The following is a 144,179-nucleotide window of genomic DNA, read 5'->3' on the forward strand; positions in this document are numbered from 1 at the left end:
AAAAACGTCTTGAAATTCGTTGTACACGTGTGGCAATACCACATTTTTTTCAGCAGCAGTAGCTACACTATTCCCATTAGCGAGGGCCAAAGAGGGACTCTGATTGCAACTAAAACAGTGCTCCCTACAGTATTGTGAATTCATGGTTACACTGTTAGTACCCCAGTGAACCTCAGGGTTATGCCTCTGCAACCATGGTAATCCTATTATTATACCATACTGAGGGGCTTGTATGACACTGAAAGTGACCTTTTCGCTGTGATTCCCGTACCTCATCTCAGTTTCAGCAGTCTGATAACAAACAGGACCTAGATCTAGTTTTCTCCCATCCACAGCATATACCTCATCACTATGCTCCTTAGGTATCAGAGACATTCCCATCCTTTCCGCCTCAGCCTTATCTATGAACATCCCCGTGGCCCCTGAGTCCACCATAGCTCGTGTAGGGACTGGCACCATACTGATCACCAATACTATATTGATAAACAAATGTTGCGCACTTAACACCGGATTTACCATTGAAGGAATACAAATACGACTCCACGGACCCACTTCCTGCTCCCTAGAGTCTATTCGTTTTCCGCCGGTTTCTCACTGGCAGCGGATACCCCTCTATTAGGACGAAACTTGGAGAATTTGGGCTTTATAGGACATTCCCTAACAAAGTGACCTTTCTTCCCGCAATACAAGCAGAGGCCATTCTTCCGTCTTTGTTCCTTTTCTGTAGGTGTAAGAGAGGCGCGTACTGCACCTATCTCCATGGGTTCAGAAGTGGAAGCGAGTGGACTATCAGGGGATTTAGTAGGGCCAGGTACAGGGATGGTTCTGGACTTGGCCTTGGGGTCACCCTTTCTGTTCTTGAGACGGTGATCCAGGCGTAACACCAGACTGATTAAGTCTTCCCAAGTCGTGGGCTGGGGATCAATCTGAGCTATGATGTCCTTCATGTCCTCTGTTAAACCCTGATGGAAAAGAGACGCCAATTTCGCCTCCGGCCACTTGGTCTCGGTAACTAATCTCCTAAAGGAATTCAGATACGTTAAGATATCTTGATTTCCTTGCCGAAGCTCCAACAATTCCTTGTCGGCAGTATAAGAGTCGGCTCTTCTATCGAAGACCTTAACAAACTCATCCCTGAATGCCTCCCAATCATGCATCAGAGGGTCATCCCTTTGGATCAGGGGAACCGCCCATTGTGCCGCATCCCCGGCTAAATAGGATATCACGAACGCTACTTTGTTTTGATTTGTGGGAAATGAGCGTGGTTTGCATGTAAAATGCATCAGTACTTGAGACAAAAACACTTGCACAGAACCAGCGTCTCCTTTAAAACGTTCAGGGTTTGCAAGTGGGACGCTTGTGGGGATTTCGAGTACCACTGGACTGGGCTGATTAGAACCAGAAGCCCCGGCATTAAAGGGGTTTTACTGTATGGTGTCTAATCGATTACGCAACTCCGTGGTCTCTTGTCTGGAGGAAAGGAGTTCGGTCTGAACTACGACTAGAGCAGCCAACACGTCATCTAGGGTAGCCATGCCTACACACTGACCGGGAGGAGGTGTAACCGTGGGTCGGATATTCTGTTGACCTCAGTTTCCTCAGGATCAGTATGTAGTTAAAAAGGCCCCCCTCAGATCTATCCAAACCCAGATTGCTATTAAAGCCGTGGGCTAAAGACGGATCAGATGAGGGCTGCAGGAACAAACGGGAAGGAAAGGAAGGGGACAGCGGGGAGGGAGAGCTGCAAGACAAAGAACAAAGATATTGGAATCTGTTCTTATTCATGGATACATAATCAAGTGCGTACATCTACTCGTTCCCTACCTGGATAAAAAAATAAAGGCTGCGATACTCAAAAGATACTTCTCGTCTTATGAGAACAGCCCTGTCTGAATAACTGGGACCTCCCTTCTGTAATACACAATTGAATCAAGGTATGAAATTTCATGCAACAAAACTATCGTAGAACAAATGGAATGTAGAACTGAAACTCCACCTACCCTAAACTCCCTTTGTTCAGGTATTAAGTGGGGGGTCTATGGACATGCCTTCACAACAGCCATGTGGTAAAATAATAATTGAAATGGGTTACGTCACCCTAATAATGTAAGGATCAGCAAGTACCTTAGTTGTTTGGAGACACACGAACCAGCCTCCAAAATGATGAAGAAATGCAGCCTTGGTTAACTCCACCAAGACCTCTCCTCCAGAAGCAATTAATAACAAATTAATCCTCTGCAATAGCCGATGAAAAAAGGCTCGCCAACAGAGGATTAAATAGAATTGGCAAAAACCCTTTCCGCATTAGCCGATGCAATAAGGCTATCCAACGGAATAGGGTTATGATGATAGGAAAAAACGCAACAGCTCCGTTTCCGCAAGAGCCGATGCAAGGAGGCTCGCCAACGGAAACGGGGAGAACTAATGGCGCGCTGACCCTTAGATTCCTGTCCTCCGCATGAGCCGGTGATAAGGCTCGCCAACGGAGGTACAGGGAAATCAGCGTACAAGAGGAACTCAGGACCGCCTTCCGCATGAGCCGAAGAGAAGGCTCGCCAACGGAAAGCCGGTTGAACACGCACACGGAAAACAAGGACTCTGGCACCATCAACAAGCGGAAGAAACACTTCAACAAGAAGAACAGCCAAACGGACGGATCCACACAATGAGCACAAGATCGAAGCAGGTCACAACCCAGCCGGGTCACGAGTCAGAATATCCGACACCGGAAACAGGAGTTCAGGCCCTTTTATTCCCTACTCCATGCCGCTAAGCATTCTGGACCCTGTAGTTATTTGATCCTCGTGTCTTTATGGTGAGGCGCGAGTCAGATCATAACAGCGGCACCCAATCGCCTCTCTGGCTCTTCCTCTGGGACGGCACGTGACCCTGCAGTGGGCATGGTGCTGTGGCATAGCACACCAACATGTGAGGCAGACAGGCTGCTGACACTGGAGGTGCCCTCATTGGTGTCGTCCCCACCAACATTGGCTGGCCCAGTAGGATGTAGTGCCAGTACGGCACTGGTGACCTGCTCCAAGACTCGTGCCACATCCTCGCAGCATTGCACCATCTGCTGCTGCATAGCCAGGGACCGACGTGAGAGCTGGGAGGTGGCATTCCCAATGACATAGTTTGAGTGCATGTAGGCTGATAGCCGCGTAAGTAGCTGGCGGTGGCGGCGGAGGGCGGTGTTGCGCTTTGAGATGAGGGCCGCAGTGTTAGCCTCCATGGCAGTTGTCATGCGCTCTATCCTGTCGGACACATTTGCGACATTGCGGCCAATGTTGTGGAGCTGGAGTTGGATTGCCCCTTGCCGTTGTGCCTGCAATTGATGGATGCGCAGCATCTGGCGCTCTATGATGAGCCCTGGCACGCGCACAGCCATCCCCCTCCTGCCGCTGCGTGCTGTGCTCTGCTGGCGATCCCTGCCATGCCTGCTGTGCTGGCTGGTCACCGCACTAGCAGCACCAGATGTAGAGGGTCCCGCTGGTGGTGGTGTTGCGTTTGTCAATGGTGCAGCGCCTGATGGGGCTGGTGCAGATGGTGGTGCCCTGGCAGCAGGGATAGGTGCAGCGCCTGATGGTGCTGGTACAGATGGTGGTGCCCTGGCAGCAGGGATAGGTGCAGCGCCTGATGGTGCTGGCGCAGATGGTGGTGCCCTGGCTGCGGGGATAGGTGCAGCGCCTGATGGTGCAGGATGTGTGGCTGTTGGCACCTCTGCATCCTCTGGTGCCTCGTCTATGAGCAGCCTGTCGCTGTCGCTGCTGTTGTTGTCAGCGCCACCTGTGAGGGGAAGTGGACGTAGATTAATTGCATGTATCTGTCGCACGTGCAGTTGCTACATGCATGCTGGCTGACATTCCCTGACTGGCTGTGGCATTGCGTACTTTGGGACATATCTGGCTGCATTGGGGTTTTTGTACATTGTTGGCTGTCTTGGGTGGGTCGGGATGAGTCCAGATTAATGACCCCTATGCACGCCTCTCGCTCAAGTGTGTCCTCTACGCGGTCCTCCAAGGGGGTGTTGGGAGGGACTGTAGGTTCTCCATCCTCCAGTAGCCAGGGTCTCGCCCAGCCTCTCTGCCACCCTCTCCTTGGCACGACCTCGGAGGTCGTACCACCTTTTTTTCAGCTCCTCGAGCGACCTGTGTGTCATGCCCACAGTGTTGACTTTTGCAGCAATCCCCAGCCAGAGTCGGCGTTTCTCCGCCTCAGGCACCCTCCTGGAGTCCTTTCCAAATAGTTTTGCGTGATTTTCAACCACTCCGTCTATCAGGTGCTCCAACTCCTGCTCATAAAATTTGAGCTTCCGCTTGCGCCCGGTGTCACTGGGCCCTGGTGCTGCATCCTCTGCCATTGCTGCAGTCACAAAAGTGAAGCATTAGGAAGTTTGGAGGTGTCCTGGAAGGAGCTCTGTGAGATGCAGCCTCGAGATCAGCCTCACTGTTCTGAATGGGGGTGGGAACTGCCTGCTTCCTGGTTGTGATGTCATCACTGTGCTCGAAATGCGACTTCCCGTTTTTGCGATCTCGCTAATTGCGAGATCGCATTTAGCGATCTCGCAATTTGCGATATCGCAAATCCTACACGGATTTTGACGGAAATAGCGATTTTTCTGCGATTTTTAAAAATTGCTAACGCTTTTTGCGGCCGCGTGCGAATCGCTTTATTTTCTCGCAGATTTTGATGAATGCCGGTCTGCAAATTCTAAATTGCGATTCGCTGTCAATCGCAATTTAAAATTCGCAGAATTCGGTTTTCATGAATCAGGCTGTTAGTAGCTACACCTCCCTTCAACAATAAGGCAAAACACCCTTGCATTGAGTACTGGGAGGGGGGGAGGCGGGGTTGTTCTTAGTTTTCCTTTTCTAGTTGTCTCTTGTTAACTGATAAAACTCGCATTCAAATAAGACAAAAATAAGACAAAAAGGGAGGGGCTTGGGTCGGGGGTAGGGGAGGGGGGGTGAAGGGAAGAAGGGGAGGGAATGGTGACGACCTCCATACATTTTTTTAAAATCTGAATACGATGGTTTGAACACTGTAACTCCATTGTCTTTGATTCATGTGAATATTAATACTAATAAAAAGATTTAAACCATAAAAACACTGGACTAGGCATATCCTCAAACTGGTTGCAAGGAATGGTTGCATTGTGTGGCCAGTACATTTGAGACCAGTATTGAACTTTGCAAATTTACCAATCTACTAATAGCTCGGTTTGCATCTTGCAAATATTTGTGCTGGGATTTCTACCTATTTTTCGTACTAGAAACAGCGTGCATCACTGTGGGTTTGTTCTGTGTTGATAGGTGGCAGCTGGCTGGCTGGGGGTGTTAGCTGAGTTTGGCGGGCCAGCTACCAAAGCCCTTTTTATGATTCGAATGGTACTGGTGCAGTGCAGGTTTGCAACGTAAGTATCGTAGCGTGAGGTAATACCTTCCCAGTATTGCGTCATTATGTGTTAAAACCCATGAAATAGAAAATGTATGTGCAGACCTAGTTTGACTGAGTGGAAAACCACACAGAGCAGGCGGTGAATGGTAGCGGGGAGTTGAGGGAGGGTGGTTGAGCGGGTAGAGGTAAAAGGGGAAAAGGTCCCTTGGCAGGGAGAGCATTAGATGTTCCCCTGCCGAAAAACACATATCTGCAATAACCATAAACAAGAGGGGGTTTGTCCATCTCACCTCATGTAACCTGGGCACTATAAAACAACTAAAGAACTATGATATACCATAGGGATAAATTAATGTGCAATACATCAAATCAACACCAAAACCATCAATTTTCTTTCAACACAATTCAAATTGTTGAGTCTGCCAATGCATACAACTAAATTTATAATCTCGATACAAAACAACAAGACACACGATTAGCTACATTTAAAAAAACACACATAAATATATATCTATATATATTTGAAATGAAATGAAATATCAGTGTTTGTAAAGCGCACAGCTACCTCAAGAGAGGTGTCCTGGCGCTGGGGGCCCTCGGGAAGATTAAGTGAGCTATTGCCAAAAGTCACATGGTGCTGGGCTAACCTGCCACTGGCACCAGGGATCCAACAGTGAACCCCGTGGTCCTGAGTCAGGCACCCTGGCCGCTGTGCCACTCCTCTTCCACTATTTTATGTGTATATATACACATCCTTTTTTGTGTCTTTCGAGATGTCATCAGTGATATCATAAATGATGTCATAGAACATGTCATGAGTGATGTAATAGGTGAGGTCATAAGCAATGCTTGGCTGCGGTGCACGTTATGGATAGATCTGCTATGAATTTTTTTTAAAGTTCAAAATGTTAATGTTGTCACTGACATCCACCTAACCTTTATCATGGGGCCTGCTCTAGAGCTAAGGCTCTTTATGTAACTAAGACCATCGACATGGCTGCTAACAAAGCTCGGACCCTCTTCAACACAGTGAAAAACTTAGCCGGAGCAAATTCCTCGGCGGTTGCACGCCCCCTCACCTCGAAAAAATGCCAAGACCTTGTCACATATTTTGTGGAAAAGATCGACACCATCATAGCAAATATAAATCCCTCGGTGGGGGTGGATAGGGAAGTTCTTCCCTTAGATAGCCCTCCAGGAAATCGGCTGGATGCCTGGCCATGTATTTCTGGGGACACCTTAAAATCTCTGGCCACCTCTATTAAATCAGGTTCTCCGTGTGATCCCCTTCCTATTAATATCATGTGCCAATTGGATGATGGTGCTCTAGGAACTATTGCCGAGACACTTAATGCCTCCATCCGTTTGGCAACTGTTCCGGCGTCCTGGAAGCACGCTATGGTCAGCCCTCTGCTGAAAAAGCCATCTGCTGATCCAGAGGTTCTTGCAAACTATCGGCCGATATCTTTGCTACCTGCCTTCTCGAAAATTTTGGAGAAGCATATCCATGGGGCACTATCATCGCACGCGGAGAGTAACAACCTGCTCCATTTCTCCCAATCGGGCTTTAGGGCAGGTCATTCAACTGAATCCGCCCTCCTGGGAGTTACGGAGAAAATCAGGGCACTATTAGACGACGGGCAAACGGTGGCTCTCGTCCTGCTTGATTTGAGCGCGGCCTTTGACACCATCTCGCATAACAGACTGCTTGCCAGGCTGAGCGTGGATGGTGTCGGAGGGACCGCATTGGGCTGGATCAGATCCTATCTGAGCGACCGGACTTTCCAGATCTCGTCCTCACACGCACAGTCGGACATTTTTCGGTCACCTCATGGCGTGCCCCAGGGCTCAATTTTAAGCCCACTATTCTTTAACCTTTATCTCCGCCCCCTCGCTGATCTAGCAGAGCGAGTAGGTCTGGAACTCATGACCTACGCGGATGACTCACAGATTATTTTTTCCCTTACTAATTCAGAGCCTTCATCCCCTTCAGTCCTGAAACTTGGTCTCCAGGAGGTCTTCAGCTGGATGTCAACTAACCAGCTGAAGCTTAATGGGGAGAAGACAGAGATTCTTCTCCTGGGGAAAAATTGTGAGCTGTGGCAAGATAGACATTGGCCGCCATCTATGGGTGTTTTCCCTAGTCCGGCTACCCAGGTTAGAAATCTTGGGGTGTGTATCGATGATTCTCTGTCCATGAAGCAGCAGGCCAACAAAGTGGCTGGCACTTGTTTTACCATCATTAAATGGCTGCGGAAGATTATCTGGATGCTTCCTGTGGATACCCAGAAGACCGTAGTCAACGCGCTAATAACATCTAGGCTTGACTACGGTAACATTCTCTATCTGGGCTCCAATTTAGCCGTAGTCAGACGACTACAATTGGTCCAGAACTCCGCAGCCAGGCTGTTATGTAAGATCCCTAGGACAGCAAGGATTTCGAAGCACCTTAGAGATCTACACTGGTTGAAAGTTGAAAACCGGGTCCGGTTTAAGGCCTTGACCACTATGTTCAAGATCAGGGCAGGAACCGCACCACGGTACCTGCAGAATTTGGTCAGGCCCCATGTTCCTGTACGGAATCTTCGTTCCTTAAATGGAGCAACTTTCGTGGTTCCCAGATTCAAACTGGCCCGAATGGGAGGTAAATCTTTCTCCCACCTGGGACCAGCTCTTTGGAACTCTCTCCCTTTAGCTTTGCGCAAAGAGGAAAATTTTGCCAGTTTCAAGAAAAAAGTCAAAACCTGGCTGTTTAATAAATAATTGTGTTTACCAATGGTTGTTGATCTGTGACAGTATTTTGCCTTTCAGTATCTTTTTCTCGTAGCCATGGCGCCGGGAAACCCTTTGTGGGTATCTGCGCGCATTATAAGTGTAAGAAATAAAAAATAATAATAATAATAAATATAACGTTACTTTAGCTTTATTTTTTTTTAGGGTTTAAAAAAAATTGTAAAGTAATATATTATTTCCATACGTAAAGCCAACCCACCACCGCGCACATGTGTAGTGGGGGTTGGCCACCGAGCCCTATGTTTCCAAACTTCCAAAAAGGCACCCTCCCTGAGTCTATTTAGGGCCTGTGAACCCCATTCCACAGGGCCTTTTTATATTTAATGGTAGCAGGGCTGTGTGGTCCCCTCCATGAGCCTTATTAGGATTTAGGAAACCTATTCCCAAGATCCTTTTATCTCATTAGAGGAAAGGGGGACTGCATGCTCCCCATTCCCAAACCTTATTAGGCCCTAGGGACCCCATAACCTAGGGCCGTTTTGTTTTCAGTTAGAGGGGTGGGAAGCATGGCCCCCTTCCATTCATCGAGACTTATTACAGGCCCTGGGAACCCCATCGTCCAGGGCCTTTTTTTATGAACGGGGAGAGGGACCGCATGACCCCATCTACAAAGCCTTATAAGGAATTGGGAAATCCATCTCCAGGCCAGTTTCTTTAATTAATGGGAAGAGGTGGGCCCCATGGCCGTCCTCACTGAATCTTATCAGGCCCTGGGAACCCCATCCCCCAGGGGATTTACTTAAAGTAAAGGGGAGGGAGGCTGCGCAGCCCACACTTCTCAAGCCTTTTTAGGTCTTGGGGACCCTATCCCCCAGTGCTGTTTTTTAATTAAAGGGCAGGAGGCTGTGTGTCCCACGTCCCTAGCCTTGCTAGGTCCTGGGAACCCCAGCCCTCATGGCTATTTTTATTACTTAAGGGGAGGGTGTGCTTTGTGGTGCCCCTCCCCGAGGCTCGTTGGGCACTTGGGACCCCATCCCCAGGGCCACTGATAAAATTAAAGGGGGGGATGGTTGCATGGTACCCTCCCCAGACCATTTTCTGTCCCCGTAAACCCCACATCATTAAAGTTGGGTGCCCCCCAGGGTACCTACAATACATTCGTTGGGGACCACAGGAGGAGTCCCAAGGCACCCAGGGCCCCAGCCAGCTCCCCACATGCAGCGGGAGCCGGCATTGCTCACGCCCGGAGGGAGCAATTATCTATGCTTCTACGGGGCAGGAGCAATATTTTTATTTGTTTCCCTGGCCACACAGAAACAGATCAATAGTCTGCTCCCAGCCAGCAGGAGCATTTTCAAAGCTCCCTCCCGCTGGTAGCAGACTTTGTGCTTGCTCACACATGGAGGGAGATCAAAAATGCTCCTGCCAAGTTGCAGCAAACACAGGTGTCGCCTCCCATGCTGGTGCAGGCAGGGAAAGTGCTTTGTCACAGGGTGGTCTCCCTTGGACATAGCTAGTGAGTCAGCCCCAGGGATGGGTTCCCCAGGACCATTATTGGTTTAGGAAGGGGGACTACCCAGTTACCCTCCCTTTTAATTAGTCTAGCGAACCCAGGGAATAGGGTCCCCTGGCCTTTAGAGCCTTGGCGAGGGGAGCAGCGTGGCAATCCTCACCATGTTTAGTATTTATGGCCCCAGATGTGGGCTCCCTGGGGCCTTTAGAGGCTTGTGGAGTGGGTTAGCACGTCCCTTCCTGCCTCTGTGGTTGGCACCCATGGGCCTGTGATGGCTCAGGGAGGAGGACCGCATTCCCTCTCCCCATATTGATTGATTTCGTTCCTGGCATTATGCTCCAAGGCCTGTAATGGCTTGGGTAGGGAGCTGCGTGCCTCCCCTTCCCCATATTGATCAATTTTGACTCTGTGGGTGGGATCTCTGGGACTTGACATGGCCCGGGGAGGCGGGCAATGTGTCCCCTCTCCCCACATACAATAATTTCTGCCACAGGGGTGGGCTACCTGGGGACTGTAAAGGCTAGGGGAGTTGGGCAGTGCACCCTCTCCCATTAATAAAAACATAGCAGACCCGGACGCCAGTTATTTTTTTATACTGCGGGAGCCACCCTGGATTGCAGTATTTTTTGCCAATTTTTTCTGTTTTTGGCCCGAAAAATAACCCTCTGGGTCCCCCAATGGGACCTGGGAGGTCAGAGTATCCCAAACTTATATATTTTTTTTACATGTTCAGGAAAGTGGACTAAGTCCCTGAGTCCTGTAAAGACTGACAGCAACATTTTTCTCATGTTGCTGGCAGCCAATCAGAACACTCAATCCTGCGGGAGTCTGACTCCCGCCGTAGCGAATTGGTCGGAGAGAAAAAAAAGCTCCCTGGGCCAATCAGAACCAGTAGAGGCTGGCATCTATGGGGAGGAGGGTGGGCATGCGCAAAATAAAATAACAAAATAAAAACTTACCTGAACATAACATGATGTGAAGTCCTCCACTCCGGTTCTCTTCTCACCACCTGAACTGGATGCAGCTACTGCCTTGACCAATCAGGGCGATGATCTCAGCTTTTCTAAAAAAAAACTACGATTTACACCAAATCACAATCTGCGGACCAAGATCCAGCCCCTGCCAAATTTGGTGTAATTCTGTTCAGCAGTAGCCACACCCTCTCCACATACCTGAATGGAGAGTGTAGTACTTCATATTTTAGCTCTGGTATCTACCCAAAACATGAGCAATTTTGGAAAATCTGTCTTGGAAATTGTGGAAACATATTTTCACATGTTTGATAGTGCATTTCTTAAGTGTGACAGGTTGAACCAGGAATTTTCAGAATAGAATGTTTTAGCTGCCATTTCCGAATGTTTGCAATTAAACAAAAAGATGAACGCTGATGTGGATTTAAAATTCATAATATTTTCTTTGAGTCAGACATAAGATTTCAATAAGTAAAAACAACAGAAGTGTTGCTACTAACAGTTGCTGCGTCTATACCTATGTCTGTCAACTGAAATGACAGTTTAACACTTCATTCAAAAAAGGGAAAACAAATATCATCTGGTAAAGTTGAATGAGTGAATTCCTTATCATGAAGAGATTAAAGCTAAAGTAGAAACTTAAAGCAAGAGCCTCTACACCTGTTATCACCCTGAAAGAGGCCAGCAACCATGATGACGATGAAATCACAACTCTAAAAAGTGACTTTAATGTACTTGCTACCTATATTTCAGACAAAGTGCCTGATTACGATATTGGTGGAAGGGTACTCCATCGCAAACGAGACGATTATCTTGTCCGCAGTATTAAACTTGCTCTTCGGGCAAAGTAAAGTAGCAAACACTGCCCACTATCCAACTATTAGCTGACAGACTTTGAAAGTCATTCCGAATAAACTCACTCTCTTCTGTGAACGTGATTGCAAGCAGGCTTGTATATATCCAGGAAGGGATGGGGCAGTAGTAGACGTTACTGCACTAGCCTCTGCAGGCTATTTCACCCAGCCAGCATCACTTCTCCTGGGGTGACATGTGAAAGAATTGTAGGGGATGTAGGATGTACCTAGGAAAGCCACAGATGCTGCTTGAAGGGTGAGATGGGTGGTATGAGCAAGAAGTTGTCATGTCTTAAGACATATGACTTTAAATATAACAGCCTGGCAATTGTGGCTTTAGCCGATTAGTTTATTGGAGAGAGATTATCATTATTAATGATCATTATTAAAGAGTCAAACGGCTTTCTCTTTTTCAGGCAATATTTAAGAGTTGTAGTGGTATCTACATTTTGACAGTCTATAGGATAAAACAAAAAATCTTGATTAGTAATTTCTATATGTAAATGAAATTCAGTGAGAGCCTTCAATATGAAGAAGGAACTACAGAAAGAAAACCTTAACCCACGTCGAAGAGAAAGCAGGACTCTTAGGACAAAAAAAACATATAGCATTGGACTAACCTATATGACAATCCGGCAGTGCCAGAAGAGCCAGTCTGACAGGTCAGTGTGTGGGTCGGTTTTGTTTCTCTATGTGGTGCCAGGTTTGCAGTGTAGTGGGTAGTGTTGTGGCTCAGTGTGAGATGGTGACGTGAACATCTTTTAAATATTCACTACGATGCAGCAACGGGCAGAAGTGTGCAGGTGACAGTAAGCAGTACTGTGCGCACAGAAGAGCACTGGTTGAGCCTCTCACATAGCATGGAAGGAGTTGCATCACCATATCAAATGTGCAGCAGGAGGGAGTATAGTTATAATCTGAAAATAAATAAATCCACTGCCACATAATTACCCATGTCTGCTGCACATCACCTTCCCTAAATTCAGCGCTCTACAATTCTGTCCTGCCCTTAGACACCGTGGCAGCTGAATGCGCCTATGAATGCCCATTGTCTAATCCCATCTGAAGTGCCATCAGCAGCTAACTGGCTGGATCTTGATGTGGGCTAGTGGACAAATGGGTAATGGTCAATTGCTTTTGCAGTGTGATCTCTACAGAAGTAGGAGGGGAGAGGTATGACTGCCTCGAAGGTTCTCGCATGCATTGCCGTCTGGAGACGGCCGACAGTGAAGGAGTTCTTGAGACAGGCAGACAGACAAGATTTTTTGTAATATATATTTTCTTCTTTGTTCATATGTTCTTCCTTTGACAGCCAAAGTGTTTAAATGTGTTGAAAAAATATACTCTACAATGTAGTAGAAAAGAAAGGTTCCCCTGTTCTTTATCAACCATGTTGTCACCTTTATTATTGTGAAAGCCTCTCCACTACTTAACACTACAGCATCCAAACTCCAAATATACCAGAACCACCCCGCGTGTCTCCTGTTCGGCTTGAAACATGACCACGTCAAGTCTTGCCCCAAGGCCTCCAACTGACTTCCTGTAGAATCAACAATTTTTTTAAATTCATCTGCCTCCCTTACAAGTCATCGACGGCTGAGCTCTCAATTACCTGTCGATATGTTCTTTATGTTCCCACCAGATGTCTAGAATTTCTTCCAGTCTTAACTGTCCATCCCTCTGACGTGTTACTTGAAATTCAGAGGAATGATCTTTCATATACAAGACTCGTCCCTGTGGACCTCTTGACCTCTTTATCTGCAAATAGACTGTATTTGTCTCAGATTCAGGAAAATGCTAAAACCCATTTCGACAAGCAGACCTTTGACTAGCCCTCACCATACATAGCTCTATTATTCTTTCCTGAAATCTGACGATCAGATGCCTAAATCTAGTTTTCACTCATTCAAATTGCAGACTCTTCACCAAGAGTTTATTACTTTTCTATCAACCTACATGGTCGATGGGTTTCCTTCAGTGGATAAAATAGACGCGAGAGACTTTCAGTTATTATCCAGACTTTAATCCCTTTAAAATATTCACTATATCTGATCATAAGATCTATAAGGATACTGCAAGGTTTTTAGCAGTGCGCTACAAAAAAACAAAGTGTTAAGGAAGGGGGTAAATTAAAATAGCATTATAACACTAACCAAATGTTGCAGGCCTTTTAAAAAAGCACCACAATAGGCGATTCAAATAATGAAGGTTGATGTGGCAACCGCAAACAGGCCTAAATGGCCAAAGATACCCCTTACCTGTGCCCAGAGCAAAGTCTTAGCTGGCAAGGGACAAACCAAACAAAACATCAGATAACTTTTTCTCTAGGTGTCTATCTGGACTGTGCCACATCTAGCATGAAACTTGTCCCAAAGACACACATATACAGTTTTTGTCAAGGAAAGCCTGGATGCCAAGATGGCATCATCCACCCCCAGGGGAAGATCAAGGGTGTTCAGTTGCTGCCGTGAAATCTCAAGCATAAAAATGGAGATTGCAAACCCTGCCCTGATGCCGCAACAGCAGATCCACCCGGAGGGGTAGCCTGATTGGAGGATAGATGCTCAAGCCCAGAAACTCTGGATACTATACTCTCCATGCCAAATCAAGGGCCACTAGGATGACTTATTATTATTATTATTATTATGTTTCTTATATAGCGCCTGAATCGACCCCCGAAGGGGTATCTCCGCGCTTGCCTTGGGAACCCGTCCTGGCTTTTCCCTGTGAGATCGCCCCTACAGGGCATCCCCAAGGTGAAAGCCAGGCATCCCGCCGCGGGGGGGCCATTGTGGAGATTAAGCAAGCTTAATGCCCAGAGTTGCAGAGTGTGAACTCATGATTAGGTCAGGCACCGAAGCGAGAATTATCGAGTCCATGGACATTTTGAGCTCAAGACCCTGCCGCGTCGGAAATTGAACCCTGGTCCCGGGTCTGACCTCTGCTTCAGGGTCTGCCTGCTCTAACCAGTGAGCCACACTTCTCCACTTCTGACTTAGGCCTTAGATCTTATTCAGAACTCGGGCCGAAGAGGTATTGGCGGAAAGGCATACCGGAGCCACAAGCCTATTCCTAGGTGGATCGCCTCTCCAAATGAAAAATGCCTTGGAAACTCCAGCACGTAGGACTGCCGACATTGCTTGTTCTTGGCGGTGTCGAATAGCTTGAGCCAAGAATCGCATTATTTACGAAAGAGCACTTGTACCACGTCTGGGTGCAAATGCCATTTGTTATCTGCTTAGTGTCAGAGGCTGAGCTCATCCATCCTGGCATTCAAAGTTCAATTCCTTGATGGTCAGCCACTTCTAGAAGCACAATGTCTCCTGGCACAGGGTTGTGACCTCACCCACTATGTTTGCTACAGTACCACATGGCAGTGGTGTTGTCCATAAGCACCTGCACCCAATTCCCCTTGATGGATGAAACAAAAACTATCAACTCCAAGTGAATGATCCTCAGCATCAGAAGGTTGATTTAGAGCTACGCCTCTGCCAGAGACCATAGGCTGCGGATCCTCACTGATGAGCCACATGTATAGGAGTGACATCTGCTATCACTGTCAGCTCTGGTTGGGGTATGGAGAGGAGCATGTCACTGACCCAGTCGCAGTCCAGTAACCACCGCTGCAGATTGTTTGCAGTCTTCTCTGAAATCTGGTCATGGTTGGAGAAGTCCCCATGATGTTGGGTCCAGTGAAACATTAGATCCCTCTGCAGAGCCGGCATATGCCACCTGGCATGCTTGACCAGCAGGATGCCAGGGCCATCAGTCCCAACAGCATCAGCGCCGACTTCATTAAAATCCAAGACTGAGGTTGAAAAGTGGGATCATGGCCCAAATGTCCTGCACTCTACTTTCCAGTGAAAAGGCATGAAACCGGACCATGTCAAAAATGGCCTTGAAGAAGGGGATCTTCTATGATGGAGTCAGGTGTGGGATGTTGATAGTCAACCCCAAAGATGACAGGAGGTTTGCCACTGTCTGATGGTGATTGACGACTAGAGCGATTCCGCCTTCAACAAGCAGTCACGAGGTAAGGGAAGACTGGAACCCCGTAACCTCTGAAGGTGAGCAGCTACCACTGCCATCAATTTCATGAACACCTGAGGGGCGCATATGAGATCAAAGAGGAGCACAGCAAACTGAAAATGTTCCTGTCCCATCACAAACTGTAAGTAGTGCCGATGGGCCCGCAGGTTGGAAATATGGATATAGGTGTGCTGCCATAGGTCCAGTGCTATCAGCCAGCCACCAGGGTCGAAGGCAGATAAGACCTGGGCTTAGTGTAAGCATTTTGGGCTTGATATTATGGAGGACGGCATTGCAAAGGCGCAGATGTAGAAAAGGACAAAGACCACCATCCTCGCCAGAAAGTAGCGGGAATAACAACCGCAACTCACTTCTGGTCATGGCACCCTCTCGCTAGCCCCCTTGGTCAAAAAGGTTTGCATTTTCTGTCGCAAGACAGATAGATGGTCCCCCATCAGTCAATCCAGTGATAACAGAAGGTGGGGCAGAGTGGCTGTGAAGGTTAAGGCATATCCCTCCCGGAAAATCTGCAGGGCCCACCTATCTGAGGTTATGACCTACCAACCCGGCGAGAATCATTGGATCTGCCTCCCAAGGGGGGCTGAATGACTCACTAACCCTGATTGTGGGGCGAGTGGTGGCCACAAAATGGCTTGGCACCTTGCTGAGGCAGAAGAGGATGGTGGTATGGGGTACCTATGCCAAAATCATGAAATGAACAATATAAGGCTGCTGCGGCTGGTGAGGTGGGACAGATAAGCCCAAGGAGCGTGCTGTGGACCGCTCTCTTAGAACTGTTCTAGAACGGAATTTGCATTATCCTCATTTCAATGGGCATGCCCATAAGAAACAACTGAACATCACCTGATAACTCTGTCGATTGCAGCTAAGAGTGGTAACAAAAATTGAGACAGTGGTTAAATGGTTCTTTTGATGGAATCAGTGGTATCCAAGCCGCAACTAATTTGCTGTGTCACAACTGTCTTGTATGGCTAGGCTCAGAAAAGTTTGGAGAACTACCGGAACACCCTGGAGGACTTGAGTCACCTAATCCCAAACAGCATGGCAATAGAGGACCAGCAGGTGACTGGTTGTCAGAACCCCTTTCAGAGGGCCACAGGGTACGCAGGGGCTAGTGGGCCAAACAGTGGTGCTTGTGGCCTTTTACTGCTCATGTCCCCGGGCCCAACCTACTATGTGTTAGAAGTTGGTTTGTTGGTTGACTGGGGTATGAGCCCTAAGCAAACCCTAAATTAACCCGTGATCAGCCTCTGGTAGCTTGGCACAGAGCAGTCAGGCTTAACTTTAGAGGCAGTGTGTAAAGTATTTAAGCAACACTTCAAACAGTAAATTAGTGATAAAACCGCACAAAAGAATTCCACGCCAGATTAAAAAAATAGATCTTAAATTAATAAATTTAACAAGAAAAAACAACAAAAAGCCAATAAGTCGAACTTGAGATGTTGAATTTCAAAGTTGTTGGATAAAATAGCTCCAAAAAGCTCTATTTGGGATATCTGATTGGGCAGGACCGGGACAAAGTCAAAAGTTCAGGCCGATCCCGATGCAGCATGGGTCCGCCCACAATCTTAATCCTAGTTGTGGAGTGTTCAATGGATTTGTATCAAAGATGTGCCGTGCAACCGAGGCGATTAACTGGTTTCGAGGTGCAGCAAGGCTCTGGTGCGAGGTCTTGAAGTGTCGACATCGAGGATCCTGCAAACGGGGCTTCCGATGCTAAGTCCAGTGTATAGGATGTGAGGCACAGAACAGATGTGTCAGTTCTGATGAACAGTGAAGCTGTAATGAGGAGATCCGTTGTCGAGGCGGTAATCGAAGAGGGATGCAAGGATCTTGTGCCGGGTGAAGCTGTGGTTTTGAAGGTGATGAGCTGGTCTCAGATACGGGAGTCTATTGCAAGGCAAGTGTTTTGAGACGGCTCCAATCCACACAACAGCGGCAATGTATCAGTTCTGCTGAAGATGCACTGCTTAGTCAAGGAGCTGCATCAGCTCTGCTCGGGGATGTGTCACTCAGTAGAAGATACGTCAGTTCCTTTTGGGCCTTTTTCCATTTGGATTATCCCAGTAATGGCCCTTCCATAGTGTGCAAATCAGCAGGACCCGTCAGTGTTGATAGTGTGTTTGTAATCACACTCCACAGTGCTGTGGCCGCAGTGCAGTTCCAGAATGTGTGTGCCAGATCCGCATTATGCAAGCAAAATCTAGGGCATGGGGAGAGAGTATTAAACATTTTGTGTGGCTTGCAGAGGTAGGATAAGCCAGCTAGTCCTTGGAATTACTCTGGGTTCAAGCGATTCAGGTCAGGTTAGAAATGGGGCTCTTAAACCCTTTGATCAGCTGCAAGAGGATTGTGGATTACCAGGTGGGCATTTTCTGTCCCACTGTAAATTAGTGAACAAGCTGGGCCCCTTATGGAACATTATGGACACTGATCTGAAGCAACACCCAACACCCCCTAACACATACCCTTTGTCAAACCAGGTGATAGGTCGACAGCCACTTCCCATGATACAGGTCAGTCTCCACACCCAGGAACACTCAGCCTCTCAACAGTTGTACGGTGTAATCAAAAAGTGCAGCTACACACTCCGGCCCCTGTACTGCCACTCCCTTGGCAATACGGGCCGCGATACAAGCTGAAGCAGAGGTTCGCACTGCCGGAATGAGAGAGAGGCCAAGAGTGTCTCCCTCCGAGCCCACACCCCGACCCAGGAGTCGACACCTGGGGGGGCTCAAAATCACTCTCTTCTCTTCGCCCAGCGGCTGGGCCTCCAATGCAATCCTTGTGAATTAGCAAAGTCCTTTCAAGCAGATGGACACAGCACACACCAAAGTCCCTTTAGCCTTTTCTTGGTTAAAACAGCTAAATGCAGGCCAGCCCCAGAACACACAGCACGGGTCAGTCCTTTCCTTCAGTCTCTTCAGTTGTTTCTTCCTTGGCAAAGGTTGCTCTTGACCACAAAATAGATCCAGTCTTGTTCAATTTTGATCAAGATATTCTCGAAAGTTAAGGGGCTTCAGCTCTCATAGTTATATCCCTCAATGGCTTTGAAGTCTTTGTGTTTCAGGGGGCACTGACCCCTGTTCAAACCGGTTCTGGGTGCCTCCCTGCCAGTGACACCTTCTTCCTTTGATTAGTGGGGGTCTGGATTCTCAATCACTCAGCAGGAGATGTGACAATTGGTTTATAGCAGCAACCCAGGCCTCTTCACCTCTAGGGGCTACTCCTCCCCTACACACCAGATGCAGGTCAGCCTTTTGCTGTCTCACCTCTTCCCCTGGGTCAAGACATTCTCCAGATCCTATCGCTTTCAAATCCAGACAGTCAGTCCACAGCCAGGCAGAGACACAGAAATATTTAGAGCACAAAACCCCAGCCACTTCTAAAAGAGTGGCTTATAAACACACACTGCAAAAACCACCTTCACAGAAAGATGTGTTATTACAAGGTATGTTCAGGCATATTAAACTTCACCTCTCCATCTTAAGCTTTTGGGAGGATAGGCTGGAAAACATATTACACAGCCTTCCCATTCTATCCTATGGGCAAGATGGCCTTTCAAGAGTGAAAAACGAAATGGAGATTATTTCACTGTCAGGACATGGTACACACCTTTGTACACGTCCTACCTTTCACATGCACTGCACCCTGCCCAGGGGATACCCTTGACCTACCATAGGGGTGTCTGATGTGCATAAAAAAGGAAGGATAACGTCTGGCAAATGGGTACACTTGCCAGAACAACATGGCAATTTAACAAACTGAACGCAGGCCCTGCAATGGCAGGCCTGGTTCCCTTTTTAAGGCTACTTGTGTGGGTGGCACAATTAGTGCTGCAGACCCACTAGAAGCATTTGCATTATCAGCCCTGGCACACACAGTGCACTTTAGTAGGGATTTTACCAGTAAGGCAAACATACCAATCATGCACAACCAATTACCTTTATATTTTATACAGGGAGCACATGCCATTTGACACTGATCAGCAGTGGTAAAGTGCCCAAAGCATCTTTTTCAGCATCATAAATAGAGGAGGAAGCTCACGGGGAGATCAGAACCAGGCGCCAACACTACCAGTGGTAAACACTGAGCTGGTTCCTAGACGGGAAAGCCCAGTGATCAATCTGTCAACCTATATCCTAAAGCCAAAAGAAATGGGGATACTCGAGAAGGGCCTTTCATTTGTTCAAACTAGTTTACCCAATACATTTAATCTAAAAACTGAGTTACATCAGTTTTCCCGAAAGGTTAGACTTAAGCACCATTTCAATAAGGTTCCCTTTAAACCAATGTTTAGTAATACTGGTCTGAGACCTCCATCAATGTTTACACCACCAGCCCAAATGATGTCACACAAGGTCCTATCATTCGAACATGTGGTAATGAGAGATGTGAACCAGGTACTATCTAAAAAACACTATACTAAATATAACATCAATAAACAGGAACGTCAAGCCCTGGAATCCCTAAAACAGAACACTGATATAGTCATAAAACCGTCTGACAAGGGGGGGCAATCGTCATTCAGAGAAGGGACGATTACAAATTTGAGATATTCTCGCAACTGGGGGTTGCTGGTAATTATAAGAAACTCCAGGCAGACCCTACTAAAGAAATAGCCGCAGACATTAGGTCAATCACCTTCAAAGCACTAGAGGAGGGTTACCTGTCTAAGCATGAGTATGATTACCTTAATAATAACCACCCCAGACTACCAACTATTTACACGTTGCCAAAGGTGCACAAGAGGTTGAGCAATCCCCCCGGGTAGGCCGATCGTATCAGGGTGTGGGTCAATCTTAGAACCCTTATGCAAGTATATTGATTTTATCATAAAACCTGTCGCGGAGGGAACTATGTCCTATGTCAGGGACACTATGCAGGCAATCCAATTGGTGGATGGATATCCATTTGATCACACCAATAGCCTTTTGGTTACTATGGATGTGACATCGCTCTACACCAATATCCCCCAGACAGCTGCACTTGAGGTGATTAGACAAGTTTTGGAGGAACGTCCGAGACCCTGGGAGGTCCTGAATCCTTTATTTTGGACCTATTAGAAATAGCTATGAGGAAGAATTTTTTTTATTTTGAAGGGGACTACTATGTACAAACAAGGGGTGCAGCTATGGGGGTGAGTTTTGCCCCGGACCTGGCTATAATCTTTATGAATGTGTATGAGCAAGAATTTGTTTACAATGAGACTAACCCATGAAATGAAAATAAAATTTATAAAGCGCTACAGTTGCCCTGAGGCGTCCAGGCGCTGTGACTAAACAGAATTGTCCTCAGACAAATAAACAAGGATTCTGGTTATTGAAACAAAAAAGTTTTAAGTTGCTTCCGAAAACTGGTTAAGTTGGAATTGCTTCTCATGTACAAGGGAAGGGTGTTCCATAATCCTGATACATTATGCGAGAAGGAGCGTCCTCCTGCTCTGGCTTTAAAGATTCTAGAAGTCTTAGCCAGAAATGCAGATGAGGAACGACCGTGGGAACATCGGGATATGGCGTTGTTATATCGATGATGTCCTGATGGTATGGGAGGGGAGTGAAAAATGTCTAATAGACTTTCATGAGTGGCTCAATAAGAGATCAAGTGATATACACTTCTCCTTGGATTATAGTAACAGTAAAATCAACTTCTTTGATATTAGTATAGTGGAGGAAGAGGGCTCTCTACACACTACACTGTACAGAACACCCAGCGAGAGGAACACTCTGCTCCGTTACACTAGCCACCATCCACGCAACCTTAGGGACAATTTACCATACGGGCAGTTCCTGAGGTTGCGTCGGAATTGCACCCGCAAGGTGGATTTCTTTAATGGGTCTGCAGTTTTGATGGAACGCCTTATCGATAGGGGTTATCCACGTAGGCTACTGAAGAAAGCATGCAAGAAGGCTTGGTTCTGCCATAGGGAGTTTCTATTAGAACCAAAACAAAAGAATATTGATAACAATGAAAGACTGACATGTGTCACTACATTTAACACCAGGAGTAGTGACATTAAAAAAGTCATTAATAGCCATTGGCATCTAGTGGCGGATGAGATAGGAATCCTAGATCCACCGATCCATGCATTTAAAAAAGGAAGGAGTGTGAGGGACTATGTAGTCCAATCACTACTACCGAGCAGAACTAAGGACACTCAAACCACTCTCTGGAGCATTACACCTATACTAGGCCACTATAAATGTGGCTCGTGTGTAGCGTGCCCTCTGACCCTAGAGCTGAAGCAGTGCACATACAACAACTACACACACACAATGAGGCAACACACAAACTGTAACTCGGTTGGTGTGATATATGCAATTGTTTGCCCATGTGGATTCATGTATGTAGGCCAAACCATACAGAAGGTGAACGCAAGGATCCAGCAACACTGTAGCAGAATCCACTCCAGGATCCAGGGAGCCCCACTAGTTGAACACTTTTTGAAATTTGGCCATCCACCTGAGAGTCTGGGATGGTGGGTGCTTGAAAAAGTCACCATGAACATCAGGGGTGGTGACTTTGCCAATATCTTGAGTGTGCGGGAATGCAAATGGATGCATACCTTCGATACTGTTAACAGGGGTCTCAATGAGTATAAGGAAACAACAAGACAAATGGTAACCCTATATAATGGCTGACCCAGACAGTTATTTTACTGTATATGCAGAATACATCTATATAACAGAGTATAATGTATAATAGCGGAATGCCAATGTACAGATGCATGTATGTATAATTACATCGCTACTATGCAATATGATCCATGCAATATGATAGATGTATTTTCATCCGTTACCCATGTGCATAATGCAATGTAGACAACTAATATAATGTAAATATTTTAATCCATTACTCATGTGTATGATGCAGTGTATATAACGGACACAGTGTATATATGTAATCAGTCATCTGACTATGAATGTATGTCATCCATGATTGTTATTATTGTAAATTGCAAATAATGGTGCACTAGTTAACTAATTCACTTTCCTTACCACTGCACCTTTTCTTTTAAACTTTTTGATGATTTAACTACCTGATGTATAATTAATATGGGGTCTCCTCCTCTACGCAAATTGAAGCCTTGTCCAGTTGTTTGATGAAGGTGCTCAACACCTTTGAAACGTGAGGAGTGCTCAGGACCAGCTGCAATGTCCGTTTTTCTAATCAGCAGTTGTTACACATGTTTTCCCCCCATTTATTGCATTTCTCCGTAAATATAAGGCTGATACTTACAACACACGTGGACGTTGTTCCTACTTAACTTTGGAGTCTTAATTCGGACTAGTAATGCAATGCATTTGGGGTTTCGTGTTTCTATTTCACGCGTTTGGTGTCATGGGGTTGCTAGGTACCTACTGAAACACTCTGGGCACCTACTGAGACGCACAGGGACGTCGGCGTCCAAGCAGTGATGTGGATGCTCATGTTGCTAAGTTACTTTAGAGCAACAGCGTGCACGCCACCTTCGCTTTCCTTTCTGGAGTCACGTCTTTAGTTGCGGCGTGAGCGGACTTGGCGAGGCTGGCCACTTGCGGTCTCTATTGATGTTAATCAAGGTATGTTGGTATATCTCTGTCCCAAATAGCTTTTAATGTTTTAGTTTGGACGTAGAGTCCATACTCTAATGGAAGTGTACTCTTTTTTATAGTTACATCTTAAATCGATTCCTAACAGTGTGCACGCCACTTCCGCGTACCTTTTTGGAGTCACGGCTTCAGTTGCGGCGTGAGCGGACATAGCTAGGCTGACGGCTTGCGGTCTCTCTTGATGTTAATCAAGGTATGTTGGTATATTTCTGTCTCAAATAGCTTGTAACGTTTCAGTTTGGACGAAGAGTCCATATTCTAATGGGAGTGTACTCATTTTTTATAGTTACTTCTTAAATCGATTCCTCACGTGAATATACATCGTGGGTGAGTGACACTAGCGCATCTAATTGACCATCACAATGTGGTGTGGGCATTCTTTAAATAACTATTGACAATACTAATGACCACCATTGCGAGGATTAATGTGTGCCCTAATCATTATCACCGTCGACTACTAACATCCAGTGCGGAGAAGCACTTTGGAACAGCCTAACACACACTATAGCTTTTAGTATGGATAAACCCAATGTGGGTGATTAAATATCGTATATTTAGTATATAATTGGTTTGTGTTGTAAGTTGTATGTCTAATCAACCGCTGATAGCACGAATGACACTGACGGCCATTATTTTCTTATTATTATTTAGTGCTGACAAGCACGTTGGAATACCTTGAGTTATACCATAGCTATTGGGTGCTGACTGAGCTTGCACTAGTGGCACACCAGTGAAGGGTGGGTGCCCCCTTTTTATGTTATTTCCGACACTGTTTATGTGTCATCTGTGGAGATACTTAGCCCGTTTATTTGTTGTTACAGGTGCCCACTCAAGTTGGGGTTACTTTGTTTTCGTGCATATTTAGTCACCATCCTTTCCCCGTCCTGATGAAGACCCGTCCCTGAGGAAATCAGTCACCCTGTTTGTTTTTGGGTCAAAACGTCGACAACCTTTCCCCGAGCCTGTACCTTTATTGCTCTTCCAACCCCCGCCCACCTTTTTTCCTTGTGACATTAGAATACGGAGGATCAATCAATCATGTGCCATCAAGAAAGAGTTACATTTTTTGCGTTTACGACACCAAGGGCAGGCTCACTCGTACTTTACACTAAGGATTGAACCGTATACTTTGTTTCAATAACCTTATTGTATTTTCAATTTATATTCTTATATAGACCTTCTTTTGTCACTCTACCTACATGAGCACTTACTATCACTCTTTTCTGTGCACATCATTTGACAGTGAAACCACTTGTGTAAATAACTGTATATTTTCTATGTTGTGAAAGGACTTTGGTGAGACACAGCTTTTTATTTTAAGTGTGGATTTTCTGCATTAACGAATATTACGGGCTAGTATGTTTCTTGTATTTTGACTTGAATCTACCATAATGGATTTAATCGGATGATGATCAGAAGTAAAATGAATATTTAATTTATGGTGAAGGGGTGGTCACTAAAGATTGATAAAAAATGCAATGGCGATCAACCAAGACTACACGTGAACAAGGGCTCCTGTGGCCCAAAACGCGTTGTGTGTGAGGTTGTTTTTCACTAAATAAAACAAGCTGCCTGAAGTCCTGTGGGGTCCAAGTCTCCTTCTTCGCCACCGCCGCCGCTGAGTGGGGTTGGAAGTTGCGGGAGCTGAAGGTGTGGATATATATATATATATAGAGAGAGGAAGAGGAAGGGGGACGCAAAATCAGACAACCCCTGCACCAGCACCAGAAAAATCTGCAGGTCCAAGCGGAGAAAGACGTCAGTACCCCCTTCGCAATCGCAATCCGAGACAAACCTAATAGTAAATCTTTCAGATCACAGTTTAACAGAAACGGAAAGAAGCGTTTTAAACAAAGGATTGTCATTCTGTCCTGAGGTCCATTTCGATTACACAGAAACACGAATAGACTTTTACAAGTATATCCGAAAGCTTAAACTAGCAAAAGTACATGCTGGAAAACAAACTGAAACTAGTGATTTAGCGGAAGAAAATATGGATGATGTTCAATTCAATACAATTGCAGAAATACCAGATCTCAGAAACAGTTTTGAATCGTTGTTCGACCTAAATGGCACATCAATATCGGATTCAGAAATGCTGGATGAACTAAATATCCAAACTGACGAGAGACCAAACACCGGATTGAAAAGAAAATCAAGGTACTATCCGATTCTATCACCAGGCAACAAGATAGATCTGTTTTCTGAGGCAATAACAAAGGAATTGGACAATCTTTCAAAACTAAGAAATAACACACGTGAAAATCTGTCAAAAACAGAACGAGGAGCCATCAAAGCATTAATTGAAAATGACAAAATTACCATAAAGCCGGCAGACAAGGGGGGCAATATTGTCCTAATGAAAACATCGGACTATGTGCAAGAAGCCATGAGACAATTGAATCAAGAAAATAACTATCAAAAATTGGAAATGAACCCATATATGAACATGAAGAGGGAGTTACAAGAACATCTAGAAACATGGTACACGAAAGGGCTGATTGATGATGATGAAAAGAAATACTTAACCATTGATCATCCGATAACACCTTGTATATATTTTCTCCCCAAGATTCACAAAACTTTGACTCACCCCCCAGGAAGACCCATTGTCTCCTCTTGTGGTTCCCTATACGAAAATGTCTCCAATTATGTTGACAAATTTCTAGCTCCAATTGCCCAAATTCTACCTTCCTACATAAAAGATACTGGGGATTTTTTAAGAATTTTGATGAATGTGACCTGGAATTCAGAGTATCTTTTAGTTAGTATCGACGTGGTTCCACTCTACACGTAAATACGGCATGAGATCGGAATGCAAGCTTGTGAATATTATCTAAAGCAACGTAGCATCGCATACCTAGAACACTCAAAGATGTTGATAAAAATGATTGACTTGTGTTTAAAGAACAACATATTTCTCTTCAACAAGCAGCTGTTTAAACTAACATGTGGTACTGCCATGGGCATTTCTCTATCTCCCAACTACGCAAACATCACTATGGGGTGGTGGGAGAAGACCATAGCATGGAATCAGGACAAACAACAGGACTTGGATCGAATAATATTATGGGTACGTTATATCGATGACCTGTTTATTTTTTGGCATGGCACAGATACTGAGTTTCAAAGTTACTTTAACAAACTGAATGAAAACGATCTTGGTTTACAATTCACATGTAACACAAGCACACAAGAAATAGACTTTTTGGACACCAAAATATATGTGTGTGATGATAAACTTGAATCTACTCTGTTTCGCAAAAAAACAGCAACAAACAGTGTGCTCCATGGGACCAGTTTCCATCCCAAATCCCTCCTACGCAGTATACCATATGGAGAATTTACACGATTAAAGAGAAATTGTTCTGTACCAGAGGATGCGGAAAGAGTGATACAAGAAAGCAAGTGCAGATTCAGAGCAAGAGGATATGAGGAACGTACACTGACAGCATGCAAAAGAAAAGTTGATTTGAAAACAAGAACTCAAACATTAATCGAACAGACCAAAACCATTGAAACCAATGCACCACCTAGATTTGTTACTACCTTCAGTAAAGAAAGTGGAAATATTGCCCGCATAACGAGGAAATACTGGCATATCCTGTCAGGGGACCCTGACATTGGGGCAACACTTGGCGAGGCTCCATCAATAACATACAAGACAAATACATCTCTCAAAGACTTACTGGTTAAAAGTTACTTTCAAACAGAACCAAAATCTAACTGGTTGCAAAATCAACGAAAAGGGTTCCAACCATGTAACTCATGCAAAGCGTGTAAGATCGGCAAGAGTATGAAAGTAATTGAAGAACCAGATGGAAAAATAATGAGAATCGACCAACAGATCACTTGTTCCTCAAAAAATGTAGTGTACATTGTGGAATGCAAGTGTGGAATGAAATACGTAGGATGTACCACATGTATGCTAAAAAAATGGATCTTGGAGCACATAAGAGCGGTGAAAAATTTGAACATGCAATATGCCACAGCAAAACATATGAGTTCCTGCCACAATGGAGACTGGAGACAAATGCAATTCTATGGAATAAAAATGTTGGACAAAATGGAAAGAGGTGGAGACTTGGTTCGGAAACAACGTCAAATTGAGTCCCGGATGATAATCAGACTAAGAACAAAGCATACGAAAGGGATGAACTTTGGAGAGGATCTGCACGTTCATCTGGAAAAACATGTTCCTGAAATGATTAGGGTACTATACCCAATAAATCAAAAATTCAAAAAACAATGAATGATGAACTATAACCAAAGACCTGGGTACTATACCCAATAATTGACAAATCACAATGAATATGCCACAGTGAACTTTCAGTCACAAAGGTGCAATAATTGAAATGCACACAATGTTCCTTTTTTCTGTTAAATTTTTTTTCACTAAAATTGTAACTACAATTCCCATAATGCTTCATAATCAGCTAACATGGGATAGTACAAAAAGTAACACTGTGGAGGGACTAACCGACCGTGAGCAAGGCCAGTTGTGGCTGAAACGCGTTGGTGGGGTGAAGTGAAATAAACAAGGCTGGTAAAGTATCCTGGTTGTGCCGCCTCCTTTGTATACTAAAATTTCCCTGGGTCAGGATCCGACCCCTGGGCAGAGCACACACTGCGGAGTGCTCTCGACTGGCTTGAGGATCACTTTGTGTAGCGATATATATATATATATCAAAGTCCACAAACACCCACAATGCAGGGCGCATTCACAGTCGGCGCTAATCAGGTCAGGTGAGAGCCTGGCACCTCCAGCATCAGCAGGGGCCTGACACATTTCGGGCATACGCCGTTCTTCAAAGGCTAACTGCTTACAAATGACTGCCAGCATACAAACAATCCAGTGTTTGTCCATTTATTTATACAATCACACTCCAATTCAGGTTAATCATCTCCCAAATGCATGATGGGACTGGAAGTCCTTAAAATAACACCCCAGTGGGCTGCAGGCAGTCAAAATGTAAAAATCTAATTAAATAATCAGGGGTGTGCCTTCCACTCCTTCCCTCGTTCTGCCATTGACCAGTTTGTACCGCACCGCTGAAACACTGTCCAGCAGCGGGCCGCTTGCACCTCCAACATCCGCAGGGGCCTGACGCGTTTCAGGCATCCGCCCTTCTTCAAAGGCTAACTGCTTACAAATGACTGCCAGCATACGATAAATCCAGTGTTTGCCTGAAACGCTTCATATACAATATATAATATCTATCTATCTATCTATCTATCTATCTATCTATCTATCTATCTATCTATCTATCTATCTATAGGGTCCTCACCCACAGGTACCACCCATGGCTTGCTTCATTATTGGACCCTCACCTACTCACTGAACATGAGTTGGTGGGCTCAACGCGTTTGTAAACAGAGTTATTTGGATAGCAGAAATGAGTAAAGGCAGGGTTGAATTAATGTGTGAATTAAAATAGCCTCTGAATCCTAAATGGCAGATGTATTACTCTAGGATTTAGGTTAAAAAAGAGCTGTGTGATGCTATTAGGAATTAATGTTCCCAGGCATCTGTTAGGTCGACATGTTTCAGCCATTGTGCAGCACGTTAAGGGTCAGTCAGCTTTCCTCAGGACCTCATTATCACCTTGCTTTTGGCCATTTTTTAGCTATTTGCTGTGCCATTAAATTATACCCGGGTGCAATTCGCTCACCTATCTCAGATATATATAACAATCATGCTTTCAATCGAGACTGGATCTCTGCTCTCTTTATGTTTAATGAATACACAGAAATTGGGAAGCTCAGGGCAAAAACCTATTCAAAAATGTCTCACTTCTCCTAAGTTTTTCAAGAAACATATTGTAGGAATTCAGGTGTCAAGCGGTCAATCTTAATGATAAAAGATTGGGGTGTAGAATCTGCCCTCCAAACTTGTAAAGAAAGTCCTGTCTGTAAAGCAACCTCTTTTGTGAGCAGTCAAAGAGGTGAAGAAGATCCCTGAACCACCATTGACGAGACCTTTCCGGAGTTATCAATATAATTCTAGTCCTGGGTATCTATAGTTTGATCAGGACTGCCAGAATAACTGGGGTCAGAGGAAAAGTGTAAGAAATGTTCTTGACCAATCGATCAAAAGAGCATTCTCTTTTGACCCTGGTTGGTAAAATCTGGAGGCGTAATCTTGGCATTTTTTTTCTACGTCTGCAAATAAGTCTTTTGGAGGTAACTCCATTCTTGAAAAATCCTTTCTAATACTTTACCATTATGGACCCAGTCATGATTGTCTTCAATAGTTTGGCTGGGTGAGTCTGCTTCCACGTTTTAAACACCTAGAAGGTGTACTGCTGTGATTGTTAAGTTCCTCACTATGAGCTATTTCCATATGGTCTGAGATTGCAGTAACAGATGTCTGGAGTATGTTTCTCCCTGTTTGCTCAGGCAATACGTTGTTGTATTGTCTGTCGGAATCAACAGGGAGTTTGTCTTTATGACAGAAAGAGACAACTTCAGAGCTAGGTGAACCGCTCTCAATTCTAATATGTTGATATGATAAGATCTTTCTTTGTCTGACTATAAACCTTGAGTTTGCAAATGGCTCATGTGAGCACCCTATCCTTAGAGAGAGGCATTTGGGACTACAGTCTGAACTGGGAGATCTTGAATGAAAGGAATCCTCACCATTTTATTTTTTTACTTGGCCCACCATGGGAGAAACTGAATTGCAGACTGTGTCAGTTTATTTTGATTACCAGGTGTTTGAAAACTGACTCCACCGATCCTCCCGTCATTGCTGCAATGGTCTCATGTGAAGTCTGGCATGAGTAACTAGGAATATACAAGATGCTATTGACTATAGAAGAGACCATTTATCTTGTGCTGTAGGATGATGAGTTTCCATGGATTGAGACACTTCGCTTCAGATAGATAGATGATTGTCTCTTCTCCGAATGATACACTTTTGTGGACTGGATATCCAAAATAGCTCCCAGATAGTGTATTTTTTTTACCAAGTAAGTCATTGATTTCTTCATACTGACTTGAAGACCTAACCTTGAAAAGTGTCAAGACACATTTGAACATTTCTAGGATGGTTTCTGAGAATGGACTCTTTATTAGCCAGTCAACCAGGTAATGGTGGACAAAAATCTTTTGTTTCCTTGGATTTGCTGAGATAACAGCCATGCATTTCGAAAGAGTCCTCTGAGACGACTTTAGATTAAACAGTAGGACTTTTTTTTTTTTTTTAAGGGTGAAGAAAAAAAAAACTTTATTGTTTCGACAGAATAAACAATACGTTCCCTCCCCAAAATTGGCATCAAAGTACAGAAAATACATGTGTACGCAGTTCACCCCCCCAGCCCGGCTCCAACAGTTGCAGATAGAACAGGAAACGCAAGAATCAGATCCACGGGATACAGTGCAAGTACAGAAACTGACATAAGGAACATGTGCGTAGTCATCAGGGTAGTACCCCAGCCCCTACTCTCCCTCCCCTTCCCCCGCCACCCCTTCCTCGGGTCCCGATTCCTCGGACGAGAACAATGCAGCACTAGTAGCATCGGAGTCGCTGTCAGTCGACCCCATCGCACACATCATACGCCATGCAAGTAAGTCCTCCTGTAGCCGCTCATCCCTACGCGTATGCTGCATGTGCGTTTCTTCAGCCAATGTCCATTCCCCCACATCCCGAAGCCATAATGTCATATCTGGCGCCCTTTGTCCCATCCAGGTTATAGCCACCCGCCGTCTAGCCAGCACTAAGAGCAGCTGCAGCATTTTATATGTCAGATTCCTCTTCTTAGGTTTGGGGACCAGGGCTAACAAGCAATGGATCGGGGACAGGTCAAGACGCAGTCCCGTGACCCTCCGGATGTAGGCCACCACTACCCTCCAGAAGTCCCCGACTAGTGGGCACTCCCAAGCTAGATGGAGAAATCCGGCTCCTGCTGAACCACACCGAGGACAGGCATCCGATTTATCCGCCGCAATACGGCGCAGAGCAACTGGGGTTACGTAAGTGCGGTGCATGAAATTAAAATGGATTAATTTGAAACGTGCGTTACACGATACCTTCTTGGTGAGCGTCCCTATCCGCCTCCGCTGTCCCGGGTCCAAGGCAACCCCTAAATCTGCCTCCCACGCCGCCCAGGACGGAGACACCGGAGGCGCCGAGTCGCTTCTCATCGCTGTATAGAAAAGCGTTATCAATCGCCGTCCCGCGCCGCACGATAGCAAGATATTCAAAGTATGGGACACCTGGGGCGCCTCAGGGAACTGTGGCCACGTCGCTCTCGCCATGTCCCGCAGGCCTCCATAGTGAAGGTATTGGCCCCCCGTAAGACTGAAGGCCTCAACAGCTCTCTCCAGGGTCACAAAGGACTCGTCCGGATATAAGTCTGCCAATGTGTCGCAGCCGCCCTCACGCCATTCCCGAAACGACATGTGCTCTTCCATTAGAGCGACCGGTGCCAATATCCATATCGGCAGCTCCCTATGAAAAGGGGCCCGTCTCAGCACTCTTTCCACCACTCGCTGCCAGATCCCCGCAGTATGCCGAACAATATACGGCAGGTTGCCATCCGCACCTCTGCCACGCATCAGAGCCAATTGCAACGCCCTCTCATCCGCGCTACCCGCCAGGAGTTGCAATTCCCAATTTTCCGCGCCCGCGAACCAGCGCGCAGCCGGTATAAGTTGGGCCGCGTAATAGTAGAGATCAAAGCGTGGGGCCTCCAAGCCCCCCTCCTCCCAGCGCCTGACCATCGTGCGCAGCGCAACTCTGCTGCGTCTGCCTGCCCAAAGCAGGGAGGTAAGCATCGTGTTAAGCTTGTTGAAAATTCGAGGGGGAAGAGGACAGAGGGTATTCTGTAGGATATACAATATTCTAGGCAGCATCACCATCTTTGAGACGGCCAATCGTCCCATGAGGGAGAGAGGAAGCGTATTCCAAAAGGACACAGATTGTTGTAGGGAACTGAGCACACGGTCGGCGTTGCGGGCCAGCAATTGTTCATCAGAGACAGCCACCTGAATACCCAAATAGCGGAAGGCCTCCAACTCCCACCGCAGCCCCAGGGGCGGGAAACCCACACGAGGGTCTTCACCGCATCCCGCAAGGGGAAAGATCAGGGATTTCTCAGGATTAAGACGCAACCCAGAAGCTGCACCAAAGCGTTCCAAGTGGCGTAACAGGATCGGCAGCGACTCCCGCGGGGAGGTCAGGTAGAACAACGCGTCGTCCGCATACAGCGAAACCAGGTGTACCACATCCCCCACTCGTATTCCCCAGGGTGCCATCTCCGCGCGTAGTGTCACTGCGAGGGGCTCAATCGCCAGAGCGAACAGGAGCGGTGACAGGGGGCACCCCTGACGGGTGCCCCTGCCCAACCTCCACTCCTCCGAGCGGGCCGCTCCGAGCCTGACCCTGGCCGTAGGCGCACTGTAAAGGATCCGAATCCAGGTGCAGAAAAGGGGCCCCATCCCCGCTAACCGAAGCACCTCCAATAGGTACCCCCAGCTAACTGTATCAAAAGCTTTAGCCAGGTCTATTGAGACCAGGACCTGAGGATCCTCCCTATCGCGCACCTCATGTAGAACGTGGTTCAGACGCCGGAGATTCATGGCGGTGTTGCGGCCCGGAATGAACCCGCACTGATCAGAATGAACCAAGTGGGTCATATGCGGAGCCAGCCGGGTGGCCAAGATCTTAGTAAGAATTTTGGCGTCGGTATTGATTAAAGTGATCGGCCGGTAGGCCGTAGGATCACAGTCATCCCCACCCGGTTTCAGGAGCATGCAGACCTCACCCTGCTGCATGGTGGGCGGGAGCGCAGCTCGCACCATCGCTTCATGGTAAACCTGCAAGAGATGGGGCGCGAGAGTATCAACAAACGCCTGGTAAAACTCTGGTGGAAAACCGTCTCCACCCGGCGACTTAGCCTTCGGCAGGGCGGCCACCGCCACCTTGACCTCATGAAGCGTCACTGGAGTATCCATGTCCTCAGCATCCTCTTTAGAGAGGGTCTGGAGGGGCAAATCCCGGAGGTATGGCTGATAGGACGCCTCTGTCACCAGGGGGTCAGCAGTATAGACCTTCTGCAGATGTGTGCGGAGCACCGCAAGAAGGTCCCGTTCCGAGTGTACTAGGACCCCAGCGGGGTTTCTCAACGCAACAATCCGCGCAGGGGCCGATTCTCTTCGGAGAATCCAGGCCAGCAATCGGCCCGACTTGTCCCCCTCACGGTGAAGGCGTTGGCGATATCGACCAAGAGTGAATCTATCCAGCCGGTTTAGGATATCATGGACGCCTTCTCGGGCTGTCCGCTCAGAGTCCACGTTCGACCCGTCCGGGTCCGATAAGGACTGGCAGTGGCTGAGGCGCTCCTCAGCACTCGCGAGGTCACGGAGCAGCTGTTTGCGAACTCCATATGTCAGACCCATACAAGCGCCCCGCACGACTGCCTTAAGGGCATCCCATTTGATCGCAAAAGGGATATCACCCACTTCCCAGTTCAGGTCCAGATAATTACGCAGGGACGTCTCCACATGTTCCCGTCCCACCGGATCCTGCAGAAGATCCCCTGGCATCCGCCAGGTCCTTGGGCGGGAGGAGCGGTCTACCCACTGTACCGTGCACGTCACGGGCGAGTGGTCAGATAAGAACCGGGCCTGATGTGTGACCGATAAAACAAGGGATGCGCCAACGTTGGCCGCAAGGACCCTGTCGAGCCTGCTATGTGTGTTATGTGTGGGGGTATAGCAAGTGTAAAGCTTCAGTCCCGGATTGCCGAGTCGCCAGACATCCACAGCACCCAGATTCTCCATTACCTCCCGGAGTCGTGCCGTCATCCGAGGTTTTGTACCCGCCCGGGGGGGATGCCTGTCCAGCAGTGGATCCAGTACACAATTAAAATCTCCAAGCCAGAGGAGGGGGGCATCCAGGTCCGTCGCTATAAGCTCCTGCAGGCCGGTAAAGAAACTCGGGTCATCTATGTTAGGTGCATATGAGTTCACCAGCAGGAAGTCCCTCCCATCCAGTTTCACACGTATAAGAACATATCTGCCCTCAACATCAGCCTCTACATACTGGACTGCTAGGGGTACCCCCGGTGCCACCCAGATCAGGACCCCCCTAGCATAGGTAGAGAAGGAGGAATGGAACACCTGACCCCTCCATTTCCTTGCCAATTTAAGAGCACCCTCCTCATTCAAATGCGTTTCCTGCAGGCACGCCACTGATACTCCATGCCGACGAAGGAAGGATAGCACCCTATGCCGCTTGGAGCAAGTACCCAGGCCACGCACGTTCCAAGTTAAAAATTTGAATCCCATAAGCGTTGGTCATGCCCATCCGGGCACCCAGGTCTCACTTCTGCAAACAGCCTCCTAGGGGCACGAACAGTAGTACACACTATGCCAAAAACAAATACCCCCCACAACTCCCCCCATCCCCACAACACCCGCAACCACCCAACCCCAGAATCAGTCCCCCCCCCTCCCCCACCCATAAGGAGGAATGACTCAACAGGAAAACACACCAACCCGGTCATCCCACGCCAGTGCCTTCCAAAAACCAAAGGACCCAACACCCCATCAAAACCAATCCCCCCCCCCCCACCCGCGAGCAAGAGGACAGCAACAACCAAGAACGCTACCCTGCCCTTCCCCTGCCAGTGCCAGGACGTGCACAGCCACCCCATACACCCCACGCACCCCACACTCACACACAACCAACCAAAACCCACCCACCCTTTCCCCCAACTCCCCGAGGACCCAATGTTCCAGGACAGTCTCTGGGAATGTTCATGAAAGTCAATACCAATGCTGGGCGACGGTACGCCATAAACTCTTGGACCTCTCACCACATCGCCTCGGCCAACATGATGTCCATCCACTGTTCAGCCCACCAACCAGGGTTCCCAGTGCCAGGCAGGGACAGCACTGGGCAAGCAAAAACCAGGAGGGGCGACCCACCCAACCTCCCAGGGCAACAACATTTTAACAAGACAGTACCTCATATCAGAGTTCACTCGGGCCGTGGTTCGGAGAGGGCGGTTTCCGGTATCACCGGGGGAGCAGAGTGTACCTCCAGCAAGGTTTCCTGCAAGGTATCCGGGACCAGGATCTCACCAGGTGCAGTGGCCTCAGGTGACTCCGAAGCGGCCCCCGCCGTCGATGGTCTCACGTGGAGCGCCCCATCCTCGCCCACGGTAATCCGGGACTCGGGTGAACCCCGGGATCCAGACCTGCGTCTCCCTCGGCCTCGCCGGCGCCTCGGGGGCCGGGTCCCCCAGGTCTCGCGGGGGCCACCCCGCTCACCAGGAGGTAGGTCGTCTCCTCGTATCTCGAGCCACTCCCACACTTCCGCCGGGGACTCAAAGAAGTGAGCGCGCCCTTGGGAGAGCACCTTGAGTTTGGCCGGGTAAAGGAGCATGTATTGCAGCTTCATGTCCCGAAGTTTCTGCTTGACTCCCAGGTAGGACTTCCGTTGCTCCTGCACCTGCGGAGTATAGTCGGGGTAGATGGAAACACGACTATTTTCAATGGTGATGGACTCCATTTCTCTCGCGGCCCGTAGAATACAATCCCGATCCTTATAATTTAGAATCTTTGCAATGATGGCTCTAGGTGATTCGCCTGGGCGTGGAGGGGGAACCAGGGCCCTGTGTGCCCTCTCAATAACAAAGACACTGGACAGTCCGGTCGGGCATAGCTGGGTACGGATCCACGTCTCCAAGAAGCGTTCAGCGTTTCCCGCCTCAAGGCGCTCCGGCACGCCTAGGACCCTGATGTTGCTCCGGCGGGCCCTGCCTTCCGCATCTTCCGCTCTCCGCTCCAGAGCACGGGTAGTGGACGTCAGGTGCGCGACCGATTTCTGCAGGGAGGCCACTTCAGTTTGCAATTGTGTGATGTTGCCTTCCGCATCTGAGACCTTGTCCGCCACCTTACGGAGGTCCGTCCGGAGGAGATTTACATCGATCGACACAGTCTCGATCTGCCTCTCCAAGGCAGAATGGGAGCCCTGGATTGCCTTCAGGATCTCTGCCCGGGAGGGTTCATGCGGTCCATCGCCCCCTTCGTCCGGTCCCGTCTGCCGCGTGATCCTCTGCGATGGCAGTCTTGGGGTGGTATACTGCACGATGGTGTTGGGTTGGGAGGATTTCGCAGTCTTATCCTTGCGGTTTGTCATCCTGGCGGGTAGACCGGGAGCCCCCTCGAGGCGCCTCAGCTAGGACTCGCCCGGTCCCACCGGGTAGGCACAGATCCCAGCAGCAGAGCTAGGGCGGAAGGACCGGTGTAGAGGACAATTTAGCAGGGCGTACCAGGCAAATCCGGGCCAAGCGACGACCCCCACCACTAGCCAAGGGAGAGCGCAGCAACCAGTAGGCAAGATGCACTCACCGAGCTGGGCGGGAGGACCTCCAATAGTCAGGGTAAAAGCAGCTTACCGCCAGCCAGCGCACCTCGGGCGAGCCCCCTCCAGTTCCAGGGGTAACACTGCGATTTTCAAGCCCCTCGGGGCAGCACAGTCCGAGTTCCGCTGCCACACAGGGGGGGTGCGCTCCGGCAGACGGGGAAAATAGCACGCGTCCCCCAGGAGTCGACACAGCAGGACGCCACTAGTTACAGCGCCAGTTCCACGTGGGATGGTCTCCGCAGCACCCCGCAGCAGGGACGGAGGCCGCAATCTCCACAGGTACAGGGAAACCACAGGGGACAGGCCGCCCGGCTCCCAGTGCAGAGGCGGGCCGCGGTGTAAGCAGGTCCGGCGATTACACCGCCTCAGTCCCCAAGAGGTCGCGCAGAGCCACAGGCACCAGCGGAAACACCCACCTCGAGCCGCACTCCGTAGCCGGGAGCTCCGGTGTAGGATCGGGTCGGTGGGGGGAGGGGCCAGCACCGCAACCCCCTGCACAGGTCAGCGGGAGTCACCGGACCCCAGCTCAGCCCTCCACTGGCCTCTCAGGACGTCCACCACAGGTCACCGACCATCAGGAGGTCCGCCGTGCACTCGAGCGCCTCCCCAGCCGGGAGACTTCCTCAGCAAGCGGGCCGCACGCACCGCTACTCCCTCGCGCAGGCCCAGTCCGCGGTCTCGCGTGCAGACAGGCGGATCTCACCGAGCGCCGCGGTGTTCTCCGGCGGCTTCAACGGGGCATCAGAGGCTCTCCTGGCGACGTGGTGGTCCCAGACGGGACGAGAAAGGATCCGGACCGTCAGCACCCCTATGGGGGGTCCAGCAAGGATCTATTTGGCAGGATATAAAGGGTCCTCGGACGGAGCTGGTGAAGCTCACGTCCTGTCGGCCATGCTGCTTGGCCACGCCCCCAAACAGTAGGACTTTGAATTGAAGATGCTTGGAGCCTACAATGAATCATAACATTTTTTGATGTTTCTTTACAATCAGTATATGGAAGTAGGTATGTTGAAGATCTATGTCACACATCCAGTTCAATAGATGTAACTGGTGATAGATTTGATCTAGTGCAAGCATCCTGAACTTTTCATTTCGTAATAATTTTTTCAGTAGTCTTAAATCTAATATGGGTCTGAACTCTTTTTTTGTTCCTTTTTTACAAACCAAAAAATGCCAGGAATACATTCCAATCCTTTTTGGTAGCTTGTAACTTCATCTACAGCATTCTTTTGTACCAATATGTTGAACTCCTTTTATAAAAGAACTAGCTGTTAAGCCAATGCTCTGGCAAGTGATATTCAAGGAGGGGGCCTGAAACGCAGAGAACAGCCATTGGACCAATTTGTCGATGGTAATTTTCAGCCATGCTTGAGTTATAGTTAGTGTTGTCTGGTTAGAAAGCTGAAAATAATGTGCAACAAGGTCCTCTACTTATAATAATTTGAAGGAGGTAGATACATTGTAAATTAAAGTTATAGCTATAACTTTGGAACTTTTCAAGTTTGTGTAGTTTAAATTTGGTTTCTATAGGGAAAATACGTTTTCCTAATTACAACTTTGCTTTAACCTTTGGTTTTTTCATAAAATTTCAATGGTGTAAGTTGATAATTCTAATAAAAGTGTTTCAAATCTTAGAGCCTAGCGTCGCAACTGGAGAGTTGTTATATGGAGTGTCATACAGTACTGTTGAAGAGAGCGTTATAACACCTTCGGGTAACAGTGCGCTTTAAAAATGTCAAAAATAAATAAATAAATAAAGTCTATTATCATAGAGTACAGCATTCTAGATTGGAATAGAGTAGAGTGTGGTAGCTTATCATACAATGTAGTAAAGTGTTATATAGTGTAGTGGTATGGTGCATCATGTAGTAGAGAGAAGTTCAGTGATATGTGATCGAAAGTGCATAATCATAGAGAGGAGTAGAGTATCAGAGTGGCATAGAGTATGGTGGAGTTGCTTACAGTGGAGTAAAGTGTAGGAAAGTGGAGCAGCGAATAGCAGAGTAGTGAACAACGATGTACAGTGGGATAAAGTAGTAGAGTTGAGTATAGTGGTGTGGAGTGCAATGCAGTGGTGGACTGTAGAGTGGCCTATAGTGGCATGGAGTGCAGTAGAGTGGAAGGGAGTGGTATAGCATACAGTCATAAATTGGAATATTGTGTTGTTCAGTAGAGTGTAGTCTGGCGACTTTCAGTATTGGAAAGTGATGTAGACTACATAAGAGTGTCTTAAACTCTAGATTTTCGCAGACTAAAATGGTATACAGTACAGTGTTGTAGAGTGTATTAGAGAGGATTGGCATACAATGTTATACAGTACAATGGGATAAAGGGGCTTGGACTGGAACGGCGTACAGTGGAGTAATGTGTCCCAATAGAGTAGAGTAAACCCTGGTGCTTGGGCATGTAAAGAGTTGTGCACAGTGTTGTATAGTGAACTAGAGTATCGTAGTATACAGAGGAGCAGAGTGTTGATCAGTGGCATGCATTATAGTACAGTGTTGTACAGTGGCGTGAAGGCGTATAGACAAGAGTACAGTGTCCGAGAGTAGCATACAGTTGAGAATAGTGTTGTGGAGCGGAGTTGCATAGAGTGTGTGAAACAGTGGAGCTGCGTAGAGTGGATTGTTGTATAATTGCGAGGAGTGAGGTAAAGTCTCATACAGTGGAGTAGGGTTGAGTGGAGTGATGTAATATAGTGTGAAGTAAAGTACAACAGAGTGTATTAATGTGTCATACACTAAAGTGATATGGAGCTGAATGGAGTGGTATAGAGTAGGTAGTAAACTGTTATAAATTGGAGTAATGTATCATACACTAGAGTGGAGTACTGTATCATATAGAAAAGTGTCATATAGTGGAATAGAGTGTTGTACATTGGAGTGGTATAAAGTGGAGTAGAATTTTGTAGAGTACCATGAAGTGTTCAGTGGATTAGCATAAAGTGGGGTGGTATACACTGAAGTGGTATACCGCAGAGTCAAGGTAGCTGCTATAAATGAGAGTGGGGTTTCATACAGTTAGTGTGTCATACAGTATTGGAAAATGCCGTAAAGTGGACCACATTGTTTTACAATAGAGTGCACAGGCACAGAATCAAGTGCGAATTTGGAAAGTGAAGTAGAGTCTAGTAGAGTGGCATAGAGTGTAGCAGAGTTTTGTAGAGTTGAGTTATATGGATTAGTTTAGAGTGCACTGGAGTGGCATAGAGTGGATTAGCGTATATTGGAGTGGCATGAAGTGGAATAGCTCAGAGTGGAGTAGCATAGACTGAAGTGGCACACAAAGGAGTGGTGTAACGTGTAATAGTGTATAGTTGAGTAGTGTACAGTAGAGTGCCATAAAGTGTAGTAGTATACAGGGGAGTGCCATACAGTGAAGTGGTGTAGATTGGAATGGTGTATTGTGGGGCAAGGTAGAGTGGAATACCATACAGTAGAGGGGCAAAGACTGAAGTTGTGTACAGTGTAATAGCGTAGAGTGGAATAGCGTAGAATGGAATAGTGTGGAGAAGAATAGCGCAGAGTAGACTAGCGTACAGTGGACTGGTGTAGACTGGAGTGGTGTACAATGGAGTGGGGTAGATTGAAATAGCATACAGTGGAGTACAGTGACATCAATAGACTGAAGTACAATGGAGTGGTGCAGAGTGGAGTGGTGTAAACTGGAGTGGCTTAGAGTGGAGTTTAGTGGAGTGCCATAGAGTGGAGTGATGTATAGAAAGAGTATCATAGACTGGAATAGTGCTGTTAATATAGAAAAAGTTGATGCTGATAGGAAAACTGATACATTTATTTATGTGAACTAAATTGGGTCTTTATTAACGAATTCACATTTTGTGAACTCCACAACAACCCTAACTCACAAATACATAGTTAGGCAAGCACTGAGACCCAGGCCCAAGGTTACTGATTGATAGGTCACAGATAGAGGGGTACATAGCTGTAGACAAACCACAGACGGGAAAGCTTAGATCAATCCCATAGATAGGCACAGCAACACTACAATGGTCGAGGGAGATTGGCCCCAATAAAGCACACATGGCCGAAAGGGGTATGTGCGCTCCTAAAACACAATAAAGTCAGATTCCACTTGAGTTAGGAACATATAGCCAATCAGTACTCAGCACACACAGTAATCACATGCTCCCTATGCTATACATCTGGACACGTTACATACTGGCCACATTGTATCCATGCAAGTTCGAGGCCCACCTGTATTATCCATCAGACAATTAATTTATGACTCCAAAGGCAGCAGCATGCATTCCTCACCATACAAGGATCGAGGAAATGTTTATTACCCATGATGTACTGTATAGAAGAAAGTCGCATGTCCACAGTCCATGCACTTGTAACTGTTCTCTCAGCCGCTACATTTAATTAAACAAACTGTTCCTGTTTTGGGAAATGCCTCTTGTATCTTGATTTTCTAGGTATTTCATGTTCAAATAACAGCTTATAGTGGAGTAGCGAACAGTGCAGTGGTGTACAGTGAAGTAGTGTAGACCGGAGTGGCATACACATGACTCGCAATCAGGTTTTCTGCATGTTTACAGTACTGAGACTGATCTTCTTGAGGTTTCTGAGTATATTAAAAGCAATCTTGACCAACATTCCCCAGTTATGTTAATGCTGCTGGCTCTCTTTGCAGCATCTGATATGGTCTCTCATGCTATGTTGCTTGAAAGACTGGAAGGCAAGGGCATTACTGACCGTGCCTTGTCTTGGTTTAAGCACTCAATCTGCAACCGTACAGAGGCAGTCTTTCTCCCTCCCTGTACGTCTGCAGCAAAGCCTTTGAATTTTGCCATTCAATAGGGTTCATCTCTAAGCCCTACCCTTTTTAATATATATATATATATGTCACCCTTGTCTAATATTGTGGAGTCTATTGGAGTTTGAGTAGTTTCATACGCTGATGATACTCAGCTGTTTTTGGCATTTTACGAAAATGCTCCGTCATCATTGAGAGTTTAAATCTTGTCTCAGATCTGTCCTACAATGGATGAATTCCAGTTTCTTTAAGTTAAACTCAAATCAGACTGAGATTCTAATATTTGGTTGTAAATCCATACCTGACTCTAACCTTTGGTGGCCATTTGAGATGGGTAATTACACTTGTCTGTCCCTGTGGTTAGAAACCTGGGGGTTAAATTTGATGCAGCGGTCACCTTTGAATCTCAGATAAAATCACTGTCTAGTTCATGTTTCTTGACTCTCAGATCTCTGGGATGTATAATGCATTTTATTCCTGAGGAACAGCAGAAAACCATTGTACATGCCTTGATTACTTTAAACTGGACTATAACAATAGCCTGTATCTCCGGCTCCCTTCCTTTCCTATTCAGTGTCTTCAGATTATTCAAAACACTGCTGCTCGATGAATCCTGAAACTCCCTCCATGGTGATCTATCTCAAATTATTTGCTGATTGATAGAAAGATCCAGTTTAAGGCCCTCACTTTTTCCTTCAAGCTCTTTAAATATCTATGTAAATAGGTACTTATAAAGCGCGCGGCTACTCCACAGTGTCCCGGCGCTGTAAAGACCACAAGACAGACAGTTGGCACTATAGCAAGGGTGGGAAGGTGGAGAGCTATTACTGGAATAGGCAGGTTTTTAGTTGCCTCCTGTAGGTGAGGAGATCCTGAGCCCATCTGAGATATAATGGCAGGTCGTTTCATAGCCGGGAGGCATCACTTGGAAGGATCGATGACCCATATGGGTGAGGGAAAACTTAGGGATGGTCATCAGAAGCTGCGCTGAGTACCTCAATGCCCATCATTGTACATAGTGCTGAATTCTTTTCCTAATGTAGAAGGTGCCCATATTATGTAGAACCTTAAAGGACAGGATCAGAGCTTTAAATTGGATCCTCTTCCGGACCGGCAGCCAGTGCAGAAACTTCAAATGGGGTGACAAATGCGTTCTAGCTCTCACCACGGAATAGCTCTTACCGCCACTTTCTGAACAATCTGCAGGTGGCCTAGTAGATAGTCAAGGAGGCCCAGGTACAAAACGTTGACTTAGTCTAGCCTCCATACAATCAGGGCCTGGACTACAGTCTTCCTGTGTGAGACCAGGAGCAGGGGGAGAGAATGTAACTCCAGCAGTCTTCTCTATCTTAGGCATCAGTTCAAACTATCCTCCCAGGTGTGATCCCTTCTTTCAAATACCTTTAAGTTGTTTCAAACCCTTCATATTGATAAATCCAGAAGAGGTAGTCGTTCATTTGCCTACTTGACAGCTAGACTATGGAATGCCATCTCCCTTGTCCATCTGAAACAATTTTCAGGAAAAAATCTTAATTAGCTTCTTTTTGACTCTAATACCTTCTCCTAAGCTGGTTTCTGCCTTTGAAGTGGATAATTTTATCGCTAGCCCGGGACACCTCTTTAGGTAGCTGTGCGCTTTACAAATGTACTGTATTATATTGCATTGTATACACTGGAATGGGGTGGAGTGTAATAGCATTCAGTGGAGTGGTGTTCAGTAGAGTGGTGTCCAATGGAATAACGTTGAATGGAGTGGGGAAGAGTGGAGTAACATACAGTGGAGTGGCATCTAGTGGAATGGCATAGAGTGGAATAGTATTTACTGCAGTAGCATATAGTGGAGCGGCATGCAGCTGAGTGGTGTGCACTGAAGTGGAATGGAGTCGCATGCAGTGTAATATCATGGAGTGGACTGGCGTAGAGGAGAGTAGTGTACAGAGCAATAGCATGGAGTGGCATAGAATGGAGTCTTATGCAGTAGAGTGGTATAGAGTGTAATAGTGTATAGTTGAGTAGCACATAGTGGATTGGTGTAAAATGAAGTGGTGCAGACTGGAGTGGTTTACTGTGACATGGGGTTGAGTGTAATAGCATACAGTGGAGTGGGGTACATTTGAGTGGCGTCCAATCCAATAGCGTAGAATGAGGTGCCGTAAAGTGGAGCGCCATACACTGGAGTGGTGTAGAGTGGATTAGCATACAGAGGAGTGGCATAGAGTTGAATAGCATACAGTGGAGTGTTGTAGAGAGGAGGGGCATACAGAGGTAAAGCATACAGTGGAGTGGCATAGAGTAGAGTCTTGTGAAGTGGAGGGACGTAGAGTGGAGGGACGTAGAGTGGAGTGGCATAGATTGTAATAGCATATAGTGGAGTATGAGAAATTTAGCAGCAATGTAGAATATGGTGAGCAGAGTAACGCAAAACAGCGAATTGCACAGTCTTATGTGCCTCTAGATTTACCAATCAATGCAGGGATATGAATGGTGGCCTTGTGTTGCTTTGTAAATCTGACTTAAGTTTTGCGTGACGCAAAGGTACCACGATTCAAAATTACAGCTAGGACTTAGTTACATTTTGGGCCATGGTCAACCGTGATAACTTTGCAGTATATTGTGGTACATGGCGATATTTAACCTGTATACAATTTGGCAATGTCTGTTTTTAAAGAATGAAAAGGCAGCCATATTGTTTTTACTTCACTTAGGTTGTGTTCAGTGTTAGGACCTTAGACATAAGTAAGCAGTAGGTCCCTATGTATTATTTATTTAAGCAGTAATAGGCAGGGAAGTTTATTTATATATTTTTATATATTGCGTAATAAGCTTACAGCCATGTACTGAGGTACTTGTACAAAATGTTGTGAAACTCCACAAAAGTACAGCAGTGACAGATATCACTAAGTTTAAATGCCTTATAAATAAGCACCCTATTTAACTGTTGTACCAAAAAAGCATCATCCAAATTTCATGTAAAACCATTCACAGGTTTTCACGCTACGTCAAATACAATAGTCTAAGGAAAATGCATTGGTGGCAAAACGTGTTTTTGGGAGCCCTGGTTATCTTTGCACCCCCTCAATAATTCACCACAAGTAATTACATTATCTCAAAATGTAGAAAATGCTATAGATCTGGAAAGTGTTGTGGTGATTCGTTAAATGGGTGGAAAGTTATTAGGGAGCTAATATGCAAAGAATTCCTATTTTTGGGAATACTAACTTAAACTACAGAGTGGAAATCAGATATAATGTGTTTATTGGCTTACATATTCATGTGACCATAAATGTGTCTTTTAGTTGTTCATGTAGTAATTCTGAAGCTTTACATTTGCAGTCTAGTTTATTGTTTGAGCGTCACTGCTACTTTTAGTAGGATTGTGCTACATATGAAGCCCACAGTGAATGAAATCCAATCATTGTTGTTATCAAAATTAAGATTATTTTTTACCTAATGGCCAAATAACATGTTCTCAATAAAGTAGTATGTGCAGCTCACTGAAATGTGCCATTTTCATTTTCTCCACAGGAGTACATAAGGAAGATGATTTTTGTTTGGCTTGTTTGGCACAGTTTTATTTTGTGAGCCAGAGAGCATGCAAACAACATTTATGTAGATTAAGGTGTATTCTTGTAGTTATTAATTTGTTTATAGGTTCCTATTAGCAAGTGACCATAAATAGGTCTTTCAGTTGTTCATGTAGCAAATATGAAACTTTACATATGCAGTTTAGTATATTCCTTGGGCGTCCTTGCTACTTTTAGTAGGATTGTTCTACATATGACGGCTAAAGTGTAAAGTGAAATAAAGTCAATCATTGTTATTACTATACAAATTGAGATTATTTGGTATTTCCTAGTGGTCAATTATCATGTTCTTCAAACAGTAGTTTGTGTGGCTTACTCCTAGGTAAATTTTTCATTTTGGTACACAGGGGGTTCATAAGAAAGAGGGTTTTTGTTTGGTCAGTTTTAGTTTGCGAGCTAGAAAGCATGCAAAGAAAACCTCTGTAGATTTAGATGTATTCTATTCATTATGTAGATGTGTTTTAGGTTTCCATTAGCATGCAACCATAAATGGGTCTTTCAGTTGTTCAAGTAATAAATCTGAAACTTTACATATACAGTCTAGTTTATTTTTTTGGCGTCATTACTACTTTTAGTAGGTGTGAGAAAGTGGCCAGACTAGAGGAAAACCGTACCTTGCGGTGGCCTAAAATCGGACTGCAACACCCACGATCCTTTACTGTGTCTCCTCAGGAAGACGGAAGTGATGAATACCGTAACCCGGAAGAGGAGGAGGAAAAACCCGGATACAGTACGGCAGGACGAATGACAGAACGCTACAAAGAGGCAAGGGCGGAGACAACCAGCGTCCACGCCGGAGACGGAGAAAAGAGTGCAGAGAAGGAGACCGAAGACGCGGGACCCGAGGAGACCCAGTCCATCCCCGAACAGGACGTCGACGAAGACAGCTGGTGCGAGGACTGGTGGTGTGCGGTGGATGCTGGAGAGCGGCCGTGACTCTAGGAAGAGTTACAGCAGGGTTGGTGAGTAATACCGACTCGAGGGAATTGTATCGGGTAGCGGGTGGAAGAAGATACCGGGAGGGATTTGGGACATTGATGACCGGCGTTTTTTAAGGGCATTGTGCATCGGGTGATAAGCCAAACCACGAGTATCCAAACAGGTTATTTAAATGCATGGCGTTTTATTGACTGTTGACTGCATTTACTTCTATCGGCACTGTGCACTCTTGTCGAACTTGCCCAGACACGATGAATGTTCTTACCTATGAGCACTTACAACCTTCCTAGGCACAATAAACTTCTGCCAGTATCCTGAGTTTCCACTATCCTGACTTATCCAAACCCCCACCCCAACACTACCCCGTTCATTATTACTGACCCTAGACACGAAAGGTGTGGTGAAGGGATTACTCCTATCTAAGGAACTTTATTTAGCGTTCTCACGATACCCTCTTTTATTTCCCTTCTCTTATGAGCCACCGGGGAGAGCCACCACGTCCTGAATATCTGACGAAAACCACACGAGCCCTTTCATCGCCTGATACCTCCCCGGAATCCTCAGAAGAAGAAGAAGAAGACAAGTTTGAAGACTCTTTGCCAACTCCCGTCACCTCCGCATTTGTATTCAATAAACCTATTTCCTTTAAACCTCCACTACCGCCTCCACGCCTGTTTATCAGACCCGCCCTCTTACAGTAGGATTGTGCTAAATATAAAAGCCACAGTGTATGAAATGCAATCCTAAAATGTGTTCTACTTGTCATGTATTTGTTTTCTGGTATCATGTGACCATAAATCAATAAAGATTTATAAAGCGCTCCTAATCACCCGATGGCTCTTGCTGGTCCCGGACGGCTCATTTGAATAGCCACCTCTTGATAGCTCTTCGGAATTCCGGAAGTGAGGCGATAGTCCAGAGCTGTCCAGAGCTGCATGGGGAGGCAGTTCCAGGTCTTTGCTGCGATGTAGGAGAAGGAGCGTCCTCCACTTCTGCGGAAGAGGAGGAGCAAGGTCAAACTGCTGTGGGTGCAGCAGGTGGAGACACCGAAAGCAGCAGCAGAGCGGAGACGCCGAAAATCGGAAATCAGAAAGCCGTACCACAGCCGCACCTGCACCTGCACCGGCGGCTAGGGAGAGCGGCGGCTGTCGGCAACAGCATTGCCATCGGCAAAAAAATCGGCAAATACCGGTCTCGGCATCAGGGGCACTTCTCGCATCTCAGGGCTGAGCGGCAGCTGCCTCGACTCATCGCGGCAGCCTATGTTTGTTTGTGGCTACAGCTGGTGTTTGTGCCTGCGCCTGAGCTCAAGCCCCACCTCAACCACCCACCTACAGGACAGGGAGCAGCTGGCAGAGCGCTGGACACAGAGGATATACAGAGGATACAGCGGACCGAGACCGGGACCGAGAGCTGAGTTTTCCTTGACTTTCTGAGCCGTGGGGGGGCGGAGGTGAAGAGTTGTGCGAGGAGCCGAGCGCTGAGCCAAGCGCCGAGCCAGGCGGAGAAGTGAAAACGGAGCAAGCGGGCCAAGCGGACCAAGTTATGTTATGTTATGTTAAGTGTATTGTTGAGCGCACAGCTGCCCCAGCTAAGGGGCGTCCCGGCGCTATATCTGAAAAGGAACATAACAAACAACAAGATAGGAAGCTAGTAGGGCAGTGGGAAAAGATGAGTTTTCATAGCTTTCCTAAAAGCAAAAAGATTTTCTAATGAGCGAATCTGGACTGGAAGTGCATTCCACAATTTGGCAGCCAGCACCATAAACGATCGACCACCCAATCTGCATTTGCGAAATCGGGGAATAGATGCCAGACTTTGGCCAGCAGAGCGCAGACTGCGGGAGGGAGTGTAGGGGGTCAGGAGGTGCTGAAGGATGGCAGGAGTATCAGACTTCAAAATTTTAAAAGCAAAGCATAGTGCTTTAAATTCAATGCGTCTGATAACTGGCAGCCAATGTAATTTGGCAATTGTACTGCGGGCTGAACAAAACCGTGGAAGGCCCACCAAGGCCCTGGCTGCCGCATTCTGGACCCGTTGGAACCGCAAGATTTCCGCCTGGTTAGCGCCCAAAAGCAATGCGCTTGCGTAGTCAAGTCTAGATAGTACACTCGCTTGAACTACCATCTGGCGAGTAGGGGCATCAAAAAATTTGAGGATAGGCCTCAACCCACGTAAGATGCCGAAGCACACAGATGCCACCTTCTTAGTGTGATATGAGAAGGTAAGTTTGGAATCCAGCCAGACGCCCAAGTTCTTTACTTCAGACACCGGTTTTGGGGAGGGTCCTAACTCCTTAGGCCACCAATTTGCACCCCACAGATCTAACTGTTTACCCAGTACCATCACCTCGGTTTCAAGTGGGCTGGCCAAGCGGACCAAGCGCTCAGGAGGCGGAGGTTTTGCGAGAGGAGTGGCCGGCGTCCAGAGCAGCAAGCAAGCGGCGAGATACACAGAGGATACAAGGGGGCGGCATCTTGGTGGAGCACTATAAGCCCCTCTTTCCCGCCGTAGCCGCTAGTCTGCCGCTGCTCCCCCTCCTTTCTCCCCAGCTGCTTCACCCACCCTGCCGTGGACACAGTTAAACCCGCTCCTCCCTCCTCCTCCCGGCACCCGTCTCCTCTGGTAGTGTTTGGCAGCACCTCAATAGCCTTGGCAGCAACCTTGTAGAGTGGAAGCTCAGTGTCCCAGTTTGCGTGTTCCCTGAACAGCTCGAGCTCGTGCTGCCATCCTGCCGTTTCACCATATCGCCAGGAGCAGCTAAGGGCAGCCAAGTACCTACCAATCCTCTGGGGGAGTGCACGGGAAGAAAAAGCACGCAGCAGGTGGCCGGCCCACCCCAAAATCCCATTCAACCCGAAGAGCGGCCAAGAGGAGACGTGACCACAAGTGCAAGTGTAGAGAGTAGCGGCGTACTGTCAGCCTTCCCAGCCTCTCCCCACAGCAGAGCCGTCGAACGGTTAGCGCGGGATGATACCGGCCTGCCAACGGTGAAGGGAGCAGAGGGAGCAGGACGGAGGCAGACCACCATGAGGTCTGGAAGGGTAATAAGACCTCTAGCGACCCAGCCTAATAAACGGAAACGGAACAACACAAGCACGTCAACAAGCCCAGAGCCACCCGGCACGTCCAAGCTGATCAAGCTGACTATGTGTTACAAAAACACAGGTTAACCCAAAGAGTCAAAGGGACCTGGGCAAAGTATTGGTACAAACAAAATGGTCCCAGACAAACAGGCGATAAACAGAGTCGTAACAGAAGTAAATACATACACAGGTAATTATAACAACATTGTTTTTAATCACAACGTGTTTTATATAAGAGTCTTTCATAAAAATTGGTACAAGTTAATTCACATATAGTGGCCCCTAAGAATGAAATAGGGAAGGGTAGTGTTGGGATAGTGAAAGATGAGAACTAAACAAAAGGTCATAAAGACCACAATATAACAAAAATTGATGTGAAAAAAACACAATGGAATGATAAATTAATCAATAATTTTTGACAATCATGCCTCAGAGGAAGTCAGTAATGATGAATGATGACAGAGGCTGACCACAGGAAAACGTGTCGACGTTTCGACCCAGATGAAATGCAGGCGTGGTGTAAGCCTTGCTAGAGGGTCTTCATCAGGACAGAAGTGGTGGGGGATGGGGCAATGGGTCTTTCACAAGGCTCGCTCACAGGAAGGGCTGTTAAATTGTGGATCACAAAGTACTATGTGGGTTCTGCCAAAGGCAGAGTAGATCTCAGCTGCAAAATTAGTAGTATCAGTACGTGGGGGACAGCACTGGATCAAAACTTGGAGACAATGGTCCTTGCTTCAAGGTGGCAGCATTCTGCCCGTGGCAAGGGCTGTTGCCAAAAAGGAACGGTGGATTTTGACGTAATCGTGTGATTCACGAACCAGGGAGAATGCAGAACGCACGGGCGCGTCGTAAGCAAAAAAGGAAGGGGCACAACAGAAAGGTCAACGAGGACTGCCAAGGAGAAAACTGGAACTCCACAGGACAGGAAGGCATGGGGCAACTAGTAACTGTCGATCCTCAAAGGAAAGACAACCCCCTCCACAGAAACCAGAAACCCCACTGCCCTCAACCGGTACGCCAACAGAAGGATTAGAAACCCTTACCATCAGCACGGGTCCAATAAACCAACCAGAGAGAAAACAGGCAGTAAGCAGAACCGAGATAATAGTCCAACATCAAATTGAGCCGGCACTTGGGCAATCGGTTGGCCAATCTAGGGAAAACAATATAAATCCGGAGGAAGAAACAGAAGATCAGGGAGAACTAAACTCCACCAAAGACGACATGATTCTGAACAACTCTATAACACGGTGTGCCTGTAAGAAGATGAAGATGACACTGATTAAAGCAAATCTTCAGATTTTATGTATTGCAAACACCGGTGACAAGCTTCCCAGTGACCAATCTCAACAGGACATTTCAAAGTGCAAACTAAACGAACAGAACACCAAGCACTCGGAGCGAACAAACACAACTCAGGAACAGCCCCATCAGAAAACATTGCCCACAAGGGAAATAGACCCAGAAACAATCTTCTTCATCCCCAAAAGAAGTCTAAGGGAAGAGTAGATATCCTAAACCGGGGCAACATACTAAAATTAATCAACTCAATAGAAGAACTGAAGTCTGTAAACACCTCAGACTTGTTATCAATTCAATTCCATCCAGCAACTACTATACAAGGGAACGAGAAAACAAGGGCCACGTGGAAAACCAGGGAGTTAGCAAAATCAATTCTGAAGTACCCACCTAGTTTCTCCCAGTGGGGAATTCAGCTTGAACTAGAATTAAAACCAGCTTACCCCACCCCACTACTCAAAGATTGGAAGGAAAAACGATCCCCACCGGTTAAATCAATACTCAAAGGAGCACGAAGCTACTCCCCAGAACGGGAAAAGCACCTGATGAAACCACAAAGTCCAATGTTTCAACGAACAGCCCCCTTTAAAGAAACAATAACTCGTACAATAACAGGAAGTGACACCAACTGACAAACAAAGTCAGACCTAGTAACCAAAACAGTGGGTTTCTATAAAAACAAAGATAAACTCAATATTTGCAGTTGGAACATAAACGGACTAGCCGACAAACTGGAGGACCCCGAAACATTGAACTACTTGCAATCGTTTGACCTGATCCTCCTGCAGGAAACATGGGAGCCCAACGACATAACTCTGCAAGGATATACAGCCTGGACACACCCGGCCGGCAAAGAATCACAGTATGGCCGTTGCTCCGGCGGTTTGGTAATCTTCACGTTAATATCAGTTATAGGAGAAATTAAATCATTAAGCATAAACATTACCCCGCCGAACGCAATACAGGCAATATCACTCACAATTGGAAAAAACCAAGGAAGCCATCAGTTACCTGTAGTTAACACATACATTCACCCCAAGAATAAGCAGTCAGGGTCAAACGAATTAGTCCAAGAACTAACAAGACTCATGGGGGAGGAAGAAATAGATAACATACTACTGGTAGGCGATTTTAACCTCCAGCTTTTCGGCGAACAGACAACTGACGACATGACGCAGGAAATGGATACAGTATGGAAAATTCCAACTCAAACAATCCCCTCCAGACACAAACATAGCAACACGGCCTCTCAGCTATTAAAAGCCCTAGAGAAATTGAACCTGCTTGTTCTCAATGGACGATTTAAAGAGGATATCCCTCCAGCACCAACATACCACTCGTCAATTGCCTCATCCCATCTAGACTTCATTCTAGCAACACTCTCGTTGTACGACAAAGTACATTTATTTAAGATAGGAGACAGAGCTCAGAGCGACCATCTACCGCTAGAAGCAAATTTGGCATTGACCTGTAAGAACGAAGCAGTAGAAATCAGCAGTATGTGCACAGAATATACCGCTAACTACAAGCGATTACGATGCAAGACCCCGGACATAGAAACTCTTGCAATTAATGCAAAAACAATAATACAGGAAATATCTCATACAACCGACAACCCCATTATCCTGTGGGAAGATTTTACAGTGGAACTAAGAGAAAAGCATGCCACAAGGAAGAAAGTTCAAAAAGGGAATACCACTAGATTTATGTTTGGCAAAAAATATTAAGCTCGAAACAACAAAGACCCTCAAACAACTCCGGCAAGATCCAACCAATTCGGAAATTCAACTGCAGTTACGCAGGTAAAAAGCACTGCTGCAAAAGAAAACTTGGCAAAGGAAACGGGATCTGAACGAAGAACTTTGGGCAAAAATTCTATATAATTCAAAACAGAAGAATAGTTCTAGCTTTTGGAAAACCATCCACAGGCTTCAACAGCCAGATCACAGTGGCATTACTTCTGAAACACCGGAATTAGACTGGGCAAACTATTTAAAAACCCACTTTAATACAAATGACCACGCAATGAACAAAGCCGGAGGGGCAGAATCGGAAGAGGGAGCTTTCCACCGATTGGACAAAAATGACATACTCACCAAAAAACCAAACCAAGTGCTCAAAAAGAAAACAACTGGGCCCCACACTCCAGCAGAGGACGAAGTAAGTCCCAAGATAGTTGAGCCTAGAAAAATAGAATCTGGATTATCGGCTCAGGAAACAACCAATACTATTCTTAAACAAATTTCGAAGGGAAAACTCGAGGGGGCCCCTGGACCAAACGGGATCCCTCCGATATTATACAAAAGGATCCAGCTTTTTGGTGCACTATATTGATCCCAGTATTCAACGAAGCAAGGGAAACAGGAAAAATACCAGCATCTTGGAGTTGTTCGATAATAAGCCCAATATACAAAAAAGGTGCAAGGATCGACCCAAGTAGCTACCGTCTGATTGCCCTGATAGATGTAGAGGCAAAGTACTACGCAAGCCTCATCTTGAAGGATCTAACAACATGGGCAACAAAAAAGAACATCATCCCAGCCACACAGACGGGCTTCCGGACGGGCCAGGGAACCCTAACCAACATCATGGCGCTAACTCTACTATCTGATGCAGCAAAAACAGCAAAAAGCTCCTTGTTCGTGTGCTTCATTGATTACAGCGCCGCATTCGACCATGTAGATCGACACAAACTATGGCGGAAGCTGAGCTCATGGGGAATCCCTGGCCTCCTTCTACAGCAACTGGAAATGTTGCACACCGACACATGGGTCCAAATAAAACTGGGAGCTGGCACACACCTATCGAGAAAAATAAAGACCAGTGAAGGACTAAAACAGGGCTGCGTCTTAGCGCCAACACTGTTCAACCTCTTCCTCGCGGACTTTCCAGAAGAGCTAAAAACAGTAACATCACATGCACCTCAGTTAGGAAACATCACGCTCTCAAATCTGCTTTACGCAGACGACTTGGTCCTCATCAGCCGGTCTCCTATTGGCCTCCAAAAACCTTTTGGACAGAACCAATACATTTTCAAAAGCAAATTCTTTAACAATCAATCTAAACAAAACTAAAGTTATGCCAATGAACTACAACAAAAAACGGAAACCTGCATGGTATCTGGACAAACAAAGACTAGAACTGGTGGCCTCATATAAATACTTAGGAGTCATAATTGAGGGCAACGGCTCCTCCAAGCAGCAACTAGAGGCCATCCGCCGGAAGGGCATGACCTTTCAACTATCAATAAGGCCCTTACAGAAAGCTCTCCCCGACAGGACATTAGCGCCACTCTTACAGGTAATAAAAGCTCGCCTACAGCCTATGCTCTCCTACGGCAGCGAATCAATGTGAGGCAAAGATGCAAGTACTCTGGAAAATACTATCAGTCGTACATATAGGGCAATCTTCCATCTCCCTAAAAATTCTTCGCCCGCACAAATTTGCCTCGAATTTGGACTATCGAAACAATCTGTGGAGAGGAAAGGCCAATATATAAAAAGCTGGCGCAAAATTAAAGACTCGGAGCAAGGATCCCTAAACGCCAACTTATGGACTGAGCTTCATGCCAAAGAAATCTCACCAGCAAGGGCCTACCTAATAAGATGGAGAGCCTAGGACTAAATACGCTCTGGGAAACAAGAACGGACTTTGGAACCTTTAAGAAAGCGGTGATGAAGGTCATCAAACTGGTCTCCTCACTTGAGGACCGAGCCACCCTAACCAGGAGAGCGCATGGATGGGTTGTGCTTGAAGGGTACGGAGCCACAAAGCCACAAGAATATCTATCAAGGGGCCTTACACAAAAAACAAAAAACAAGTTCCTAAACATGCGCTTAGGCAACATACCCATAGCACGCCACCTGGCACCTTGGAAAAGGTCTGATCCATCAATCGCATGTCGCCTTTGTCAATCTGCGAAGGAGGATCTCATACATATTATTTGCATTTGCAAAGCTTTAGTGGACGTAAGGCGTTCCATGCTCCAACCCCTATGGAATCAGAAGGGCGTAAGAACATGCAGGCAAGCAGTGATGCTCTGTTTCAACCCTGAAGAGACTCAGTTAAACTGTAGAACAGTTAAATACTTTGAAATAGTGGCCAAAAAATTAAATGAAATAACACAAGGAAGCGAAAAACCAACCGCACCTGGAGAAAAGTAGCCTTCCTTAAAGACCCATAAAAAATTATAAGACTGTTGGGCGAAACAATTAATCACATCAGGAGAACAGAGAACTCTGCAATAACCTTACAACCATAAGAACTATAAGTATTAATAGCTGTGACCGACAGGAAGACTTATTAATTTATTATAGATTCCTTGACATTTTACTAATGTGCAATATCTTCTTGTTTGGAAAAGTTTTTTACATAGTCTAAAGACTTTTTATCTTTTGTGTAATATTTGTGTAATATTGTGAGTTTTTATTAATTGTGCAATAAACAAATTCTAAATTCCAGTTCTGATTCAGTGGGTGCGGGAAATGTAGGCCAGGGATAGGAAAGCAAAGCATAGTCTTTTCGAGAGTAGGAAGAAGGTAAGGAAGTGGTTGATGTAGGCATGTCCTTTGTTCTGCAGAGCCTTGTGTGCATGGGTCAACATCTTAAATTGGCATCTCTTCTGTGCAGGTGTCCAGTGGATTTGTTTGAGGTATGTGTGATGTGTGTTTGTTTGGGGAGGTGGAGGAAGACTCTGGCTGCAGCGTTCTGTATGGTTTTAAGCCTCTGTAGGAGGTGTTCGGCAATTCCCACGTTGAGAGCGTTTCCATAGTCCAGTTGGCTGATGATGAGGACTTGTGTTTTGATGCATTTCGTGCGCAAGGGAAGCCACTTGAAGATCTTCTGCAGCATGCATAGAGTGAGGAAGCAGGCAGAGGAGATGGATGTTAATCTGTGATTTCATGGTGAGCTTGCTATCAATGAAGAATCCAAGGTTTCTGGCGTGGTCTGCAACTTAGGGTGGGGTTCCCAAGTCTGTGTGCCACCAGGTTGTTGTTGTTGCAGAAGATAAGTACTTCCAACTTGTCCATGCTTAACTTCAAGCAGTTACTCTTTATCCAGTCGGCGATGCTTGTCATGCATCTGTGGAAGTTGGTCCGGGGGTGGTAGGATCATCGTTGAGCGAGAGGATGCGTTGGGTGTTGTCTGTGTAGAATATCATGTTGAGACAGTGGGATCTGATAATGATGGTCAGTAGGGTCATGTATATGTTGAAGAGTGTAGGGCTGAGGGATTAGCCCTGAGGGACACCGCAGACAATCTCCTTGGGTTCAGAGGTGAAAGGTGGTAGATGGACCGTCTATGTTCTTTAAGTGAGGAAGGAGGTGACCCATCTGAGTGCGTTCCCTTGGATGCTGATGTAGTGGAGGTCGATGAGGATCAGTGCTACTGATTCTCCTCGGTCAAGGAGTGTTTGAATGTCATTGGTTGCTGTGATCAGGGTAGTCTTGGTGCCATGATTGCTGTGGAGGCCAGCTTGGGAATGGTTAAGTAGTGGATGAAGTTCCAGGTCTGTAGTGAGTTGCCTGTTGATAGTCTTTTCTAGCATCTTGGCAGGGAATGGGAGCTGGGAGACAGGCCTGTAGTTCTTGAGTTCGCTCGGGTCGGCGGAGGGTTTTTTGAGTAGTGGCCCGACTTTGGCTTGTTTCCAGGCATTGGGACAGGTTGCAGTGGTGTTGCGCTTGAGTTGTCTGGGCTTGTTGGGCTCTTGGTTTCTCAAACATAGACCTCACTAGTGGTCTATCGGTGGGGAGCCCACCGGCTCCTACTGTTGGTGGATTGGAATTCCCTAATGCAGGGGGAGCTAGCGTGAGCACCTCCATTCCAGCATGCAGTAGGGGAGGCGCTGACACCTTGCTTGCTATCAGTAGTGTAGGTTTATCAATCTGGTCCTCTTCAAAGATGGCCCATAACTCTAGTAATGCCTCTCTCCTGTCTCTCTTTTGACTTGTGCATTTAGTTTGTATGCAGCGTCGGATTGGTAACGGGGGCATTCGGGCAATGCTCGAGGGGCCGGTGTACGAGTGTGTAAAGAAAATATCCTCAATCCAGGGTTGGTAGATGAAGTAATCTTTATTGGTCAGAAGTAAAGAGACCTCCAGCTCCTTCCACAGCTTTCTCAGTACCGTCTGCTATTCACATCATAACATTCTAACCTCCTAGCAACATCCCCACAATTCCAACAAGCCATAGATCCCACACATAAGCATAGATCCCAACACATCTCCCCCCATTACAATATCAGAGGAAAAAAGTACAAATGAAATATCTAAAGAGAAGAAACAAAGCATACAGGAATAAATAAGAAATTTAAGGAGCATTACACTTTGCAACATTCCCACAGCTCCAAGCGGAACCATCATCTAAAATTAGAACATTTTTCTTCACAACCTTTACTCGTTTGGGTTGAGAATATTTACTCTCTCCTTTAGCTACAAAGCCACATTTCTTTGTGACAACCCAATCACCAACACATATACAAGGATCTTTCACCCTCATCCTGAGATTGTATGAATGTGTAGAATCACGCTGCCTGTTGACAACACAATCTTTCACGCTTGATCGATCAACCCACACACATTCCTTGTTTTTGAGCCAACCCGGAACCTCCTTCAAACCAGGCTCACGTCCCTTTAGAGAGACAAATGGGGAAATACCGGTGACTGAATGAGGAGTAATCCTGTAGGACCAGATCATTTTCTTAAGCTCCTCAGACCACATCAAACCATTCGCCAATGACAACTGTATGTTCTCCATCAACAGTCTATTGATCCTTTCTACAAGGCCATTGGCCTGTGGCCTAAACAACGCAACCTTCTCGTGACACACTCCCATGCCATCTAAAAATTCCTTCATTTGTCTTGATACAAGTTGTACACCATTATCTGAAACCAATGTTTTTGGAATACCCTCATTTAAAAACGTTCTCTCCAAAAAATGTATCACTCTCTTTGTGTCAATGCTTTCAGTGGATTCTATTACGAACCACTTAGAATGATAGTCCACAAGAACCATTATAAACCTATTCCGAGTGCCCAACTTGGAAATGGGTCCTAAGAAATCAATCGCTAATTTCTCCCAGGGCCGTACCGGAAAATCAACACAAGAAAGGGAAGGCTGCCTAACAACTTTTGTTTTATCACTAGCAGCACACGCATGACAATGCCTCACCAGCTCATCAATCTCTCCATCCATTCCTGGCCACCAGTAAGATTCCCGAATTCTCCTTTTGGTCATGTTCCTTCCCAAATGACCTTCATGTGCTATATTCATAATCTTTAATCTAAGATTGCACGGTGGCACCAATCGGTTTCTCCTCCACAACTTACCCTCAGATATACTCAATTCAGCTTCTACATTGGAAAAGCTCTTCAAGCGAGTGTCATTGAGAGATTCCCTAGACCATCCTTCAGAAACATGTTTCATAACCAAAGGAATTATTTGATCATCAGCCATGCCAGATTCCCAATCACTTTTATCAAAAGCAAGAATCTCATCACAACTAATTATAGAATCGTCCACATCAATCAGGTCTACTAAATCTATAGGCATTCTAGATAAGCAGTCCGCAATGACATTTTTCTCTCCTTTCACATATTCCATCTGAAAATTGTACTCAAGCACTGACAAGATCCATTTCGATATTCTAGGGGTGACATTACCCTCCAAACCTCTACCTCCTTTAAATAAATGCACGAGAGGCTTATGGTCAGTGCGCATCCTGAAGGGCAAACCCCAAAGAAAATATCTAAAGTGTTTAATCCCCCACGTGCAAGCGAGGGCTTCCCTCTCAATAACTGAGTAAGATACTTCTGCACCCTGTAATCTTCTAGATGCGAAACCTATAATCCTTTCCACACCCCCAGATATCTGAGAGAGCACGGCCCCAAGACCCACAGCACTAGCATCAGTGGTAACGAAAGTCTTGGCTTTAACATCAAAATGCCCTAAGGTAGGTGCATGAATAATTCCTGCCTTCACACGCTTAAAAGCATCCTCACACACTTGATCCCATTCAAAAACCACACCATTTTTCATCAAGCGTCTTAAAGGCTCCACAACATCTGAAAAATTTCTAATGAATTTTGAACAATACTCAGCTAGCCCCAAAAAGGACCTTAGCTGATCTTTAGTCGTTGGTGTGGGAGCATCATTAATTGCAGAAATTATACTTTTTTTTGGTTTAATACCTAAACCTGAAATTTCATGACCCAGATACGTTACACAATCCCTCTTAAGTTGACACTTTTCCTTTTTTATGGTCAGACCATTAATTTCCATACGCTCCAAAACTTTTGTTAAAATCTTATCATGGTGTTGACAATCTTTTCCAACTACCAACACGTCATCTTGGAAACATAACACATTCTCAACTCCCTTTAAAACTCTCTCCATTATTCTTTGAAACACTGCTGATGCTGAAGCCAACCCAAATGGCATCCTGCAATATCGAAATGCCCCCAGTGGTGTTACAAAGGAGGTAAGGTGCCTTGATTCTTCGTCTAAGTCAATCTGGTGATAGGCTGCAGACATGTCAATCACACTGAATATCACACCACCACCCATGGCACTTAACATTTCAGAAATATTAGGCAGTGGTTGCCTATCAACCCATATATTCTTATTTAAGTCGCGTAAGTCTACACAGAGACGAATCTTGGTTCCACCATCTTTGGGCGCGACTACAATGGGGGCGAGCCATTCTGATGCCTCAATAGGCTCTATGATTTTTAGGTCTAACAATTTGTCCAATTCTATTTTGAGGGGTTCTCTCATTAAGTGTGGCAAGTTTCTTACCTTATGAACTACAGCCACTGCATTTTTCTTAAGAATAATTTTGTGAGAAAATCCCTTCAACTTTCCCAATCTCTCAGTGAAAACATTGGGAAACTTCTTCATCACATCTATTTCAAAGGTATCTATACTAAGAACAGAGAATGAAGAAACTGGTTCAGGAGCATTGGGATTCAGTACAATTCCTAGATCTTTCTGGTGACGCCAACCAAGCAGGTTAGACCCTTGCTTAGTGAGGTACACTCTCCCGAATACTTTTTTGTCTTGGAATGTGATTACCATCCATTTAAGACCTAAGATATCAATGGTCTTCCCACTATATCCCACAGCTCTTATATCCGGAGAGGTCCAAGAGTTTAAGTTCACATCATCATCCCAAACTTCAACATACATATCTTTGGACAACAGCGTATAAAGGCTTCCAGAATCTACCAGCATATTAACATTTCTGGTTTGAGCACACATGGGATCTCTAGAATCAAAATTAATCAAACAGTGTGGCTTTTCAAGTTTGTCAGTACTCTCAGTAGGTACATCAACGACACAAATAGGCTCTTGCATGTGAGGACAATTTTCTAAAACCAGTCCGTCTACACACAGCATTAAATTATCAACAATTTCACAAGAGTCATCAATTTCATTAACATGCTGAGTTTTAGCATTGCAAGCTTTAACCACATGACCCCTCTTTCCACATCCTCTGCAAATAGCGTTCCTAGCTGAGCAACGAGGACTAGATGCAATATGTCCTGGAGATCCGCATCTATAACATTTCACAGGACGCGAATTTCCTAGTTGTGCATAACTAGGGGGACGATAGTTTGGAGGATGATAGTTAGATGACTTATTGTTTCTAAAATCTAACTTCCCTACATTCTTAACAACTTTAGTTTCATCAACAAACGCTTGTGTTTGAGGTTTCACAGAAGATTCTGATTCCTTCGCCACACTATCTTTAGATACAGAGCTAGAACAATTATCCATTTCTTTTATCCATAAATTAGTGTTTTCTATGGCTTTAACAATTTCGATTGCTTCTTCTAAATTACAATCTCTACTAAGCAACTTTTCTCGCACTCTCTTATTATTGGTGCATCTGACGATTTGGTCACGGATCAAAGAATCTGTTAAATCCTTAAATTGGCAATTAAGTGATAACCCCCGCAAGGCTGCTACATAACTTGCAACATCTTCATCTGCTTTTTGAACTCTACAAAAGAATTTATGCCTTTCTAAAAGAGTATTAATTTTTGTGACAAACCTTTTTTCTAACATCAACATACTCATATCATATACATTAGCAGCATGACCATCCCCCACACCTAAAGATATTTCGGGCAAGTCTTCATACAACCTTCTGCCTTCCACTCCCAAATTATGAAGAAGAATAGCTTGTTTGCGGACAGGACCATACTTGTCCGCACCAGATGCTAAAATGTAAGTGAGGAAGAGTTTCTTCCAATCTTTCCAAGGTATTATGGGTTCACCAGGAGTAGGGAGGAAAGAAGGGGGGGTAGAGAAGGCTTGATCACTCATTATGAAGAGGTAATTAACAGTGCAGTAAAGATAAAATAAAAATAAAAATACTTAATGTAAAAGTAGTACTTATTCGGCAATATGAGAACAAAAGTAGCAGTTCTGAAGTCTGAAGTCTGAAGTTAAATTGCCAGTTTGGGGTTCCAAATATCACAATTTCGAAGTGGTAGTTTTGAAAACGATGTCACAGTAGAATATAGGAGTTTCCGATGCTAGACGGTGGCTGTGAACATATGACAGCCCAGGCGAAGCTTCGGAGACAATTAAAAATGGTCGCCGCGTTGAATCGACGACGTCCCAAACAAAGATGGCCGCGACGATTTTGAATCAAAACGCTGACGTTCCCAAAGGAAAATGGCCGCCACGTTCTCTGCGCTGAATCAACCTCGGTCCCAAACGAAAATGGCCGCTACGCTGGATCACGCCACTGACGTCATCAAGGTCACGTAAGCAACACAACGACGGATGAAGATTCCAGCGCCGGAGCGGCAGTTTCAAGGTCTCGAGGGTGAGTAGTAAACACGTTGAAAAATGCAGTCTTTGCAAAGCGCAGATGTAAAAGGCAATCCTTAGGATATTTAAGGCAATACAGTAAATCCTTCGAAACTTGGCAGGGAGCAGTGAAAGCGCAGATGTAAAAGGCAATACACGAAGATGTAAAAGGCAATACACGAAATCCTTAGGATATATAAGGCAACACAGCAAATCCTTTCGAAGAAGTCAGCGTTTAGGAAAGGAGGAATGAAAAACGCTCCATGTATAACCGCTCCATGTATAATCAAAGTACATGCCCCTGCATTCACACGAAGGAGGAGTGCTTTAACGAAGATTTTGTTAAGCAATTTGCCAATTTAGATAAGGCTCAATCTATCTATTAGGGAAGGATAGAGAGCAGTGGAGAAGTAAAATGTACATACCACGAAATCGTTGCTTTCTGAAGAAGAAGAGTAGGAAACAAAAATTGGAGGAGTAAGTTGTATGCCACAGTCAAGTTCATTAATGGCACCATCCAGGGGTGGAGGTCAATTGTAGTCTCTGCCCCTGCCAGAGTAAAAGGGTCCACTCGTCGCCAATGTAAAGAAAATATCCTCAATCCAGGGTTGGTAGATGAAGTAATCTTTATTGGTCAGAAGTAAAGAGACCTCCAGCTCCTTCCACAGCTTTCTCAGTACCGTCTGCTATTCACATCATAACATTCTAACCTCCTAGCAACATCCCCACAATTCCAACAAGCCATAGATCCCACACATAAGCATAGATCCCAACAGAGTGCTGCTGTGGGCCTCTTTTTTTAGCAGTCTGGGGTGGCCATTTGGGCGCTGTCTCCATTGTTCGAATACAGCCAGCGGCCCAGTAGGTGTCTGAGTAGCCTTTCAAGAGGCGCTGGTATGCTCATTACCTCCGTTTAGCAACAGGCAAGAGGTGTCACTCCCTTTGTCTCGCTGGCCGGCCCATTAATGTGTGTACATACTGAGAGGGGGCAGGGGGCCTGAGTAGAAGTGGCTTAACTTGTTTCACCACTGTAAACTAACGCGTGCATTTCCCCCCCCTCTTAATGTTTTTTTTATATGATTACGCCATAGCAGTGATTTGAGGAGTGATTATGCAAATGTGGGCCGATTAATTTTTTTGCGTGCCCGGGGCGATTTTCATTCCCAATCCAACCCTGTTTGTATGTGTGTTCTATTACGTTCAATTGCATTAGTGTCAAAAGTTCCATCCTTAGGCCAAGGAAACATGTGTGCCTTTGAGTGTGCGTGCCATACGTGGCAAAACTTATTACATTTCTTTGCCTGTGTTGGGAACCTGATTTCCATGTGTTTTAATGAGGAATCTTTGTAGTTTTGTGGAAAATAAATCTGACATAACTTTTTGAGGAGTCTTTGTTTTGATCTACGTGCTGCACTTTTACAGTTTTACGTACTAAGAGCTTCAGCGATATCTACAGATGCGTCAAACAATTCAATATGCACTTTTCAATAAACACAGATGACAAGGCCTATGAAGGGTAGCGATCTAGGTGGAAACGATGCAACAAAAACATTATCTGCACAATGTCAACATTTAGCAAAATACAGTTTCAAATGAATAACAGCAGCTTAAAAGAAACATAAAAACACAGGCGACAAAACATGAAATAGTAGAACAGTATCTGCATGATATCAATTCTTGTACTGTATACAGTTTGCAATAAATAATACCACCATTACATCATATGTACATTACAGTATCTTAACAAAATAGCTGACAGAAATAGAATTATTGCTTTGACAAAAATCCCTTAGCCCGCTCATAGAGCATGCTATCCGGTGACCAGGGAAAGCTCTGCACGGTACTCAGTACTAAATGAGCCTAATAGTCTGCCAATATCGGCTCCTGGACAAAGGTAATTGTAATAGAAATGGAAAAACGAATAACTCGAGAACCACAGGCTCCTCTTGGCCAGACCCAAGTTATACTTAATTTCCCAGGTCCAAGTCGTTTTCCCTAAATGTCTAATTTGCAACCTGCATCACACCCAGGCACCAAACATCCTATCTGTGTCACGCCCAGCGGTCCAAGCAACCAGCATCTCTCACTCCTTTCAGGTACCAACGCTGTTAATAAACCAGTGGCACTGAGAAGTCTTTCTAGATTAAAGAATATGAGCTTGAGGTGCCAACTCCACCCAATCAGGATAGCTCTTTTCACAAAAATAGCATCCTGGGAGCCATAAAGGGCTATAAATAAATATGAACAATAGTTACCTGTGGTTCTCCAGTATTGGTGTCTATCATAGATTCACATGCACATACGTTACCGTAGACATAGACGTAGCGTCGACGGAGATCTTCGTCGACGAAGGAGTCGACAACGGCGTCGATGACGACAGGGTCTGTTTCTGAGGTAAAGTCTTCTCAGAAGATGTTTGAGGTAACTTCTTTGTGGATTTTCTCTGGAGCGTAGATGAACCACTTTTCTCCTTAACAGGGGGAGTAGCCTTAGATGTGGAAGGCCTCTCAGACCCCTTAACAGGAAGGTGCTTCCTAGTAACCTTAGCCCCAGGAGAAGTTAGAACCTCATCAGCAGCTCTAGTTTCTAGAGGCTGAAGTAGACCCAGAAGCAATACTGCATACCTCAGATGCAGGATAATCCGAATCCTTGAGCTTTTGTAGCCACAAAAGCAAGCGGCCTTCTCTGTCCCTAAGGATCTTCTGAGGGAAGGTCCTACAGATCTTGCAGTCCTTCACTTGATGTTCAGGATACAGGCAGTAGATGCACTTCTTGTGGGGGTCTTCTTTAAAAAGCCGGAGCTTTCCACAAGAGTCACAAGGCCTGAATAAAGATTTTTTGGTAGACATCTTCAAAATACTAGATTCCAAAAGGAAAATAGAGAAGTACAGAGCGGAGCTCAGGGAGACTCCCTTCACACGACGTGCGGTAGAAAATCTAAGAGCCCGAGCCTCTGGGGAGAACCTTCTGGTGGGTGCTGTCGCCTGATTGGCTGCAGTCTGGTCTACACAAAATGACTAGGATAGTCATGAGTGTGGAAGGTTTTTATCCTGTAGCTTGGGCTACTTTACTTCTTGGTTGGGAATTACTGTTTTTTACTATGATATTATGGCATATTATTGCTATTTTATGTATCGTGGGACTCCCACTGCTACGACGTGGAATGATTCAGGCATGTGAATCTATGAAAGACACCCCTAATACTGGAGAAGAATAATAGTTACTTACCTGTAACCTGTGGTTCTCCAGTATTGGTGTTTTTAAAAAATTTAACTGAATATTTTGTGATTTTAATACAAAACTTGCACTCTCCCCTGGGCATTCACTGCGTTGCAGTTTAAACGCTGCCGCGGGATATTTGTTTGTGTTGCCGCCATCCCCGGGACACTGAGGCCACGCCCACCAACACCAGGCCACGCCCCCTTCCCACCTAGTCACATAAAGCGGGCTGATTTGCTAGCGCGATCCTTGAACAACAGACCTCCAGAGGCGGAAGCAGGGAGTGACGCTGCGCTGTTTTTAAAAAATTTAACTGTATATTTTGTGATTTTAATACAAAACTTGCACTCTCCCCTGGGCATTCACCGCGTTGCAGTTTAAACGGAGAATGGAGAGTTCAAAGGATCGCGGGCTGTGAAAGTGCCCTGTTTAAGGTTTCTGTTACACCTGGCAGTGATGTGGCATTTAGGGAGGCTCTCCCTGATGCTGTAAGCTCGCTTGCAGTGGGGTGTGCCAACTTTTCTATCTTAGGGGACTTGAATCTCCATTTTGACACCTTGGCTTTGCCCTCAGTGGGAGGTATTGTGGCTGATCTTGAGGCCCTTCAACTGCTCCAACTGGTATCGGACCCCACCCATGTTGGTGGTCATATTCTGGACCCCTTCTTCTCGAATTTAGCTGAGGTAAAAGTGGCCTCCCCTCTTCCTATGTCTTGGACAGATCACTCGTTGGTGACTATCCAATGCCCACTGCCAGAGCCTCCCTTTAAACCCTCGACACGAGTCTTGCCCAGACGGCATTGGAGTAAATTAAAACTGGAAGACTTCCATCGTCTTCTCTCCGAGGACCCACTGGGCCCTGCGGAGAATGTGGAATCTGGTTACGACCATTTCTGCGAATGAGTAACCAGAGCCCTTGATTCCCTTATTCCAATGACTGCGAGTAGGTGTGGACCGCGAGACCCAAGTCCCTGGTATAATGGTACACTGCGTGCGTTGAAAAGCTCTTGCAGACGTGCGGAGAGAGACTGGCGGAAAGCGTATGACAACAGCAAAAAAGCCTTTTATATGGCTACCGTTAAGTCTTATCACCGAGCGGTCTGAAGAGCCCGCGCTGCATTCTATGCCCTGGAATTCCGCAACAGTCCGAATCCATCCAAAACCATTTTTAAAGCTCTCAAGGATCTTGTTGCTAAAAAGCCCTCCGCCGACGTCATTGGTTCCAACACGCAATGTGAAACGCTGGCGGCCTTCTTTTTGTAGAAGGTCCATTCCATCTATAGAGCTTTTCCCACGACTGCACCTACCAGTTTCGGGCTGCATAATCCCCCCAGACAGGTGGTGTTAGATTCTTTCCCCTGTCTCACACCGGAGATTTTTAAGACTTTAGCTCTTCAGGTTAAGTCGGGGTCTCCGGCTGACCCGCTCAAGCCAGTAATTTTTAGAGACTTGACACCCTCTAAGGCAGGCGTGACCGGCACTGCATTGCAGTGGTTCCGATCGTTTCTGGCAGATCGTTCTTTCTGTGTGGCTGCCCCGCCCCACCAGTCCGAATTCCATCCTCTGACGCTTGGGGTCCCGCAGGGGTCCTCGCTGAGTCCCACGTTGTTCAATCTATACGTGAGGCCGCTGGCTGAGGTTGTAAAGCACTGCGGTATGACCATGGTGTCATACGCGGATGATACTCAGCTAGCGGTCACGATCAGCGGGGATTCCGGGGTGGAAGCCCCAAGATTCCAAGATGGACTGCGGGCGGTGGCCAGTTGGATGACGTCCAACTGTCTCCAACTGAATGCCAAAAAGACAGAGATTATGGTCTTTGGCAAACAGACGGAACTTTGGGGCAACACCTGGTGGCCCCCTGAGTTGGGCCCCACCTCTACTCCGGTCTCGGAGATTAAAAATCTGGGGGTATGGTTGGACCCTATTCTTAGTTTTGTTGGCCATACTAAAACAACTGCGGCCTGCTGCTTCGGCATTCTGCGCAACTTGAGACCTGCACTCAAATTCTTTGACGCTGCGACCCGTCAACTTGTGGTTCAGGCGACGGTGTTGTCTCGGCTGGATTATGCCAGCTCCCTTTTCATACGGTTAAATCAGGCCAAGCTCACCCGCCTCCAGCGAATGCAAAATGCAGCCGCCAGAGCAGTAGTAGGCCTTCCTAGGGCTTGTTCTGTCTCTCACACCCTGCCTGCTCTCCATTGGCTACCCATCAGGCAGCGGATTCACTTTAAAGTGTTGTGTATATCTTTTAAGATCTTAAAGGGTCCCTCTGCTCAGATACTTCACAATCTTCTGTGTTTCTACATTCCTGGGCGCTCTCTCCGCTCTTCGGACCGCGAATTAGCTGCAGTTCCACGTTTCAAACGCAGCCGAGCTGGAGGACGCTCCTTTCGGGTGCGGGCGGCTGTGTTATGGAATGCCCTTCCATTTGAAATCCGGACCCTTGCCGACCTGCTTTCTTTCCGTAGAGCGGTCAAGACTCTTTTGTTCCCGTAGTCTTTTCCTTCTTAAACGCTTTTTTCTTTCAGTTATGTTGTGTGGCCTTCTTGTCAGGCGCCGGGACGCTCCTTCGCTGGAGCATAATAAATGCCATTAACATAACATAACATAACATAACATAACATAACATAACATAACATAACGCCTCCGCTGGATATTTGTTTGTGTTGCCTCCATCCCTGGGACACTGAGGCCACACCCACCAACACCAGGCCACGCCCCCTTCCCACCTGGTCACATAATTCACGCTGATTCGCTAGCGCGATTCTTGAACAACAGACCTCCTGAGGCGGAAGCCGGGAGTGACGCTGCGCTGTTTTTAAAGAATTGAACTGAATATTTTGTGATTTTAATACAAAACTTGCACTCTCCCCTGGGCATTCACCGCGTTGCAGTTTAAACGCTGCCGCGGGATATTTGTTTGTGTTGCCGCCATCCCCGGGACACTGAGGCCACGCCCACCAACACCAGGCCACGCCCCCTTCCCACCTAGTCACATAAAGCGCGCTGATTCGCTAGCGCGATCCTTCAACAACAGACCTCCTGAGGCGGAAGCCGGGAGTGACGCTGCGCTGTTTTTAAAAAATTGAACTGTATCTTTTGCGATTTTAATACAAAACTTGCACTCTCCCCTGGGCATTCACCGCGTTGCAGTTTAAATGCTGCCGAGGGATATTTGTTTGTGTTGCCGCCATCCCTGGGACACTGAGGCCACGCCCACCAACACCAGGCCACGCCCCCTTCTTATCACTCACCTCCTTCTTAATATGTGCATCTTCCGGAAGCGCAGCGGACGAGCGCAGCGGGCGCGCCTAAGGCAAGCCCGTCTGCACCCGTCCGCAACCAGATCGCGGCCGGGGCCGGGCATGCTGGCGGAAAGGCTGCATATAAAAGCAGAATTGTGTGGTCGCGGGAACACCTACGGTCTTTAAATACCATGGCTGATACCTGCACTCACTGGACTGACCTTGTGACCTCTACTCTCCCCCAGGCTTGTAAGAATTGTGGGACACTATTAGGAATACCGACTGACGGGAGGCTTGAAAGACTTATTAAACCCAAGCCACCGGTCAGCAGAGACCTCAAAGCGGGACTACTGAACTGTAGATCCCTGGCTAAGCACGCAGACGACATTTGGCTGCTACTGGAAGGACATCAGTGGGATGCGCTGTTTCTTACAGAAACTTGGCTCAATGAGGACAATATGACCGCCATTGCATTGTCAATTCCCCCTGGGTATAAAATATGTTTCTCCAATCGGGTAGGTGACAAAAGAGGTGGTGGTGTGGCAGTTACATTTAATGAGCAGCTTACACTCACCGCCTCTGCCCCCACACTCATTCAGGGACTTGAGGGACTACATTTTTGTTTTCAAGTAGGCCCCCAGCTATCACTAGCGAGACTAGTCATCTATCGCCCCCGTGGGGGAGAGGAGCCCCATCTGACTACTCTGTTGGATATCATTATCCAGAGCTCCCTCCTTCACCCTCAGTTTCTTGTCGTTGGGGATTTCAATGTTCATATGGATAGGGAGGATTGTATCCCTGCAGAGATATTGAGGTCCACATTGAATTCAGCCAACTTGAGGCTCATTAATGAGGGCCATACGCTCGATCTAATTTTTTCCAACAATAATAATGTGGTGGCAGAGACACCGCTTCCACTGATATGGTCAGATCATTCTCTGATTCCATTTCAACTAAAATTAGCAGTTGACAAATCTGTGTCAAATAAGTGCTCTTTTATGAAGAGACAATGGAATAAATGAGTCCCCTCTACTATGGGTCCAATCCTTGCTCAGAACTTACCTACCCTTACCTCAAACGCCAACACTGACGCAAAGCTACTTAATGATTGGATCGGGAAAATGGTTTCTTCCATTGCCCCGGCAACACCCGCAATTTCTAAACGTGATTCCCCATCCGCTCCCTGGTTCTCCCAGGATCTAAGATCACAAAAATCGGACTGTAAAAGGCTTGAGCGACTTTGGAGACTAAACTACGAACCCTTAGAGAAAGTCCGCTATAAAGAAGCATCCAAACAACTGCATAAAGCCATTAGAAAGGCAAAAAAACAGTTCTATGCGAACTCTATTCAACAAGCCGAACACTCGGATAAAGAAACCTTTAAAATAGTACAGTCCTTCTTCAAACCAATATGTGTCAAGAGGGAAGTCCCCCCGTCGATCTCGCTGTGCAACAGTATCTCTGACTTCTTTGACTTAAAAATTAAAAAAGTCTATGAGTCCTTCGGGCCAACGAAGTCAACGGTAAAAAAGGATCTAGCCGACAAAATATCGAGCGGCTCTACTTTTGGAAAGGGGCGACCACTCGGTCCCCCCGAACGTATGGTTGGGTGCCCCGATCCTCCCGGGAAACCATTTTGGGCGGGGGGCGTGTCTCGGCTGGTATGCCCGAAGCGGCGTAGCCGGGGCGCGCCTTTTCCCGCCCAAGAGGGGTTGTCCTAGACACCTACACCGATGACCACGCCCAGTAGGCGTACCGAAGGAGGGTACACGCCCTCCCGAAGAAGAATAAATAGAGCGGGAATCCGAAGAAGCGTCCTCTTGTTCCCGTGCTCTGAAGGCTGCACCCACTCGTTGCTCGTGAGCCCTCGACGGAACAAGGAGCAATTTTGAGAACTTGTCATTCTTGTGTTTCTCTTTCAGTGACTTTAAAGCGAAGGATCCAGGACCGTGTTGATCGACTCGGAGCGGATAATCGAGACCATGTCTGGCAAGAAGGCAGGAAAGGGGTCCGAGACAGATAAGGTGCTACGCATGTTGGTGAACAGAATTGCGGGCATGGAACGGAAAGTCGGACAAGTCCCAGCGCTTGGTCGAGATATGGCGGTCGTCAAGAAGCAACTGGCCGCAATGAACAAGCCTGGTAACCCTAAGAAGGTAATAGGCCCGGCCTTGCCGGCAATCGTCCCCGAGGGTAGAGGGAAACGGGTCAAGAGGAGGGCGGTTGCAGGGGAGGTTCCGGTCCCTGAGGTACCCCCGGTCACCCCTGTCACACCAGCTAATGACCCGGTACCAATCCCACACGCGGGTCAACCGATCCCGGTTGTGATTACGCCCGCTAACGACGAGGATATGCCTCCTGAATTGGCCACCCAGTTGGCCGCATGGCTCAATAAGAAGGCAGGGGGTGCTACGGCGCCCGGAGACACGGCCGAAGAGGCCAAGTTACTAATCCAGCAGTTGCAGCAGTCGCGAGATGCCGCGAAGGCGAATCTTCCTCTTGTTTCCCCACAGGTGATACCGGAAGGACCGGCAGCTGGTCGCGAGAAAACGGCGGGAACAACGACCGAACCGGGTAAGCTCGCTTTGCCGCTGGCGGGGGAGGGCTCATTACCCTGAAGACGGGGGAGGGTGGTACAACATATCCCGATTGCCACGAAAGAATTGATATGGGCAGACAAGTATGTCAATATGTTTTCGTTATTAACTGACAATCGCGAGATGGAATATGCTAAAACTCTGAAAGATTTGTGGCAACCGAGCGTCTGGCGCGCCAAGATGGCTGAGTTTAGGGTGGAGGAGACGATAACGAATTGGGCGAAGGCCTTTGCAATGTTTACTGCGATTATTGGTGAACGTAAGCCCGAGGTATTGACTGAACTGTCTTGTTATCAAACTCGTATAATGGATTTTTATGTAATGTATGAGGGGGACGAATGGAAAGGTTACGATATGAAATTCCATAAAGCGAAAGAGTATGATTCCTCTCTGACATGGGACTGCCTCGACTCAATTTCTTGGCCTAAGCAACTCCTGCCTGGGACCGCAGGGACATCCTCCCCAGGCGGGAGTGGGTCGGGGGTTTCCCTCCAAAGGCCCGCGGTGCCCTTTCGAGCAGGCGCCGGTGGTGATCACCAGCCGAAAACCGGCGGGAATGGTGGAAAGCGGGGGGTCTGTTGGGGCTTCAATCGAGGCAACTGTAACAGACCACAGGGAACATGTAGGTTCAAGCATGTGTGTGCGGGCTGTGGGAATTCCTCACACCCGGAGAGTTCATGTAGATCGAAAAATAACGGGGCGGGAGGTAAAGGAGGGTCCAAGCAGGACTGAGGTGGATCATTGGGAACAATTGCCTACTCCCGTTGATCTCATGGCTATGACACCTTGGTTAAACAAATACCCTGATCATGTCTCCGCTGGGGTGTTGAGGAAGGGATTCTTATACGGCTTCCAAATCCCGGCGGGGGATTTTCATGGGGAACCCTTTTGTAAAAACCAGCTATCAGCGCAGCATAATCCAAGTGTGGTAGAGAGAAAAATCGCAAAAGAAGTGAGTCTAGGGCGAGGATCGGGGCCTTTTCAGCGCACGCCAGTGGCGGATTTCATCTGTTCCCCATTAGGGGTGGTCCCGAAGAAGGACCCGGGGGAGTTTAGGCTGATCCATAATCTGTCTGCTCCAAGGGGTTTCTCGGTAAACGATGCTATTGACCCAGAAGTTTGTTCGGTGCGGTACGCATCATTCGATGATGCCGTCACCATGTTAAATCGCCTGGGCCCCGGGGCGCTGATGGCGAAATCAGATATCGAATCAGCATTCCGGTTGCTCCCGGTACACCCACAGGATCAGCGTTTGCTCGGTTTTGCATTCCAAGGGAATTATTACATGGATAAATGCATGCCAATGGGTTGCTCCATTTCCTGTGCCTATTTTGAAAAATTCAGCTGTTTTTTAGAGTGGGCATTCACCGAGGCCACAGGGCATAGGCATGTTATGCATTATCTAGATGACTTTCTGTTCTTGGGGGCAGCCGGCGACACGGAATGTGCGCAGGCGCTACAGGACTTTTGCATCCTCATGAGGGAGTTTGGAGTCCCATTGGCACCAGGTAAGACGGTTGGACCATCTACTTCACTGGAGTTTCTGGGAATCGAGCTCGATTCTGTGGAGGGATGTTTCCGTTTGCCGGTGGGAAAAGTAGCCAAATTTAGGGCTTCCCTGGAACTTTGCCTTAGTAAGGAGAAAGTGACCCTGCACCAGTTACAGCAAACAGTGGGTCAGCTTAACTTTGCCTTGAGAGTTATACCAATGGCCCGTCCCTTTTCACGCTCTATTGCACAAGCTATGGTTGGTCTCAAAGAAGGACACCACCGCACGAGACTGTCTGCAGAGGTTCGCCAGGATATGCGCATTTGGTTGGCATTTCTGGCGGACTTCAACGGTCGAGTAGTGTGGAACAAGCCGCCAGCGTCTTCGGACGAGCTGGGTTTGTGGACTGACTCGGCGGGGAGCGTGGGATTTGGCGCCATCTTTGGTAACCGATGGTCGGCGCAAACATGGCCGGCGTGGTGGCACTCCTGTGGTCTCACAAGTAACATTGGGTTCCTGGAGCTGTTCCCTATTTTTGTTGCTCTGATGGCATGGCCGGACGATTTCAGAGACCGCTCTGTGGTATTTTGGTCTGATAATATGACTGTTGTCGAATGCATTAACAATCAGGCAGCACGCTGCAAATGGATCTTGAGATTGTTGAAGGAAGTTGTGCTGCTTTGCATGAGACTGAATGTACAGTTCAGGGCGAAACATGTGCCGGGCGTACTGAATCATGCAGCTGATGCACTCTCTCGTTCACATATGCAGGCGTTCAGGGGTTATCTACCTACAGCGGACCTAGTGGCGGCACCATTCCCCGAGGCGCTTTGGCTAATCGGTGCCCCGGATTACAAGACCTCGTGGCAGCAAGTTTAGCCCCCAGGACAAGGAAAGCATACGAAGGAGCGTTTCGTTCCTATTGCGCATTTTTGGGTCCGACAGGGAGTCAGAACTGGGGTCAGGAGGAGTCCTTCCTGGGGTTCTTGGTAGCTCTACACCGAGAAGGCCGATCAGCGGCGACAGCCAGTAGGCACAGGGCGGCCATTTCATTTATGGCGCAGGTGCATGGCGTAAAAGACCCAACAAGTTCCTTTTTGGCGAGGAAAGCCCTTCGCGGCTGGCAGCGCCTTGAAGGTCGCAAGCAGGATGAGAGGCGCCCGATTGGCTTAGAAAGGTTGTCCCTACTTATGGCGAAACTAGTCAAGACATGCTCCTCCCAATTCGAGGCGGTTTTGTTCCGGGCAGCTTTCGCATTAGCGTTCCATGGGGCGATGCGGGTGAGCGAACTGGTCGCAAGGAATAAAAAAGACGTTGAGGGAGGCCTGTGCAGGAGTCACCTCCTAATTAGGGGTGATTCGATGGTAGTGACGATAGCCAGGTCCAAAACCGACCAGGAGGCTACGGGAAACAGTGTCATTGTGCAGCGCATGCGAGGGTCCCCCACGTGCCCAATACTGTGTATAGAGGAATACTTGGCACTGAGGACTGCTACGTGGGGGGGAAGTTTGCTGAGGCACAGGGACGGCACCCCACTGACGAGGTTTCAGTTTCAGAGGGTGCTAGCACTGACAATCGCTGCTGCGGGCATGGACCCGTGCGATTTTGGGACCCACTCCTTTAGGATAGGGGCTGCTACTAAGGCTACAGCCAGGGGTCAGAGTGCGGAGGAAGTGAAACAGTTGGGACAATGGTCCTCGAATTGCTTCAAAAGGTATGTGCGATTGCACATGTTGTAAGTCCATTGACATGCACTCACGCTTCTTGTCTTTCGTTTGAATTACAGTTTCGCGAGCATATCATGCGGGCGGAATTTGCAGTCGACCCAGTACCAGGAGACCAGCGGTCATGGATCACCGTCTGAGGAGAGAGTGGTGTGGGTCGTGGGCCACTCATACGTGAGGCAGGCCGGGGACGTATTCAAAGCAGGTGACGCGACTCGCGCAGCTGGGGAATACGGGTACAGAGTGGCCTTCCACGGAAGGGGCGGGCTCTGTATTGACCAATTCGAATCTTTTATTGAGGGTCTCTTAGGGCGGCAGAGGTCACCGCCATCTGTAGTCATAGTACACCTGGGGGGCAATGACTTGGTGACTCTGGGTAGACGAGTATTGCTCGAGCAAGTTTTGTCTGCCGTTAGCTGGTTGGCAAAAAGAATCCCGGGGTGCACGATTGCCTGGTCCCACATGATTCCCAGGAAAGTATGGCGGGGGGGCCTTTCGGTGTCAGCACTGAACCATTCGGTGAAGAAGGTTAACAATAAAATTGGTAGATTGTTTCGCTCTGCGCAGTTGCACAGTATTCCTCATGGGTGTATTCAGGGTGATCACATGTATCTGAATGATGGGGTTCACCTGTCCCGGGAGGGGAACGTTTTACTCATAGGAGACTTCATAGCATGGCTAAGGGGTTTGAGGAAGCATGACCTTTGGGAGGAGTCTGGGGGGGGCCGGATAGCCGGTCAACTATCCGGCCTGTGGCGGTAAGGTCATGATCGGTGAGCAGTAATTTCAAGGTCCCTAGAGAGGGGCGCCACCCACTATGGATGGGAGCGCCCGGGGGGAGGCGGCCATTGGCCCCTTCCAGGGGAGGAGGCGGCTATATGCCCCTCCTATGAATTTCCCGGGGCCCGGATATCCGCGACGGCGGATAGAGAGTGTGGGGATGGGGGGGGGAGTCCACGCTGTCCTTCCTACAGATACCTCACACGGGAGCTCGGACAACCTTTAAGATGGCGTCGAGCGGAAAGGGGGGCCCCCAACAAGACAAGGGAAATTGCAGTTGGCAATGAGGGTACAGTCCTCTGCGCATGCGTCATTCACACCGTGAGGGCGACAGTTTTGGTAGTAGGGATCTGACACCGGTTAAGACCTTGCCGTTGGCCCTTAATGCTAGGATGTACAATTTTAATTTAGAATGTATGCATTTGCAGGATGTTAGACTCGGCTAGGAAACCTTTGTATTAGAGATTTGTTAAGGTTAGCCAAAGAACATGTTTTCATCGAAATGTAATAAATGTAAAATTGTACATGATTATGAAACTTTCATTTAATGTTTTAAATTTTGTTTCATATTTTAATAAATACGGCCGGGAGGGTGACTCCCTCCCGCCTTCCAAAAGTTCAGAACTGCGTCCGACTTCCCATCCTTGGGGATTGTGTTGAGAGGGAGTGACGGGCATCCCGGCCATAGACACAATTTGATCTGATAGCCTTAAAGACAGTTATGCAAGAATTACATCGCTGTAAGTCAGGATCACCTGACCATCCCTGCACCCCCAAACTTTGGAATCTCATGGCTGACTTCGTGGCCCCTGCCATTCAGCTAATATGGAAGACGTCCATGTCATCCGGGGTGTTCCCGAACATTTGGAAACATGCTACTCTCCTCCCATTAAAGAAAAAACCTAACGGGGACCCCAAGGATCTGAGTAATCTCCGCCCGATTTCTTTGCTGGCAGCACCGGGCAAAATGCTGGAGAAAGCAATCCAGCGTCAATGAAATCAGTTTATTGAAGATGACAAAATACTACACGAGACGCAATCAGGCTTTAGACCCGGCTTTAGCACTGAAACAGCACTAATTGAGGTGTCAGAGTCAGTGAGGTGGTCGATGGATTCAGGAGACTCTGCAATGCTGGTGCTCCTGGATCTATCGGCCGCTTTTGATACGGTTGACTACGCGATACTGCTGTCGCGACTGGCAGAGATAGGCATCCAGGACCAGGCCCTGGAGTGGTTACAATCATATCTAACCCAGAGATCACAGAAGGTGGCGCTGGGAGCTGTTTCTTCAACACCTAAAGCCCTTACCTGCGGCGTTCCACAGGGTTCGGCTCTTAGCCCACTTTTATTCAACATTTACCAGGCCCCGCTCTTCACGCTGATCGCCAACTGGGGGATTAAGGCAATATCATATGCCGATGACACCCAATTGGTGTTCCCATATTCAGAAGTGTCGGAGGCATCTTTTTTGAGCTTCAAGGGCTGTCTCCAAGACGTGGCCAGCTGGATGAACACAAATAAACTAAAACTTAACGCCAATAAGATGGAAGTGATCATCTTTGGCAAAGGCCCCCCCCTCCATCTGAATTCTGGTGGCCGACAGAGATGGGTCAAGCCCCCTCGCCTAGCCACTCGGCTAAAAAGTTAGGGGTACGATGGGATGATAATCTATCCTTTGCATCTCACATCCAGCAAGTATCGGGCTGCTGTTTGAGTAAGCTGAGGAATCTTCGTAAGATCCTACGACTTTTACCAGCAAGCTGCCGAAAAACCGTAATCCATGCCACAGTGACATCTAGGCTGGACTACGCCAATGGCTTATATCTGGGCTTACCAAAGTACCTTATACAGCAATTGCAACTGGTCCAAAACGCGGCTGCGAGACTATTAATGCGGATCCCCTTTAAGCATTCAGTCTCTCCGCATCTTCTCTCCCTTCATTGGCTGCCAGTAGCAAGCAGAATAAAATTTAAGGCACTTACACTGGCCTTTAGATCTCTGTACGGCAACTGTCCTAACTATTTGAAAGCACGACTGCCAAGGTACACTCAAGCTCGCTCCCTCAGATCCAACAATCGTGTTCAGATTGTAGTTCCTAGAGCAAAAAGAGTTCGGCTAGGAGGACAAACCTTTTCGGCCAATGTGGCAACATTTTGGAACTCCCTGCCCCCAGCTCTCCAACAGGCTCCCTCCGAATTATGTTTTAGGCGTTTGCTGAAAACCTGGCTATTTGCCCAACCGCGCTAGACGTTGCCACTTCTAGTCCGCATGGTCAAAATCTACCTTGTTCATCTAGCGCCGGGACACCTCCTCGAGAGGTAGCTGTTCGCGCTTTACAAAATTCTGTATTATATATATATATACTTAGAAGGTACATGCGTGTCACCCCCCCAAGCGGAGACAAAGCCACTGTGCGTCGTCGTCGATTTTGGGGAGAGAGCGATGTAATTTGCTTACTGGGGAAAACAACTGGCTTCAAGCTACAAACTGTTCTCCTGGGACCCGAAGCCGAAGGTGAAAGGAGCTGTGATAATGCCACTGGGTGTTTGGTAATACCCTTCACAGTATGGGTTACCAGATTGCACTACATTCACCAGAATGCAACGGGACCCAGGCCAGCGCGAGAACCCGCAGCGCACCTTATAACAATCTCGCTGTGGGAGTGGCTAAGGAACCATTCTGTTAAGATGCAAAGCCCGTGGTGTGAGATCTGCAAAAGAAACGAGGCACTGAAGAAAGCCAATGCTGAAACGCGTCTGCCACAGCGTTTCTGAATACCTGCAACCACGCGCTGCTGAGACTCTCTGAAATAAATCCAGTTTTGAATTTTCCTGGTGTGTCGGGCTCATTTTGATGGAAGTGAGCGTTTGGTGTTCATATATATATATATATATATATATATATATATATATATATATATATATATATATATATATATATATATATATATATATATATATATATATATATATATATATATATAATCACATCACTAAAAGCATGCTAAAATGCAAATACTTGAGCAAGTGCACAATAAAATAAGCATAACAAGCGTCTGACAGTAGTAAGAGGAGGTGGGAAACAGAGGCTCACCTTATTTGAAAAGATTACGTAGAACTGCTTGACCCACTGAAGCATCGGTCTCGCTGACTGCAATCCAAATAGTAGTGTTTGGTGAAAGTATGCCGACTGGCCCAAGTCGCCGCTCTGCAGATGTGCTGGAAAGGGACTCCAGCGAATAGAGCAGTTGAGAAGACATTGCTCTTGTAGAGTGCACCCTAGGAGCTGCTTGCAAAGGTCGTCCTCCTTGCGTATGGCAAAAGTCAATAGCTGCAGAGATCCATCTCGCAATAGTTTGCTTATATACTGCTTGGCCTTTACGAATCGCACCATAGGTGATAAATAGTTGATCAGATTTGCGTAACATAGAAGACCTTTGCAAATAGAACTTTAAGCATCTCTTAATGTCCAGTGTATGCAATGCCCTTTCAGCAGGGGTTTGCGGATTCGGAAAGAATGTCTTTTAGATGACAGGCTCGTTAAGGTGGAAGTCCGAAGGCACCTTAGGTATATACCTTGGATTTGTGCGGAGCACCACTGAGTCATTAGTGAACTGTATGAAAGGCTGATGAACTGTGAAAGCCTGTCACTGAATATCACTGAATCTCCTAGAGGAAAGGATGGTGCATGAGCTACGTTAACACCACATTAAGATGCCACGATGATGGTGGACGACGTACCGGAGGGAACATTCTGAAAAGACATTTGAAGAATTGTTGTATAATTCTTGAAGAATAAAGAGAAGTGGTCCCATCCTGTCGGTATCTTGAAATCGCTGCCAGTAAAACCTTTAGGGTTGCATGAGACAATCCCGATCTTGCCAGATGTAAGAAAAAAGGTAAATATTGCTCTGTCTTACCCAAAAGAGGATGAATTCCAGCTGAACGACACCAGATGCAAAAACGTTTCCATTTGAGACTGTACGTCTTTATTGTAGCAGGTGCTCTTGCATTGGCTAGTACTTCCTTGCAATCTGCAGGAATGCTTAGGTGGGCGAACTCAAGGTACTCAGGCGCCAGGCCGCTAACTTCAGAGATGTCGAGTCCGGATGGTAAATCTGACCGTCCTGGATGGAGAGCAGGTCTGGAGTTGGACGCAAATGAATTGGTTCGCACTCCAATAGGAGAATTAGCTTGGTGAACCAATATTGGCAAGGCCATCTGGGGGCAATAAGATTCAGCGACACGGTTCCTTCTTTATTTTTCGCAGGACTCTGGGAACTAGCGGTATCGGTGGAAAAGTGTAGGCATATATTTGAGACCAGTTGATCAAAAACGCATTCCCCTGAGAGTCTTTCTGGGGATGCCAACTTGAAAAGAACCTGCATTTGCAGTTCTTTTTGGTTGCAAAGAGGTCTAGATCTGGATGACCCCACAGGCGAAAGATCCGATCCACCGTCTGCTGATGAAGTTCCCAAACGTGAGTGGACACTGTTGTCCTGCTGGGCGTGTCCGCAAGAACGTTCTCTGTTCCCGGTACATGAACCGCTAGAAGATTTATTCTGTGCCGTATTGCCCATGACCAGAGCTCCTGGGCTTCCTGAGACAAGAGAGCCGATCTTGTCCCTCCCTGCTTGTTGGCATAGTGCATACTTATCGTATTGTCCGTGCGAACCAATACAGTGGCTCCTTGGATGATTGCTCGGAATGATTTGAGGGCAAGGAAGAGGGCTCAGCTCCAACAGATTAATGTGCCATTGTTGCCGCTGATTGTCAGGCCCTGAAGATGAGCTCCCCAGCCTTCGAGGGATGCGTCCGTGGTAATCGTAAGGTTTGGTGCGTCCTGAAGGAACGCGCAGCCCAGTTGCAGATTCCTTCTTTGCATCCACCAGAGAAGGGAACCCTGCATACGAGGGGTGATCTGTATGAGGTCCTCGAATGAACCTGAGACCTGCAGCCATTGTAAGCTGAGTTCTTCCTGTATCAACGGAATGCAAGACGATACCATCCCCAGAAAGGATTTGAACCGTCGGACTGAAACTGACTTTTTTGAAAGTAGATGTCGAGCCATGTCCCGTATTCTGACTTGTCTTTCGTCTGACACAAATGCTTGGAGCAGCTGGGTGTCTAGGGTCGCCCCCAAAAATGCTCGTCTTCGGGATGGTATCAACTGGGACTTGCTGACGTTGATGGAAAGGCCAAGCGAATGAAATAGAGCTAGGCCCTGTTGTAAATGGTTCTCTGTGTCTGCGTATGAACTGGCCTTGATAAGGCAGTCGTCCAAATATGGAAATATTTGTATTCCCTCCAGCCAGAGGCGTGTTGCCAATGGAGCCAGGACCTTTGTAATAACCCTGGGTGCCGAGCGCAGTCCAAAGGGAAGGACTTTGAATTGATAATCCCTGCCAGCCACTCTGAATCGCAGGAACTTTCTGTGTCGAGGTAAGATGGGGATGTGAAAATACGCATCTTGGAGATCCAAGGTGGTCATGTAGTCTCCAGCCAACAGGAGATGCAGTATTTCCTGTAGTGATAACATTCTGAACGTTAGTTTTTTTCAGATATTTGTTTAGGGCACGGAGATCCAGAATTGGACGCCATTCTCCGGACTTCTTCTTTATTAGAAACAATCTGGAGTAGAATCCTGTTCCCCTCATCGTTTGAGGAACCTTCTCAATTGCTCCTGTCTTTAGCATCAAATTGATTTGGGTAAACAGCTCCTTTACATGAGCTGGAGGTGAACCTCGTGGTGGAACATTCAGTGGAAACTGTTCGAATTCGAGGGCATGGCCATTGGTCACAATGTCCAGGACCCACCTGTCCGATGTTATCGATGACCATTTTGAGTAGAATTTTGATATTTGTCCTCCAATTTGTGTATGAGATTGCGACAGAAGCGGTGGCAGGTGATAAGGCTCATTGTCGTGTATCCTTTCCGCTGTAGGCAGGTCTCCTTTTGTTCTGGGAATAATTATTGCCTCGTTGACCAAAGGATTGATAACGCTGTGTTTGATAGCGTTGGTTTTCCTGCCTGTAAGAGGACTGTTGTGAATATCCTCCTCGATTGGAGAACGACCTGCGTCCTCTCGCTCCTCGAAAGGGCGGCTTACGAAATAGCAGGGTGCCCAAGGATTTAGCGGTTTCTGTATCCTTTTTTATTGTCTGCAGGGCTTCTTCCACTTGCGGATCAAACAGAAACTCTCCATCATAAGGCATATCCAATACCTTTGTCTGCACTTCCTGAGGGAACGAAGTGGAGCGCAGCCAACCTTGCCTATGCAGGACAGCAGCACCTGCCAATTGCCTGAAGCCCGTTGACGCCACATCAACAGCACAATCAATCATCTCAGCCGAGATTCTTTCACCTTCCTGCAGGATCTTTTGTGCTTCAGACTTAGCAGGTTCTGGAAGTTGGCCTATGTATGGCGAGATATCTGACCACATCTGACGGTCATATCTGACCAGGATGGCCAATGAGTTAGCAGCTCGGACCGTGGTAGCTGCCATTGTTGAAACACGCTTGCCAATGGCATCCAGGCGCCTACCGTCTCTATCAGGTGGAACTGCGATTGGAGATGAAGGGTTCCTAGATTTCTTTTGTGCAGCTTGCAGGATTACTGAATCTAGTTTTGGTTGTCCTAAGGAAAGCAGGGGACTTCTCCGGAGCCTTATACTTTTTATCAATCTTTGGTAGGACCGGAGGAATGGTAGCCGGGTGAGACATGACTTTAATCCCCTCCTTCCAGATGAAATCTATAATAGGTATAGACCACGTTTGCTTCCTTGGCTGGTCTTTAAAATCATATAAGAAGCATTCCTGTTCTGTTTGCTCCATATGAATGTGGAAGCGTTTCGTGGCCCGCTCCATTAAAAGGTGGAATCCACCTACGTCAACTGGAAGTGAATCTGAAGTAGCCGGTGGCGAAGGAGAAGGAGTTTGAACCTGGCAATCATCCCACTCCGACAACACTGACTCGTTATCGACTTCTACTTCTTCTCTTTCTTCTTCGTCTGAAGAACGTTGATCGTCCGGTACATTGGATGATGCAGGTGGAGGAGACCTTGAAGGTTTGAGGTCAGGCAAAGGTGTCATAACCAAAGGTGTAGGAGGTATAGAGCCTGTTGATTCTGATGGCAGAAAACGCCTGTAATAGTCATCTAGCATGCATTGAAGGTTGGTAAGTAATGCAACTGGCACCTGAGCTGAAGGGACATTTGGCACAGTTGATGTCATTTGCTCAGGCGGATGCTGTTCTTCTTGGTCGTCCTCTTCATATTTTATATTCAATTCGGAAGGACTTGTCGCTGTTCCAAATGTTTCCTCAATAAGAGAATCCTCATCACTGTTCTCAGAATCCAGTAGCTTGTCTGGAACCTGCAGAGTTATTTTCTGTGGTGAAATATGTAAAGGAGATAAAGGTTCCAATGCTGAACCACGTCTCTGAAGACGGGTTTGGCGTCGATAGAAAAGTCGTAGACGGCGACTACACCTGTAAAGTGGTATATAAGATAGCCTTGGCATCGACGGGGGTTCTACCAAAGCACTCATCAACTTGGGTTTGATGGTAGACGACAATGAGGTTGTCGTCGATGGTACATTTATCGTCGTCGACAACAATGGTGGCTTCGTCGACGATGTTGTCTCCGTCGATGATGTTGTCTCCGTCGGCGATGTTGGCTTCGTCGACGATGGTGTCTTCTTCGACGTCTTTGTCGACGTCTTCGTCTACGTCTTCGTTGACGATGGTGTCTTCGTCGACGATGGTGTCTTCGTCGACAGTGTGGTAGCCATCGACAATCCTGTCGACGGTGGCTTCTTCGTCGGCGGGAGAGCAAGGGTCGACGGTGTCGTTGACGGTATCTTCTTTAGTTTAGCCGTCGACGAGGCGCCGATGACGGCAGACGATAAAGACTCTGCCGTCCACGAGATAGGTCTAACAGTGACATAGACCATTGTCGGCGATGAAGACGCCGTCGACATGATCATCTCAGGCTTAAGATGTTACCGTAGACGTAGAAGTAGTGTCGACGGAGATCTTCGTCGACGGCGTTGTCGACGACAGGGTCTGTTTCTGAGGTAAAGACTTCTCAGATGACATTTGAGGTAACTTCTTTGTGGATTTTCTCGGGGCGTAGATGAACCACTTTTCTCCTTAACAGGGGGAGTAGCCTTAGATGTAGAAGGCCTCTCAGACCCCATAACAGGAAGGTGCTTCCTAGCAACCTTAGCCCCAGAAGAAGTTAGAACCTCATCAGCAGCTCTCTTTCTAGAGGCTGAAGTAGACCCAAAAGCAATACTGCCTACCTCAGACGCAGGATAATCTGAATCCTTGAGCTTTTGTAGCAACAAAAGCAAGCGGCCCTCTCTGTCCCTGAGGGTCTTCTGAGTGAAGGTCCGTCAGATCTTCCAGTCCTTCACTTGATGTTCAGAATACAGGCAGTAGATGCACTTCTAGTGCGGGTCTTCTTTAAAAAGCCGGAGCTTTCCACAAGAGTCACAAGGCCTGAATAAAGATTTCTTGGTAGACATCTTCAAAATACTAGATTCCAGAAGGAAAATAGAGAAGTACAAAGCAGAGCTCAGGGAGACTCCCTTCACACAACGTGCAGTAGAAAATCTAAGAGCCTGAGCCTCTGGGGAGAACCTTCTGGTGGGTGCTGTCGCCTGATTGGCTGCAGTTTGGTCTATACAAAATGACTAGGAAAGTCATGAGTGTGGAAGGTTTTTAGCCTGTAGCTTGGGCTACTTTACTTCCTGGTTGGGAATTACTGTTTTTTACTATGATATTATGGCATATTATTGCTATTTTATGTACCGTGGGACTCCCACTCCGACGACGAGGAAAGACACCCCTAATACTGGAGAATCACTTTTCCTAGAGTGCTGACTATCAAAAAAAGGTGACTTTTACAGGATCACCTACGAGGCCACGTTGCGACTACTCAGCTAAGACATATAAAATAGGTAAATGCGAGATTCTGTCAGTGGCAGGATACCCCGGGTATATTTTTACACTGTTCCCTAGTTAATCATATGACAGATGCTTTAAAATTAGGGTCTGATGTAGTCTCTTACCCTCTGTGTCAGCTGCTACAGAACGGACATTTGCCCCACAGATTCAGCAGGACTTTCAATCAATAACGGTGGCTGCTAACCTTCTTTGATGCACAAATCTGAATCCGTCCGGGCAGTGTCCCCTTCCTTTGGCTGCAGTCGAGTTCGAGGTACTAATCAGCTTTGACGCCTAAATGTTGCTTGAGCATGAAACACATTGGAAAACAAGAGACAAAAGGCGTAGAGTAAAAGAGGAACAGTTTGTTCAATAAAACAGTGCAGCTGGGAGAACAGTTACAGACACAGGATCTGAGGACTGTCTCAATTTACAATTGTTCTGCGGTCTCGTTTTATACAGTTCATTGTAGACAATAAAGCATTTCCGGAGGTCCATGTAGGGTAGGGAATATAAGATGCTGCTTTTGAAGTCATACATTAATTGTCCAATTGAAAGTGCAGGTGGGTCTCGACCTTGCGTGGACACAATGTGGCCAATGGGTAATGTGCCCAGATTTCCCGCAGGGGGAGCTCGTGTTCACTGCGTGTGCTGTGACTTGATTGGCTATATGTTCCAAACTCATGTGGCATCTGAATTTATGATGTTCCTAACTCATGTGGCCTCTGACATTATGGTGTTTTGGGAGAGTGCATACCCCTCCGGCCCTGTGTGGTTTACTGGGGCCAATCACATTGGACCATTGTAGTGTAGCTGCGCCAATCTGTGGGATTGATCCAGGGTTTCCTGTTCGTGCCTTTATCTGATGGCTATAAGACACCCTGTCTGTGACCTATCGGTCAGTGACCTTGGGCCTAGATCTGAGAGCTTGCCCGACTACGTATTTGCAAGTTGGAGTTAATGTGGAATTCACAAAGGGTAAATTTGTTAATAAAGATTCATTTCACTTCTCATACTTTTTCATATTAGCATCAATTGTTTCCATATTAACAGTGGTGATTGAAGTGTTAAGCAGGGTGGTGAGTTCCTGGCCTATTCTTTGGCTTCCAACGGTAGAAAATGTGGTGCAGGCATAGGTCTGTGGGAGCTCCCAAGTGGATGGATTTCATGATGGAGTTTGAGTTTAGGGTCAAGAGCTGGTACCAGGTGGTCAGGCTGTTGTTCATATCAGTTACTGTGAGGGTGTAACAGTTGGTAAATGGGTCTTTTTAATTGTTCATGTAGTAAATCTGAAACTTGTTATATATTTGTCAAACGTTATTTAAGGGACAAAAATCCAAGAGATCCCTATCTCTGGTAACACTAACTATAACTACAGAGTGGCTTTTGCCACTCTGTAATATACACACACATACAAAGTAGTAAGTGTTGTCTGTAACAAGGTCCGCTACTAATTTAAAGGTGGTGGATAAATTGAAAATGAAAGTTCTATTATTTTACAATTTTTTAAGTTTGTATACTTTAAACTTTTGCATAAGGAAAATCAGTTTTCCTACCTATAATTAAACTTTAACCTTTGGGTTTTTCATTGAAAATAAATAAATAAATATAAATATATATATATATAAATATTCACTGAAAAAACCATAGGTTATTGACCATATATAGTTAGGAATTAGCATTTACAAAACCTTGAAAATTCACTGAAAAAACCATAGGTTATAGACCATATATAGTTAGGGATTAGCATTTACAAAACCTTACTTTACTCACACAAAACCATTGAAATTCGCATATATAGTTAGTTGCACTAACTATATATCGCGCACCCGCAATCCACTGCTGATGATGTCCCATATTACATCATTCATGACATGGTCAGTGACATCACTGATGACATTACTGATGACATCATCCAGTGACTGTATGTTTCTGTAAAGTTAAAATATGTCTTACATATTGAAGAATGAGTGGATGTATAAGTGTCTGGATGAAGGATTTAGTAGGTGCATGACTGACTGTATGAGAGAGTGATTAAATGTGTCTCACTGAGTGCATGGGTTAGTGACTAAACTGTCTTAATTTGTGCATCATTATGTCTGTTGTTCTGTAAACTGCTGCATGTGTTAATCAGTAGCTATATGAGTAACTATATGGGTTACTGATTGGTTGCCCAAGTATTTGTATGGGAGACTGAGTATGTGTGTGGGTGGCTGGGAGCTGTATGACTCTGTGCATAGATGTGTGAGCAGTTGATTCACTGTATGGGTTCAAAGTGCATGTGGAAACAGCTGTATGGGCAGTTGACTGTGTGCATGAGTGTATTGGTGAGTGAATGGATATCTCAGTGCTACATGTCAAGGTAAGTACATATGTAAAACACAGTACATGTGAGAGTTGACATATATAAATAACTGTGCATAAGAGCCAGTGAATGTGTGAGTGGCTGTATGGTTCATTGTGAACTTCAATCAAGGATTGTATAAAAAAGTAAATATGTGTTAGTATATGTTTGAATAAGTAAGGTGTGTATAACTGTATAGTTGAGGAAATGGAGGTGTGATTGATTCTTTGCATGACTGACTAGGTGTGTGAGTAACTCCATGGATGAGTGACAGTCTGTGAGTGTCTGTTTACACTGAGTGTATCTAAGGTTATATTAGAGTCTGAAGAGGTTCATCGTATTATCACATGAATGATGTCATCAGTGATGTTGTCAGTGATGTCATTTGAGTTGTCAACAGTGATGTCATCAGTGATGTCACTGACCATGTCATGAATGATGTAATATGTGACATCATCAGCAGTGGATTGCGGGTGCGCGATATATAGTTAGTGCAACTAACTATATATGCGAATTTCAATGGTTTTGTGTGAGTAAAATAAGGTTTTGTAAATGCTAATCCCTAACTATATATGGTCTATAACCTATGGTTTTTTCAGTGAATTTCAATGGTTTTTTATTAGCAAATATCAAAAGCTGTAAAATGTATTCTTCTTTTAAATTAAAAATATATTTTATATGTTTTAATTATAATTGTTTTATGCATCTGCCAAACCCTGACCTCTTAATAGTGCACTGTGGTGAAAATGATTTGGGCACTATGACTGGGGTTGGTCTGGAATGCTTTTAAAGGACACCTTTCATCAATTGATGACACTTTTTCCCCAAACTGCCTTGGTATATTCCAATATTTGCCAAAGACAGAAATGGAACTGGTCCAACCAATTTTGTCCACAATTTGAGAAAGAACGGAAACATGTGAATAAATCTTTTTCTGCTTGCATGAGAGACTTTGGAATGGGTTCAATATACAACAATAACTTGCATTACAACATGCAAGACATCTACAGAGGAGATGGTGTGCACTTCTCAGATGAGGGGAATAGAATATTCCTCCTGATTTTAAAACTGTGCATTGGAACCTACTTGTAGGTACCTAAATCAGCCACAGAACCCAATAGCTCTTTTCAGAGCTACCCTACCTCTGATCATTCTAAACGTTAATCTTTTTCTAACTTTTTTCACTATTTTTCATCAAAGTACGCTCCCCGGTTCGCTTACCGGTGCGCGTACCGGGCGCTCCCCAGCGAAATTTTTCAAATTTTTTTTTTTGGCCTATATGAGCGTCCTAAGCCCCCCTCAGAAAACCTAGAGGGTCACAAAGTGTCTACCGTGCCCCCTTCTACCCATTCCGAACATTGTTTCCCCTCCATCTTGTGTCTCAATTCTACCGATACACAAAATGGTGTACTCCCGTAACGCTGCCGGTTCGCGTACCGGTGCGCGCACCGGTGAGCGCTCGCTAAAAAAAGGTGGGAAAGTAATTTACAGAAAAACTACTGGAGACACTTTCATCAAATATAGAATAGGCCCTACTACATAGCAGTCCCTACCATTTATCCAAATTTGATGGAATTCCATTGAGAAAATTATGCTGTAGGACTGACTAAATATCCTGAGGTAAATTACATGACAGAAACACATGTGAAGTGTTAGAATTGACAACCAATTAAAATGTTACTTTCATTTTCTACTATTATTTCATGACATTTGATTGGTTATGTACCTGAATATATATAAAGAAAGAGAGAGAAACACAGCCATTTTGACTACTACTTCCTGAAGTACATTTCAAGAGCATTTTGACTGTGAACTTTAACTTCTTTTTCAAAGGTAAGATATAATTTAAAAAATTTGAAAGGAGAACTATGTTATGCACTTTAAATTAAATAAGGAAAACGTTTTCAGATAGTTACATACTGTCGGGCCGATTCACAGAATGAACTTAAGACTCAATCCTAAACTTACTACTATTTTGGTATTCACAGAATGAACTTACTACTTTTGGCATTCATTGAAGTTAGGATTTTGTCTTAAGTCTGTCTTAAGTTTGTCTTAAGTTTGTCTTAAGACAAACTTAAGACAAAATCCTAACTTCTGTGAATACCAAAAGTAGTAAGTTAATTTTGTGAATGCCAAAAGTAGTAAGTGCATTCTGTGAATACCAAAATAGTAGTAAGTTTAGGATTGAGTCTTAAGTTCATTCTGTGAATCGGGCCCCTTCCCTCTATAAGAGTTAGTCATTGAGAAAGACTTAATTATTTAAATTATTGATTGTGTTAGGCTTCTGTGGTATAATTTTGAATTTACTTAGGCTTCATCACAGGCACTTTTTAATAGTTTTACTTCCTGTCTGAAACCATGCACTGCCCAAAGATTACTTCACTGTTAAAAACTCACAAGCACCTGTGTGAACTTAAACCCAACAGTGACCTATCTCCACTGACATATTTATTTTTATGCAATTTACAGCAAGAAAATGGAAGCACAACAGAAAGAAAATAATATTTCCTTTCAAATTAAGATTGAAAACAATCCAAAGGAAGAAAATGAAGAAATTGACTTTTTGGATGACACATTAGACGAAGAATTAATTAAATGTGCTGAAGAATGTGAATGTGATTCTTGGAATGAAAAGGAGGACATTCCTGATGATTTAATGCTACAAATTCTCTTAGATTATGAAAAATCAGAACAATAAATTTAAATTTCAAAAGTTAAAATTGTTTGAGACATTATTCTTTTTAATATGAAAATTATGAAATAGTACCCAAAAAGATAAAATATAAACTGAGACTTAAAATATACTGTGCAACTTTTTTGTGTTACATAGTAAGTTTGCTCATAGTTACTTCCTTTCTCCCACTATATTATCTCCAATGTGTATTTAACATCTCTTTATCATCTCCTGCCTCCATGTTCTTTCTGCTTTCCTCACAGACTATGCTATGAATTCCATATACCACAATAACTTCTGAAACAACATGCAAGATATCTCCAAAGAAAACGGTGTATATTTATTTTTAGACTCTGCATTGGTACCTACATGTTGGTACTTAAATAAAAAAAAATTAAAAAAATACATCAAAAAGAACAATCAATAAACATACAATATTTGAACATTCTTTCATTCTTTTTTCCGTATATTACGCTCCCCGGACCGCTACCCGGTGCGCGTACCGGGCGCTCCCCCCGCAAAAAAACTATAATTTTTTATTTTTTTTGCCCCGCGGGGCCCTTTTAAAGCCCCCTCATCAAACCTAGGGGGTCAGGGAGGATGTACTCTACCCCCTTCTGCTCATTTCCCACTTTGTTTTTTCCACCTCTTGTGTCTCGATCCTACCGAGACACAAGATGGCGGCCGCTCCGGACTGTTTAGAATGTTGACAGTCACCGGGGAGCCAATCCGCTTCTCCTCGCGAAGTTCCGTTACGCGTCAGGTACGCGAACCGGGGCGCTAACCGGGACGTTGTCATAGATATATCTGTTTTTTCAAATGTTAATTTCTCAAAATCCACTGGAGCACATATATTGAGACATAGCAGAGGCACGTCGGGCAAACCAAATCTACAATTTTGCCAAGTTTCGTGTAAATCCATTCAGCCGTTCGAGCTAAAAGTGATTCCAACCGCCCTATAGAAAAATGAATGGGAAAAACGCGTTTTGGGACCCCCCTTTTTTCTCGGCCCCCCCTTGATGTAACCCCCCCAGATTTTCTGGGGCTGCTCAGAAACAAAATGTGCCATTTTCCTGAAAATTTCAGCCAATTCCGTCCTCAAACGCCAAAGTTATTTAACATACAATTTTCAGAAATCCCATAGGAAAAAAATCCTAACTATATATACACCTACTGGCGACCGCCAGTAGGTAATATATATATATATATATATATATATATATATATATATATATATATATATATATATATATTCACTGAAAAACCATAAGTTTCAGCCATAGGTTTTCAGAAAGACACACATTCACTGGATGATGTCATCAGTGAGGTCATCAGTAATGCCACTTGAGATGTTGAGTGATGTCACTGACCATGTCATGAGTAATGTAATATGTGACGTCATCAGCAGTGCATTGCGGGCACGCAAGTTATAGTTACCTGAACTAACTATAACGGGGGAATTTCAATAGTTTTGTATGTGAGAAATGTCCAGCTAACTATAACATGGGTAAAACCTATGGTTTTTTCTGTGAATTTCTAACGTTTTTTAAATGCTAATTCCTAACTATAACGTGGCTGAAACCTATGGTTTTTTCAGTGAATCCCTAAGGCTTTTTAAATGCTAATTCCTAACTACAATGCACCTGAAACCTATGTTTTTATCAGTGAATATATATTTGCACTAGAAAACTAAACACCCACTTCATTTACAAAGAAATGGAAAGTTTGCATCTCTGCAACCTCTCTAATTTTTCACCTTAGTCATCTTCCACTCAATCAACACAACAACCACAAATACACACACCTATTTGCTACCATTATTGCCTAAGCTTATCAATTATTCTTCTTTAATTCAAATTCAAAGACAAGGCCCTTTATTCAGACTTCTTGGTAACTACTACCCGTGAATAGCAGTGGGTAATTTGCACACTTCTGTCCTTTCTTGCGTCATTTTTACCACACACTGCGGCAGGTTTACAAGCCCCTTGGGCCCCTTTTCCATCATTTTTCCCACGACCTTGTAAATCTGCCCAACTGTGTGTACTTTATGCACAAGCTTTCTTCCTTAGTTGTTGTACTAGTTTCTCTTGCTCCCACTGTGGAATCCAACACCATATATGTGTAATGACCTGGAAATCCAAAGATCCACTTCACTGACAATGCAGTGGGTAGTTTGCGTCTCTCCAAACTTTCTTATTTTTCACGTTTTCATCTTCTACTCAATCTACACATCATCCACGCATACACAATTCTAATTGCTGCATTACTTAGCTGTGATTATCAACTATTCTTCTATTTTATATTCATATTCAAAGTGCAAGCCATTTATCAAGCCTTTTTGTTGTAACTACTATTCCAGGAATTCTGCTCATACACAAAACTGTGCATAAAGACTTAGGAACTCAGTGAATTACGGTGTACCAAAACCCACCTTACTACACAAACCCCCTACCAAACTAGCAATCAGTGACTCATTGGTTCTTCACCCTAGAGCAAAAACACCAATGACTAGTCAACACAGAACATGCAACTTAGATTACATGAAATAAAGTGGATGACAAAAACACTCTTTCAATATACTCTTACACCAGTCAAAAACAAGATGTAAATAAAGACACGTGCAACTTTGAAATGTTTATTTCCTTAGAAAATACAACCATACATATTATCAGAAACAAGGTTGACAGCATTGTTAATATTCTATGAAATACAAACGGAAAAAGCATCCTATAATGCTAAAGGTAAACAAATTTAAAATATACCTACACTTCACCCTCCCATCCTAGCAGATTAGTTTATAACTACAGAAAGTTTCATAGGATTACATGGGCACACCCATACCTCTGGTGCTCAGCAGTAGTGGATCACATTCAGTACTCCACAAACTGTCAAGATACGAATGTTGGACAACTGTGTGTAACTTTGCCTCCACAATGGATTATGAAACGCGCAAGTATCAGAGGTGGCCACAGCTGCATATGTATTATGGCTCGAATGTGCGAGGATCATTCTGAATAACAGACACAGTATTCAAGATAACCTTGGTGTTCCATGCTCTCACTATACACACAAAACTAGCAAGGCAGTTTACAAATCTAGCATACCAAAATATTCTCATAGAAAGGAAAATACTCAGCCTTCTCTAAACAATATCACAAGTACGTGTCGTGTGCGAAGCAGAGCAGGAAAGCAAATATAGCGTGTAAGCTTCTAAGAAACCCATGCTAACTTAACAGGCTGGGAGTGCAACGCTCAGCCCCATGGCACCCTTTCTTGATCAAAGGAATGTGATATAAACTTGGGCAAATTAGGAACGCAGAGTCCAAGCCTAAAAAGCAGAGTCGAGGTCACATTTAAAAAAAAAAGTTATTCGCTCTTTCATAGAAAACAGTAACTAAATAATAAAGAATATCTAGAAAAATCAAAGAGTCTTAATCCAACAGCGTGTAAGCACAGTATGTAGCAACAGCCTCCAAGAGGAAGTCATTGTTCTCATCTGAAAACATTTCAGCCATCCAATTCAATAGTGAGAATGAACATACATGTTCCTCAACAACGGGAGCCTCTATCACCATCGGAGGAAAACTCGGGTCATCTTCAATGTAACTGCGTACCAAGAACTCAAGCACCGCTGCAAAAACATTCCAACGTCCCATTATTTCATGTGTCGCTGCTAAGGCCATAATCCCGCCACCAGAACAGAGCAAGTCATGAACCACTAAGGGGCTCATCAGCTGGTCATAATCCGCGTTGGGAGACACCGTACTGCAGAGACACAAATCTAGGGCCCATTCGAAATTGCAGCTCAGGCAATGGAACACAGGTTGAACGCATGTGAAAAAGGAAAATCAAAACGATAATCCATAAGCTGCACTCAAGTTGCAAGAGTCAGCGCTCCATAGTAACTAAGCATTCGGTTGCGGAGCAGCAACAGCCGGGACATATTATCGTCTGCTGCAGGATGTGCATCCATATTTATGTAAACAAATTAATAAAAGCACACCAGTAACTAATGCGAGTATTAAGCGCAATCCACCAAAGATGCTGGAAAAAAATCGAATGAAAAAATCCCCAAAAGACACCAAATATACTTTCTACAGAAGCCACAAGGCTACTGCTTCTAACTTTAAAAAAGTAAGGTAACCCCGTAGTCAAGGTCACATTAAAGATACTCTAAATTAACTCCCCAAAATTCAAGAGCACTTCTGTATTTAATAAATCATACACTTCTGTGCGGGTGTTTGCTACATAAAGGACAAATGTTTCTGTACCACATATAAGAGCGACCTCTTTTTGAGACAATAGTGCTCTTATACGACTCATTTGGTTGACTCTGCTTTCAAGGTCAAAATCGGCCACCAGATGGAAACATCCAGCTTCCCATGCAGAGGAGTTAACACAACTTTTTTTTAATCAAACCACACGCTCAGTAACCGTAATCATGTAAGCGATGTCTGCTAACATTGCACAACTATCTCCATTATGTCAAAGTAAAAAACTCCTGTTTCCAGTAAACTGAACGTTGTTATGATAGCAGGTGTTGGATTACCTTTAAAAATCAGGCGCATCTTGTATACAAGAGCAATGCAATTGTATGTGTCTACAAATTTAGGAGTGATCTGGTACTATTGTGCAATCCTCGCCATTCACATAGACTTCTTTTCCCTCCCTTAGGCACCTATATGTAAATGGTAATAACCAAGCTTCATGGACATAAGCGCTGCCAAAACATCCATATCTGCCTATAGCATAGTATTTCATGCAAACTTCAAACTTAACCAGGTTAAAAAATAACGTTATGATACCGTGGATAAGCCACACACCTGAATTGGATCTCCAATGAGTGACCACTTCTAACCATTCTCATAGTGCTCTGATTTGACAGTGAGAGAGTGATCACACCATAGTTTATACTGCTAATCATTCTCAGCATACGCTACGAATATGCTTCGAGGTTACGTTTCGCATCAAAGACTCCGTGTGACGTCATGTTCGGCGCCCCGTATAAAAAAAAGCGAATGTTTTTAATTGTTTAAAAACATATATTCATGTATTTAATGAACATACTAACACAAGACTTAATCTAGGATAATTATGGAATACATTTTTTTTAAGTTTAAAAATCCTATATTACTTCTATATTGTATGAGTGCAGCTGCGTGCCCCTCTGCCTGGTACCCTAGACCCCACCACGCCTAGATCCGGTTCATAAGCACGTGTGATTGTCACCACAAAACCATTAGCACGCATATCGCTTTTCCACACATGCTTTTACAACTAGTATGCATTTACCACACATGATAAATGCATAATCTTAATAATGTTTTTTTGTTGACCAACATGTGTTGTAATGCCTGTACCTTACGTCCTTCAGATTAGTTTCTAGGTATACGTGTGACCAACTCTGATAAGATCGGAGGCCAAGGACAAAGACCGTGGTATCTGTGGCACGAAATCTCATCGATCACAGAGAAAATATGTGAAGGTTAAACTGAAAGTAACAGGTATAATAAAAAATAACGGAGGAAAACAACAAAAATGGCGGTTGGACGGAGTATGTAATCTACGTTTGGCGCCTCAACACTACATTTCAAATAAATATACATACAATACGTTTATTAATATATTACAAAAGTATAGCACCGGATAACACACATGACCCAGGAAAGCAAAGCAGTAAATTTAATACCTAAAATCAGGAGAGGTTTGCTTGGCGAACTTGAAGAAAAGGAAAAAAAAGTGCACTTGCAAAGAAGGCTGCACATGCGTAGACAGTACAACTGATGCAGCAAAAAAAAAAAAACTGTCATAGAAATATAGCCCTAAAAATTGCCCCCATAATTTGCCCCCTCGGGACCTAATAAACAAAAAGGACTTCTAGTTTTTTTCACCTTTTCCACTGCGTACAAGTACTGCACGAGTACCCCTCCATTTTTAATTTACTTTAAAATAAAAATTGAGCCTAAAGATCCATGTACCACCCCCCTGACCAAGACTATAAGGTCAGAATGTTTCTGCCCTGCCCCCTTTCCTTATATCTCAACTTTGTATTACTGTTTTCTTGTGACTCGGCTCTCGCGACAAACAATATGGCTGCCAACATTTCCTGTTTTGGAGTATTGACAAACAATCAGCATGCAGCTCTAGCTCGTAATTGTACGTATTTCCAAACGCGTACGCCTCGATTTTCCTTTAAAAAAATATGTTGTTAATGACTCCAGCCAAGTTGAGGTATTCCAAGAAGTATTTATTGAGATGTTAAGTAATCAGGAATAAGTCCAGAACAAGAACCACCAGGAGCAGCCAGCAGGCAGCTCAGCCCCATGAATTGAATTTGTATTTAAAAACATTTATTGAGCGCGCTTATACCCAGCGGTTTCATGGCGCTTTGAGGACTGCGACCAGCAGCAGCAACAAAAAAGACAGGCTAGGCGGCAAAAGCTCTGGAAAAAAGGAAGGTTTTTAGGTGCTTCAAAATAGGAGGTTGAGGATCTAAGTGTCATAGGGAGTTCCAGAAGACAGGTGCAAGGGCCGCGCATTTCGCCCCGCCTGCTTTCTTTTTCTTAAAGCGGGGTGTGGCCAGGAGTGCCATGTGGGTAGAGCGGAGTTCTCTGCCCGGCAGGTAAGGTTTGATGGCTGAGCATATGAACTCAGGGGCAGTGCCCATCCTGGCCTGGAAGGTGAGGCAGCTTAATTTAAATAAGGCCCGCTCCCTCACAGGCAGCCAGTGCAATGATTTCAGCAATGGGGTGACTCGATGGAATTTGGGCAACCCATGGATCAGGCGGGCAGCCTGATTTTGCACTAGCTGCAAGCGGTGTATGGCATAGGCCGGTGCGCCGTTATAGATTATGTTCCCATAATCGAGGCGCGAGAGCACCATTGCCATCACAATTATTTTCAGTGCCGGAAGGGAGAAGAAGCGGGCTATCTTCCTAATTGTCCGGAGGGAGAAAAAACAAGAAGAAACCACCGAACTGACCTGGGGGTTTACAGAGAGTTGGGAGTTAAGGAAAAGCCCGAGGGTTTTAACTTTAGGGACCGGGAGGGGGGGGACACCAAGTGAAAGGGGCCAAAACGAGGGGGACCAGGGACTGCAACCACCTCCTGCCAAGACCAACTCTGTCTTGTCAGGGTTGAGTTTGAGGTGGTTGCAGTTCATCCAATCTTGGATGAATAACATAACAGTTTGGAAGTTCTGAACAGAAGAGGGGGAGTGAGGGAGATTAAAAATAAGCTGGAGGTCATCGGCGTAATTAAACACCGTGACCTCGAGCTGCTGCAACATAAAAATGAGGGGATAGATGTATAAATTGAACAGAAGAGGGGATAAAGAAGAGCCCTGAGGGACGCCGCACTCCACCTTTCGTGAAGAGGCAGCAAAACCAGCGAGATGGACAGCCTGTGCCCTATCACACAGGAAGGATTTGAGCCAAGAGAGGGCAGAGCCCTCTATGCCCGCCGCCCTGACACGAGTGAGAAGGATGGAATGATCCACCGTGTCAAAAGCGGCGGACAGGTCCAAAAGGACAAGGGCTTGCGAAAGGTTGGTGTCAATACCCTTGCGGAGTCCATCCATCACTGAGATCACTACCTTCTCCGTGGAGTGCAGAGGTCGAAAGCCCGCCTGGCAGGAGAAGAGGCAATGATTTGCCTCCACATAAGTGCTCAGGGTACTCGTAACGTGGGTTTCTAAGACCTTTCCCAAGTAGGGCAAAAGGGAAATGGGACGGTAATTAGATGGGGACGAGGGATCAGCGCCAGATTTTTTTTAAATCGGGATGATGACAGCTGATTTGTGATGGGTGGGAACAACACCATTGCTTAGTGAGTCACTAAGGAACGTAAGGGAAGGGGTGGGGCAGCCCGAAAAAATCTCTCTTAAGACATAGGCGGGACCAAAATCCAAGGGGGAACCCGACTTCACCCGCCGAAGCAAAGGGAGGAGTGAGTCCTTGGTCAGCAAGGGGATGCTAGCCAATTTGGAGGTAGAAGGGGGAGGGGACAGATTAACAAATGTTAACGAAGGAGGTGGTATATTAATTTTAATCTGTGCGACCTTCTCAATGAAAAACTCATTTAGCAAGTTACACAGAAGTTGAGAGGGAGGGATCGTTGCCGTAGCTCTGTCAGATGCTGCCAATTCATGGACGGTAGCAAAGATCTCTTTGGATTGGGACTCTGACGCTAAAATCCTGCCTGAATAGTAATAGTAAGGATGCCTTTTTTATAAGTCTGTAAGACAGAATGATATGCGGATTTTAGTAAAGGACAACAGGCTCTCCTCCAAGCTCGCTCAGCTCTCCGTGCAGCTAGTTTTTTTGCCTTAAGGTCGGAGTTAAACCACCTATTAGCTGCATGGGCCCGCTTGACCGTAATCCGCCTCAGGGGAGCGAATTCGTCGCCCGATTGAGTCAGCCAATTATTAATGGATTCGAGTTGAACTGGGGCTGTAAGGCCTGAGAGGTCAGGGCTGGTCTCGGACAAGGACGAGCAGAGGGACGGCATTTCGGCTTTGCCCCATTTCCTGATCCAGATGTTCTTAGGGAGCGGGGGCTTAACCTCAGGGGAAAGTGCAAGGGAAAAGGAGATGAGAGAATGGTCCGACCAAGGGCAGGGAGAGATAATGGGGGGCGTTGTAGGGACATTTAGGGCCCAAATTTGGTCCAGTGCATGACCATGAATATGAGTAGGGCTATGAATGTAAGGTAGAAAGTTGAGACTAATCATAAGATCAGTGAAATCCTTAGAGTGGGAGGTTTCGGCGGGGTCGTTAGGCAAATAATTAAGGTCCCCTAAGACTAAAACTGACAAATTGTTTATCGCCAGAGTAGCCAGGAGATCTTGGAAACAGGGAATGAAAGATGAGGTGAGTTGAGGGGGGCGGTAAATAAGGACACAGGTCAAAGGGGTTTGTTATGAGGTCGAACGCGCTACCAAGTAGTCCACTTCTGGGATTACGGGGAAGGGAAGAATCTGAAAATGCAGATCAGCGCAAGCTAGCAAGGCTACTCCTCCGCCCATCTTGCCCTCAGGCCGATCTGCTCGGATGGCAGAATGTGAGGGGGGCAATGCGGCTAGAACGTTGGGCAGGGAGTCCGCTCTGAACCAGGTCTCAGTTAAAAACAAGAGGTCAGGTTCATGCGTGTCGATATAGTCGAATAGCTCGTACTGGTGTTGAACACCTGACCGGGTGTTGAGTAGGGCAGCCGAGATGTTGAATACCGGTGTTTGAGGGTTAAAAGGAGGAGGGGGGATGAGGAGTGGGGTAGGAGGCAAGAGTGTCAGCTGGGAAACAATCTCCGAAGGAGAACAGGGAGGCGAAGTAAACAAACCAAAGGAAGTCACACGGTTGAATACAGCGGGAGGAATGGTGCCGGGGGTCCAATAGGAGCAGAGCTGTGATGGAGTGTATCTAATCAGCTGGGCAGAAAGGGGTGCCCCTAGCCCCGGTCGGCCGCGGACGGGCGCGGACGGCCACAGACGGGCTTGACTCTGGCGCAACTCCGGCGCGCCACCGGCGCCCCCGCTGCGCTCGTCCGCTGCGCAGACTCATAGTGGCCGTTTAAGTAGAGGAGGAGCGTGAGGGGAGTGGCATAGATGGAGTTCGCCTGTCCTGCCCAACCAAAGATGGCGGCCGCGGCCGCTGTGAGCCCGCCTAGGACGATCAGCCCACAGCCAGTCGCTCAGCCTCTGAAAGAGAAAACCAGGTTAGTGACCTGCTAACTTTGAGGGGTAAGTTAGTTCAGCAAAATCCCAGCGTTAAAAGAGCGCGCCAACGCTCGCACTCAGCGGGGCAAAATGCCGTTTAGAATTCAGCAAAGCAACCATCCAGCTACCGCCAGCAAGCCCACTGCCACCGGGCTGCTCGCAATCGCAGAATGGGAGCAAGGGACACTCTTAAGTAGAGGAGGAGCGTGGGGGGAGTGGCATAGATGGAGTTCGCCTGTCCTGCCCAACCAAAGATGGCGGCCGCGGCCGCTGTGAGCCCGCCTAGGACGATCAGCCCACAGCCAGTCGCTCAGCCTCTGAAAGAGAAAACCAGGTTAGTGACCTGCTAACTTTGAGAGGTAAGTTAGTTCACCAAAATCCCAGCGTTAAAAGAGCGCGCCACCGCTCGCACTCAGCGGGGCAAAATGCAGTTTCTGTGTGTTTCTTTCAACCTCCACCCAACATTCTATGATGAATCACAGTGCAGAGGCATTCCAAAGGCATTCCACTAGAAAGCATGAAGTGGATAAAGGCATGCATATAAATATGCCACAAGTAGAATATAACAAAATAAAAATAAAAAATAGAGCCTAAACATCCATGTACGAACCCCTGAGCAAGCCCAGAACGTCAGAATGTTTCTAGCCTACCCCCTTCCCTTATTTCTCAACTTTGTTTTACTGTTTTCTTGTGACTCGGTTCTTGTTCTTGTGACTAGCGAGGCACAAGATGGCCACCAACACTTCCTGGTTTCGAGTGTTGACAGACAGTTCACAGCCAATCAGCATGCAGCTCGCGCTCGTAATTGAACAGATTTCCGTACGCGTGCTGAACTCAGTCTCTAGATAGCTATGATTTTACTTGCAATTTTCTCAGAAACTACTGAACGGATTTACACCATTTAATAAAAAGCACAATCTGCGAACAGAACTCTACCTCTCTGCCAAATTTCTTGTAATTCCGTTCAGCCGTTCGGGCTGTAGCCCTGGCTAAAGGTCCCTATTAAAAATTGCATGGGGAAAAGACGTTATGGGAGCCCCCTATTTTCTGACGAATCACCCCCAAACTTTCAGGGAAGGAGCGGAACCAAGCAGGCGCCAAAGTTATTCCAAATAGAATGTTGTGGATATCCTATGGAAAGTAGGTCCTAACTATAACTACCTACTGGCGACCCCGTACTTTGAGATTAAGATTAAGAACATTACTAAGAACTGCAACTAAAGACTAAGGGTACTATATCCAATAATTGCCTTACTGACAAAGCCACAGTGAACTATCAGTCACATAAGTGTAATAATTGAAAAGCACACAATGTCTTTCTTTTGTTTTAATTTTAATTTTAAAAAATGTAACTACAATTCCCATAATGCCTCATAATTGGTTTACTATGGGAGAGTATAAAAAACAACACTGTGGAGGGACTAACCGACCATGAGCAAGGCCAGTTGTGGCTGAAACGCGTTGGTGGGGTGAAGTCTAAATAAAAGGCTTAAAAGTATCCTGGTTGTGCCGCCTCCTTTGTATACCTATATATATATATATATATTTATATATATATATATATATGAATGAAAATCCAGCCCGTCTCCGATGTGCTTGCCGCACAGAAAGGCACGCAGACAACAGAATTAGCACTCCAAGGCGAGGTATATTTCCAACTGCTATTTATTTGTGCAACATGTGGGTAAAAGCAGCCATCAGCCGCGTTTCGGGCACGTCCGTGCCCTTGCTCACTGACAATAGACAGACGGCGTTTGCACACATTTAAAATCACAACAGCTGCACATTTTCACTCCAAGACTCAATAGCAATAGACAGAGTAGAAGGACTACCAAAATGCATGTACTGTTTTCGAACTGGGACTGCGGGTGCCATTTTATAACGTTACTTATATTGTGAAGACCAATACTAAGGGTATAACAAATAAACCTCGTATCTACTTTATACATTGTCCACTAAGTAATGTGTACCATGTTTTTATCTGCACAAATGCCTATGCATATATTTGATATTATAAAGTGACCATGTGAACCATGTTTTTATCCCGCACAAATGCGTAAACTGTGCAAATATTTGATATTATAAAGTGACTATCGAGGTGTTGCCCTTTTAACAATACTGTTAAAAACATGCCCGCAAATGACCCAAGAGGTACATATCTGCATTTGATACCATATTGCATTTCTGTATGGGCATGGTGGTTTGTCACGGGAACATGTGCCCATATCACCGTATTTACTATCGACAATTATATTGGCATTTCATTTCATCAAGAAAAGGGGAAACATATAAAAACATCAATGCTATAAGTTATGATTTGTGCAAATACGCTTTCATCAGGATTACCACATTACACAACACATTATGTACATGCTCATATTAAATGATTATAATAATCAATGTATCCCATGAATAATATATGAGCAAAAGACTACTATAAATGAATTCCCTTATGATAGCCATATATTACCATACTAGAAAACGACACGGTGTCATGGTACTGCCTTCATATCTCTATATGTCTACGTTCAAGGCTTTGTGTGTGACTAAGTTACATACTGTGTGCTTCGCAAAGCTAGGTGCTCTCATTATGAATTGACTAATAAATGAGGAAAAAAGAATAAATATTGTTTGTTGTGAAAAAGTGCTTGTGCATAATAATCTAACAGAACTAACAATCTCGACTCTGGGGGAATTCAGGCTATCTCACAATTATAATCATATACATGCGTCCTAATGCTGCTATACTGGCATATCAAAAACAGCATTTCATGCAAATGATCTATACCCTCATGAAATAAGAATCTTGCTAGGGTTCAGATCATAAAAAATTATGCAGGTCTTCATCGTACATCGTACTCGAAACGCATCATTTGAAAGGTCTTAAATAAATACAACATCCTGCCTGAAAACGTGGGGTCTGCTTTTTTCTTTCGCTACGCTGCCAGCGTGGAGGTTCGAGGATTTGCTCTGCATATATATATATATATATATATATATATATATATATATATATATATATATATATATATATATATATGTTCCAAATCCTGTATTTAGAACCCACGCATACTCCTCGCTGGCTCAAAACAGGACACGGACTCAATTGTTTTTCGGTGCTTCAAATATTTATTGCAGCCAGATGTCTGAGACGCGTTTCGCGGCGCGAACGCCGCTTGTTCACTCGACATTTGCATTTGAGCGCGAAGGCTTTTTAAAGTGACAGTGCTATTGTGATTCAAATATCACGTGATTTACAAAAATCATAGACATGGAAGAAACTTATTCTTTTCTGATACAATCATCGTAAAATACATTTTATACAATGTGGGTCAGAACCTTGTTAAACTTGATATACGTAAAATACATTTTTGTTTAACTATTAGTTGCAAGTTAAGATTCATCAAATGGTAAAATACTATTTGTAGGACTTAGTTGAATACATGTAAAATACATAAATCCATTGCCCCATTGTATCATAACTATTCTCATATCAAATATACATAATTTCTCCATGGCCATTGACAAAAATATTTTTTTTTTTTGTGAATTTTACATTTTTTAAAGTGCTATGTGTTGTCGGTGTTTCCACCTGATTAAAAAAGATTTTTATCTTGTTCTCGTTATTTTTTACTTCCCTTACGTTTGTTAACTTCCTAGTGGCTGTTTCATGTACCATTTCAAATATGTGTTTGTATATTGTGTAACGTTACCAGTATAAGCGTTCCCTTAATGATGTTGTCACACTCTATCAGCTCTTATGTTTATATCTGTTGTGTTTAATTTTTCAGGATTCATACTGACATGTTGTCCTGCTTATTCATAGTTCTATCCATTGTGTGTATGTCTTCATGTTCCAACTTTGACAACTTGGTGTAATGACCCCTTAACTTTTATGCTAAAAAACATTTCATTAAATAATTATAAAATATTTACAGCAACCTATCCAATTCATATATATACACACTATTTACAACATACTAATAAAAGTATTGATCGGGGATATTTCATGTGCATTGATATATTCATCTTTGGTCTTATTTGGAACAGATAGTCGAAAACTTTATATTTTTCTCTTTTCTGTGGAACAGACACATATTTATTTTATTCACATGGGTTTTCTAGGTTAAACACGTGTACATATCTTCCGTAAGATTCAATCCATTGGGGTGTTTTGAATCCAATAGAAGAATGTACTGCGTTTCCAGCTTGCGTAACTTGTTTTCACGATCCCCACCCCTTCTGTTGGGAGCTATCGCATCAATGAGATAAAATTTTAGCCCTTTGTTGTTCGATGCATGATGCTTTTTAAAATGACGAGCAACTGGGTACGTATTATCCATATTGGTTATGGCTCGTAGGTGTTGCAATATACGTACATGAGCCTGTAATTTACTGGATCCCACGTAGTTCAACCCACATGGGCAGGTCAATACGTATACTGTGTACTCGCTTTTGCAATTAAGCATTTTGTTGATTGCATATGGTTTTGTCTGAAGGGGCTTAGATAAGTTTTTGTATTTACACCATGTGTGCAGGCTTTGCAGGTGGGACATCGTTTGAAACCCTTCAGGTTCTGATACCAGTCTGGTTTACCTATTATCTCCAGATCAGACACCACTAGTGCATCTCTCATTGATGGACCTCTGCTAAAAGTAATGGACACCCTCTGCGGTAGCAGGGGTCCTAATACTGGGTCACTTAAGACAGTGGGCCATGAATCTTGAATAATTTTTTGGATAGTTTTATGTTGTCTGCTGTATCCGACAACTAAACGAAAATTATTCAATTCTGGATCCCCTTGGCTAGCCTGAGACCTTTCAGTTATATGATCAGGATTTTTAACAGTTTTACCCGCCAATAGTGTCTCCCTCTCCATTAGGTTTGTTTTCGCTATGGCCTGGTTTATAGTCTTGTTAAAGTAACCCCTGACTAGGAATCTCTCCTTGCTTTCTTGCTGGGCTAGCTTTAATTCTTCCTGGGTGCTACATATCCTCTTGATCCTTAACATTTCCCCGTAAGGGATGCTATTCACTAAGTGTTGGGGATGTGAACTCGAGGCATGCAATAGGGAGTTCCCTGCCGTTTTCTTCCTGTGGAGTTTGGTTTGCAAGGTGTTATTCATTACAAACACTTCTGTGTCAAGGAAACTCACCCTTGTTTCACTGATCTCAGCCGTGAATTTTAAATTCAGTTGATTGTTGTTAATTTCACCCAAGAAGATTTCTGCCTCCCCCTTTGTTCCATGCCAGATTACAAATAAATCATCTATAAACCTTAGCCATATTTTCACTTTTGTCTTTAAGGTTTCAGCATATTCTCCTCCCAGGACCAGTTCCTCCCATTTGCCCATGTGTAGGCATGAGTAACTTGGGGAGAAACTGGCCCCCATGACTACTCCTTGTATTTGGCAGTACAATAGATGATTGAACATAAAAATATTTTTGTGTAAACAAAATCTAATCATAGCTACCAGCATTTCATTGTGTTGGTGAAATATGGGGGCCCTGTTGCTCAAGTAGTGTTCTACTGCTTGCAGCCCGTCTTCATGCTTTATGCTGGTGTATAATGATGTTACATCTATTGCCATCATGATGTATTCGCCATTCCATTGGAAGTCCTTTATCTTATTTAAAAAGTCACTGGTATCCCTTACATACGACTTTAGTGATTTGACATATTCTTGGAGGAAATAATCCACGTAGACTGATGTGTTTTCCAGTAAGCTATTTCTTGCACTGATGATAGGACGACCTGGTGGTTTGTTGCAGTCCTTATGTACTTTTGGTATGAAGTATATTGTTGGCACTGTAGGATTGTCGTTTTTTAGATATTTGTATTCATTATCACTGATGAGATTTCTATTTCGCCAGCTCGATAACTTCTTATAGTACGTTTGGTACATATCTTTTAGTTTGCCAACATCAGTTCTGGAGTAACATTGTCTATCGTTTAACTGTTGCATAGCCTCCTTCATGTATTCCTCATGAGGCCATAATACTATATTTCCTCCTTTGTCGCTGTTGCGAATTATCACCTCTTTATTTGTGGAGAGTTTTTTTATTAGTTGGAAATATCTGTGATCTTGGTTCCGATGTTTTTGCATGACAGTACTTGTGCCTATTTTTTTGTTTAGTTTTTTTATTTTTTGTGATACAACATCATGGAACGTGTCTATGGCGTCATGTAGCATTATTGGGCAGTATTTTGATTTAGGTTTGAATTGTGTTAAACCTGCTCCTTTACTGAGTGGTGTCACTGCTCTTTGTTGTGATGAACTTTCTTGCCTGCTCTCTTCATTCCATAAATCCTCCAATTCTTGTTCCATGTCTACTTCTTGAGACGGTGTAATGGGTTGATGACTTTCCTCCATTTCGTGTGAAGATTTTTTCATGGCATATAACTTTTTTAACTTTAACTTTCTCACTCCTTTATACAAATCCATCCGGGTGTTAGGATAGTCAAAGTTATTTGGAGGACAGTATGATAGGCCCAGACTCAAGGTGTTCTCCTCTTTTTGTGTTAATTTCAATTTTGACAAGTTGATTTTTGTTCGTTTTGTTTCCTTTTCCAGTAATTCTTTTTCCTTCGGGGTTGATTTGGTTGTTTGCCTGTGTTTTGCTGCATTCCGCCTTTGTTTGCGTTTGTAGTTTGCCCACTTCCGTGTGTTTGCGAGCGGGTCATGGGTCTCAAAGCTGTCATTCTTTGAGCGGCTAAAATCTCCATCTCTTCCCCCGGCGATGGCGTCGTGTCAGTTGATGTTGTTGGCGCACTTCTCAGTTCAGAATCATCCTCGCTATTGGACGTATATTGATCACTGGATATGGTCCCAGCTTCTTCTTCTCTTGATTTTGCCTGAGCACTGGCTGTGTGACCTTTGCCTCGCCCCATTTTTTGCTGTTGTTTATTTTTGCAAATATTATCAAATTTTCGGGCAAAGGTGAAAATCTGTCCTATTTCATAATCAACCTTGTCGCGTTGAAATTTATGTGTTTTTCTATCTTTTATTTTCTCTTCCTCCTTTTTAAGTCTGGTCGCTATTTCTTTTCTCAGGCGAGCTATTTCATCTTATTGACCCATGTTTGCTAACTCAACATTGATGGCGTCAGTTTCAGTCAAGAGCCTTGCTCTGTCAATGTCCGCATATTTAATTAGCAGTAATGTTAATCTCCTTGAGGAGTCAAGATTTACTTCCGCCCATTCTTTCATCAGCCCAGGGTTAGGTTCCTCGTAGGTGGGTGGTGTTAAAATGCGGAGCCCTCTAGGGATTCTCCCCACCTCGATATAACTCTGGAGGGATCTTGACTCCCACCACTTTGACATTTCTTGTCTCATTTTCTTTTCTAGTAGTTTCATTTTGACTGCCACAGAGTCTGGTAAATTAGGTATGTTCCTTTCATTTGATTTGGTGCTGCTGCTAGTAATCGGGACGTCTTTGAACATTCCCACAGCCGCCGCCTCCCTCTCTTTCCCTGTGTCGCTCGACATCTTGGCTTATTCTCGCTGTTTATTATTTCGACCTTTGTATTGTGCAAATATATATGCACAATACAATATATATCCGTTCCACACTCCTACTGATCGGCACTGGACTCCGATTCTGCAAACGTAGGTACAGACCACAAAACAGCGCTTAGATTACTTCAAAGGTGGTTTATTGTTCTTCTGTCCCCAGCATGACGCGTTTCGGCTACCACACGGTAGCCTTGATCACATGACCTATATATATACGGATGTTTGAATTTCTCATTAAATATGCGTGGATAGCCGCTTGGTCCAGACAACCCGACCATTGAAATCCGCCAGGAATGCCAACCAAATGCGCATGTCCTGGCGAATCTCTGCCGAGAGCCTCGTGCGGTGGTGCCCCTCTTTAAGACCGACCATGGCTTGTGCAATCGAGCGGGAAAACGGGCGGGCCATTGGCATTATCCTAAGGGCGAAATTCAACTGACCCACAGTCTGCTGCAATTGATGCAAGTTCACCTTAGTCTCCCTAATGCATGCTTCCAGCGAGGCCCTGAATTTCCGCACCTTTTCTTCGGGCAACCGGAAGCAACCTTCTTCGGAATCGAGCTCTATTCCAAGAAACTCGAGCGAAGTTGATGGCCCCACAGTCTTACCTGGCGCCAATGGCACACCAAACTGACTCATCAGACCACAGAATTCTTTTAAAGCCTGTGCACATTCTGGATCCCCGGCTGCCCCCAGGAACACAAAATTGTCAAGATAATGCATAACATGCTGAAACCCCGTCATTCTTGTGAATGCCCATTGTAGAAAACAACTGAATTTCTCAAAATAAGCACAAGATATGGACCAGCCCATTGGCATACATTTATCCATGTAATAGCGCCCCTGAAACATAAAACCCAGGAGACGCTGATCGTCTGGGTGTACCGGGAGCAACCGGAACGCTGACTCGATGTCTGACTTGGCCATCAGCGCTCCTGGCCCCAGGCGATTCAACATGGCGACGGCATCATCGAAGGATGCGTACCGCACCGAACACACCTCCGGGTCTATCGCATCATTCACCGAAAGACCTCTCGGGGCTGACAAGTTATGTATCAATCTAAACTCACCCGGGTCCTTCTTGGGGACCACTCCCAAGGGTGAACAAACAAAATTAGGAACTGGTGGCATGTCGAATGGTCCGGCAACCCGACCCCGGGTCACCTCTTTCCCAATCTTCGCTTGCACCACCGCCGTATTCTGCAGGACCGACAGTTGGTTCCTACAATGCGCTTTACCCTGAAAATTCCCCACCGGGATGCGGAAACCATACGAAAAACCGTCTCGCAACACCCCAGCGGAGACATGATCCGGGTATTTACTGAGCCAAGGAATCATTGCCATGGTATCAACTGGTGTAGGGAAAGGCGCCCCTCGGACTATGTCAGACCTGTTTGGCGCTTCCCCTACTTCCGTTATCAACCGTTTTGGCTCTGCACATGGTCTCGGGATGCGAGGACTGTCCACACCCCCCACAGTCGTGCCTAAACTTGCATGACCCCTGGGGCCTCGTACACTTTCCCTTGTTAAAATTCCAGCATACCCCTTTCTTACCTGTACTGCCATTCGACCTTGGGTGATGCTCATTACTTGCCCCCGCCCGAAAGGGCGCCCCAGATGAATGGCGGGAAAACTCGCCACCGTTCCCCCCCAACAATGGCGCCTTCAACATGCCTGAGTTCTCCATTTTTTGCCAAGAAATGGAGTCGTAACAATCCCACGTCAGACACGTGTCGAACTCCTTGGCCTTGCGAAAAATATTATCATAACAAAACCACTGATTGCCCTCATATGTCTGAGAAAACTCCATAATACGTGTCTGGTACACGGGTAACTCGGCAACAGTTCAGGCCTCCGTTCCCCCATAATTGAAGTGAATATGCCAAATGCTCTGCCCCAATTACCTATCGTCTCATCGACTCTAAAAGCGGCCATTTTGGTGTGCCAAACACTCGGGTGCATAAGCTCTTTCTGAACTTTCACATGCTCAATCTCGCATATCCGCTCTTTGATTTCCATCGGGATATGCTGGGCCAATTTCTCCCTTCTCGAGGGTACAGACCCCTTACCCGCAATCGGCATTAGCTGCTTACCTGAGCTAGAAGCTGTAACCGCAGTTGCTGCCGAACTCGTGCCCGCTGCGGGTTGACCCACTGGAGCCTGCGGGGAAACAAAAGGACAAGGTGGTTTTGCGGCCTCCCGTGACTGCCGCAACTGCCTCATTAATTGCTTGGCCTCCTCGGCCGTGTCGCCTGGAGCCACGGAACCCCCGCTGCTATTACCCAACCATGCCGCCAGCTGGGCGGCCAACTCCGGGGGCATGTCCCCCTCGTTCACCGGGGTAACCACCACGGGGATCCGCTGGCCCTCGACGGGAGCCGGCGCGGGAATCTCCGCTGGTCTGGGAGGGCTCGCCGGGGGAGCCTCCGGAACTGGGACCTCGTCCTCATTTGCCCCATTCCTGGCCCTCTTCCTTCTCCCGGCCGGGACCTCAACCGGGCTGGTTCTTTTTGGCCTTCCTGCACCGTCCCTGGCCGCCATTTTCCTCTTCATCTCTGCCATGTCTTTCACCAACATCCGGAGCATTTGGTCGGTGCTGACCTTCTTTGCGACTCTTTTGCCCGGCATTTTTCCTCACGAAGGTGGAAGGTCCTGGACCAGACTTGTATTGCTAGAAGAGAAAAAAGAGAAATTACAAATTTCAAAATTGGCTCTTCGTTCCGTCTCGAGCTCACGTGCAGCGAGGAGGTGCAGCTTCTGAGCACAGGAACAAGAGGATGCTTCCTTGGATTATCGCTCCTTTTATTCTTCTTTGGGCGGGCGTAAACCCGCCTCCTCCCGCCCCGGGGGCGTGGCTGGCGGCTTCAGTGTCTAGGACAGCCCACTCTTGGGCGGGAAAAAACGCGCCCCGGCTACGCCGCTTTGGGCATACCAGCCGAGACGCGCCTCCCGCCCAAAATGGCTTCCCGGGGGGATCGGGGTACTCCACCATACGTTCGGGGGGACCGAGTGGTCGCCCCTTTCCACATGACCTATATATATACGGATGTTTGAATTTCTCATCAAATATGCGTGGATAGATCATGACACAACATTGAAATAGTTGCAAGAGATTATGAAGGATCTGAAAACACATGTAGAGACTGAGAATCTGAACGAAGCATTAACAACAAGGAAATATCTCAGAAAGTATGAAGAAGACATAAAAGCCAGGAAACAAAGAAAATTGAACTGGGATTACGGTGACTACGAAAGTGGCAGAATCCTAACTTTTAGTAGGAAGTATGATCACCTGTACAATCAACAAACTACCCTAGAAACACCCATTGGTGGCAACACTGAGACCCCTACATCCGAAGACTCTACAGCATGTGAAAGTGAATCTGCCATTTCGGTAGGCAACATCCCTGCAGAGGAATAAAAAATCCGTCCAGTGACTTTTTTCAACGAGTACCGGACCCTTCGCAGGGGTTGCCAAACAATGAGGGACACTCCGGTACCATAAACGAGGGGACAGAGAGACCAGGAATGAGGCAGAGGATAAGGAATCGCAGAAACCGACGGAAAAGAATTTAGTAATGATGGCAGAAGAGGCAGAGGACGGAGCGGCATGGAAAACAACAAGACGCGCTCCTGAAAACAATTTTAATGAATCTAACTACGGTTAATAAAACTGTAATTAATCTCTCTCAAAGACTGATGAGTGATATGGAAAAACAAACACTTTGCCTTGGACTTTCTTTCTGCCCTTCTTATCATTTTGATTATACCAATGCTAGGATAGATCTGTTCAAATACATAAGAAAACTCAAATTGAAGAAGTGGCATAAACTTCCAAGATTAGGAAATAATAGAAAAAGCAGCACAAACACCACGGCTAGGCAAGACAATCTCAATGTAGGCGACAAGGACACCCTCATCACCATGATAGAATTATAACATGATAATGAGATTAGCAACAATGAGATCAGCACCACACAAGTTTTTGAGGAGTTGGTCATAGCCACTGGCGCATCTGCATCCACCAAATTTAGGCCCAGGTCAATGCTTTTACCGTTTTTACCCCAGACCAATATCAACACTTTTCATGATAGTGTCAGCAAGGCCTTTTGCAATTTCAGACACAAAGCAAACAAACCCATGAGAGGGGGAAACAATCTCACCTATGACCAAAGGCAGGCATTACAATCCCTGACCGAGGAAGCCAACATTATCATTTGCCCTGCGGACAAGGATGGCAATGTTGTCATCCTAGACAGAGCACAATATATCACTGAAGTCCTTAGACAGCGAGAGGACACCAGGATCGTGACAATCTGGGGCAAGTTCTGCTACCTCAAGAAAGACCTTCCTATACTTCGAGTACTATACTTACTTCCCAAATTACACAAAGACCCCATGAGACAACACGGGCGTTCGACTGTTTCATCAAGAGGCAGCGTAGCAGAACACATCTCCAAGTTTGTGGACCACTTTTTGAGAGATTTTATCATCGAATTACCCAGTTACATCAGGGATACCAAAGACTTTCTTAATAAAATACAGGACATGCAGTGAGAGGATGACCCTTTGTTCATCACCCTTGATGTACATTCTTTTTACACCATCATAACCACCAACAAGGTTTGTATGCGTGTTCCAACTTTCTTAACATCAGACCAGTCAGATTTCGTGAGCACAGTCAGATATTATTTGACACGATAGAGTACTGTCTACAACACAACGTCTTAATGTTTAATGGCACGCTGTACAAACAGACCACGGGTACGGCTATGGGATCATGCTTTGCTCCCAGTTTTGCCAATCTGTTCATGAGAAGCTGCAAGGAAGACATATTTGCCAATCCCGATTTTGCTGAGTACCTTGAACACGTGTCAATGTGGCTGAGGTACATCGACGACTTGTTAATTGTCTGGAGAGGATCGGAACAAGTTGCTGATGTATTTATAAAAAAATCACAATATCATTCTTTCCGACAACATCAGCAGGACCAAAGCGGAGTATCTTGATGTCATTCTGGAAATCAAGCAGAATCAAGTCCATTCCACTTTGTTCAGAATGTAAACTGCAGGCAAAAGTATTCTTCATGCCCTCAGCAGCCACCAGGAGACTCTCAAATGGAGCATCACTTATGGTGAGCTGCTGAGAGCAAAAAGAAACTGCAATACTGATGAAGCGTATCAACAGGAAGGCAAAACCATGATTGACCGCTTCAAGACAAGAGGATATCCCAACTGGGTGCTGAGGACAAACAAAAAGAGGGCAGATGGGGTGGACAGAGCACAGACCATCTCTGAAACCAACACTATGCCCATTGAGACAACAGAGAACAGTACAAGAATGATTATGACGTACAATTCTAATTCAGATGACATCAAAAGCATTCTGACCAGAAATTGGGAAATTTTAAAATGCAACACTATCATAGGCGACACCATTCCTGACAGACCCAATATAACTTAAAGGAGGGGTAGAAATGTCAGGGACATGTTGGTGCACAGTGATATTACCATTTTTCCCAACAGGTCCAAACATGGCCTCAAAGTTTTTTTCCCCTTGAGGTCATTGAAAGGCCTGCAAGAACAGCACGTTTTGCTAGCAGGTTACTTAAAATAGTGTCAGCAAAGATATACCTCAGTTTTTGACCTGCAGCTCTACGTTTGTCGTATATGCCATCAAGTGCCCTTGCAAACTTTGGTATATTGGCAGCACAACGCTGATTGCAAAGAAACATATATTAGAGCAATAATGAGAAATACCCTGTGGCAAGTCATTTCCATGCAAAGCATTTTTTCAAGTCATGCTTTTCGGGGTTTTTCATTTTGGAAGAAATCAATAAAAACCCAAAAGGGGGGAAACGAGTCTTGAAATTGAGACAGAGGGAGTCCAAATATATTGTGGATTTCCAATCGAAGACACCAAGGGACTTAATCAAGACAAAGAGCTTGCCATACATCTAAGAGAGGAATAGCTGTTGAGAGTAGATCTTCATATCTAGCGTTCCACTATCTAACTGTGCAATGTATTTGTTCTCATCTTGCTAGCTGCTCCTCTGTAATTAACTGCAATTTTTCTATAATTCTGTAATGTTATCATGTAAGCTGTTCTTTTGTATTATCTCTATACACTCCCTTCCTGTCTTATACACTAGAAAAGGCATTTTTAACATGTTTTTATTTGCCATTCCCGCAGTGCCACGTACTGGTCTTTTCTTTTGTCTTTTCTTCTCTTTTTCACAGGAGGAAAGGAAGGGGCCAAGTCACCTGTATTCACTCTCATGGGCCACCTACCCTTTTACCCATGGTTCCACCGTCATGACTCACCGATGGGCAACTTCTGCACAATCATTGACATGCGATCAAGCTCATGTTACATGTGAAGGACATCAGACATGAGCTTTGATTGGAATTCCATAGAGCATATTATCAAACCCATTATCGCCACTTTAGCGACATTTTCATGCCGATAAAGTGGCGATAATGTTGTCGCCGAAGCTTCATATTATGGCCCAGAGTGTGTACTGTACAGCAGCTTCTCTGCAAAATCTATAATTACCTCCGAGCAGTGACAACAGATAGCTTACAGCAGTCTGACAAACAGATCCACAACCTTATTACGCCACTTTTGAGTCACTTTTAACATGGGTAAAGTGATGCAAGGAGCTAGTAAATCTACATCTCACTTTTCAATAAAAAATCTCAACTCCAGACCCTGCGACACAGTTTTATTGTTGTTGTCTCTCTCTTTCGCTCTCTCACTCTCCGTGACATCATTTCTCTTTCTCTCTTAAACTTAGACACTGCTGTCTGCTTGGACGTGTAGAAGAATTGCTGAAGTGAAATTGTGAAGTCTACTTCCGTATGTGTTTGGCCGCAAGGTTTATACAACGGTAAGCACAGTGGCCTAGATCTACAAATCCTTCATAGGAATGCATTAGAAATAATTCGGCATAACGAACATTAGTAACGCAGTAGGCACTTCTATATAGGCACCACTTGAACGCGGCACTATAACAAGTAAAATGTACCAAGTACACTGCACTCGTAAAACTGTAGTGTTAGCTTTATTTGTGAAACGAGAGAGGGCCATATTATCAAGCCTTGGCACCAAAATTATTGCCACTTTATCGGCAGCAAACTGCCGCTAAAGTGGCTATAATAGGTTTGATAATATGCTCTATTCAATTCCATTCGAAGCTCATGTTAGATGTGAAGGACATCTAACATGAGCTTCGATTGGAATTCCATAGAGCATATTATCAAACCCATTATTGCCACTTTAGAGACACTTTCCTGCCGATAAAGTGGCGATAATTTTGTTGCCCAGGCTTGATATCATGACCCAGAGTGCATAGTGTTCAGCACCTTCTCTATAAAATCTATAATTACCTCCGAGCAATGACAACAGATAGGTTACAACAGTCTGACAAACAGATCGACAACCTTATTACGCCACTTTTGATTAAATTTTAACATGGGTAAAGTGATGCAAGCAGCTAGGAAATCTACATCTCACTTTTCAAGAAAAAATCTCAACTCCAGACTCTGCGACACAGTTTTAATGTTGTTTTTTCTTTCTCTCTCTCTCTCTCTCTTTCTCTCTCTCACTCCCTGTGACATCATTTCTCTTTCTCTCTTAAACTTAGACACTGCTGTCTTGGACGTGTAGACGTGTAGAAGAATTGTTCAGAATAAGTTGTGACACCAACTGCCTGAAATGTTTACCCGCAAAGTGTATACAACGGTAAGCACAGAGGCCTAGATGTACAAAGCCTTCATAGGAATTGTAACGTCCTGAACGTCTCGGGATCGTTTAACAGACACGATAATGAGGACGCAACCACTTGTGTATGCTTAGTTACTTTAATGAAGGCACAAATAATACAAAGAGTAAACAAAAGTTATAGTCACTGGAAATCTCCAGGTTATCAACGTTACCAGCCCACAGCACGGATGGTCCTAACCATCCTCTGCAAATACGCCGATCCCGGCGTATGCCAACAGAGGGCAGGAAACGTATTGGCCGACAATGCCAATCGGTATGCTGTGAGGGGCACGGAGAGTGATGGGGAGAATCGAGGAGTCAGGGAAACACCCGGCCGGGGTCTCTACCTGAAGGGAGCAGCCGCTCAACCTCCTCCTCGTACTGCACCGGGACGCGGATTCACCTCCGGGTGATGTGTTACCGATACCCAAATCAAAGCAAGATGACTGGACCGAGAGCAGCCGCTCGATCGATCCTGTGGACTTCCTAGCCTGTAACGCGGCAAACACCTCCTGGTGTGCGTTACAGCTGGTAGTCTCTATATCTCGGGTCGGGCTGGGAGCTACGACTCCAACCAGCGCAAGCGCCAATGCGCCTTGACTCAGCCGAGTAAAAGTGAAGCTCAATGGTGGACCAGTAGAGCTTCCGGGTCAGTAACAGGTTGCTTTAGGACAAGACACGGCCCAGGGAGTAACGGCTCAACCTACCTCCGTTCTTGTCTGACTGGAGCACCACTCCGGAACGCTGCTCTTCACGAAGCAGGTATGTCGGTGTAAACACAATATCCGACAGCGTTGTACCTCCAGGTTCCTCCCTTTATAGGGCGTGTTATCCTTGAGTTATGTAACGGCTCTCCTGTTTACATAACCTCTCAACCGCTAAGCATCCTGGGAGATGTAGTCCGTTTTCGCTGGTTACCGGTTTCCTCCCCCCGTATAACGGGAATTCTTGACAGTACATCCTCCCTCTCAGCGGCTCCCCACGGGGCCAGCGCTGGCAGGAAAACGCTGATGGAACAAGGAGACCAAGCGCGGAGCAGGAACCCCTTCAGCCGGTTCCCATGATTGCTCCTCCGGGCCATAGCCTTTCCATGCCACCAGGTACCACAGCTTGCCCCTGCGCCACTTGGATGCCAGTATGCCCGACACTTCATACTCCACCTCTGACTCCACGCATACCGGCCTAGGTGTCCCAGACGGCTTGGAGGTTGCTGGTTTGAGCAATGATACATGAAAGACAGGGTGTATCCGCAATGACTGGGGCAAGCACACCTTTACGTTCACGGGACCCATACACTTAGTAATTCGATAGGGGCCCATGTACTTGGGATGGAACACACTGTTCTTTCGAAACCTCATGTTTCTTGTGGATATCCAGACGTAGTCTCCCGTGCGGTACAGGGGCCCGGGCCTTCTCTTCCTGTCTGCCGTAGCCTTATATCTTCTCTTGGCCTCAATGAGGACAGCCCTTGAGCGCATCAACGTGTCTTTAATGTGTGCCACCCGGTCCGCTGTGGCGGGAATCCTGTCCTCTTTGAGAGGATGTACAAACGGCAAGAACCTGGGATGTTGGCCATAGTTGCTGTAGAACGGAGATGACTGTGTGGAGCTGTGAGTGGCGTTGTTGTATACTATCTCCGCTACCCATAGCAAGTCGACCCATTCTTCCCTGCCCTGGTCCACAAAACATTGCAGATACTGTTTGAGCGTTTGGTTCAGGCGCTCGGTTTGGCCGTCCGTTTGTGGGTGGTAGCTGGTGGACAGGGCGGTCTTGACGTGCAGCGCCGTGCACCAAGTTTTCCAGAACTGCGCAGTAAACTGCGACCCCCGGTCCGACACGATCACCCCAGGGAATCCATGCAGTCGTACCACATTCTTTAGGAGTAGTGACGCCAATTCCCCGGCAGTAGGGACTCTCTTGCAGGGGATGAAATGCCCCATTTTCGTCAAAGAGTCCACAACCACCAGTATTGCAGTCATCCCTTGGTCTACCGGTAGGCCCACTACGAAGTCCAATGATATGCTATCCCACGGTCTATCCGGGGTTGGAAGCGGATGGAGGAGCCCTTGGGTTCGGCCATGGTCGGCCTTCATGGTAGCACACGTAGGACACTCCTGTCCCCACCTCCTGACATCCACTCTCATGGTTGGCCACCAGAAATGCCGTCCCATGCTAGCCACCGTTTTTTCAAAGCCCAAATGACCTGCACATGGAGACTCATGGCACCAGATGAATGCTTGTTTCCTTAGCCTAGGCGTGGGTATCAATAGGCACCTGCCTTTCAGGGGTATCCCGTCCTTCAACTGCCATTCTCTGTGACTGAGGAGCCACCTCCTCCATGCGAATGACCTGATCCCTCTCTTTATTCCCCTCAGGAACGTATCCGGCTGGATAACCCCCAATACCATCCGTGGGGAAATGATGGAATGCTCGGTCGCAGGCAATGGTTCCTTAACTGCAGATTGACGTGACAGGGCGTCTGCCTTCCGGTTTTCCGTCCCAGGCCGATATGTGATGCGGAAGTTGAACCCCGCAAAGAAGATCATCCACCTCAACTGCCTGGGAGAAAGGTGTCTTGTGGCCTTCATGAACTGTAGGTTCCGATGGTCCGTATACACCGAAACCACATGTCGTGCCCCCATCAATCAATGCCTCCATTCGGTGAAGGCGTCCTTGATTGCGAGAAGTTCCTTCTCCGCAATATGGTAATTGCGTTCGGCGTCGTTGAGTTTGCGGGACATGTATGCAACGGGATGAAGCACCCCAGTGTCTTGGTTGCGTTGGGACAAAATAGCCCCCAGTGCCACATCCGATGCGTCCGCTTCCACCACGTAGGGGAGATCAGGATCGGGGTGAGCCAACACCGGTGCCTTACCAAAGGCGCTTTTCAGGGCCTGAAAGGCTGTGTTTGCTTCAGGGGACCAGACAAACTCCTTGGACTTCCTCAGTAGCTGTGTGATTGGGGCCACCAATCCTGAAAATCCATCTATAAACCGCCTGTAAAAGTTGGCGAAGCCAATGAAACTTTGGACGTCCTTCACACTTTGAGGCACCGGCCACTCTTTCACCGCCTTGATCTTGCGTTCTGCCATCTCCTGTCCCTCCGGACTCAGCATCACTCCGAGGAATTCCACTGATGTGACGTGGAAGTCACACTTGCTGAGTTTACAAAACAGCATATTCTCCCTAAGTTTTTGGAGCACAGCTTTGACGTGGTGTACATGCTCCTCCACACTGGACGAATAGATGAGGATGTCGTCGATATATACGACCACGTAGATATCCAACACCTCTCTAAATTCCTCATTCAGGAAGTACTGAAAGGCTGCCGGGGCGTTGCACAGGCCGAACGCCATGACGAGGTACTCAAAAAGGCCGAACCTGGTCTTAAAGGCGGTCTTCCACTCGTCTCCGTCCCTCATGCGCACCAGATGGTATGCCCCTTTCAAATCCAACTTGGTGTAGATACAAGCCTTCTTGACCTGTTCCAGAAGTACACTGATGAGAGGCAAGGGGTACCGATTTTTTATGGTTATCGCATTTAACGCCCTGAAGTCCACACAGGCTCTCAGCTCCCCATTAGTCTTTGGGATGAAGAAGAGTGGCGAGGCGGCCGGAGATTTGGACGGACGGATGAATCCTAGCTTGAGGAGTTTATCCAGGTACCCCCGGAGATGCACGTTTTCAGGCTCTGTCAGGGCATACAGCCTGCCACTGGGAACGCTGGCCCCCGGCACCAGGTCGATCTGGCAGTCAAACTGTCTATGTGGCGGTAGCACTTTTGCTTTCACCTCATCGAATACGTCCTCAAAACTGTGATAAGCCTGGGGGAGAGCCACATCTTTCTCTGCCGCTGTAGCCACCGTCTGACTCCTTCTACCTTCTGCGTCACTGGATTCCGGTCGTATTCCACAATGCAGGGTGCAATATGGTGACGTCATTTCGATGCGATGCGTTGGCCAATCCACAGAGGGGTTGTGTTTCTGTAGCCACGGCAATCCCAATATGACACCGTATTGGGGTGCTCGGATGATGTTAAAATCTATTTGTTCCAAATGGTTCCTCCCATATCTCACCGGAAGGACCCCCGTGTGCTGCCCGATGGGCCCCGTCACCAATCGCCTTCCGTCTACCGCATAGACGTCTTCGGGTACAGCTTTGGGAATAAGCACTAGCCCTAGCCTGCATGCCTCGTTGTAGTCCATAAACATGCCAGTGGCCCCTGAATCCACCATGGCCACAACGGGTATCCACTGGTCGTGCACTCCCACATGCACCGTGAGAAACAGGTGTCGCTGCCCCTTAGTGACCGAGTTGGAAAGTGAAGGGATGGATGAGTGACTCCGAGATGCCCCTTCATTGGTCTGGGAGTCCTCTATTTTTCCGCCGGTACGTCCACCACGGCTGTTACCGACCGGTTGGCCCGATAACGTGACGTCTTCGGTTTGGCAGGGTATTCACGTACGTAGTGGCCTTTTTTGCCACAATATAGGCGCAATCCCTGTTTACGGCGTGACTCTTTCTCCGTGGCTGTGAGACTCGCTCGTATGGCGCCAATGTCCATGGGTTCTCCCTTGGATGCGGTGGAAGTTTCAGGACTTCCCACCGTCACATACGATGGAAGGGCTTTTCCTTTTCTCCCATGATCCCCCTTTCTTTCGCTTAGCCTATGTTCCAACCGTAAGACCAGGTTGATAAGGCCTTCACATGTCTTGGGTTGAGGGTCAATATGAGCCACGGCGTCCTTGAGCTCATCGCACAGCCCTTGATGGAAGAGCGCCGTTTGTTTAGCAACAGGCCACTTGGTTTCCGCAACCAACCTACGGAACGCGTTGAGATATTGTACCAGGTCGTTGGATCCCTGTCTCAGCTCAAGCATTTCACGGTCCGCCGTGTACGAGTCAGCCCTTCGGTCGAATACTTTCAGGAATTCCTCGCGGAAAGCACCCCAATCACACAAGATGGGGTCGTCCCTGCTCACCAGAGGTACGGCCCACTGTGCCGCGTTTCCAGCCAAATAGGATATAAGAAAAGCCACCCGCGCCTGAATCGTGGGGAACGCCTTCGGTTTGCACGACAGATGCAGCGCCACTTGTGTGAGGAATACCTGCACTGTGTTGGGGTCCCCACTGTATCTTTCTGGTGTTGCCAAGGGTATGGCGACCGGCATTTCCACTACTACCGCAGGGTTTTGGTTCGTGAGGGAGGAGCTGGGCGTTAGCGGGTCCAACTGTATGGCATCCAGTCTGGCTATTACGTCGGCAGTTTCTTGCCTAGATGCAGCCAATTCAACTTGCACGGGCGCTAAAGCAGCCAGCACGTCATCAAGTGTTGCCATGTCTGTTATCGACCAGGAGACAGTTAGTGTTTAAGGGGTCTGATATTTTGTAACGTCCTGAACGTCTCTGGATCGTTTAACAGACACGATAATGAGGACGCAACCACTTGTGTATGCTTAGTTACTTTAATGAAGGCACAAATAATACAAAGAGTAAACAAAAGTTATAGTCACTGGAAATCTCCAGGTTATCAACGTTACCAGCCCAGAGCACGGATGGTCCTAACCGTCGTCTGCAAATACGCAGATCCCGGCGTATGCTAACAGAGGGCAGGAAACGTATTGGCCGACAATGCCAATCAGTATGCTGTGAGGGGCACGGAGAGTGATGGGGAGAATCGAGGAGTCAGGGAAACACCCGGCCGGGGTCTCTACCTGAAGGGAGCAGCCGCTCACCCTCTTCCTCGTACTGCACCGGGACGCAAATTCACCTCCGGGTGATGCGTCACCGATACCCAAATCAAAGCAAGATGACTGGACCGAGAGCAGCCGCTCGATCGATCCTGTGGACTTCCTAGCCTGTAACGCGGCAAACACCTCCTGGTGTGCGTTACAGCTGGTAGTCTCTGTATCTCGGGTCGGGCTGGGAGCTACGACTCCAACCAGCGCAAGCGCCAATGCGCCTTGACTCAGCCGAGTCAAAGTGAAGCTCAATGGTGGACCAGTAGAGCTTCCGGGTCAGTAACAGGTTGCTTTAGGACAAGACACGGCCCAGGGAGTAACGACTCAACCTACCTCCATTCTTGTCTGACTGGAGCACCACTCCGGAACGCTGCTCTTCACGAAGCAGGTATGTCGGTGTAAACACAATATCCGACAGCATTGTACCTCCAGGTTCCTCCCTTTATAGGGCGGTGTTATCCTTGAGTTATGTAACGGCTCTCCTGTTTACATAACCTCTCAACCGCTAAGCATCCTGGGAGATGTAGTCCGTTTTCACTGGTTACCGGTTTCCTCCCCCCGTATAACGGGAATTCTTGGCAGGAATGCATTAAAAATAAGTCGCCATAACGGGCGTCAGTAACGCAGTAGGCACTTCCATATAGACACCACTTGAACGCGGCCCTATAACAGAACTGAAATGTACGAGTCACACTGCACACGTAAAACCGTAGTTACCAAAACTTGTACTGACATAGTATCAGGAACGGCGATAAAATAATCGCAGTTTCAGCGGCAGGAAACTGCTGCTAAAGCAGCAATAATGGGCTTGATAATATGCCCTTCTGAATTCCCATAGTAGCCCAGAACCTGGACTGCTATGGGAATTCACAACAGCATATTATCAAGCCCATTATCGCCGCTTTAGCGGCAGTTTTCTGCCGCTGAAACAGCGATAATTTTATCGCCGTTCTTGATAATATGCCCCGTAATGCTTCAGCTCAGTTACTCACATCTACATAATTCTAAACTCTAATTTTCTTTTTTCTTTTGCAAATTACCAATCAAACACCTTTTGGAATCCATTTCACAATTTGTTTATAACATTGTTTAAGTTATTTTTCCAGTTCTAATATAGTTATAAATGAGTTTCGTTTATATTTATTGTTTATTAAAAGTTAATTAAAAAAAACTACATACTTCTTTCATTTTATGTGGGAGGGGTATGACGGCCCACAATAAAAAAATGTTGAAATACTATAGTAAGATATTCAAGACTAGGATTGAAAACTACTGAGTTCCAACTAACAGATATAATAAAAAACAATGGTTTGAAACTACGATAATGGCGATGAACGGAATACGTAATCAATGTTTGGCGCCTCGGCACTACCTTTCATATAAATATATAAAAAATATGACTATTAATACTGTACAAAAGTACAGCAGCGGATGACACACAAGAACCGAGAAAAGAAAGCAACAGATTTCATAATTGATACAAAAAAAGGTTTGCTTGTTGAAGTTGAAGAAAAAGAAAACGTGGGCTTTGAAACGACGCTGAGCATGCGAAGAGAGTACAACTGCTACAACAAAAAAAAAGGAAAGCTTTACATACTATCATAGAAATGAAGGAGCATATTATCAACAAAAGGCAATACATTATCACCGCTTTTATCGTCGTGAAACTGCAGATAAAGAGGCGATAATGGGCTTGATAATAGGCCCTTGTAACTTCCCATAGCAGCGAGGTTCTGGTATTAACCTGGGCTCCTATAGTTATTCACAAGGGCATATTATCAAGCCCATTATCGCCGCTTTATCAGCAGTTTCCTGCCGATAAAAACGACAATAATGTATCGCCTTTTGTGGATAATATGGCTCATTGCTCTTTTTTGACCAGTAAACTTAGGTGCATATTATCAAAGATCGGTGTTACAATTATTGCCGTTTTATTGGCAAGAAACCGCCGATAAAACGGCGATAATGACCATGATAATACGGCCTTGTTATTTCCCATAGAAGCCCATGTTAACACCAGAACATAGGCTTCTATGGCAATTAACAAGGACGTAATATCAAGCCCACCTGCCCACCATTAATAAAAAACCATAGGCCCTTGTAAATTCCCATAGCAGCCCAAGTTCTGATGTTAACCTAGGCTGCTACGGTTATTAACAAGGGCATATTATCAAGCTCATTATCGCCACTTTATCAGCAGTTTCCTGCCAATAAAAGCAACAATAATGTATTGCCTTTTGTTGATAATATGGCCCATTGCTCTTTTTTTTTACCAGTAAACTTAGGTGCATATTATCAAGGACCGGTGTTAAAATTATCGCTGTTTTATTGACAGGAAACTGCTGGTAAAACAGCGATAATAAGCTTCATATTACGGCCTTGTTATTTCCCATAGAAGACCATGTTAACACCAGAACATAGGCTTCTATGGGAATTTACAAGGACCTATTATCAAGCCCACCCTCCCAAAATTAATAAAAAACTCCAGACAATACAGGTACCCGGAGCTGGAAGGTCATTTTACATATCACTGCCCCAGAAATGTGGCGTTTCCCGCGACATGTACGGGGAGAGAGAGAGAGAGAGAGAGAGCTCCAAACATATTTTTTTTTAAATAAGACCCGAGGGGTACCGCTCTCCGAGACTGCGGGGAGTAGGATCGTAACCCCCCCCGCATACTTCAAAATAAAACCAGAGGAGTGCCGTTCCCAGTGCTCGGGGCACCTTACAAGCCCCCATTATGCAGAAAAATTGCCCCTGTAATTTCCCCCCCGGGACCTAATGAATAAAACGTACTTCTACTTTTTTTTCACCTTTTCCACAGTGTACAAGTACTGCACGAGTACCCCGTCATTTTTTTTATTTTTTTTAAAATAAAAATTGAGCCTAAAGATCCATGTACCACCCCCTGACCAAGACTATAGACTCAGAATCTTTCCAACCTGCCCCGTTTCCTTATTTCTCAATTTTGTTTTATTGTTTTCTTGTGACTCTCCTCTCCCAACAAACAACATGACAGCCAACACTTCCTGGTTTGGAGTATTGACAGCCAATCAGCATGAAGCTCCTGCTCGTAATTGTACGTATTTCCATACGCGTATGACCAGTATTATCAAGGACCGTGTTAAAATTATTGTCGTTTTGTTGACAGGAAACTGCAGATAAAACGGCGATAATGAGCTTCATAATACGGCCTTGTTATTTCCCATAGAAGCCCATGTTAAGACCGGAACATAGGCTTCTATGGGAATTTACAAGGATGTATTATCAAGCCCACACTCCCAACATTAATAAAGAACTCCAGACAATGCAGGTACCCGGAGCTGGAAGGCCATTTTACATATCACTGCCCCAGAAATGTGGCGTTCCCCGCGACGTGTACGGGGAGAGAGAGAGAGAGAGCTCAAAACATATATATTTTTAAAAAGACCTGAGGGGTGCCGCTCACCGAGACTGCGGGGAGTAGAACCGTAACCCCCCACGCATACTTCAAAATAAAACCAGAGGAGTGCCGTTCCCCAGTGCTCGGGGCACCTTACAAGCCCCCATTATGCAGAAATATTGCCCCTGTAATTTTCCCCCCTGGACCTAATGAATAAAACGGACTTCTACTTTTTGTTTCACCTTTTCCACAGTGTACAAGTACTGCACGAGTACCCGGCCACTTTTTACTTTAAAAAAAATAAAAATTGAGCCTAAAGATCCATGTACCACCCCTGACCAAGACTTTAGGCTTAGAATGTTTCTACCCTGCCCCTTTTCCTAATTTCTCAACTTTGTTTTACTGTTTTCTTGTGACGCTGTCTCCCAACAAACAACATGGCTGCCAACACTTCCTGGTTTGGAGTATTGACAGCCAATCAGCATGGAGCTCCTGCTCGTAATTGTACGTATTTCCATACATGTACGCCACAATTTTTCTTTGAAAAATAAAAATTAAAAAAAGAGCCTAAACATCCATGTACAACCCCCTGAGCAAGCCTAGAAGGTCAGAATGTCTATACCCTACCCCCTTCCCTTTTTTCTCAACTTTGTTTTACTGTTTCCTTGTGACTCGGTTCTACCGAGGCACAAGATGGCAGCCAACACTTCCTGGTTTCGGGTGTTGACACGCTCATACTTGAACAGATTTCAGTACGCGTACTGAACTCCGTCTCTAGATATCGCTATGATTTTACTTGCAATTTTCTCAGAAACTACTGAACGGATTTACACCATTTAACAAAAAGCACAATCTGCGAACATAACTCTACCTGTCTGCCGAATTTCGTGTAATTCCGTTCAGCCGTTCGGGCTGTAGCCCTGGCTAAATATCCCTATGGAAAATTGCACTGGGAAAACACATTTTGGGACCCCCTTTTTTCTCGGCCCCCATACTTTCAGGGAAGGAGCGGAACCGAGCAGGCCATTTTCTTGGAGAAATTCACGAAGATTCGTCCACCTGCGCCAAAGTTATTCCAAATAGAATGTTGTGGATTTCCTATGGAAACTAGGTCCTAACTATAACTACCTTCCGGCGACCGCCAGTAAGTAAAAAAAAAATATCTATATATGTATATATATATATATCTATATATATATATATATATAGATATATATATATATATATAGTGGAAAACAGATGTATATGTAACATCATCAAAAAGCATTGGAAGATCTTATTGCTTGATGACTCCCTGAGGAAAAACGGAACATACCAAGTGGAATAGATTACAACAAAAAGCTTACCATTGACTCCAAAGATCACCTATAGAAAAACAGCATCACTAGGAGACCTTTTGACACATAGCCACATGGAAGCAAGTGAAAAAGAAAAAGGCAACTCCCGGATTCTGGAAATGTTCCAAGTGTAAAGCTTGTAAACATGGACATAACACTTCAACATACCCATTGTTAAACGGAAAGAGCGAATACATCACTGCTCACATCACATGTGAATCAAAATACGGAATTTACGTATTGGAATGTCCCTGCAAGAAAATGTACGTGGGGAGTGCAATTAATATACTTAAATTAAGGACCCTACAACATCTTCGAGCCATAAAGAATAAGGATCTGGCGTACCCCATGGCCAAACATTTCTCAGAAGAACATCAGGGTAACAGCAAAGGACTGAGATATTTTGGCACCAAGTTGGTAAAACAGAATGAAAGAGGGGGGAGACCGAACCCTTGACTTAAGAAGAGCTGAGTCAAAATGTATTTTGGCAATGGGAACAGAGAAACCATTTGGTCACAATATGGATGCGGAGCTGCATGTTCATCTGTGAATACATAAGGGACTGACATAGGGCATTAGACACTGGGAGCATAGGAGACGGAAAACCCTATTGAGTACTTTCAGGAATCAAGAAAGAAAATATTGGTGGAACCTAAGAACCATATGAACTGACCCAAAAGGGATAGAGTGGGAAAAAGGGGAATATATGAGAATAAGAGGAAGTTATCTGTGGTAAAGCGGATAGTGGAGGGGCAGCTTTCACCAAAGATAGATATAGGAGGAAAATATATATTTTATGATACTGAAGATCAACATAGAGGCCCAATTAGGTGTCTTAGGAAATCCAACATCCAATTCCCAATCCATAAAGGCACTATATAGACTAGCAATTGAAATGTAACTTTTAAATGATTAATTTCTTTAAATCAAGAAGAGTTGCACCAAGAAGGTACAATGCACCAGTCACTTTATCCTTCATAAAAACTATAAACTAACTGGGACCATGTTTTGAAACTGCAGGTAAATTATTGTATGATATAATTGCCGATACTAAAAAAGAACCCAAAAGCCCGAAGGAAATGAAGAAAACAGCAAAAGAACAAATAACCATCGACTAGAATAATGAACAAGTGGAGAAAGACTCCCCCCTTTTTTAATGGATTGAAAATTGCACATTATATCTGCACAATGCACTAGTCACTTTAAATTAGACTGACTCCAAAAAGAGGAATGGTAATGTAACCTTTTTTAAAAGCTCATTAACGGACTTGAAGTTAGAAGTAAAAGTAGAAGTAGAAAAATCTTTATTTGGATAAAAGAAAAATATCCTTAAAAGCATTTCACAATAAAACCACAAGTCAGCACATTGTTATAAGAAATTTCGAAGCATGTTTTGCAACAGTTAATCTGTAAGAGTCGTCCGAATCGTGTTACTTAGTTTCTGTAGCACGTTAAAGATTAAACCTCTATATGCTAGACGACAATAACACTTTGCATTAGAACAAAGGGATTTGATGTACTAACAGTTGCCGACTTACAACTCATAAAAACCAAACAATTCACAAAATTGATACTAGTTGTGCAAAAACGCAGTCCAAATAAAATAGGTCGCTGGACAGTGACGACCAATATGATAAAATGCAACTGGTTATAAACAATTTTTTAAAACTTAAGGTTAAAATACAGCTTAAGTAAGACAGCTAGACAGAGGAGAGCGGAGGTTACTGGTCCTACCACCTTTAGCGTGAGAATGCGGTGTGCGTGCCGTATGTAGATTGTGAAGGCAATGTTTAGTGCTGTATTTTCAGGGCTCAAGGATGTAATTATTGCCTGTCTACAGGTCCGAACACCCAGCCTTTTCCCTTCTGCTTTGAGATTACGTCTACGTTGGGGAATGAGGGCGGGACATAAGCAAACCACGTGCTCCAGTGTTTCGGCTGTCTTTGCATGTTAAATCTTCCGTGGTGCGCCGCCATGGGGGCAGATCTTTTAGGAATTGCCAGACCCCCATTCTGATGGCCAGAAAACTGCGTTTTAAATGCAGTGAATAAGTACAGGAGAGGTAGGTAGCGGGGGATAACCGCCCATAGGAGTTCATGACTGACCATGCATGACTGCGTTGCTTTATCGATAATGAGATAACTCATTCTGACGCTTTTTTTAATACAGGTTTTAAATGCAGTCATGCTTGGATTGAGGGCCCATAGGTCGCCCGCCGACATTTCGGGGATAGAATCTGTGAAAAGGCGGCTGTACGAGCCCCCTGGGTTTTTCTGGCTGATCTCTGACCAAACTGAAGCCTCTAGAGTGCCTATGTATGCATTCCTGAGTTTGTGACAGAAATGTAGGTATGTGCCGATGTTAGAGGCCTCATAATGTAATAAGTCCAGTTCTAGCCTGGTCTGGGCAGCGGAGGCAGATTTGGGCAGATGGAGGACTTTTTGTAGATTTTGGTCACTAGCTGGTTTAAGGTTACGTTTAATTTACCCCTAAATATCTCAATGAGATACGCTAAGGTAGGCCCAATCTTTGCTCTCAGGATTTCCAGTAGGAATGATAGTGTTGGACCAGACAGCTCTTTTGCGAGCTTAGATAGGGTAACCTGTAAGATCGTGGCTTTTACTGCGATCTCTTCGCGCTGTTTGGAGAAATTACCCCTTGAGTCAAAATGGACCCCTAGGTATTTATATGTGCGTCCTGTTGTTAAGCTTTTATTATTATATGACCACCCACCGCCACTGTTGCATTTCCTTCCGAATGGCATAAAGAAGATTGCTTATTGCTAAGCCTCCGACCTTCGGGGGGTGACTATTTATTTCGTCAAGTTCAATGATGCATCAACATTAAATAGCTGTGTTTCTAAAGACCTGAGACGAAATGATGCAATATATAATAACAGTTAGAACCCGTGAAGGAACATATGAACATTGTTGCGTATTCACCATTTTTATCTCTTGTTAGCATCTCTCTTTTACAGTCTTTAGGACTTGTGCATTATGGATTTGTCACTTTTAATTGCCAGTGCTATGCCTTCATATACACATACGGTACAAAAGGGGGTGGTGATGGACGGAGCATCTGAATCAATCAAACACTCACACCCAGTCAAAAGAACTGGGTTTAATCCATCACCGTTCTTTAGCCCACTCTGCCACCCCAGTTCAGACATGGCTATATGCAAATCAGTCTGACCCTGTGCCTCATGGGAACAGTCCAGCCCAAACTGCCAAGCCATGTCTTCCCTGGACCGGAAACAAGCTTCCGAGGACCGGTTTCTGGCATTCCAGCCGTCTTCAGCCCGGCTTGCTTGAATGCAGTGGCAAAGTGAGCAAGGGACTCACATCTGAGCATACCCTGCCACACTTATGGCGGCCAAAAGCGGTACAAAAGGGGGTGGTGATGGACGGAGCATCTGAGTCAATCAAACACTCACACCCAGTCAAAAGATCTGGGTTTAATCCATCACCGTTCTTTAGCCCACTCTGCCATTCTGCCACCCCAGTTCAGACATGGCTATATGCAAATCAGTCTGACCCTGTGCCTCATGGGAACAGTCCAGCCCGAACTGCCAAGCCATGTCTTCCCTGGAACAGAAACAAGCTTCTGAGGACCGGTTTCTGGCATTCCAGCCGTCTTCAGCCCGGCTTGCTTGAATCCAGTGGCAAAGTGAGCAAGGGACTCACGTCTGAGCATACCCTGCCACACTTATGGCGGCCAAAAGCTGTACAAAAGGGGGTGGTGATGGACGGAGCATCTGAGTCAATCAAACACTCACACCCAGTCAAAAGATCTGGGTTTAAATGTAAATGTACATGTATTTATATAGCGCAAATCACCGACCCGGTATCTAAGTGCTTGCTTAGGGAACCCGTCCTGGTATTCCCCTGCGAGATAACCCCGGCAGGGTATCCGCAAGGTGAAAGCCAGGCATCCCGCCGCGAGGGGCCGTTGTGGAGATTAAGCAAGCTATTGTCGCAGAGTGTGAACCCGTGAATCGAGTAGGCACCGGAGCGTGAATTGTCGAGTCCGTGGACATTTTAGGACTCAAGACCCCGCCGAGCCGGGAATTGAACCCTGGTCCCGGGCTGACCTCTGTTTCCAGGTCTGCCTCCTCTAACCAGTGAGCCACACTTCTCCACCATCACCGTTCTTTAGCCCACTCTGCCACCCCAGTTCAGACATGGCTATTTGCAAATCAGTCTGACCCTGTGTCTCATGGGAACAGTCCAGCCCGAACTGCCAAGCCATGTCTTCCCTGGACCGGAAACAAGCTTCCGAGGACCGGTGTCTGGCATTCCAGCCGTCTTCAGCCCGGCTTGCTTGAATCCAGTGGCAAAGTGAGCAAGAGACTCACGTCTGAGCGTACCCTGCCACCCTTATGGCGGCCAAAAGTGGTACAAAAGGGGGTGGTGATGGACAGAGCATCTGAGTCAATCAAACACTCACATCCAATTAAATATGTTCTTTTATATTTTACTTGCTGTCCTCCAATGTAACTGTTTTTCATTTTTAAAACGGTCTCATTCTTCTGCAGCATTTTTTTGTGTGCTACTCCTGCTTGTCTCCAAAATGGTCAGAGTCTGGATTCTAGGTCATAGTTTTGTGTTTTGGGCCAGAGAGAGTGCTAGAAAGAGTGGCATTGACAGGGATATAGGTTTACCTAATATACCTAATTACCTAATATAAACATTACTTGGGTTTGCCAGAGAGGGGTAAAGTGGCGTCAATTGCTATAATTTGTTGAAAGCATTGCGGATTGCCAACATAGAGGCCTCATGATTCTGCACTGTGGTGGCAATGACCTAAGCACAATTACTGTCTTGGACTGGAAAATTCTAATGAAGGATACCTTTGCTCAATTAATGTAAATGTTTCCACATACCGCCTTGGTGTGCTCTAACATTTTCCAAAAATAAATCTGACAATCATATCCTATTACAATTTATACAACTGAATCACTGTCTGTGTGTAGGTGTGTGAGCAGCTGTGTAAGTACCTGTGTGAGTGGCTTTATGGGTGTGTAAGTAGGTGTGTTACTGGCTGTGTGGGTGTGTAACAGGTGTGAAAGTGACTGTATATGTGTGAGAGTGGGTGTGTCAGTGGTTTTACTGTATGGGTATGTAAGTGGCTGTTTGGGTCTGTGAGTAGGTGTGTAAGTCACAGTATGGGTGTGTAGGTGGGTGGGTGAGTGGGTTTGTGAGGGCATGTGGGGGTCTGTGAGTGGATAGTGAGTGCTTCACTGGGTCTGTGACTGATGTATCAGTGAATATATGGGTGTGTGAAAGGGTGTGTGATTGACTTCTAGGGTTATGAGTGGGTGTGTGGATGTGTGAGTGGTTGTGGGAGAGTGTGTGAGTGGATCCCTGTCTGTGATTGGATGTATCAGTGACTGTATGAGTGTGTGAAGGGGTGAATGAGTGATTATATGGGTGTGAGAGTTTGTGAGTGGGTTTATGGATGTGAGTGGGTGTGGGAGTGTGAGAGTATGTGAATGGGATTGTGAGTGGGTGTATGAGTGGTTCTCTGGGTCTCTGAGTGGATGTATCACTGTGTGTGTGTGTGTGAGAAAGTCTGAGTGACTGTATGGGGTCATGACTGTATGGGAATGTGATAGTGTGAGTGAATGACTATGGGTGGGCGTCTGGATGTGTGAGTGGAAGTATGGATATGAGTGGTTCTGTGAGAGGATGCATCAGTGAATGGGTGTGTTAGTGACTGTATGGGTGTATCGATATGTGAGTGATTGTGTGGGGGTGTGAGTGGGTCTCTGAGGGGTTTGCTGGGTCTGAGTGGATGAATCAGTGACTGTATGGGTGTGTGAGTGACTGTACGGATGTGTTAGCAGTGCATTGGGTGTGAGAGTGTGTTTGAGTAGGTATGTGAGGGCTTCGCAAAGTATCTGAGTGGATGTATTAGAGACTGTATGGGTATGTGAGTGGTTGTGTGGGTCTGAGTGGGTGTGGGTGCGTGAGTGGTTCTCTGAATGCATGTATCAGAGAATGTATGGGTGTGTGAGAGGGTGTGTGTGTGACTGTATGGGTGTGTGTGTGTGGGTGTATGGATGTGTGAGTGGTTTTATTAGGTGTGAGTGGGTCTGTGAGTGGGTGTGTGGGTGGGTGGGTCTCTAGGTCTGTGACTGGATGTATTAGGGACTGTATCAGTGACAGGGTGTGTGAGTGACTATAAGGGTGTGTAAGTGGTTGTATGGATGTGTGAGTAGGTTTGTGAATGGTTTTGTGGGAATGTGAGAGTGTTAGTGGATCTGTGAGTGGGTATGTGGGTGGTTCTCTGCACCTATGTAGATGTATCAGTGACGATATGGGTGTGTGAGTAACTGTATGGGTGTGCGAGTGGTTGTGTGGGGGGTGTAAGAGATTGTGAGTGTCAGCAACTGCAGTGTCAGCCTTTCAATCGACCACTTGTTTTTTTTTTTTAAAGAGTTTGATATGGACTGACAGCATGCCCACTGTGGTGTTAATTTTTGGTGAATGACCTACTAAAACCAGGATGCTTTGAGGCAGTGGCCTATCATGGCACGCCAATCTGGGCGGGATTTCATTTCTGAGCGAATGTATCAGTGACTATGGGTGTGTGAGTAGGTCAGGAAGTGACTGTATGGGTGTGTGTATGAATGGGTAAGTGGGTGTGTGAGTGGTTATGTGGGGTATAAGAGTGTGTGAGTGAGTCTATTTTTATTTAGGGAACTCCACTGCACAAGACTACAGAAACAGTGGGGAGCGATTTGCGCTGTCCTAAAAGCAATCTGCACGCAGGAGGAGCAATCGGCAACATTGTGGCCTGTAGGTGCGGAGCAGCCACAGACTCCAGTAAGTGAGTGCCCGGACGTGTGGAGGTGGGTTTGGGCATGTAATATAGACTCATCCCACGCCGGTGACAGAGCGCGTGAACTTCTGCTGGTGGGGGCCCGATCAATCGGCTATATGTGTGGAAGCATCCGGTGGGATTTGGAAAGCAGCTTGGTACAATCGGCCGTCGGTTCGGACAGCACACTGGTTTCTCCTCTCCCCCGTGGGGTGTGGACTCGGCACAGACAACACAGGGCTTGGTCAGGCCCCCAGGGATTAAACCTCGCATGTAATGAGATATTAATCGCTCCACCCGGGACAACAAGTGTGTAGGCAGAAGAGAAGTGAAGGCAAAGCTCCTTAACTGTGTACTCCCCCAGCGGTTTACTTCTGAGTGCTTCCTAGACCTGGGGTCCTGCCGTGGGGGCTAAGCACTGCCAATGTGATGGTACCTGCAGATTTCTTGAACAGTTATGAAAGGAGTGGGGGAAGGCAGATTATCGATTTTGTTGAAGACCTTGTGACTAAGCACCATTCCACTACTTCTCTATTGAGAGGGCCCACCATATCCCAGGGGTTAGGCCCAAGCCGAGGGCGCCCCCCTTGATCTATCTTGGCGAGACTGTATAACTTTCGAGACCAAGACCATATTCTCCAGAGGGCCTTCCCTCACAAGTATGAAAATAGCACAATAACGTTTTTTCCTGATTTCACTGCTAAAGTCCAGAAACAAAGACGTTCTTTTCTGGAGGTAAAAAAGGAGAAGGGACGACCAGAGCGGCAAGTACGTTGGGGGACAAAGACTCAGAATAGACAAGAATCCACCTATAACTTGGCAGCCAACAAATAACCGGTGGCTCCTGAAACCACCCCGGCAGTTTGACTTTAACTTTACAGTAGACGTCTTACTTGACCAATTGCCCCCACGCAGAGATCCTGGCTCCGGGTCACAACTGCTTGAACTCCTTGCAGCTCTCCGCCTTGTAGATATATGGCGACACCTCAACCCTACCACCACCCAATTCACATTTTACTCGGGCGCATAACAGCCAATCAAGAATAGGCTACGGGGGGGATGGCCAAGGGCTCCGTCTCCCCAGGCCCACTATACTGCTTTAAAGCCTTTGTGGGGCAACAGCGGCGGACTGGGAGGCTTGCCCTGGTCTCTGGACCAGGGAGGGCCTTACCTGCTGGAGTCTTGTGCCTCAATCGACTTTATCTCGCCAGAGCGGAGGGAGAAGTATTCGCCGGTGGAAGGCAGCGAGTGGCGGCTGCCATTTTGGCGATCCCTGGGGAGCCCGGAGAGCGGTGCTGGTATGCGGCTGATGAGGCTTGGCTGAACCGGAGTCTCCTAGACCTCTCCTGGGACATCCTAGCTGACGGTGTGTGACGGTTTCATGTGCACTCCTGGCTGCTCTCAGCGAGGACCCCACGGAAGAATGCAGCGGCTGCAAATTTGTGGATCACGTCAGCGGCCTGTGAGAGACTGTGGCCCCGACGTTCCACGCAGACGGAGGTGTGCGGCAATTGGGCAGGTGAGCACCAGCGGCGCGAGGACACCTTGAGGTGCTATTGAGCTCCCTTCTGCCCTCCAGGGGCTGGCTTGCATTGACACTGGTATAGAGGGGTGCCCCTGGAGACTCGGAATCTGCTGCTTACGGGCAAGCTCTTGTACTGGGCTCGCCTCCCCAGTGCCGCATCTTTGCAGGCCCTTGATCAAAGCGCCATGGGGGTAGGTGTGGTCTCCCCTCGCAAGACTGCCCTTTGGAGGTGCTAGCGCCACCCCCCGGGTGTACCGGGCTCCCGCCTCTCCCAGCCTGCGTTGGTGTAGTGATGAACGCTGATTGGGGCTGAGGTCTGAAGTGTGCTGCCCTCCCCCAGAGACCCTAAGTGGCAATTTGATGTCAGCAGCCCTTCTCTGCACTACGATGTCCCTTGCCCCTCACCTGTGCATCAGCTCGCACATGCGGCCGGACATCCCCGCTATAGCGCCTGGCAAGGCTGAGGTGAAAACTAGTGGCGGACGCTCTTGGGGAGATATCTACGGTGGCCCGGCTTCCCTGCCTCCAAGACAGGAACAGTGTTTGAGAGGTCGGATTAGGGGCAGTAGACATCTGTGGTGGTGCAGTCTCCGGAGTAGGGCAAGGGGCACATAAACAGGCCCAGACGGCATTGCTTCCTCAGTTGGACTGCGGGAGCAACCTGGGAAAGAGACTCTGAGTGCTAACCTCCCCACAAAGTAGGGGCGTGCTAGCTCGTTCTTTCCCGGTGGGCCTGCCCGGAGAGCGGTGCCGGAGACACACAGGGCATGCTGACCTTGCTACTCACAGGCAATATGTTGTCAGACCACGCTCCATAACGGCAGTAGCTCCCTGAACAAGTCTGAGTAGATTATCGCCCCTGAATCTCAGCTATGCCACATTCTCAGGCCCACAAGGAGATACCGGCGACTACGTTGTGGAGCAAGATCGCTCAGCCTGACTCTGCGATGCAGTTCGTAGCCCAGCCGCCGTCCTAGTTGTATGGAGGGGCCTCAGCCCCAGTCACGCAAGGCTATATGGACGGATTCCTACAGGAGATAGGCACTGATCTCTCTTCCCTCAAAGAAGAATTCCGGTCCAGTCTCCACGATGTCCGCAAAGAAGTGAGGGAGGTTGGCGATCGGGTTGATGACCTGAAGTGTAAGGGTGGATGCTTGACCTGAGGACCACGAGATTATGCTGCAGCACATCAGTACCCTGGAAGACAAGCTTATCGAGCTTCAGACTAAGCAGGAGGACCTTGAAAATAGGAGCAGCCACAACAACATCAGCATACAGGGGTGCTGACTGGTGCTGTAGGTGTTCACGGCGGAGCTCCTGCAGGCGGGCGGTGCGCAGGGACGACAATGCTTCTCCACTCACCCTGGATCTGGCCCACAGAGTTTGTGGGGGGAGCCCCGTGGGGATAGTGAACCGGACATCCTTACCAGGGTGAACTTCTAGACTGAGAAAGAGGCGATCATGCAGGAGACGCACAAATTCCAGGGGCAAGTAATCCAGCTCTATCAGGACCTCTCTGCCATCATACTTCGTAAGCGGCATGATTTTAAACCTGTCACAGACAACTTCAAATGCAGGGTTACCAGTGGGGCCATCCCTTTGCGCTCCTGTTTCAGTGGGAGGGCAGGCACCGATCGCTGCACTTGCTGGTGGAAGCCAAGGCCCTGTTGGATATCCCGGAAGAACATCCGGCGACTCCACTCCTGCGAACCAGGATCTCAAGCCCCGGTGGGCCGCGGTTCCTCTGCGATGCTCCAACAAACAACACACTTGCCTCTTGTCCCAGGAGGTAAGGAAGGATGTCATAGAACACCTGCGTGGCTTTAGCGGGGGCCTCTCTCCAGCACGCTCCACTATTGGCTCTCCATAATGTTGTGCCGCTACCAACTGCTGTGACTCTCTGCAGCGGCTACTTGTAATCCATGCTGTATGCCAACCGAACCCTCCTACAATCCTCTGTTTCGCATATACTCCTCTGGACTTCGGGAGTGGTGCACCTTGATGGTCCTTCTACCTACCCCTGCTGGGCAGCTCTCTGGTGGGTCCCAGGGATGTGCGGGTCCTACCCTGATGGAGTTGCGCTACTCTACTTGTGACCTGGATGGTCCACCTCTCCAACCCTGCTCCTATGGAGGATGACTCCTCTAGCGGGACCCAAGTACCTCGGTGCCAGTCTCCGCCCCTGGAACGGGACTTGTTGGGCTCTGTTGGCCCTTTATTGTTTGTTCTGTTCTTACTGCTATCTGTACAGGTCAAATAGGACGCTTCATGTATCTCTGCTCTTGAGGCACACATGGGTGTGAATGGGGGGACCTTGGGAGGCGCTGGTGCTTTTCATCCTATGGGGGGTGGCACATTTTGGGGACAGTACAGTGGGAGAGATCACACTTAACCCCAGGGAGGAGAAGGGGCAGACACATGGGGAGTGGATGTGGTCTATTGCTTTCATGACGACACCTAAAGCCTTAGCGTTGTGTTTCCTTTCATGACAGACAGGGTTTGACCCCAAATCCCCCCCGCCTCAGGGAGGCACCAAATTGCTCTCACTAAATGTCTGCGGCTTGAACTCCCTCAGCAAGCGTAGGCAAATATGACGATACATTTCACATCACAACCATGACTTAGTGCTCTTACAGGAGACCCACCTGATGAAGACAGATGTGCATCGCATGGCGCACCTGAAATACCCCCTGCGATACTGGGCATATTCGGACTCCAGCCTTTAGGGGTGGGGATCCTTTGCAAGACCGGATACTGCACATCTGTCATGAATGTCACCCGGGATGGGGAGGGCCTCTACTTGCGACTGCAGCTCATGCGGACAGCAACAGTTGACGTTCCTTAATGTTTACGCCCCTAATGCCTCCCAAAACACCTATTTTTAGCGCATACTCTCGGACCAGCTTAAGGGCGTAGAAGGTGATGTGGTAGTGTGTAGTAACTTTAATCTAGAATGAGACCTGGTCTTGAACTGGAGTAATGCAACATATCAAAGTGTGGGGACAATGTCAGCACATCTTAAGAGGGATATCTAGAGCTGGGGCCTAGGAGAAGCCTGGTGGTAGAAACACCCTGACGTTAGAAATGACTCCCATTACTCACATGTGCACATGTCCTACTCATGCATTGACTATGCTTTCCCTACACCTTCCCTCCTCACTTCCTTGCACACTGCGGAGCTCTCTGACATCTCTATCTCTCATCATGCGCACTTAGAGCTTGCCTGGGAGGACCGGTCAGCGCTCTCGGTTGGCCTGCCTGGCTGGTGCTTGCCCCCCCCAGCTGCTGCGAGACCCGGTGGTTGTGGAGAAGATCCGGAAGGGTATTACTGAGTATTTTTGGCTAAACGCAGGTAAGGACCTGGTGCTGTGTTCCTCCTACTCAATACAGATGCCAAGATTTTCACCAAAATATTGGCATCGGGTCTTGAACCTCATCTGCCGGGCCTCATCGACCCGGATCAGGTGTGGATCAGGTGTGGTTTATCCGCCACCGGCAGGGTGCGGATAACGTACGTCATGTAGCGTACCTTGTTGAGAAAGTTAGACACCTGAGCATCACTACGTGCCTTCTCTCGATTGACGCAGAGAAGACGTTCGACCACGTCGACTGGACCTATCTTCACGCCATGTTGTGCAAAATAGGTCTGGGCACAGCAGGAGTTCATATTGAAGATCCTGGCATCATATGTGGCCCCCGCAGTTTGCAGTTGACTTAATGGGCGGGTCTCAAGGTCAATTTGGCTGCTCCAAGGCACAATGCAGGGGTGTCTACTTTCACCCCTCCTCTTTGCGCTGGCGGTAGAGCCCCTGGCCATATGGGTGAGGGCGCTGGGGAGGATTAAGGGAGTGACTTTCGGAGGCCAAATCCATAAGATTAACATCTTTGCTGATGACCTTTTACTCACACTGACCAAGCTCCAGCTATCGCTTCCGTGAGTAGTGTAGTCTTTTGAGGCTGTCTCTGCCATTAAAATCAACCTCTCCAAATCGTTCGCCCTCAACATTATTATCCCAGCCCCTGCAGCTAGCATACTGGCTGACCTACAAAGATGGAAGCCCCTTTATATTTTGTGGCTGGGTGGCATCAATGTCCTTAAGATGAATATCCTGCCGAAGGTTCTCTATCTATTCCAGATGCTCCTGACCCCGATCCCACAAGTGGACATTCAGCGCCTACAGATTGATCTGCATGCCTTTGTGTGGAATGGGACGTGTCTATGGGTGGCGCATTCACTTCTGATGTGTCCGCGTGATAGGGGTGACCTGGCTTGCCCAAATCTTCAGGAATATTATTGGGCAGCGCATCTGAGGTACATCTCTGAGTGGGTTGCCCGGGAGAGTAAGAAGCATTGGTTTCACATGGACCGGGCGGTGGCATGCAGGCCCCTGTGAGACGTTGCTTGGTTGCCTAATCACACCCATCCCCGGAGTGCATATTTTGCAGCACCAATCAAGACAGTCCTTGATATCTGGGACAAATTAGCGGTCAAAAGGGGCCTGATCACATTTCCATCCCCACATACTCCTATCGCACGCAGCCCTGAATTTTGCCCGGGCTTGAAAAGCAGGTGCTTTGCGTTTGGAATGAGGCGGAGTGTCGAACGATTGGCGCCTTATTCGCGAGGGCGTCCATAAGTCCTTTGACAAATGCAGATATGACTTTACGTTATCGCACATGGCCCACTATCAATATATGCAACTGTGCCATTGGCTTTCCGTCCCCGAAATGCATGCTGCGGCAACACGCCCCTTTTCCGTTCCAAAATTTGCTGAGAGCCTTTGAGGGCTCCAAAGGCTTTATGTCCAAGACATACCTGGTGTTAAACCTTTCTACCCCACTGCGCCCACATTGCTATCAGACCGCATAGCAGGCCGCTACTCCGGGAGGACTCGTCCCCAAGCAGTGGGATAAACTGTGGCAAGATATCCCTAAGACCTACAGCAGCCTTGCCTCACATGAAACCGCCTACAAACTGATGCTCCAATGGTACCATACACCCTCCCAGCTGGCCACCATGTATCGTTTCGTGTCCAAACTATGCTGGATATGTGGGTCAGCAGAAGACACTCTCTACCACATCTGGTGGTCCTGTCATGTGATAGCTACTTTTTGGAAGGAAGTTCTGGCCTACATTAAAGGGGTTGTGGGCTACCCGATCCTGTCACTGCTACTTTTGGCAGTGCGACAACTCATAGCGTGCACATGGAAGCAGACCTCGGCCCCATCCATAGCTCAGTGGTTCATCCGGGTGTGGCATGCACTGGCTATGGAGAGGCTCTCACACAACATAACGAACACTGAAAGGAAATTCCAGCGCATCTGCCAGCCCTTGCTATCTTATCTCAGACGCATCAAATTCACTTGCATTAGCCCCCCTACGTTAAGAGGCATGCAACACTTCCCAAGCAATTGAAATATGCTTGAACCCTAGCTTGATGGTAGCTCGGCCGCATTGGGATTGCTAGCCGATCTCCCCACCGTCGACCCCCTCCCTTAACCTGCATAGTGTGCGATGCCCAAACATCACATGAAATTTCACGACCTGTACGGTTATTGTTACTTTCCTATTACTGTTCTCTTCTTTCTACTACAGCTGCCCTGGCAGTGTTCTTCCCGGCGTACCTATACCTATACCCATACCGGGCAAAGCGGGGGGTTGAAACCTTTATGGTTTGCCTGGCATTTGCTGGTCCTGAGGGGCAATGTACATACTTCCTAATTCTACATACTTGTTGTCGCTGTCTGGGGCCTTGGACTCTCGGCACGTGTTGACACTAGATGATTTTAAGTTACTTATGGCTTTTCGGTTTTTGACACCTTAATCAATGCTTGGTGCAATGTTTCATTTGACGTGGCCGGCCCGAAATGGTTGTAGGCGGCTTCCTGTGTACTTTTATACAGCTATATTTGCTATTTGATTACGTTGCCTGCCCAAACAGGGTTGTAGGCACTCTGCTGTGTTGAACCGCATATATCTGCAATAAAGGTTTTTGAAACTAAAAAATAAAAATAAAAAAATAAAGAATAGACTACATAACTGCTCACACTCTCTGAGGACCTGTCTGAATTTAGTGAGGCCCGCTGCCTAGCCCGTGGGATCTCGGATCACTCCCCTATTCTAACTAAGATGATGGTGGGGCCCCAATCCAGATGCACAACCCTATCAACCTATGGGTACTTCAAATATCCCATATCAAGGAAGCCTTAACCAAAGACACTCAATCATATTTCAAAGAAAACGTTGGCTCTGTAACGTCAGCCTAAATCATATTGGGTGCTTTTGGACAAGTTATAAAGGGAAGAGCTCTTGCCTTGATGGTAGGTCATAAGAAGGAATTAATGAAACGCATTGACCAACTTGAAGTAGAAATTCTGAAGGGGGAAAAAGCCTTGGCACAGTTCCCTGACCACGCTGCTCTGCAATTTTTTACAGTCAAGACCTTAGACTACAGACAACTACTTACAGAGGCGGTTAAGGAAAATCACGAGGCAACCTACCATAAGATCTATGAGCACGGGAGAGAATGGGCAAGCTGTTGGCCTGGCTGGAAAAAAGAGAGAAGGCATTGAGATGGGTACACCAATTGCATGGGCCTGCAGGGGGAGAGATCACTGATCCTCCAAATATCACAGAAACATTTGCTACTTACTTTGACTCGGTTTATACATCAACTGGGACGGTCCCGCCACATGCAGTACGGGAGCTTCTCTCCACTATTAAAGTCAACTGCCTATCAAACACGCCATATGTGAAATGAGTTCGGGCAAAGCTATGGAACCCAACAGGCTGCCAATAGCCAAATGAATTTAGAAAACTATAGGGACGGGCTGTTACCAAAAGAGATACGTTTAGCCACGATTGTGGTAATACACAAACCGGGCAAGCCAGCCAATGATTGTAAGGCTTATAGACCTATTTCCCTTCTTATGGCAGAAGCTAAGATACTAGCAAAATTATTAGCTAACAGAATTATCCCTCTGATCACAGGGCTGATACACCCGGACCAGTCCGGCTTTATGGCTGGCCAGAACACTGCACTGAATGTAAGATGCCTACATGGGTTGCTGGGTAGACAACATACCATTTGGGAAATGGCGGCTCTGTTGTCCCTAGACGCCAATACGGCCTTCGACATTATTGAATAGGACTACATGTTTGCGGTTCTAGAGAGAATGGGCTTCGGACCCAACTTCATAAAATGGATCAAGTTACCGTGCACTAGCCCAATTGCTCTAGTGGTGGTAAACCGACAGACGTCCAGACAGTTTCAACTGGGTAGGGGAACTCGGCAAGGGTGCCCCCTGTCGCCCTTAATATTCGCCCTAGTGCTAGCACCCCTGTCAACGCAGGTAAATGGAGATCCTCTCATATGGGGACTCAAAAGGATCGAAAATCATGAAGACATCATTTCGCTATATGGGGATGACATATTGTTAAATATGGCCTCTCCAACTACTATTCTTTATGGTATCCTTCATATTTTCCGTATAACCGGCGATCACTCACGATATACAATAAATTGGTCCAAGTCGCAATTATACCCACTGCGGGTCCTGCAGCCTTGCATACCAAGGGAGTATGACATCCAACTGGCTTCAGGGGGCATCTGCTACTTAGGTATCTATATAACGTCTAATCCCACTCATTTTTATGAGGCAAACTTACAAGGACCCTTGACGCGCTCCTGAACGGATGTAAAACATTGGCGTTCCCTCCCTCTGACTCCCCTGGGACATGCAGCCATTTATAAAATGTTACTATACATGAACCCCAGGATATTGGGCATTATCGACTCGACGCCACGCACAATTGAAATCTGGCACGCAGTCAATAAAAAATTGGGCTGGCATAATAAAATTACACGTGCAACCCCACTCTGGGATCCTTGAGCGGTTGGCTCCGGGTTTGATAAATGGGACCTAATTGGTATTTCAACGGTGGGGGACATGTGGAATTCTAAGGGGTTGGTCATATTTGCGGATCTGTAGATAAGAGTATGACCTTGCACTAACCTTTATGGGACGGATTAGACTCTTATGGATATGCATCGCGCAACATTAAAGGCAAAAATAGTTAAGATGGCGCGATTGTAAACATACCACGCAAACCGAGAACCTGTCTTTGAGAAACCGAAACAGATGGGGTGTAGCTCTAGATACTATGGCCAATAAACTACTAACATGGCGGCCAAAATCATCAATATAGATGACGGCATTAACATAATTATTGAATTCCTTCGTACCTCATACGAACGAACATCGTATTAATGGGACACTCCTAAATAATGTCTCACACTAAGTAGAGAATAACTACGCTCACAATGGGATAGGAATTAGCATACTACCTACAACTCAGACATGCGGATCGTATCTTTCAGATGTTGTAGCTTTAGGGAACAAAAGGAAAAAACTACAAATATGGCCGCCAAAATTACTAAAACAGCTGTCGGCACTAATGCCACTAATCCTTTAATTTAATTACCCCTCAACGAATAGGCAAGATATATATAAGGGGCCCCTGGTGACTCTCCCATACCGGAAGCTGGGGAGCGCCACGAAAGCAACTGCCGATTGTCAAGGTGAGGAGTAACGCGGGGAGGGTGATACGCTTTTTAAGTCAGCACCCGATAGCGCGGCACTGTTTTTCCCGAATCAGCCCTTAAGGAAGGTATGTTATGAAGTCCCCCGCTATTCCGACTAATACTACGCTGGAAAGGGCGGACTTCCATCTAGGTGTATGGGTCCACAGGCATAACCCTTTTTTCCTCAAAGCCCCCACTAACACCGGGAGGTAAAATTTTGCTATTTCAGTACATATAGGGGACAGGACTTGCCCGAGAGCATTACATGCAAAGCTCGTAATTTAAACTCTGTGGTTCAGCATAGACTTTATAACACACATGAAACCAAAACCGGCAACTCTTATTACAAAATTTACAACTAATATGTGCCGGGTATATGGCTAAACCCTAGTTTTAGTAACTAAACATTGGTATGTCCATAGAGAGGTAATGTTTTTTACAACATTGCCCCAACATACAGGTCAACACGCAGAACCCATAAAGAAAAGGGTGCAGAAAGAGGACATCAAGCCTCCTGCTAATCGCTCAATATTGGACAGCATCTGTAAAGGTCACGCTGCCAGTGGAAAGTACATAATTGTGTGGTAGGTATGGGCATCTATAAGTTAAATACCAGTGTCGCCTATTCCACCCTAGCGCATCTAAATTCAAATTTTACGCCCTGTCTACACCACATAGACACAAAGAAACAGATCAAATTGATGCACAAGTTTTCAGTGTGACCAAAGAACTATGACAAATGTTTACTGGTATGTATTTAGTTGCACCAATTAGAGAATAGGTGACACCATAGTCCCAAGATAAGGGCTTTCCTAATGATGTACTGTGTATTTATACAGACATCGGCGTATTTGAGAGTCTCTGCGCAGATTGAAAGACGCATGACCATGGGAAGAATAGACCATTGACTAACTGTCTCCCCGGCTTTTAAGTAAGTTGATTAATGCAAAAAAATTATAGGCTGTCGGTAACGATTAGGATAAAATGATTCCTCTCCTTTACTAAATTCTGAAAAGAACTTCTTTTCCTCACCCCTGTATCTTAGATTGCGCGACCCATGAGAAGTGGTAGCTCAACATAAAAAAAATCGTATTATATCTGAAGACAGGGGTGCCCTGATTATCAACAACAGGAACCGTACTCCAACAATTGAAATAGGTTGGCTTTATAATTCCTCAATGAATAGCCTAGACAGTGACATTAGCTAGATGTGCCCACAACTAGAATAATCTCTCTTCAAAAATAATTAATTAATGGCATTTATTTCTTTTTAGAAAGAAGAACACATTGGGTTTTTAATCGTCTGTCCTGAAGAAGGTGTTATTATACCTTAAGCACCGAAACGCGTCGACAAAGGACTTATTTTACTGTATGTGTACATTGAATATGTTGATCAAATAAATTGTGAACTGCTTGCCTAATTTAAGTTTGAATTCTTACAATCAGTGACTCTGAGCTAGAATACCGTAATTCGGAATTGTTAGAGTAAGGTGTTAATATTGTACCAGAGCACTGTACATATATATTGCAAAAATGTTTTAATGATTAATGAATTTGTTTTAATAAAATAAATCTTGAGAGATTTTAATTCAAACCTAGTGTGGAGTTATAATAACATTTAGTGTCACGGTCTAAAAACAAAAGCTACTTGATATGTAGGCCTGTTGGTCACTAACATAAAAGCCTAATAACACAGAAAGGAAACATTTTTTTGAAAACTATTCTGTACCCAGTCCTTTCTGGTCTCTGGGAAACTCTCTCTTTTTTAAGACTTGCACTAACCGAAACATTCACATATCTGCAGATATGTACTCAAAACAGCAATACCGGGGGGTGGTCCACTTCATGAGGCTTCCCATTAGAAGATAGATTGATACTCAACCCCATGGTCAAGAAGGCCATATCCCTAAATTATAAAAAACTGATCAACAACCGCCCAGATCGTTTAACGCGCCTGCAGCAGCGCTGGGAGGCGGAGGCTGGGAGCACTAGAGGAAGAGGACTGGGGAGATGCTCTGGCCTCCCCAGGGGGGTAGCCATCCCTCTGAGACTGCAGCTTGTCCCACTCAAAGTTCTACACCGCGTTTACCTGGACGCTGGAGTTCTGGTCAAAATAGGCAGGAGAACCGACTCTTATTGTCTCAGACAGTGTCACCAAGAGGGATCTTTACTTCACACTAGTTGGGAGTGCCCAGACGCCCAAACATACTGGAAAACAGTCGCAAATCAACTGGAGAGTGCCGGGGGAGGAGATTGACGGTCACCCCAAAACTATGCACACTGAACATATGGGAAGCCACAGGCCTCACCCAGACCCAGAAAACATGGGTCTCACTAGGATAGGCTACAAGGAGACTTGGTAGCTGACATAGATGGAGCTATTATGGCTGAGAAGGATGTTTTTAAACATAGAGGATGCCCCAAAAAATGGGATCGTATGTGGGCTGCATGGAACATGTACAGAGGTGAGACTTGCCTGTCTCCCAATGTGCAGGTACGATGCAGTGAAGAAAGATTGCATGGCCCATTAAATATCGAGGGCAAGATGCTCAAGTGAAGAATCTTTTTTGTAACAATATACTGAGAATTTGATTGTATGTCATGGACGATTTGCATTGCTGTGCTCCTTGTTATGTTGCTCAATAAAAAGAGTTACAAAACAATCTGTATAACGGGAGCACCTAAAATATGTGAGCGCATACCACGGACATCTAGTAGCACGAGACAGGTTTAAAGTCAAAAAGTCTGCCCGACTGCGATGAAGCGCAGATCAGATTCTAGAAGTGGTTTGGGCCCAGTCAGCGCTTAGCTTCGAATTTAGAATACATTTTGAAGTTGTTTTCTGAGAAGCTAAACTTTACCGGGGCAAGGCTGAATGCGTTGTCTAAGAAGGGAGTGTCATGAATGAGAAGTCATGGTGAAAGTTTCTACATTCAAGCTTAGTTACTTTTATGGAAGTTGAAAAACTCCAGCGAGACGACACAGAAGACTGTAGCCGAAGACAGTTCCAGGAGGTCAGATTCTCCTTTGGCGAAGTACCGATGAACAGGATTTGCTGCTGCAGAGAAAGTTACCCAGACCGGTGATGCACCTTGGGAAGATTGACAAGCATTGACCCTTTCAAACCATTACACCCGCAGTCATGCAATCTTTCCAAGACGGCATGAGAGCGGTGGCAGGTTGGATGGCCCAGAACTTCCTCCAATGCAACGTGACCAAAACTGAGGTCATGTTGTTTGGAGGGGCCTCCCTGCTCTGGTCCCCGGAATGGTGGCCACCTGAGCTCGGACCTGTCCCAGCGCCCAAGCAAACCATCAAGAACTTGGGGGTACGCCTGGACCAAACTCTGATCATGAAAGATCACGTCAGTCAGGTTGCGGGAATGTGTTTCCGCACAATTGGTCTTCTACGGCGTATCTTCCCTCTCCTACCTAACACCCATAGGAAGACGCTGGTTCAGGCACTAGTCCTTGGACGGGTGGACTATTGCAACAGCTTACTCATATCCGCCAACCAGGAACAACTTCGCAGACTGCAGGTGGTACAGAACACCGCGGCAAGACTTATCCTGAATGCCCCCCCCCGCACCCCTTCCCGTCCCCTCCTCTCCCACCTTCATTGGCTCCCAGTGCAACAGCGGATTCAATTTAAACTTTGCTGTATCATGCACAAATGTATTTATGGCTCTGGCCCCAAATACCTGAAGGAGATTTTTCTTCCTTATTCTCCTGGACGTATTTTACGCTCCAGCAACACTATGTTGCTATATGTACCT

The sequence above is a fragment of the Lissotriton vulgaris genome, chromosome 8 (genome assembly GCF_964263255.1).
Source record: "Lissotriton vulgaris chromosome 8, aLisVul1.2, whole genome shotgun sequence".
NCBI lineage: Eukaryota > Metazoa > Chordata > Amphibia > Caudata > Salamandridae > Lissotriton > Lissotriton vulgaris.